The following is a 112,589-nucleotide window of genomic DNA, read 5'->3' as shown; positions in this document are numbered from 1 at the left end:
GCCGTCGCCGCAGAAAAGGACGTCTTTAGCCCCTGAGTCCCAGTCAAAATTGGCTCAGGGCCTCTAGTTCCAACAACTAATTTACAGGGAGTACAGAGGACTAAGGAAAGTGTTAAAGGACACCACGGGATGAGGGTAGCAGAATCTGAGCCGTGAGAAACCACAGGACAAATGACCTTGTTTCTTCAAATAAATTGCAAGGAAGATAGAGGAAGGGGAACCTATTGATTAGAAATTATTTAAGAGTCATAATCCCTGGCAACCTGTGGATTTTATTTGGATCCTAATTCAAACAAACATTGAGGGGAAAAGCACGACGTTTATAAGAACTGGAAATTTCAGCGCAGGTTAACTGTGGTAGCACATCCATAAAGTTTAACATCGCAGCCATTTTTAAGTGTACAGTTCAGTAGTGTTAAGTACATTCATATTGTGGTAACCAATCTCCAGAACTCTTCAAGTTGCAAAACTGAAACTGTACCTGTTATAACCGTTCAATTACTAACAGTACCCATTAAACAACTCCCCATTCTCTCCTCCCACCAGCCCCTGGGACTCACCATTTTACTTTATGTCTCTATGAGTGTGACTACTCCAGGAACCTCATATAAGTGGAATCCTACCATACTTGTGCTTTCGTGACTGGTTTTTTCACTTAGCAGATGTCCTTGATGTTTATCCACGTTGTAGCATGTGTCAGAATTTTCCTAAAATTCTCATTTAAAAAGGCTACGTTAAAAAAAGGCTGAATGATATTCTGTTGCCTGTATGTACTGCCTTTTGTTTATCCATTTATGTGTTCATAGACGTTGGGATGGTTAATTTTAAAATTCTGGCGATGGTATTGCATGTACTTAAAGGAGTTCTTTTCTTTTAGACAGTTGTACTGAGATATTTACCAGAGAAATGATAGGATGTCTGTCATTTGCCTCAAATTAATACTGGAAGTGGAGTAGAAAATGGGTAGGGATGGGCGCCTGGGTGGCTCAGTGGGTTAAAGCCTCTGCCTTCCGCTCAGGTTATGATCTCAGAGTCCTGGGATCCAGTCCCACATCAGGTTCTTTGCTCGGCAGGGAGCCTGCTTCCTCCTCTCTCTCTCTCTGCCTGCCTCTCTGATCTCTCTCTGTCAAATAAATAAATAAAATCTTAAAAAAAATTTTTAAAAAAGGCAATGGGTAGGGATATAGAAGAAACAAGCTTGGTCATGGTTTGACAGGTGTGCAAGCTGGTGTTTATACTTTTATGTATGCTGCTCTATACCTTTAACTTTTTCCATAATAACATGAAAATGAAAAAAAAAACTGGTCGAGTGAACAGCTACCCCTCTAGAGCAGGGAGTGCTTGAACAGATTTCATAAGCACAGTCTTGAGCAATCTGTTGGCGAAAGACACCCATTATTCCTCCTCCTCCCACCTCTTTCCAGTGTCCTGGGGGAGTATGTGGGGACAGATTATGACAGATTCTGATTCTGATTTCCCTGCTCTCCAGTTTTCCATCCTGAGGTATATTCACAGTTCAGGTCCAGGAGTTTGGCTTACTAAGGCCAAACAACTTTTTAAAAATGATTTTATTTATTTATTTGAGAGAGAGAGCACGAGCAGGGGAGAGGGAGAAAGAGACTACCCACTGAGCAGGGTGCCCAACTCGAAACTCAATCTCAGGACCCCAGGATCATGACCGAGGCTGAAGACAGAAGCTTAACTGACTGAGCCATCCAGGCACCCTAGGGTCAAACAACTTTATTGAGTTATGATTCAAATATAATTAGTTATAATTATAATTATATTATAGTTATAATATATGTTATATATTATATTATAGTTATATATTATATATATTATAGTTATAAATATATTATAGTTATAATTATAATGAGTTATAATTCAAATATAATTAACATATTTAAAGGGCACAATTCAACAATTTTTATATTACACTATTAATTTTTTAAATGGTAGTAAAATATATTTAACATAAAATCGGCTCTTTTAACTTTTTTTTTTTTTTTTAGGTAGGCTCCACGCTGAGTGTGGACCCCAGCATGGGGTTTGAACTCCCGAACCTGAGATCAGGACCTGAGGTGAACTAAGAGTTGGCCACTTAACCGACTGAACCACCCAGGTGCCTCTCTACTTTAACTATTTTTAAGTGTACAATTCAGTGGCATCAATGACATTTCAACCTGTTTTTAGAGTCTGGGTATTGATATAGTTTTGAAAGTCAGGAGACATCTTAGGACCAGTGTTTTTTGGGATTTATGTCAGTAAGAACATGAAACTGGTCAACACTCTTCTGAAAAGGGATATTTGTTTCAGGTATGGTTGACTGAGCCCAGAATTTCAGTCCGAGGCCTAGAGGAATGAAGGTTCTAACGTCACCATCTAATAGATGAATAACCTTGACCTGTTATTTGTCCTTTCTGCCCTTCAAGTTTCTTCATCTGCAGAAATACAGTGCAGAGGTGGGGCCCAGCCCATTCCGCTCTACTTTTGCCTTATCTCCAGGTGTACCGAAAACCACAAGAAAGACTCTGTTCCCCAGGGAAAAGTAGAAGTCTTCAAAATAAGAGATTGTATGGGCAACCAACTTAATGACAGACTTTGTATTCTCCTCTCTCTTTTTTCAATCCTTATTGCTATGCTGGTTGTGGGCCATGAATAAACATTTATTCATGACAATATTCTTGTCCCACCCAAATCAGTACATCTGAATCCTGTTACTGAGTTTGTTTTTCTCTTCAAATTTTCCCCATTTTGGATTAATAATACAATAGTCATCATAATAATCCCTTTGTAGTCACAAAATATCTTTCATCTGTTAGCTACATCGAGGAATAGAATAAACCGAAGGCAGACTCTTAACCGACTGAGCCACCGAGGTGCCCCAAAAGTGTTTCCTCCTTTTTTTTTTTAAAGATTATTATTTATTTATTTGACAGAGAGAGGAAGATCACAAGTAGGCAGAGAGGCAGGCAGAGAGAGAGAGCGGGAAAGCAGGCTCTCTGGTGAGCAGAGAGCCTGATGCGGGGCTCAATCCCAGGACCCTGGGATCATGACCTGAGCCGAAAGCAGAGGCTTAACCCACTGAGCCACCCAGGTGCCTCTGTTTCTTCCCTTTCAAAAAATTTACTTATTGGCCTTCATGAAGACTGGGGCTTCCATATACTTCCTGCTGGGTGGAGCCTCTCTGTATTTTCCCTGAAGTTGACATCACCATCCCTAGTTCCTTCCTGCTTCTTTCATGACACTCCTGTGTCATGACACTTCATGACACTCCTGTGTCATCCTTGGTGGGGAGAAACTCCCCTTTGCTTTGAAACTCATTGAATTTTTGCCATACAACCCTCCCCACCCATGCTTGTTGCTGTCTTCTATTAGCTTCGGGGGGGTCACTCCTCCACATTCGCTGAAGATTTGGCTCCTTGGCCTCAAGATTTGGTTCCTTGGACTCCTCCAAGTTCCAGGGACCTCAGTGTCCCACACGCTGGCCTGGTGGTGTTGACTCACTCATTTGACTCTGTTTCAGCTGTCAGACCCTAAACTGAATCATCTCCTGGAATTGTTTCCCCCTTTGAAGTCTCCAGTGCTAACACCACAGCTGGTGACGGCGTGCCAGCTCTTTATTCCCATACGCCTTTGTCTTTAGTTCTGTCTCTTTTCTTCCTAGTCTATCAGCTCTACACTGTGCTCCATCCTTCCCCGTGTGGACTAGACTCCCAGTGGAGTACCACAATCTCACGTTCTCTCAGGCCCTCAACTGCCTCACTCACCTCCCTCTACTCAGCCCACAGACTGCTTTTATCACAAATATCCATATTTATATATCTACCTATAGATAGCTCATGAAATCATAGCTGGGCATCATTACACACTATGGTTTCTAAACTCCCCTAGGTCTTCAATGACACTTTTGTAAGTTGGTACTCTAGTAACTCACACCCGTTATTCAAAATTTTCACCACTTTCCTAACTTCCATCTCAACTCCAAACCCTTCTGTTGTCCAGTTAGAGCCTTTCTTGTTCGGTGGTTTGTGTATGTTCTTCCCTTCTCCTGAATAACCTGTGTCCTCTCCCAGCACCAGCCATCCTCCAAGTACTCTTGAAAAGTCAGTGGGTGAAGCCCTGATTAACCCCCCCACCCCACGTTTGTTTGTTTGTTTGTTTTTTACACTAGTAATGTTTGACCAACCTTACTAATTTTCTCTTTTAAAATTTTATTTTATTTTATTTTAAAGATTTTATTTATTCATTTGACAGAGAGAGTTCACAAGTAGGCAGAGAGGCAGGCAGAGAGAGAGGAGGAAGAGAGCTCTCTGCTCAAAGCGGCGCTCGATCCCAGGACCCTGAGATCATGACCTGAGCTGGAGGCAGAGGCTTAACCCACTGAGCCACCCAGGTGCCCCTAAAATTTTATTTTTAAGTAATCTCTACACCCAACATGGGGCTTGAACTTACAACCCCAGAGAGCAAGAGTAGCGTTGTTTCCACCAGCTGAGCCAGGGAACCCTGGAACCAGGTGCCCCAGGGAACTTTACTGATTTAAGGAGACGTGGTGTAGACCTGCCTTCAGGCGGTGAGCCCCTCAAAGGCAGGAATGGAGTTCTATTTGCGTCCTCTTAGCTTTTCTCTAGTTCCTGGAGCGCAGTAAGGGATCCACAAACGTTTGTGGACAGTGTGAAGCTCTTTACAGTGGGGAGAACTGGACGGGAGGACCCGAGTAAGGATCTCGCCTTGCCAAAAGGCAGGGGCTCGCCGGGAACGTGGCATTCATCCGCGCCCCCGAAGTGCCTCTTCTAAGTGAGCCACGGAGGGGAGGAGCAGTCCCCGGGCTGAGCGAGGCCTGGGGCCAAGTGCATCCAGGGCGGAGGGTGGCGGGAAGCTGTCTGTGTCTGAGGAGTCACTTTTTAGGTGCTTGTTTTGGAGCATTGCACAGACGCGGGTGCAAACCCCAAGCTCACCAGCGTGAGTCAGCGGGGCCCGCAGCAGCAGCAGAGGGAAAGGTGGGCGAGGAGGGCGCCGCGCACCCCGAGGCCCGCGCGGGCGGCGGGAAGGACCCGGTGGCGACAAGGGACACCCCTAGCGGCGGCCCCTTCCCCAGCCCTACAGGTGAGCACGGGCCCGCCGCGGGGCGGAGCGCGCTGTCCCCACCGGCCACTCTCCCGGCGCCACCACCACCGCGCAGGTAACCTCCCGTCCGGACCTTCCCGGGACCCCCAGGGCCTCCGCGCTGGGGCCACCCCCGCGTCCCTTGGGCCTCCGCGTCCCCGGTCCAGGCGCGCACGTGGGGGGCCGGGCCCCTTTGTCCCTTCGCCGATGGCGCCCGCGCCGAGTCGGAGAGGGGCGGGCAAGCGGCGCGTCCCCGCACCCGGCGCACGCAAGCCGCCGGCGGACGGCGGACTGCAGACGGGCGGGGGCCGGGGCTGCCCTGCCGGCGCCCGGTGCCGTCGGAACCCGCCCTGCCGCGGCCCAGGATCGCGGCTCCGGAGCGTCGCGTCCCCGGGGTGCGCTTCTCCCCTCACGGGGCCTCGGAAGGGGGCGCAAGGGCCGGCTGCACCCCGGGCCCCATTTCTCCCTGGCCTCGGGAGCCCAGGGAGCCCCGAGATGGCGTTGGCGGAAGTGAAGCCCCGCGCGTAGTGAAATGGCCTTTCTGTCCCCTCCCCCGCGCAGTGCACTCGCTGAACAACGACCCTAGCATTTCCCCCAGAATAGCTGCTCAGGACGCACTGGGGCCGAGTACGCTGCTGCTCCAAGATAGCTTTCATTTGGCAACGGTTTTTACGGATCGGATGTATAATTTACATACGACAAAATGCCCCCATTTTAAGGGTGCAGATCAGGGATTTGACGAATTATACACCCGTGGAACCACTACCACCGCGGGGACGTACACCATTTCATTTCCATCGCCCCGGGAAGTAGAAGTACTACTCCCCCACCTGCCTGCTTTCTAGCATAGCTTAATTTTGCCTGCTTTCGAACTTAATAAAATGGGATCATTCAGTAAGTACTCCTGTTTTTGACTAATACTACTTTTTAAATGGCCGTCATTCGAGAAGGTGTTTCTTGGTGCTCCTGATGTTTTCAGTTGCTCTTGGGCCTGAGCTGTCCAGTGTGGTAGCCACTGGCCACGTGTGGCTCTTGACTATTGGAAGTGTGCTGAGTCTGAATTGAGATGTGCTGAAATAGACACACTGAGTTTTGAAGACCTAGTGCCCCCAAAAGGGGGGGACATAAAATACCTCACTAGTGAATTCTTATATGGATTGTGTGTTAAAATGATAGTAATTTGGATACATTGGGTTGAATAAGATGTTATTAAAATTAACTTACGGTTTCTCTTTACTTTTTAAATATGGCTACTAGAAAATTACACAGGTAGTTGCTGTAATGTTTTTATTGGACAGCAGACAGAGGAGACTCTGCACACTCCTGTTTTGCAGCAGGAGTTCTGCTCCCTGCGTATAAGAGCAAAGGAAGAACTTCAGCCTTCACAGGGGCAAAACCAACTCAATTCAAGGAGGTAGCTTGAAGAGGCTGCTTTTTCCTGTAGCTTTGAAACTTGCTTCAAACTTCTTTGCTTTCTTTCTTTTTTTTTTTTTTTAAAGATTTTTTTATTTATTTATTTGACAGAGAGAGAGAGATCACAAGTAGGCAGAGAGGCAGGCAGAGAGAGAGGAGGAAGCAGGCTCCCTGCGGAGCAGAGAGCCCGATGCGGGGCTCGATCCCAGGACCCTGAGATCATGACCCGAGCCAAAGGCAGCGGCTTAATCCACTGAGCCACCCAGGCGCCCCAACTTCTTTGCTTTCAAGAGGTAGAAAGGAATAGGTGTCTCCTTGGTATTAAGTTACATTTTTTTAAAAAAGAGTTTATTTATTTGTCAGGGAGAAAGACAGCGCAAGCAGGGGGAGAGGCAGGCAGAGGGAGAAGCAGGCTCCCTGCCCAGCAAGGAGTGGGATATGGCACTCTGCTTTGAGGACCCTGGGATCACAACCTGAGCTGAACACAGACGCCTAACTGGCTGAACCACCCAGGATTCCCTTGAGTTACATTTTGAGGAAGGACATTGCAAAATACCTGATGTGCTTAAAAAGGCATCTTGTGATTTTTGAAAATACAGAAAAGTAGTCACTGCCTACACCCCAACCACCTAAGTATTAAAAGTTAGCTTTTGGATGTACCTTTGGTTAGTCTTAACTTAAAAACATAGTTGAGATAATATTATATTCAATTTTATATCCTTCTGTATAAGGGAATTTTTTATGAAAAATTCTTAGGCTTTTTACAACCACGTAATTTGACTTCACATGCATGCACTTTAGTTTTCAAGGACATTTTTCGATTTTGCTAATTTTTACAAATAGGAAGTCATTTTAATAGGGTGACAGTGCCGGTATAAGGTACAATGACAGCAGTGCTCATTTTGTAACTGAATCAAACAAGAGTTTGCCCACCTGGTGCTCAGCAAGCCAATAAAAACTGACACTAAGTTTCTGCAGTGAAGGAAGATAGGCTATGTATCGGTATGGTGCTACCTAGGAGAGCAGGGAGGGAATGCTCTGAAGTCCCAAACTCCCCAGTGGCTTGCAAGTAAGGGTTTTAAAGGGCAAGATTTGGGGCAGGGTCTCCTGAGAAGGTGGACACCATTAACTGGAGGCACGTGAGACCATGCAAGTTAACAGGGGCTCTCCTGCAGCTTTGTCTGGTCCCCGGGAGATTTTTCCATCTCAAGAGACTCGGAATCTGAAAAATATCTTTGTTCTTTATGTTGGAGATTTCATTAGGTACATCTGGTAATTATATCTTTAAAATTTTTTTTTAAAGATTTTATTTATTTATTTGAGAGAGAGAGAGAGAGAGAAAGAGAAAGCATGAGCAGGGCAAGGGGCAGGGGGAGAAGTAGGCTCTCTGTTGAGAGAACCCGATGTGGGGCTTGATCCTGGGCCTCCGGGATCATGACCTGAGCTGAAGGTGGATGCTTAACCGGCTGAGCCACCCAGGTGTTGCGGTAAATATGTCTTTATTTGGAAGTGAGTAGAGTTGCATTCCTACAGGTTCCTTGGCCAGTCCAGCTATGCCTGGGGGCGATATGAACTCTAGTTGTCATTCTTTCATCTCAACTAACAAAACAGAGCCTGACTAAAAATTGCCTGTTAATCTCACAGGGAAGGTGAAGTCCAAGAGGGCAGAGACCTTGACTTTTTGTCTACCCCCATGTCCCCAGGACCTGGGAACATGTTAAGCATAATTGACCTATAATAAACATTGGTGAGCTGATTGAAAAATGATAACAGCTTTCATTAAGCACTTGGGTACTCACTTTGTAAATGCCTGCTCACCTCTCTCAGGCAGGCACTGTTATGATCTCTGTGTACTGCACAGGTAGAGAAATTTGAGGTTTAGAAAAGTTGAAGAAGTCGTCCAGGGTCATAGCTGTAAATAACAGAATCAGCATTTGCACCCAGGCTGTCTGACTTGAGATGAGGGATACTTACTAAAATAGAAGAAAGCAGCAGGAGGGGGGAGTGGGTAAGGGAGAGCTGCCTGTAAGGGTGGCTGTGTGGCTCAGTCATTAAATGTCAGCCTTCGGCTCAGGTCATGATCCCGGGGTCCTGGGATTGAGCCCCACATTAGGCTCCCTGCTCAGCGGGAAGCCTGCTTCTCCCTCTCCCACTCCCCTGCTTGTGTTCCCTCTCATGCTTTCTCTCTGTCAAAGAAATAAAATCTTAAAAAAAGAGAGAAAGAAAGAAAGGAAACAAGAAAGAATAGAAATTACTCCTATAATGACTACCTGGGCCAGTAGGACTGGAAAGAGGTGAATATTCAGATAGATTTTGTATATGTGCTGCCGAAGCGAGCACTATTCAGATAGATTTTGGATCTATAGGAGGAGCATTCTGGGTTTGGATCCATGGTTAATCTTTTGGGCTAAATCTAGCTGGAGTGAGCGAAATGACAGGTGTCTAGGGAAGAGGAACCATGGCCTTGAATGGGATCATCTAGAGTGTATAGAAAGGGAGGTCCAGGGACTTAGGGAAGCCATCTGGGATGGGACATGTGTATTTTGGATGGCTTCAGTTCACTTGCCTTGACCGTGGTCGACTAGTTTAAATTGAACTCAGAGCGCTGCAGTGAGATAACCTTACACACCTTCAAGTTCTGATCGTTTGATTTGAAAGGAGAGGAAACTGCCAAATCAGTCTATTCCTTAGTTCATTTAATCCTCACACCCACCTATGAGATTTTTATAATGTTGGCATATATGAAGACCGATTTTTTAAAAAAAGGCTTTATTTTTTGGAGCAATTTTAGATTCACAGCAAAAATAAGCAGGAAGCACCGAGTTCTCATGCACTCCCTGCCCCTACAAGCACATCCTTCCCCACTGCCAACATCTGGAACCAGAGTGGTTCGTTTGTTACAATTATCGAACCTACACTGATACAGCATTATCGTTCAAGCTCCATTACAGGTTGACATTGGAGTTTGCTCTTGACCTTGTACATTCTGTGGCTCTAGACAAATGCATAATGACTTGTATCCACTGTTATAATATCATACAGAATAGTTTCGCTGCCCTAAAAATCCTCTGTGCTCTACATATTCATCCTTCCCTCCCCCCAAACCCCAGGGACCCACTGATCCTTTTGTTATCTCCATAGTTTGCCTTTTCCAGAATGTCAAGTAGTTGGAGTCCTACAGTATGCATGTAGCCATCTCCAGTTGGGTTCTTTCACTTAGTAATGGGCCCTGCAGTTACCCCCATGTCTTTTCATGGTTTGAGAGCTCATTTCTTTTTAGTGCTGAATAATACTCCAAGGGACTAGTATTTTTTTATTCCATTTCACAGATGAAGAAACAGGCACGGAAAGGATTAGTAACTTGCCCAGGTACAGCTTGTACAGATCAGTCTGATTCCAGATCGTTTTCTCTTAAAAATTTGACCATGCTTCTGAATCCCAGAGAAATTGGGTTTCTCATGATGAAGTTTGTCACACAATAGAGTTGGGGTAAATGGAAAATATGGGCGACTTTGCTTGCAGAAAGTATCCATAGCTTTCTGCGTATAGCCAAAAATGGAAAACCTGGAAGGTAAGACTTTGTTTCAAAAGTTTACTTTATATGGAAAAATGCTGTGTGCTTTTGAAATTCTGGTTTAACACGCTCCAGCTTTACTGGTTTGAGAATATGATTCTCTTCCCTGACTCTTAATTTTGTTACCTTTCAGTTTATTTCTGGGTGCTCGCACTCAGCCACCTCCTCCACCAATGAAGTACATCCTGGTCACTGGAGGGGTCATCTCAGGCATCGGTAAAGGGATCATTGCAAGCAGTATTGGGACGATTCTAAAATCATGTGGACTCCGAGTTACTGCCATCAAAATTGACCCTTATATTAACATCGATGCAGGCACTTTTTCACCTTATGAGCACGGTATGAAAGAGAATATCTTCCCCCTCTTATGGGGCTCTGGGTTAAATTGCAGCTCTTTCCTGTATGGGGGGTAATTTCTTGGGGATAGAGTTCGGAAGTAGAGTCGCTGGATCAGTCATTATGAACATGTGAAATGTTCTCATGGTTGTTGATACATTTGGAAAACAGTGTATAAGGATACCATTTTCATTGTACCTTTTACAGTACAAATTATGTTTTGTTTTCTTTTTACCATAAAGGTAATATAGTTCTCTTAACATTTCATTGTTAAGAGAAAAAGTCAGACAATATGGTATATATTGACAGTTATACTGACAATATAGAATGGCACGAAGAAAATAAAAGTCCTCCATTTCCCAGCACTAAGAGTAACTATTATTAATGTTGACATTTTAATGTACATGCTAATTATTTTTAAAAAGGCATTAGCACTTACATACTTTCTTTTTAAACTTCTTACATACAAGCAGGAAAGTGCACAGATCATAAGTGTACCACTTGATAAAGCGAGCGTACTGTGTAACCAGCCCCCAGACCAAGAAACAGACCCCCCGCCATGCCCCTTCTAGTCTTTCCCCACCTGAAACCACCGAGGTAACTGTTGTCCTGTCTTCGAACACTGCAGGTTACTTTTGCTTTTTTTTTTTTTTTTACACTTATTATTTTATTTTTTTACTTTTTTGTTTTGTTTTTGCATAATGCACTCCATAACCTACTAGCAGGGACAGATGAGTATAACCGAGTGGTTTCTCAGCAATCAGGAAAGTGCTTCCTTAATTAATGTTCTCCAAGTGCTTCGACATGTAGTAACGATGAACTTCAGAGATTGCTTTTGCTTATTTTTGACCTTTACATAAATTGAACCTTATAGTCATGTCAGTTTTTAATCTAATTTTTAAAACAATACTGTGGACATTTGTATATATTTTAAACTTTTTGTTTGTTTTAATTTTTAAAAAAATCTTATTCATTCATTTGAGAGAGAGAGACAGCAGGAGCAGGGGGAGAGGGAGAAGCAGGCTCCCCACTGAGCAAAGAACAGATGAGGGGCTCGATCCCAGGACCCAGGGATCATGACCTGAGCTGAAGGTAGATGCCCAATCAACTGAGCCACCCAGGCACCCCTGTATTTTATACTCCTAAGGCTCCACAAAATCTGTACAATAATGGGAAATAATTTCCAATGTATTGATATTATAAACAACACTGTGATGGGAATCTTTAAAATTTATTTTTTTAGACATAAATGCCTACGTACAGAATTTCTGATTTCACAGGTAGGTATGCTTTTCAGGCTTTTTGACATATAATGCATATTACCCAAGGTTTTTAGATTCATGATCTCTTACCTATAAGTGTAAAATCCAGAAAGTTCTGAAAACTTTAAGTTGTTCATAAGTTTGTGACTATTTATAGTCTTTTTTCAAAAGTTTTGAAAATTGAGAGGCACCTGGCTGACTCAGTACTTAACTGTCTGCCTTGGGCTCAGGTCACGATCCCACGCTCCTGGGATCGAACCCCACGTTGGGCTCCAACCCCACGTTGGGCTCCCTGCTAGGCTAGAGACCGGCTTCTCCCTCTCCCACTCCCCCTGCTTGTGTTCCCTCTCTTGCTATGTCTCTCTCTGTCAAATAAATAAATAAAATCTTAAAAAAAAAAAGTTTTAAAAACTGAAAAATCTTCATAAAGCCATGACTATTTCTAGTCTTTATTCCATTTGAAATGTGTTTGCTTTTAGGGTGTTTTCTAATATATGGCAAGTGTTCTGTATTACCTTTGCATAATCTGAAAAACTTCAGATTTCAACTTCCATCTTGTTTCCAAGAATTCTTTGATAAGGGCTATGGATCTGCACCAATTTATATACAAATCAACAGTATATAAGAAGTCCTGTTGTTTTTTTTTAATATCCCTGCTGAATATTATTCTTTTTAAACTTTACTAACCTGAGAGAAAACAAAAAAAACAACAAAAAAGGGTATCTCATTGTTCTAATTTATATTTCTTTGGTTTTCATTTTGTCTGTGGAGTGACTGATTCAAGTCAATGGATAGATTGTATTTTCGTTTGAAAGTATTACCTACCCAACTTCCTTCTGTGGAGTAAATTTCCTTGTCCCGTTGACTTTGGACTTTGGTCATTTAGGATGGTGAACTCGTGCTGGTATGCTTGGGATTTTCCGGTTTTGAAACTGAAAGTCCAAATCCTGGGAACCCTAGTAGTCCTGGGCAAACCCAAGGGCCTGGTCAGCTTATTTGGTCATGTGGTTTGTTTTTTCCCTCGGAGACATTAGTGCAGTGGCATGATTTGGCTCTGTCTCTTTGGTGCTTCTGCTCTCTGCCATGAGAACCGCCTGCTCTGTATAGGGACTTCTCCTTCAGTCTGGGTCCTGGGATGAGACCAAGTAGACTCACAACTAACCCACAACCCCCACATAACACCCAACCCAAGGGAGAAATCAATAAACGTTTTGTAAGTTGCTAAGATTTTAGGGTTGTTTGGTATTCAGTAAAGTTGACTAATCCCATGTGTATGCCAGTTTTCCTTTGGATTTTTTATTTTTTAAGATTTATTTTTATCTTTTTAAAGGTTTTATTTATTTGTTTGACAGGAGTAGGCAGAGATGCGGGAGGGGGCGGGGGAAGCAGGCTCCCTGCTGAGCAGAGAGACCCATGCGGGGCTCAATCCCAGGACCCTGAGATCATGACCTGAGCCAAAGGCAGAGGCTTAACCCACTGAGCCACCCAGGCGCCCCAACTTTGGATTTTTTAAAAATGTTTTAAAGATTTATTTATTTATTTATTAAAGATTTTATTTATTTATTTGGCAGACAGAGATCACAGGTAGGCAGAGAGGCAGGCAGAGAGAGGGGGGAAGCAGGTTCCCCACTGAGCAGAGAGCCTGATTTGGGGTTTGAGCTCAGGGTACTGAGATCCTGACCTGAACGGAAGGCAGAGGCTTAACCCACTGAGCCACCCAGGCGCCCCAAAGATTTATTTATTTGAGAGAGAGAGTGTATGCCAGCGTGCAACCGGTGCAGAAGGGCAAAAGGAGAGAGAATCTCAACCACGCTTCCCACTGAGTGCGGAGCTTAACACAGGGCTGGATCTCATGACCCTGAGATCATGACCTCAGTGGAAATCAAGAGTGGGAGGCTTAACTGACTGAGCCACCCAAGTGCCCCACTTTGGATGTTTTAAAAATGATTTTCAAGGGTACCGGGGTAGCTCAGTTGGTTAAGCGACTACCTTCGGTTTGGGTCATGATCCCAGGGTCCTGAGATTGAGTCCTGCGTTGGGCTCGCAGATCTGCGGGGAGTCTGCTTCTCCCTCTGACCTTCTCCCCTCTTATGCTCTCTCTCTCTCTCATAAATAAATAAAAAATTTAAAAAAATGATTTTCAAGAAAACTTTACATAAAGTTTTAACCTGTATATATATATATATAGAGAGAGAGAGAGAGAGAGTTTTACTCTGTTTGAAATTTGTCTTAATATTATCTCTGCTAGTTACTAATAAATTTCCACTTACCATTTTTTAAAAAGATTATTTATTTATTATTTATTTGACAGAGAGAGATTACAAGTAGGCAGAGAGGCAGGCAGAGAAAGAGAGAGGGAAGCAGACTCCCTGCCAAGTAGAGGGCCCTACTCGGGACTCGATCGCAGGACTCTGAGATCATGACCTGAGCCGAAGGCAGAGGCTTAACCCACTGAGCCACCCAGATGTCCCTCTGCTTGCCATTTATGTGATTAAATATATCAATTGTTTCTTTTATGTTTCTGTCTTTGATGTCACCTTTAGGCTTCTCTGCCATAGGAATATTTAAATATTCATATATATTTTCTTCTGGAACTTTTATAGTTCCATTTACTTTTACTTTAACATTGTTAACACAGCCTGAATTGAATTTGGTGTGAGATAAAGATGTAAACATGATTTTTTTTCTAATTTTTTTCTGATTAGGCAACTATTCCTAATGGCATCTCTCAAAGATTTCATCCTTTTCTTCCTGACTTGAAATGCCACCTTTGATTCTATACCACATTTCTGTCTATACTTAGGTCTGTCTTTGAACTCTGTTCTCTTCTGGATTTCTATGTTTATTCCTGCCTATCATTTTAAAAGCTGCAGCTTTTTATTATCAAGTAGGTCAGAGCTTTCCACGTTCCTTTTCTTTTTCCTTTGTTTTCTCTCTGTCTCTCTCTTTCTTTAAGTGCAAAAAGGTGTTTTTATTATCCCTCTAGCAAAGCATTAACTTTTTTGTTGTTCCTTTGTTTTTTTTCTTAACCTCAGAGTGTTTGTTGTCTTCAGAATTAACTTAGGAATCATTTTGTCCAAGTTTACAAGAAATTGCATTGGAGTTTTTGGCAAAAATTTCTTTAAATTTATGAATTAATTTGGGGAGGAATTAAACACTGCAAAATGTTGACTGGCCCCTTCAGGAACTTTAGAAGTGGTTTTCCTTTTATTTATACCTTGTTTTATGTCTGTGAAGTAAGCTTTTTAAGTTTTATAAATATAGTTCCTACATTTCTTCAAAGTTTATTTCTGAGTGTTTTATTTACTTTGATTTGTGATGATAGCTTTGGGTTTTTGTTTTTTATTTTCAAGTCATATATTAAATTCTTTTATGTAATAGGGATCTTTTTGTTTTTTGTTTTTTTAAAGATTTTATTTTTTTAAGTAGTCTCTACACCCAATGTGGGGCTCAAATTCACAACCCCGGGATCAAAAGTCACATGCTTCCCCTACTGAGCCAGCCATGACCCCAATAAGGATCTTTTTGGATATTTTGGTGTTGTGACTTTGTTGATGCTATCTTATTCCGTCTTTATATATACTGAAATATATGTATGCATATATATTTCAGTCTTCCTTTACTCACTGCTATTTGTTATAAGGGCTTTTAAAATTTATTTTTCGTGTGTTGGTTTTGGTAATCACACCTGTTTTTCTAACAAACCAACTGTAGTATCATCCTCAAGTTGAAAAAGATCTGTTGGAATTTTTATTATAACTACAGTAAATCTAAGAACCTATTTAAGGACTTGTCATCTGCGGTTTTTCTTTCTCTTCTAGGAATATAATGGGTATATACTTTTTTTTTTTTTTAAGATTTTGTTTATTGGGGCACTTGGGTGGCTCAGTCTGGTAAGCATCTGCCTTGGGCTCAGGTCATGGTCCCAGGGTCCTGGGATGGAGCCTCCAGTCCAGCTCCCCGCCCAGCAGGGAGTCTGCTTCTCCCTCTGCCTCTCCCACTGCCCCTCCCCCTGCTCCTGCTCTCTCCTCTCAAATAAATAAATAAATAAATAAATAAAGATTTCATTTATTTTTAGAAAGAGTATATGTGCTTTTGTAGGAGGGGAGAGGGAGGGGAAGTGGGAGAGAAGCAGACTCCCCACTGGGCTCGATCCCATGACCCTGAGATCATGCCTGAGCTGAAAACAACAGTTGGACACTTCACTGAGCCAGCCAGGTGCCCCCGAAAAGAAATTTTTAATATGTACATTGCCTTTTTATCCTAGGTGAAGTGTTTGTCTTAAATGATGGCGGAGAAGTTGATTTAGACCTTGGAAATTATGAACGGTTCTTGGATATTAACCTTTATAAAGACAACAACATTACCACCGGGAAGATATATCAGCACGTGATCAACAAAGAGAGGCGTGGCGATTACCTGGGGAAAACAGTACAAGGTATTGTGTCCCACACAGCTTAGCGAGTCGTGTGTGTAGAGCACCCACACCCTGGTCAGACTGGATGTGAAGGGAGGAGCTCCCTGAGCTCTGCAAGTTCTAATCCTTTTCAAATCTTGCTTTCTTTCCCTTTTCGTTTTCTTCAAAGGTGCTTACTTCACCCTCCATGTTCTTGATTGTATTTTCTTCGGTCTTTTTCTTTATTACTAATGTTGTTTTCTCTCGGTATGTATCTGTCTTTAGCTATTATTTACAAAATCCATGCAGAACCACGCAGTCGTCATTTTTAACTGTTTAAGGTACAGACTTTTTTAGTTCGTTTTTTGTCTGTCTCCTTCCTTCTGGTATCTTTGCCTGGATGTGAGTTACACCCCTTTACGGACAGTGTGCGGAGGGGCTGGGGGATTGAACCACAGTGGCTGGTAGTGTGGTCTGACCCTGCTTCATCAGCTCTTTTCCTGAGTGGTGTGATTCTCTTTTGTCTCGGGAGAGACCTCTGCCCTCCCGTGTTTCCCCCCCGCCCCCGGCAAGTCTTGTATTCACGGGTTTCCGAAAGGTGACCTTTCCCCATCTCCTTTAAATCGCATGTTGGATCCAGCTGAGAGGTAGACATGGGAGTCGGATGGATCAAAAGAGCATCGGTGTAATTCCTGAAACTGGAACGTGCGGCTTAGAGCTCAGCTACAGTTGTGCTTTTCTACTAGCTTTTCCCCTGAGTGTAGATCTTGGGAAGACCCACAAGAAGGAAAGGTGCTGCCCCACACCTGACACATCCCTGTGATGGGGAGAGAACAAGGCCCCAGGCCTGGGCTCTGACTCCTGATCCCTGGGCTGCCGACGTGGAGGCAGAGCCGGGGCAACACCTGCCCTGCCCTGCACCCCCCTTCCCCGCCCTGGCCCTGCTGCCAAAAGGGGCCAAACAGCCCATGTAATGTGGGTTGCTCCAAATGCACCAGTGGGTGACGACGTCCTCCCGCTCTGAAGGAGCACGTAGCGCTAGGGAGAGCCGGCAACAGATGCCCCTTCGCCTCGGCTTCCCCGAGGGCCATGTTCCTGCTTCGTGTATCCCATTAGATTAGTGGGCTGCACCGAGAGGCTGTCCCCATGCACCTGCACGGTGTCAGCTTTCTGTCCCTTTGGCAGAGATCTGTAGCTGTAGGCCTGCTCGCCACCAACGGGCCTCTGGGCCTCAAATGTTTGTGGAGTTGTCACCTTTTGGCTTCTTCAGCCACCACTAGCAGCCACAGGCCCCTGGTCGGCATGCAGGGCCTGTCTACACCCTTTGGGGCGACCCCTCCCCACTAACTGGCAGGCTGCCCAGAGCCTGCAGCACCGGGCCACTCTGTCTTTCCTCCCCCATGGAACCCAGCATGCAGCACGCCCGACAGCCCTCCTTGCAGTTTTCAGTTGGCCTTATAGGTGTTTCTAGATGCCTTGTCGATGGCATTTCTGCTTTCTGATTCTTGTTCTCTGTGGTCGGCCAGTTTCACAAGAAATGACATAACATTTAAGTGATTAAACCTATATCGTGCCTCCATCAGGGAGATGGAGAATAACATGAACACTGGACTTTGTCTTATTTGCCAAGTGGCTTTCGGGTTATTTGGGAGGTATAAAGACATGGATACATTCCTTTCTCATGATTGTGACCGTGAAATAGGATTTTGTGCTAATTATTATTTCCTTCTACAGTTGTCCCGCACATTACTGATGCTGTCCAGGAATGGGTTATGAATCAAGCTATGGTGCCCGTGGACGGTCATAAGGAAGAGCCCCAAATATGCGTTATTGAGGCAAGCATGGAATTTTTCTTTATAAACTTAATATCCTTCTGGGGTTTTGAGCATGTAGTCTTCATTCATTCAACACACATGTATATTATTTTTTTTTATTATTTTTTTATTTTTTATTTTTTTTTTTAAGATTTTATTTATTTATTTGACAGAGAGAGAGATCACAAGTAGGCAGAGAGGCAGGCAGAGAGAGAGGAGGAAGCAGCCTCCCTGCAGAGCAGAGAGCCCGATGCGGGGCTCGATCCCAGGACCCTGAGATCATGACCTGAGCCGAAGGCAGCGGCTTAATCCACTGAGCCACCCAGGCGCCCCACATGTATATTATTTTATTTATTTATTTTTAAAATATTTTATTTATTTGACAGACACAGATCACAAGTAGGCAGAGAGGCAGGCAGAGAGAGAAAAGAGGAGGAAGCAGGCTCCCCGCAGAGCAGAGAGCCCGATGTGGGGCTCGATCCCAGGACCCTGGGATCATGACCTCAGCCGAGGGCAGAGGCTTTAACCCACTGAGCCACCCGGGCGCCTTCAACACACATGTATAGATGGCCTCCGACATGCTAGACATTGGGCTGGGATGAGGGATTATAGCAGGGAAAGACGTAGATGGTCCCTGCCTTTGGGGTCACGACTCAGTGGGCCAGATGGGCATTAAACAGGGTGAATACTCCTGGGATTTTGTGCAGCAACCCGTGGGTGGGGACAGATTAGTTGCAGGATGCTTTCTAGTGAGTGCTGTTCGAGGGTTGAGGAAACTGACGTCTCTCTCACCTCCCAGTCAGAAATCCAAGTATAACTTTGATTCCCCTCAAAACGTAACTACTAGCAGCCTGCTGTTTACCAGAAGCCTTACCGATAACATAGTCCATTAACACATACTTTGTAAGTTATGTGTGTTACAGACTGTATTCTTCCAATAAAGTCAGCTAGAAAAAAGAAAATGTTAAGAAAATCATAAAGAGAGGGGCGCCTGGGTGGCTCAGTGGATTAAGCCGCTGCCTTCGGCTCAGGTCATGATCTCAGGGTCCTGGAATCGAACCCCGCATCGGGCTCTCTGCTCTGCAGGGAGCCTGCTTCCTCCTCTCTCTCTGCCTGCCTCTCTGCCTACTTGTGACCTCTCTCTCTGTCAAATAAATAAATAAAATCTTTAAAAAAAAAAATCATAAAGAGAAAATACATTTACAGTACTGTATCATATTTATAAAAAAATAATCCATATACAAGTGGACCCACACAGTCCAAACCCATGTTGTTCAAGGGTCAACTGTAGGGGCGCCTGGGTGGCTCAGTCCATTAAGCGTCCACCTTTGGCTCAGGACGTGATCCCAGAGTCCTAGGATGGAGCCCCACATCAGGCTCTCTGCTCAGTGGGAGCCTGTTTTCCCCTCTGCCTCTGCTGCCTCTCTGCCTATTTGTGATCCTCCCTCCCCACCCCGTCAAATAAATAAATTTGAAATTCTAAAAAAAAAAAAGCGGGTCAACTGTATTTGCAACACGCTTTGGAAGGAGAGAGACTGAGTTAGGGAAATCTGGTGGTGGACGCGATGTGGAGGTGAGAAGTGAGTATTAGCTGCTTAAAGAAAGAGCATAGTATTTGAACTTGTGGCTTACATACTATTTCCCTTCCTCTCAGTGAATGAGGATAACGTGCCTGTACTCCTTGTCTAAATGTCAGCAGACCTAACTGCTGGGTAGGACAGCAGAATAATGAACAATTTAGTTCCTAGGGAAGGTCTGTCCAAATTCAGATTTCTGCTGTGACCTCTGAGTAGGGTAGAGCTCTGTGGTTAAGAATTTGGAGCCAGACGACTTGGGTTCATAGCCAAGCTGGGTCATTTACCAGCTGGGTGACCTTAGCCCAGTGTGCCTCAGTTTACTCATCTGCTAAATGGGGATAATGTTTCGATGGTTAAATAAGTCATTACGCTTAGTGCTTAGAATGGTGCTTAGAATGGGGCGCCTGGATGGCTCAGTGGGTTAAAACCTCTGCCTTCGGCTCAGGTCAGGATCCCAGGGTCCTGGGATCGAGCCCCGCATCACCCCGCATTGGGCTCTCTGCTCAGCAGGGAGCCTGCTTCCCTTCCTCTCTCTCTTTCTCTGCCTGCCTCTCTGCCTACTTGTGATCTCTGTCTGTCAAATAAATAAAAATTTAAAAATCTTTAAAAGAAAAAAAGAATGATGTCAGATCTATAGCAAGTACTCAAAATGTATTAGCCATTATTAAGACGCCTGTGTGACTTTTGGCAAATTACTTCTCAAAGCTTCAGTGTATTCAACTATAACAATATGATAACAATGCAATATTGTAGTAAAAGCCAAGGGTCGCTGGGAGGAAGAGGTGCAATTATATAAAGCACTTGGCATGTCTGGTGTTCAGGAAGTGTTCAAAACACGTGAGCTGTGCTCGCTTCGGCAGCACATATACAAAACACGTGAGCTGTTCTTACTGTCATCATTGTTAGGGCCCGCAGATGGACGTTAGGCTATCTGCAAGATCCATTTTGTTAACAGAGCTGGTAAACTTAACATAAATGTGCTGTATTATCATACGTTAACTATATATTGTACTGCTATAATATCATGGTTGATAATATAAATGTGTAAATGTGCTATGCAAAATCTTCTGTCCTTTGCTCTTTCTCTTCTTTTCTTTTTATTGAAAGATTTTATTTATTTATTTGACACAGAGAGAGAGAGCATGAGCCGGGCAGAGGGAGATGGAGCAGGGAGCCTGAGGCGGGGCTCGGTCCTGGAACCCTGGGATCATGACCTGAGCCAAAGGCTGACACTTGGGGGTATAGCTCAGTGGTAGAGCATTTGACTGCAAAGGCTGACACTTAACCGACTGAGCCACCCAGGCGCCCCTCCCTTCCTATTTCTTCTTTCACAATTTACAAGGAAAAGAGACGGGGTGTTTCCTTTAGAATTTTTTAGAATTGGAGTATATAAAAACATTAAAAAATAAAAATAAATAAAAAATTGGAGTATAACATAAACACAGAAAAGTGCACATATCACAGGTATACAGCTTAATGAAGTCTTATAAACCGAACATACTTGCATAACTAAGTTGGCTTCCTTTAAAACACACTTAATATCTAATACAGTGAATAGTTTGCAAACAGATTGAGGCAAAGATAAAGACAAATCATTTAAGAAAAGAGAAAGGCAGGTAAAAGGTCCAGGAAGAATAACATCTGATATGAGAACCAGGGCATAGCTTGCCTCTACGGTGAGGGAGACTTACGTGGTCACTCGGTTTATTGATTTTCAGGTTTTAGACCTGTCCTCAAAATGCATTAGAGAAGGCTTCAAAGCAGGGATATAAATGTCAGCTTTGAGGTGGAGATGTGGAGGGATGCTGGAGAGGGAGGGAGGGAGATAAGAACTTCATTTTCCACTGTGAGGCAGCTACAGATATCGGTAGTAGTTGGCAGAAAAAGAGGTTAAAAATGTCTCAGGTTAGGAAAGTAACCAGTACAGCCAACAGTCGAGATTAGGATCTGGGGATGAAGCAGCAGAGAACTCGAGCCTCATCTACCACAGCAGGAAGTCAGCTTGTGTTATTATAGAAGGTGTCTGAAATGGGCAAGTTGAGAAAGAGTTGAGAGAGATAGTGTTTGGAGACGTGATAGAAACTAGCGAAAGAAATCATGAACAGAAGACTTAAAATGCTTCCCTGGAGGAATCCGGATTTGGAAGTGGAGGAGGTGGGTACAGGACTCCTGGTTTTTACTGTAAGTGCTTTTGAACAATTTGATTTTGTTGGGGAACGAGATTTCCTGTCCTCTTCAAGGTCCCTCTAGTCAGACTAAGAATCAAATTGACAGGAGATGGATTAGTTGAGATGTGCTGTGGATTTTAAATACACACTGAGCTTAAAAGGTAGCATGAAAAAAACCCAGAATATAGAATACCTCATACTTTTTACAAAATTGATGATATATCAAAATAACATTTTGGATATATTGAGCTACATAAAATAGAATGTTAAAATTAATTTCTCCTCTTTTGTTCTTTTAAGTGTGGCAACTAAAAATGTTAAGATTATATTTTAATTTTTATTGGACAGTGCTGGCCTAGCACTTTCACCGGTTTTTGCTGTCCTAGCAATTGGAAAGGTAAAGGATCCAAAATGTGACCACTAAGCATCTGCCTTCGGCTCAGGTCATGATCCCAGGGTTCTGGGATTGAGCCCGCATCAGGCTTCCGGCTCAGTGGGGAGCCTGCTTCTCCCTCTCCTACTCCCTTGCTTGTGTTCCCTCTCTGGCTGTCTCTCTGTCAAATAAATAATAAAAATAAAATCTTAAAACAAACAAAAAAAATCAAAATATGTCTATTTTCTCTGAAGAACCAGTCTCTGGCCCCAAAGTATTATCTAAATTTTCTAAACCTGACTATTTTTATAACGTTTCCAGAGATTTTTTTTCTCTTTCTTTTATTTTTTGTATGTGGAAGAATGGCTCTTTTTTGGGGTTTGGTTTTGTTTTTTGTTTTTTTAAGACTGTTAGTTACAGGAAAGTTTCCAAATGGTCATGTGTATGATGTTTTTGCCTCTGCTCTTCTTTTTTTTAAAAAAAATACATTTAAAAAACTAATAATCACAAAAAAGGAGAAGGGGGAAATCCATTTTTTTTGTTTCATCAGTTTTATTTTTCATATATCCAGGATTCATGATGTAAATCATTCAAAATAACTGGATATTACAAGAATAGTTTACAGTTCGGCTCTGTTTGCATGAATACTTGATACAGGAAACCATTTTTACAAATACATATGTTTTCTTATAGGAATACTTTAATAAGGAAAATAAGTCTGTATACATCTTACATCAAATCCTATGCAGTTCCCCCCCGCCACTGAACCAACATTTTGGGTTCCTCATCCCAGCGCATTCACCACATCCAGTAAACCAAACCACAATGTGCCACTGCTTGTCATTTTCAACCATTATTGAGATCTGCACCATCAAGAGTTCTTAGGATTCTTTTTCTCATCTTTCCTGATCTGAAAGAATTCACATGTTTAAGCTAGATGAGGACATTTAAACACTATTCCTTTTAAATCTAGCTTGCAGGAGTAGGTACTTGGTGATCTCACTCCTCACTTAGACAAGACCAGCTGGTAGCTTAACTCCCCCACCCCAGCACCCAGCAGGAGGGATACAGTCCTTGCATTCCTAATAGTTTCTCAACCGCCAAAACGAACCCACCCCTAGAAACAAGGGTTAAATACAAGCATTAAGAAAGCTAAAACAGGGGCGCCTGGGTGGCTTAGTGCGTTAAGTCTCTGCCTTTGGCTCAGGTCATGATCTCAGGGTCCTGGGATCGAGCCCCGCATCGCCCCGCATCGCCCCGCATCGCCCCGCATCGCCCCGCATCGCCCCGCATCGCCCCGCATCGCCCCGCATCGGGCTCTCTGCTCAGCAGGGAGCCTGCTTCCCTTCCTCTCTCTCTGCCTGCCTCTCTGCCTGCCTGTGATCTCTGTCTGTCAAATAAATAAATAAAATCTTTAAAAAAAAAAAAAGAAAGCTAAAACATTTACTAATGATTGGAACAAAGACCACTTTCAAATTCAAGGTCTCTCCTAAGTTGAAGAAGACATAAAGGATGTGGCAGTCCTTCTATAAAATACTGAAACACTAAAAATTGTTAATTGCGTAGGTCAATGCTGCATCATTTCCAAAGTGCCAGAAGATGCACAATCTTAGACTCTAAGGCCAAACTCAAGATCTGGCATCCTTCTTATGCAGTGGCTTTGAAATAGCCTAATATTCCAGGGACACGTCATCATTCAGGCCTGGGGTGACCTTTGCAGAATACTGACCACGTTTGCCTGAAGAGGCAGGATCCACCAGGGAAAACATTTGGTATTTACGCTAGTCCTTCCCTGTTACTGAAAAGAGTGTCCACTTGTCAGAGCTTGTCTTACTTTTCAGGTAGCATGAATGAAAACCAAGAGACTAGCGGTTAGGGTTACTACTTGATGCTCTGATTATCCAATACTTTTTTTTTTTTTTTAACGGTTTTATTTATTTATTTGACAGAGAGAGAAAGAGAAATCACAAACAGGCAGAGAGGCAGACAGAGAGAGAGGAGGAAGCAGGCTCCCCGCTGAGCAGAGAGCCTGATGCCGGGCTTGATCCCAGGACCCCGGGATCATGACCTGAGCCGAAGGCAGAGGCTTTAACACACTGAGCCACCCAGGCGCCCCGTGATTATCCAATACTCTTAAAAGGATTCTTTAACCAAGCCCTTGTCCAGTGGGACTACAGTATGTCCCATTTCTCTTATATCTCATAGTTGATCAGTTCAGCTTCACTCGTTGGTGGGACCTGTTCATTCCCTTCCTCCTCTAGACATGGGTGATGGCTGTAGAGAGTTCTAGTCCATCAAACAAATTATGGCCATCATAATCATGCACTTTGAAATAATGGAGTTTCAGTCCTTGTGGGGACATCTCCGCTTCTGGTATGTTGATGACACCTAGATGCTTCATGATAATGCTCTTGGTCATGGACTAAATTCTTATCCAGGCCCATGCCGCCAGGATGGGAGAAGCTGGCCCCAGGTTCCAACACCCTGGCGCCTGGGGCACAAAAGACCCAGAGCAGGCCACACAGGAAGGGGGTTCTGAGCAGCTGCAGAGATCTCATGGTCGCGTGTACCCTCACTGCCCTGTTTCCAAGCAGTTTTCCTCAGGCGTGAAGCTTTCCAGAATGAGCCTTGCCCTCGTCCTCAGAACGCTTCTTGTTGCTCTCCCCACACCCCACCTGACTTGGGGGGAATCTATTTTTTTTAGTGTAAAATCGAGCTGTCTTTGAGCAACATTAAAATATAAGCCCAATTTGACCTGAGGATGAGCCTTCTTAACACTTCTTTTTCATGTTCTCAGTTTTCTATTATTTTCTTGAGAATCATCCTTGAAGAAAGCTTTTATCTTTCCTTCTGGGGTCAGTGCATCTGATTCTCTTAGCCTTCATCTCACAAAGATGTATACTATAGATTCCGACTCTAATTGTTGAAGATTGCATTTGTACAATAAAATCAAGAATTCTCAATGACATCTCACATTTTTAAAAAAATATTTTATTTATTTATTTGACAGAGAGAGGTCACAAGTAGGCAGAGAGGCAGGCAGAGAGAGAGGAAGAAACAGGCTCCCCACTGAGCAGAGAGCCCGATGTGGGGCTCGATCCCAGGACCCTGAGATCATGACCTGAGCCGAAGGCAGAGGCTTAAACCACTGAGCCACCCACCCCCCAGGCACCCCGACATCTCACATTTTTTAAAAAAGATTTTATTTATTTGAGAGCGAGACAGAGAGCAAGAGTAGGGTGAGACGCATACTCCCCGCTGAGCAGGAAACTCCACTTGGAGCTCGATCTCAGAGTTCTGGGATCAGGACCCGAGCTGAAGGCAGATGATTAACCCACTGAACCACCCAGGTGCCCCCATGACATCTCAAATTAAACTGAAATTTCCATCCCAAGAAACAACAGGGAAACATTTTAGGTCTGTACTTGCGAATTGTTCTTTTATGTCTATGGTCTTTATTATTAGTTTTCCATCCTGCTCTTAAATGGACTTCTTTGGCTTAAAAAGCATTAATTTAGTACTTAATACGCACTAGCCCCAATGATAGCTGCTAGGCCTATAAACGCAAATGCGATCTGACTCTTGTTCTCTGGGACTCATGGTCTTCATTTTTAATTTCATGGAAACGGAGAAACTGACAAGTTGTCCCCAGCATAACTCCTTCTTCATATAACCCTAATGTTTATTTTGGCTTATTGGACACTAGATCAGGCATCCTTTTGGGTTCGTTTTAAGTTGTGCTCAACATTTGTGTTTGTGCATGATTTAAGCTTTGGAAGAAGGATCGTCAAGCTAATTTTCAGTTTTAAGCAGGTAGAAGTGGTTGAAATGTCTCCAAAGCCTTTCTGTGAGGCTCTTACTTTTCAGATCAGTGAAGCTAACAGTCTTTATTTGTTAAGAAGTCCAGGTCATCTCCACATAAACCTGAAATAATTTATGCTTGGCTTAAAGAAATAAATTCTTTCTTTCTGTCTCTCTCTTTATTTCAAAAAAGAATCCTTTCCTTAAAGCCACGCAGACATTGCACATCTCATAAATTTGCTGTTGCTTCGATTTCAACTCTCGATGAATCTTAAAATATTGTTACAGGCGATGTTTTCCTTGTTGTGTGGGGAAATAATTAACGTATTCTAGTAATAATACTGAAGGTTTCTGATCCCAGAGGAGTGGTTAGTAGGACCTTCCAAATTGGCTGAGGGAGTGCAGTACCATAACAAGCCATGTGAGGGCAGAAGTGGATAAAGTTTAAAGTTTTTGCCTCCTTCCCCCCCCCCAACCATTGCCTGTTGATTACCAGAGTACACCTATGACAAAACAGATGTCCCTATATGGTTTAGTTAAAGTGCAGGCCTTTTTTTTTTTTTTCCTGACATTTTTTCCTCATTAGATTCTGGTACATTGCAGTTGGTGAGCAAGCACTTCAGCCCGTCACCCCTTGCCAATTTCCTGATTGCATGTGATATTTCTGGGATTTTCATAATTAAGTTTGTCATTCTCCTACAGAAAGGTCACATATTTCTATCTGTTCCATACCCAGGAAGCTTGAATTTTAATTATGTTTTGTTATCTGACTAAAAATTACTGAAGAATCATTTTTTTCTGTAGCAATGTAGTCCTGAGCTTTCTTAGTTTGATTCCATTATAATGATGATAACAGGTACTAGAATGCTGTTACCTAGGGCTTATAATTAAATTTTGAGACCCCTCTCTCCTGGGATGAGCACTAAGCTAAACCCTGTTGGAGAGAGAAAATTTTACTGTTACCCTTCAAGGTTCTTCTGGCTGGTCCAAAAATCAAACTGACATGAAACAGATTAATAGGAGAAAAATCAAACAATGGTTTAATTACATTTGTATGGAAAGTTCATATAAACATGAGAGATTCCAAAGCAGCCAGGCAAAATGAGGCTTACATGATATCCTGAACCGAGGAGGGGGTAGAGGCCTGCAGGTTACAGAGGGGAGGAAGACCATTTGTGGAGAGGCAGAGATGTCTGGACCACAAAGACTTCCCTGTTATGCAGCGTAGTTTCTTAGGTAAAGAGGCATCTCTGGTGATGGCTGTCTTCCTGGTACCAGGATTCTCCACTTTCCAATGTAATTGTAGGCAGTTGAGAGGGAGGGAGGGAGCTTTTCCTGAATCTGCTGGGTTTTGATTGCTTTTAACTCAAAATAATCTTCATGGCAAAGTGGCGTATTTAAAAAAAATTTTTTTTAATATTTTATTTATTTATTTGACAGAGATCACAAGTAGGCAGAGAGGCAGGCGTGGGGTGGGGGAGCAGGCTTCCCGCTGAGCAGAGAGCCAGATGGGGGGCTCAATCCCAGGACCCTGAGATCATGACCTGAGCCGAAAGCAGAGGCTTTAGCCCAGTGAGCCACCCAGGTGCCCCAGGAGAGAGATCTTCTGAGGGTTTTAAAAAAAATTTTATTTTTTTGTATTCTGAGTTTTTATAAAGTCACTCTGTTGGTATGTGACAATGACTTGATGGTAGGATGGGAGAGGGTCGAAGCTCAGAGGCCATCTCGATTGGGGGTGGGCAGAGAGTCAGGTCTGCCGCTGTAGTGTGAAAGCAGCCATAGGCAGTGTGTAAGTGAATGGTCACAGCTCTGTGCCAACCAAGACAACTTTATATAGAAAAACAAGCAGCAGGCCATAGTCTCCACCCCCTGGTCGAGATTATTGCCATCGTCCTGGCAAAAGATGGCATTGGCGTGGCTGTCTAACGTGCTGGCGCTGGATATAGAACGCAGATTTTTCAAGAGATTTTGCAGGTATGACCCACCAGGCTGGACCCGGTGAGGAAAAGGGAGGGATCAAGGATGGTTTCCAGACTGCCAGCTTGAACTAGTTAGTTCAAGTTCATTCCGCTAAGAATAGGAGACACTCAGAGAAACGGGCCCGGGGAGAGTTCTGTTTGGGCCATGTGAAGTTTGAGTCATTGCTGAGTCATCCATGATGTCAAGGACGGGTTGGCTCCACAACCCACTTGTGCTGGGAAGAGAGGTTGGGGCTCCTAGTAGATTTTGGATCTACCTACTCAGGTAGCTGAAGCCAAAGAAGATAGTGGATTCTGGGACTGGTCTCGCCATGATCTCTTCCTTCTCAGCATCCAGATCATTCCAGTTAGTGCCTAAGTTTTACCCTTTTATTTATTTATTTTAGTTTTATTTATTTAAGTACTTTCTACACCCAAATGTGGGGCTTGAACCTATGACCCTGAGATCAAGAGTCCCACACTTTATTGACTGAGCCAGCTGGGAACCCCAAGTTTTACTCTGGACTATTGTTCTTTAGCGCTGCCTAATTTTCCTTGACAAATTCTGAGCTCCTCAGGAGCACTGTTGTCTTAAGTTCTTTTCAGCACCTCATTTATAGTATTGAGTGTGCAGTAGATCCTCAAAGGCTAGAGAATTCAATTTAAAATCCATGAGATAGCCTTTAAGTATTTAAATATGATGAGGATGAGTAGGTTAAGGCAAATTTTATCCTAAAGTAAATGCTTACTTTAAAATGCCTTACTGAAAAAAAAAATGCCTTGGGCGCCTGAGGGCTCTGTCATTAAGCTTCTGCCTTCGGCTCAGGTCATGATCCCAGGGTTCTGGGATTGAGGCCCACATCGGGCTCCTTGCTCAGCGGGAAGCCTGCTTCTCCCTCTCCTGCTCCCCCTTCTTGTGTTCCATCTCTCTCTGTCAAATAAATAAATAAATAAAATCTTAAAAAAAAATGCCTTACTTGTTGGAAGCGCATTGTAAGTTAAGTTAACATTTGTCAAAGGATTACGCTGTCAAGAATATTATTGGGGCTTTTGGGAGGACTTTTTTCAGAAAGGTTGCACTTTGCAATAGTGGTTAATTCTAGTAATACCACCATTGCAGAGGCTGTTCAGAAGTCTGCAGGAGTGTGTGTGTGTGTGTGTGTGTGTGTGTGTGTGTGTATGTGTGTGTGTACATGGAGAGGGAGAGAGAGAGAGAGACCGGCAGAGAGAGAGAAAGAGAGGCAGGCCCGGGTGGCTCCCACCTTTCTCATAGCGTCACTGGATTTGCGCTCTACCTTCCAAATGGACCACTGGTAGAAACTAGCTGATCTCACTCCTCAGTGGCCTATGTTCTGGATCTTTTTGTCTGCTTTTGAATTGCCTTCTATTAAAGCCTTCCTGGAGTGCCTGGGTGGCTCAGTCGGTTAAGCATCTACTTTTGGCTCAGGTCATGATGTCAGCAACCTGGGAAAAAGCCCTGCATCACGGTCCCTGCTCAACGGGGAGTCTGCTTCTCCCTCTGCCTGCCGATCCCCCTATTTGTGCTCTCTCTCTCTCGAATACATACATAAACTCTTTTTTTTTTTTTTTAAAAAGCCTTCCCTTTTTTGTAAACTTTTTTTTTCAATCTTGGTGAGATGAAGTGTTGACAGCTTTGTAATGATCCCAGTTTTTCTGGGTAGGCGGGGGTTTACTATCTGTAAAATTCAACTGAATCAGTGATAGAAGAATTCATTTACTTAACTTAGTCCATATCTCCACACAACAGGCAGTGTGGTATTATAAACACAGGAATCAGGTCATTCTAAAAATTCTCCTTTAAAAAAAAAAAAGATTTATTCATTGGGGGGCCTGGGTGGCTCAGTCAGTTAAGCATCTGCCTTCTGCTTGGGTCATGATCCCGGGGTCCTGGGATCAAGCCCCACATCAGGCTCCTTGCTCAGTGCGGAGCTTACTTCTTCTCCCTCTGTTGTTCCCCCTGCTTGTGCTCTCATTCTCTGTCAGATAAATAGATAAAATCTTTTTAAAAAAATAAAGATTTATTGATTTATTTTGGGGGGTGAAGGGCAGAGGGAGAGGGAGAGAGAGAATCTCAAGCTGACTCCCCACTGAGCATGGAAGCTGACTTGGGGCTCCATCCCAGGACCGTGAGATCAGGACCTGAGTCAAAACCAGGAGTCAGACGCTTAACAGACTGAGCCACCCAGGCACCCCTTAAAGCCCTCCTTGACCTTGCTTTTTTTTCCCTTCTTGACGCTCTGCCTGTTCTCTGACCTGCTTACCTGGCTATGTTATCCTGCTGCCTTTCTTCTTAGTTTCCTTTCTAGTCTCCAGTCTGTCTTTCTGAGATGTACAGTGCTTTTCTGTTTCACATCAAACAGCTTAGTGAGGTTTAATTTATCTATCATAAATTTCACCGGCTTTAAGTGTACAGTTTCATGATTTTTATTATATTTATAAACTTCTGTTCTTGTGCTCACTGTTTATTAATAATGCTTCTATTAGTCTGTATACAGTGGAAGGTCACTTGTGTCTTTTTTTTTTCCGTTCCCAGTTGGGTGGTACCATCGGAGACATCGAAGGGATGCCGTTTGTGGAAGCATTCAGACAATTCCAGTTTAAAGCCAAAAAAGAGAATTTCTGTAATATCCATGTTAGCCTTGTCCCACAGGTGAGCTTTCCAGATAAGCAACTTCTATAAATCATCCTGTGATATTCTGTTTATTCCACATCTTTTTTAAAGATTTTATTTATTTATTTGACAGAGATCACAAGTAGGCAGAGAGGCAGGCAGAGAGAGGGAGGGGGAAGAAGGCTCCCCGCCGAGCAGAGAGCCCGACGCGGGGCTCAATCCCAGAACCCTGGGATCATGACCTGAGCTGAAGGCAGAGGCCTAACCCACTGAGCCACCCAGGCACGCCCCACATTTTTTTTTTTAAAGGAGATAGAAGTTTATTGAATACACTGCAAGGGAACAGTGGGCAGGACAGCAAAGGAGAGACTGTCTGCCTGTTTTTTCCACATTTTAAACTAGGGAGCCCTTAATTGTGCAGAAGAGCTAAATATCCAATATACTGATGGTGACCCATTTCTTTTCAGCCCAGTGCTACCGGAGAACAAAAAACGAAGCCCACACAAAACAGTGTCCGTGCACTGAGGGGGTTGGGCCTGTCTCCTGATCTGGTGAGTTACAGAGAATGGGTAAATTTCTTGGAATAGGACCTTCATTTCTTTTTTTTTTTTTTAAGATTTTATTTATTTATTTGGCAGAGAGAGATCACAAGTAGGCAGAGAGGCAGGCAGAGAGAAAGGAAGGGAAGCAGGCTCCCCGCTGAGGAGAGAGCCCGATGTGGGGCTCGATCCCAGGACCCTGAGATCATGACCTAAGCCAAAGGCAGAGGCTTTAACTCAGTGAGCCACCCAGGCATCTCTAGGACCTTCCTTTCCTGATCTATAACATCAGCTAAGTCCTTTTTATTTCTCAAGTGGTTCCTGTGACATTGAGCTCTTTGTATCTGGGGGCCAGGGAAGGCTTATTCTCATACCTCAACGGTCGCTCCACACATTTCTAAATTAACAGTCTCTACTCCATGTCCCCCTGTGATTGGCCACATGGGCAGCCGGGCAAGTGCAATGTCCCATCATTTTTACAGTCCCTGGGTCCCTTAGTGTGAGGTGGGAGCTTGGGGATTTTCCTGACACCCACGAGGGTGGGCTGTCACGGCTCTTATTCATAACAGGGAATCCAGTTATGACCAACAGTTGAGATGAGAGGTTGGCAAATAAGGGCCTCCAGGCCTGCTGCCTGTAAATACAGCTTCATTGGAACTTGGTACCACCTGTCTCTGACATTGGTCCACAGCGGCCTTTGTACTGCAAGGATACAATTGAGTAATTGGGACAGTAGCTTCTTGACTTGCAAAACCTACAGTGTTTACTGCCTGGCCCTTTAGAGAAAACCCTGCCACGCCCCGCTCTAGCTCAGCTCCTGTATCTAAAGAGGCATTTGTGAGCCTTCACTCTTGTTTACGAGACATGCCTTGACATTCTGAGCCCTTCCTGGTAGACTCGAGTTGATTACACTTGCTCACATTAGCGCTCAGGTGTTTCTAATAGTCCCGTGGAATTGCCCAGAATGAACGGGTACACACTCAGTCAAGTCTCCGGTTGTAAGAAGAAATTAACATAGCCTCCTCCGGCAAACGAACGGGGGCGTGAACAGCCCGATTCCTGCTTGCTGACCTGTGCACACCCGACTTTGACAGATTGTCTGCCGAAGTTCAACGCCCATCGAGATGGCTGTGAAGGAAAAGATTTCTATGTTTTGTCACGTGAACCCCGAACAGGTGAGTGTTGCTCTTTGCCTTTTAATGCCTCGCAGGCAGGCGGTTTTGCAGACGTCAATGTTTGGACTCTCCGGAATGACTGTCCTACTTTTCGTGGCACTTAGGAAAGCCTTGGGAGATTCATATCCAGCCAGCCCCGGCTTCCTTGCCCTGCGGTGGACAATTTGAGACTCCCAATTTCCTTACCTAGGTCACGATCTCTTTGCATCATCACTTCTTATGTTACAGGGACAAAACCAGGAGGGCTTTCGAACCAGGGAGAGAAGCCAGTGAAACCTGCTTGTTTTCTGTTTGTCTGGTGCTTCCAGGCCACTGCCTGCTTTCACTGCGATTTCTCCTTTGCCCATGTTACAGCGTAACTTTGCCCAGACCGCATGTTACACTGACTTTCACACCATCGCTGCCGAGTACATCAATGGCCTCGGTTCTGTTCCTTGCTCTAGAAACCGTGCTGTGGTTTGGGCTCAAGTCCTCTTTCATTTGAGACTTTCCACCTGGGTATTGGAGAGCTTTTTCTTTTTTCTTTCATTCTCTTATCTGTCTCTTGTTTGCAATAAGGCTTCCGTGTAAGGGCTCGGGGTTGGCGATAGTTTAAAAGGTGGTATGAATGGCGCTCAGGAAAAGGGTGAGGTTTGGAGAGACCTTTTGTTTTCTTCAGTTTAGCCCTGGGTTCTCTGAAGCCTAAAAATCGTTGCCTCAGATTTCTGTATCGGGATTTCTGGATCCAGGATACCAGGGTCACACAGCCTCCTGACTGATAAAATTTTCAGAGTAGGGTTACTGAGAGCTCTGAGAAGGGAAGAGTGCAAATTTCTAACCCTACAGATCCTGATTTTTCTTTTCTTTTAGGATTATATTTATTTATTTGACAGAGAGCGAGACAGCGAGAGAGGGAACACAAGCAGGGGGAGTGGGAGAGGGAGAAGCAGGCTTCCCGCTGAGCAGGGAGCTTGAGGTGGGGCTTGATCCCAGGATCCTGGGATCATGACCTAAGTCAAAGGCAGACGCTTAAAGACTAAGCCACCCAGGTGCCCCCAAAGCCCGTTTTCAGTAGAACGATAGTTCTGAAGAATTCTATCCCAGCAGCCCACAGGCTAGTTTATTAGCCATTTTTCAGCACATCTTTTTTCCTGATGTGAGTTAACGCTCCCATTTCTTGGTTCCTGGTGAACTGGCATTTAAAGATCTTCTTCTCTGGTTTCCTGTGGAAGGAATGGAGGGTCAGAGGCATCTCTATGGATGTGGTCGTTACCATAACATTCGAAAAAAAATCTCTCTGGACCGGAGCATGAATGAATGAGTAAAGAGTTCCACATGCCACGTCTTCCAGCGTGGGAGTTTGGGCTGCCCAGAGATTTAGTTGTAATTAGTAGCGGAGCTGGAGCTTATATCAGTGACATCTTGGCACTTTGAATTGCTTCGGTGAATGCACAAGTGTGTCGCAGTGGTCCTAGGTATCAAGTTGGTGACGTGCAAATGGCTTAGGAACTTTGGGGTGGGTTTGGCTATGGCTTTGGGAAGAACTGAACACACAGAATGAGCAGAACATTTCTTGGCATTGATTTAGAATGTGGCAGATCCTTAAATGCCTGCCGGTGTCCCCTTAGATATACTTGAGACAGTGGTGAGAACTCGTTAGGGTAAGTGTGAAAAACAACTGTACCACCTGGCATTTAAAGGCGCCGTTCAAACAGGTGTACTAATTACTTTGACTGGGTTCGGTGTGTGCTTGAAAATTTATCCAAAGGAAGGGAGTAGACAGCAGTGGCAACAGCAGCAAATGAACACACACACACAAACACACACACACGAACCACACACCCTCATTGAGAAGACACAGTGTACATACTCAATGTTACTGCTTTAGCCTGGACTTAGGTGATGCCTTGGGCCATGTGTCTTGGATATTGACCCATAAAGCATCCATGTGTCAACACCCGTTCTATGACACCAGCTGGGGTCCTGCGGTTCAACTGTGACACTAACCACCTGGAGTGAGGTTCCGCACACTGAGGGCTGAGTTCTTTACAAGATGGCCCCCCACTTCAGTCACCAGCCACAAGTTTCCAGTGTCCTCGAGCCACCGACACTTCTGCCTGGCTGACTACAGATTTGGGGCTTCCCATAATCCCCTCAGGTTCAATAATTCTCTAGAATGATTCATGGAACTCAGGGAAATGTTATACTGATTACCAGCATTTGATTATAAAGAGTGCCGAGGAACAGCCAGATGAAGAGATACACAGGGCAAAGCATGGGAGGATCCCAAGCTCAAGGTCAAACTCATTTTCCAGCCCCCTTATTATCCTTCGAGGTCAGGGGGCTGAAAGTTTCCAATCCTGATTGGGTTTTCCGGTGACCACCTGCCATCCTGAAGCCATCTATGGGCCACCAGGAGTCGCCTCATTAGCATAACAAAGATGCACCTGTCACTCAGGAATTTCCAAAGGTTTATGAAGCTTTGTGCCAGGAATTGAGAACAAAGACCAGATACATATATAAAATTGATTCTACCATGGCATCCATGTTTCCAGAATTGGAATAATGTGTTCAAAGAGTTTTATAATTAGATCAAAGTAAGCTTGTGTTAATTCTGCCTCCTGTTTGGGTCACTGGGCTCTTGGTTTGAACTGCCGTGGCTCTTGAGTTTTGGCTCATTCTTGTACTCCTTCTTGTGGCATATTTGAGGCGTTCCATTTAAATATGGTGTTTTTATCATCATTAACCAGGTCATATGTATCCATGATGTTTCGTCCACATATCGAGTGCCTGTGCTTTTGGAGGAACAAGGCATTGTTAAATATTTTAAAGAGAGATTGGATCTGCCCATTGGTGATTCTGCAAGTAATTTGCTTTTCAAGTGGAGAAATATGGCTGACAGGTACGTGAAAGGAATTATTGATGTAATCTTTAATAATAATTCTTGGGTTTGGGGGTAGGATTGAGACATACCTTAAAGGATACCTATGCCACATTTAGCTTTCTGTATGTATATATTTTGGTATGGATTTATCTAAAGGTTTACTACATTGGTAGAGTGTTTTGCTGTATTCTTTGAAGATTTCTGGGGCTTTTGATTTTGTCCTACTTAAATGAAAGTGAATAGAAGGAATTTGGATTCTGGAATGATTTTTTTTTTTTTCTTTCAAATTCTGGAAGCATTTTGATGGATTGATTGATTTCTCAGTTTTCAAATATTTTAAAACAGGTTTAAATGTCACAGATTTTTTGCTGTTTGTTTTGCTTGCTTTTTTTTTAAGTTTATTTATATATTTTTTAGTCGTATCGACACCCAATGTGGGGATCAGACTTGAGGACCTTGAAATCAAGAGTCACGAGGTCTTTCACCTGAGCCAGCCAGGCGCCCCTGTTTTGCTTGTTTTTAAAGACTTGGCTAACATTTCCTAAAGTAAATCCCTTTTGAATGAGAGGTTTAGGCTCTGTCATTATTGCTCCTTCCTGGAGTTATTAACTGGGAGCATTGTTATTAAAACCTCAGACAGGTTCTAGCTTTCAGACAACGATATTAATTTCAACAAGGCTTGTCTCATTGGAAGTTCATATGGAAATTAAATCCCTGTCCCTGGCTTTTTTGTGCTGCTTAGGTAGTGGGCATCGGTGACAAACGTCGGCTCTGGTGTTGCTAAGGAGCAGATCTTGAAAGTTCTCATCATAAGAAAAAAAAATTGTAACTGTGTGGTGATGGATGTTAATTAGACTTATTGTGGTGATTGTTTTGTGATGCATACAAACACTGAATCACTGTTGTATCCCTGAACCTAATATAATGTTATTTGTCACTTGTATTTCAATTGAAAAAAAAAAAAAAGGTAAGCTCTGGCATCAGGCACTCTGGATTGCGATCCTAGCTTCTCTTCTTACTAGCTGTGTGCGTTTGGGTAGATTACTTAACCTCTCTGGCCTTGTTCTCCCACCCATATATAACTAGTACCCACATTGTGATAATGATGAGAGAAAACACTTAAGACCTTAATCTCGCATTGGGTGCTGAGTATTGGTTACTGAGGTTGGTAACAATAATTAAAGTGGTTTGAAGGTGACGAAATCACTGACCTTGGTGGATGATCAGTAGATTGAAGTGTTCTTGCCCTGTCACTTACAAATTTAAAAAAGTGTCTTTGAATTTCTGGGACAAGTAAAATCAGGGCCAAAGTGCAGTTTCTGAACTTGGGTACTGTCTTGCACGATGATACAGTTAAGCTCCAGCCCTCCAGAATGCTTAAGGAATTCGTAGCTTTGGGGGAATTTTCTGAGTAGCTTGGGGCTGATCCTCTTTAAGCATTAGAAATTTGAGTCTGTAACTCCTTTTATTGGAAATAGTTCTAAATTATACTCCGAGGTGCTGTGCTTTTAAAAGCCAATGTCTGTTCTCCACGTCAGTTTCTTAGCCGCTGTAACAAGTGACTGCCAACTGGGTGGCATGAACTATCGGTTGTGGAGGTCCCAAGTTCCAAACCAAGGCATCAGCAGGACTGGTTTCTTCCAGAGGCTCCGAGGAAGCCCACTTTCTGCCTCTGTCATTGCATGGCCTTCTCTGTGTCTCTCCACTTCTCTTCTTCTCTCTCTCCGCTCCCCGCCGCCCCCCCCCCCCCTTGTATAAGGATGCTTGTCTTAACTTAATTGTATCTGCAAAGACCCTTCTTCCAGATATGGTCACATCCACAGGTTCTGGAGGACATAGGTTTTGGGGGCCACCATTCAGCTCACCACAGTCTTTAAGCAAAAGGAATATTGAGCATCGGTTTCTCGTGGTGCTGTGGGTTTATCGGTAATGACGGTATGTACTGTCCCCTCAGTACAGCCTGTAGAGAGATACAAGAAGGCAAGCAGAGGTCCAAGGGCAGCCTTGTTCGTGGAGATCCAGTGCTGTTCAGAGGCCAGGGGTCCCTGTTTGAATTGGATGGCAGAGCTCTTCTGGGACCCCAGACAAAGTGGAGACAGCTCGCTTCCCCGGGGACCTGCGTGTGGGGTGGGCCTGCAAAGTGGGCCTGGAGTTAGGTCCAGGGCAGGCGAGAGCTTGGCTGGTCCGGACAGGGCCTGCAGGCGCCGAGAGTGAAGAGAGCGCAAGGGGAGTGCGCTCAGGATACATATCCTTCCAGGATGCCAGCCCTTTTCCCTGGGCCATCCCCCTTCCGTGGCGGCGTGAGAATAAGGGAGAAGGGCTCCTTCCAGCAGATGTGCTCAAATGTGGTTGCGATCCCCAGTTCCCCGGCCCAAACCTGGCACGGGCAGCGCTTCCCTCTGACACTGCATTGGAATCTTGCCTTTGTCACCGGTGTCCTTTGCGTAGGGGTGGCGGGAGCCTGTGCAGCCACGCAGTCTCCCGAGTTTAGCAGTTTAACTTCTCTGAGGTTCTTCAGTCACCTTCCTCAGAAGTCACCTTTACTGTCCGTTTGAACTTCTTAGCCGCTTCTGCCTTTTTCTCCTCCCAGCCTGTTCGCAGTCGCGCTTCTGTGGCACCCTTTGCAGATGTTGCTATGAGCGAGGAATGTTCCCGCTCACGGCAACCTTTCTGTTCTAAGGTATTTGGAGAAGGGTTTGCTTCCAGGCCCTAAAACAGCTTCAGCCCCAAGATGACGTTTCTACATACATAGGACCAGACCGGACAATTTTCATGTTCGTTGTACAGAGTTCCTAACAAAAGCAACAGTAAACATCGTGTCTTTAGTGGTAAAATGTGATTGAGCATCTTAGGTGGAATGGGATGTTCTCATAAAAATGATGTAAATGGCTTGTAATGTTTTAAATAGTTCTCTTAGTGCCATTCTTCAGACATGCCATGAATAACCTTCCTTTGTGGGCCAGCTGGAACTGTAACCGTTTTTAATGTAGACAGTTTGAATGCATTTTCTTATATAACGTCACCTTATAGAGTTAATATTGAAATGTTTCCTGTTGACATTCAGAATGTGCATTTTTCTTATACAGTGTCACTTTACAAACGAGTTTAAGGACAGCTCATTTTTATGAGATGGGGAAAACTTTTTTAGTTTTAATGGTTTTAACTGTTTCTCTGATACAATTTCCGTGGATTTATGTCTCTACCTGCTTATGTAAGCCAACATTGGGGTTGCTGATGATTTTGCAATCTGTTGGCACACAGATTTTCATTCACTAGGGGTGGAGTGAAGTGGGGATTTGAGTCAAGTACATCAAGTTCGAGGCTCGTCTGCCCTTAAGGTTTTAAGAGGTGCCTTGAGATAAGAACAGTGGCTGTCATTATATTTGTGATGATATATTACATGCATATAACCCTTAAGCTGGTCTTTCATCTCAGGTATGAAAGGTTGCAGAAAACGTGCTCCATAGCCTTGGTTGGCAAATACACCAAACTCAGAGACTGCTACGCCTCCGTGTTCAAAGCCCTGGAACATTCAGCCTTGGCCATCAACCACAAATTGAACCTGATGGTGAGCCCCCGCTGGTCTTCCGCATAGTTCAGTCATTCACTGTGGTATCTCGTGTTGTGTTGAAGGATCCCCAAGACTTCCGCCAGGATTGATGTCACCAGGACTCACAGTACTGAGCGTATAGCGCAACTTGTGGCTAAGATTTAATACACTGAGAGGATACAGAGTGAAGTCAGCAAAGGGGAAAGGTGTATGCGATGAAGTCTGGGGAACTTCATATATATAGCTTGAGTCTAGACTTTGTCTTTGTTAGATGCAGAAGTAGCACATGCTCAGTGTAGGAAATTTAAACAAAGCATCATCTAAAATGCAGAAAGTGGAGGATCCCTCCTCCCTGAAATCCTGCTTCTCTGCTGTACCTGTCGTTCCCAGTTTGATGCATAGCTTTCTAGACATACGTATCGATGTTATATTTAATGATATTCCTTTTTTCTTTTTTAAAGATTTAATTTATTTATTTGACAGACAGAGATCACAAGTAGGCAGAGAGGCAGGCAGAGAGAGAGGAGGAAGCAGGCTCCCTGCTGAGCAGAGAGCCCAATGTGGGGATTGATTCTAGGACCCTGGGATCATGACCTGAGCCAAAGGTAGAGGCTTTAACCCACTGAACCACCCAGGCACCCTTTAATGATATTCTATGCAGGTATACCATGGTTTAAGCAAGCCTTATGATCTTTTTTTTTTTAAAAGATTTTATTTCTTTATTTGACAGAGAGAGCGAGCGATCACAAGTAGGCAGAGAGGCAGGCAGAGAGAGAGAGGAAGGGAAGTAGGCTCCCAGCTGAGCAGAGAGCCCTATGTGGGGATTGATTCTAGGACCTTGCGATCATGACCCGAGCCGAAGGCAGAGGCTTAACCCACTGAGCCACCCAGGTGCCCCAAGCCCTTATGATCTTGATTTAAGTGGTGAAGTATTTATATAATGAGCCAAAAGATACATGTATGAATCTAAGAATTTTAGTAACTTCCAACTTAGGACCGATCTGACTTTTCTCTCATCTTTCTAGCCTCCTCTTGCCCTAATCACTTTAAAAAAAAAAAAAGATTTATTTATTTTTGAGAGGTAGAGAGCACGGAAGACGGGGCAGAAGGAGAGAAAGAGGGAGAATCTCCAGCAGGCTCCCTGGTGAGCAAGGAGCTGGACTTGGGGCTGGATCTCATGACCCTCAGATCATGACCTGAGCCAAAACCAAGAGCCCGACGCTTAACTGACTGAGCCACCCAGGCACATCCGTAATTGCTTCGTATCTGCGGCTTTGCAAGGAACACTTCACTTCTCTTCCCGTTCCTCCGAGTCCCCCAGCCCCTTGTAGAGAAAAGAAAAGAGCAGTAGAAAAATTGTTAGATTACCAATTTTATAAAGCCTTTACAAATTTGTATGTTAAGATATGTCCAGGTAGTAATTTTTACAAATAAATAATAAAATAATATAGGTCTATAGGGACTGTTATCCACCTAGGAGTCATCATACATGAATTTTCCAGTTGACAGAATTTGTTGACATTTGCTTCCGTGAAGTACTATTTGAGTCATGGTCTCACCATATTGTTTTTAGACCCCTTTGCTTCTGTGTTCCCCTCGCCTGTCTTCCTGTAGCAGCTTCCGGCCTGGTTTGCCGTCTTCCCTCCATTTTCCACCTCAAAGCGCTGTGGTCCTTCTAAAATCTCTCTCTCTGTTCTCTCTGTTCCTTAAGACTTTCCAGTGGCTTCGAGTGTAAACTTCTCCTCTCCCTGGGTGGAGTCTGTTTTGGGGGCCCCAGAGCGACCACCCCTTTGTCTGTTTCCTCTGACGTTCTTTGCCTCCCTCCTCCCTGAGTCTCCCACACAGCTTCCTGCTAGCCTCCCAAAGCGCACACACAGGCTCCTCCTCGAGGGCTGAGCTGCTCGGGCATCACCTCCCCAGAGGCCTCCCCCCACAGTACTTCTTCCCATCTTCTCTGCAGTGTCACCGTCTAGATTAAGTGTGGCTCCCACTTACTTGCACAGCGTTCTCTTTGCCCGTCGTGGCCACTGTCACGCTATGGTGTGCGTGCCTATGTATTGCGTTCTGTAGTCTTCCTGGAAGACTGTAAGAGTCCCAAGACGAGATTGTGCTTTACTGTCCTCAGTGACCATTGTAGTGTTTGCAAAATGAGTAGTTACTGAAGAGTTGGGTCATAGAGTTAGATGCCTCCAGTATTTTTGAGTATCTAACTTTAAATTTTTTTTTAAGTATCTATTTTTCTAAATGTGTTTTTAATCTATTGGATATAGATATATATATATATATATATATTATTTTTTTTTCTTTCTTTCTTTCTTTTTTTTTTTTTTCTAGTACATAGATTCCATTGATCTGGAACAGACCACCGAAACTGAGGACCCTGTGAAATTCCATGAGGCTTGGCAGAAGCTATGCAAAGCTGAGTGAGTGCCGAGGACTGCCCATACCAGTTAGGAGAATGCCATTGTGCTTTTCCCATAACGATCTGATTGACCCCAATTCCTAATTTGTATGCATTTTTGAAAGGTAGTCTGTCATACTTGTGGTCATTAAGGGTGGTCACGCTGCATCGTCCCCTCATGTCGTTTGAAACGTGCCAACGTTCATGTTTGTGGCATGTGCAGTGGAAATGGGTTTTATTTTGGGGGATGATGGGGATTCGGTATTGGGGAGAAAGGGGGCTGATTCTACTGAAAGATACAGAAATGGATCTTACATATGCACAATTAAAGTACAAGGACGCAACTCTTCCTTCTTGGTTATATTTTTTTACATCATTTGATAGTAGGTTTTATTTTATAAGTAATCGACAGAACTTTTGGGGGCAACACGGTATTGTGAGGGTAGAATGACCCTCCCACTTAGTCCTTGAACTCTTGTCTTCTCTAATGAGTGTTTGCCTAAAAGGTCTCTGAAGTGTCTCTTAGCCAGGAGACTTTTAAGTGCCACTATTTAATTAGCAATTGAAATCTTAGGCTGATTTTACCAGTTTAACTCTTTCTGATTATGCAAGAGATCTTAACTTTTTTTTTTTTTTTTTAAGATTTTATTTATTTATTTGACAGAGATCACAAGTAGGCAGAGAAGCAGGCAGAGAGGGGGAAGCAGGCTCCCCGCTGAGCAGAGAGCCCGATGTGGGGCTCAATACCACCAGGATGCTGGGATCCTGACCTGAGCCAAAGGCAGAGGCTTTAACCCACTGAGCCACCCAGGCGCCCCAAGAGATCTTAACGTTTTACTTATAGTGCTTTTCAAAGAACCTTAACGTTTTTTTTAAATTCAAATAATTCTCTCAGTGCATTTGTCGTTGAATTGAGTTTCTCTCTCAACTCTCCTCACATACCGCAAAGACCTATCAGAAAGTATATATTGAAGTCAGTTGTGAAAAATTATTGCCTCTTTATCATAACATTGGGAGAATTTCAGGAAGAAAGTTTAGGATGTGAAATCGTGTAGTCGATTCTGAAAAGAGACCTCAAGCATATTCTCTAGCAATCATGCCAAGTGTTGGACTTGGGATCAGTAAGCTTGAGCGGCTGAAAATCGGAGTTTTAAAAAGAAAAACAATGTCAAATTCACCCTTGTCTTATGTTGATTGCAGTGGTGTTCTTGTACCCGGAGGCTTCGGAATCCGAGGAACGTTGGGGAAACTCCAGGCCATTTCCTGGGCACGGGCAAAGAAGATCCCTTTCCTGGGTAAAACTCATGTTTATGCATCCTAATGATGACTTTTTTAGATTGTTGATATCTAGTAGTAGGGGTAACATTTCATAGAGTTTGTTAACAGGAAAGGTGTGAACTCGGATTTGAATATTCAAGTGCCAAACAGTCTGCTCTGGGGGCCAGCAAACTCTGTCCTGTTTTTGTAAATAAGATTTTACTGGAATAAAGCACACCAGTGTGTTTACATATGGAATGTGGCTGCTTTTATGGTGCAGTGGCAGAGTTCAAGGCCTACAGCCTGCAGAGCCTAAAATCTTTACTGTCTGGCCCTTTGTAGAAAAGGCTGTTGGCCTGGCAGAACTTAGCACCGTTCTGGTTGGGTAGCAAGAGGCTGAGAGGAGTTGCTGTGTACACCTGCCCTTATCTTCTCCCGTTTTCACCCAAATTCATCATTTCACCGCTTCCGGCTAGAAGAGACCATCCTACGTCACAGGAAGAGCTCTGCTAAAATTTGGTAGAGCCAAGTCTTTTTAATGTCTTTGTTCAAATTTTATTTATTTATTTTTAAAAAGACTTTATTTATTCAAGCATGAGTGGGAGAGAGCATGAGCAGTGGGGAGGGGCAGAGGGAGAAGCAGACTCCCCACTGAGCTGGGAGCTCGACGCAGGGCTCGATCCCACGACCCTGGGACCATGATCTGTGCCAAAGGCAGACGCTTAACCCACTGAGCCATTTGGGTGCCCCCTTTGTTCAAATTTAAAAGCATGGCTTCTGGACCACTGAACCAGATGAAATGGCCCCTCAGTTGGGGAAGGCATCTCTGCAGCTGGGGATTCGGGCGGGGATGGGGGTGTGGGAAGGGAAGTGGGGGACAGGCTGCATTTCTCACTGTGCTGCTGGGTTTATGGCCGTATAGACTGGCTTCCGTGCCTTTCACAGTATCAGCAGATCATTCGTTTCCTCCACCGCCTCCTGTCCTTTGACTACCTTCCTCCATGCTCTCCACTTGGGATCATTTGTAAAAGAGCAGCCGGGGTAGTTAGATAGTTTGCAACTCTTGAGCTTTCTCTTTGACGCAGCGTCTCTTTACGTCTTAGCCATTTGGAACTTTCTGAACTTCCCCCCTTAAAGCACTCAGCTGTTTCAGGCCAAGTGTACTGGTTGCCCTTCTCTGATGAGTCCCTTGCATACCTTAGAGAAGTCTATAAAAACATCTGGAATGCTCCTTGGCATTTGCTGAGTGGAGAGAATTGCTGGATGTGGAGATGGGTGAAGGGCCCATCGCTGTGGCAGGTGGCTGGGGGCTACACAGGTGTTTGTTTTCCTTCTCATGGGCTGTCTGTTCTGTCCGTCCTGCACCTGCCTTCCCTGCTCGCCAGCCTGCCCGAGCCCGCCGTGCAGATGCCGGCTTCCCCCCAGCTGCTGCCGTTCTCCCCGCAGTGACGTTATAGGCCAGTTCTGCGCCCCGCACCTGGCGCCCACTTCCCGCCCCTTAGATCCCAGCCCGCTGGCCAGCTTCAGGCTGCCCTCTGAGAAGAGGGAGTGTCAAGCCTCCCTCTTGAGCTGGGGTGTCGGTAGACCTCCTTGGGCAGAATCAGGTGCTCTGGGCCAGCCCTGCATCCCTCTCACATGCCTCGAGTTAGAGGAAAATTTGGGAGGAGGTGGATTTGCCTTTGGGACCTTGCCCTGTCTTTTCTTGCCCCTTTCTGACCTCGAATTCCTTCTTCCTCAAGTCCGGGTGGCCTCCTGCCTCTGCCACACATGTTCTGAGTGCAGAGGGCACAGGAGCGAACCCCCCAGGCAGTCTTGCTGTGTCCGAGCCTGCGTTCTAGCTGAAGGAGGTGGGCAGGAAACGAAAGAACAGGAAATAGGAAGTAATACACAAGGGGCTCATTTGCTGTATGTATCCGCTTTTTCAAATAGGAGTTTGCCTCGGCATGCAGCTAGCAGTGATAGAGTTTGCAAGAAACTGCCTGAACTTGAGAGGTAGGCCTGCTACTGGCTGGTAACCTTTTATTAAAAAAATTCTTATCACTTAAAATCTTTTCCAGCAATACTGGTGAATTACTGACCTCATTTCTTCATCTTTAGATGCTGATTCTACAGAATTTGAGCCAAATGCCCGTGTTCCTGTGGTAAGTGGCTTATTCATCTTTCTGGGGTCGGTCATGGTCATTTTGTTTCTGGGTCTGGCCGAAACGCATAAAGGGAGATTATTATTATCATCATTATGTTGTCCTTACCACATCAGGATGTTTTAAGTTAGATATGATTTTATGATTATTATCACTACTGCTACTGTTATTTTTATATCCAATGGCTCTGCTCTCCATAGTCCCTCTTATCAGCCGTGCCTTGTAGAAACACAGTCCTGGACTGATTTCTTATGGTGCTTCCCAGCTTTCACTGATTCTTTTTCCTATAAAATATTCAGTCCCAGTGAGGCACAATAAGATGAACAATAGCTAAAAATAAAATAGGGCAGTTATAATTATGTGCTGTAATAAAAGTTAGGGGAGTGTGGTCTCTTACCGTCTCTCAAAATGTCTTATTGTGCTGGGCTCCCCCTTCTTGTGCTGCTGTGGGCCGATCAAATGCCTGTGGTGAGGCGAAGTGAGGGGACTAGCAGCTAGACTTGACCCTCCGACAATATGAAGCCACGGATAATGGGGACTACTGAAATTCAAGTCGCGGTGTCCCTGTCCCTCCCATGCTTAGGGTTTATGTTTGGACAATCTAAACGGTGTTTTTCGATGTATCCTGATACTCCGTATGCCTGAGATGGTCCCCGTCCTTCGACCTCCCTTCCCCTGGGATCTCAATAAAACCAGTGAAGAATTTAATTAAAAGAGTCAACCAGACCTGATGACGGACAACTTCCTATTCATCCTGGGAAGCCTATGCTGACCTCTGGTCTTCCCTTGCCTCTGCCTTCTGTGCCTCGTGCCCATCTCTGTCAGAGTGCACACCTCACCATTGCGATTGCTTTTTTAAAGTTATTTATTATTTATTTTGAGTAATGCCTACAACCAGCGTGGGGCTCAGACTCATGACCCCAAGATTAAGAGTTGCATGCTCTTCCTGCTGAGCCAGATATGTGTCCTGCGATCGCTGTTTTTTTTTAAGATTTTATTTATTTGAGAGAGCGAGCGAGAGAGAGAACATGAGCGTGTATGAGCATGAGCTGGGGGAGAGGGAAACAGAGAAGCAGACTCCCCGCTGAGCAGGGAGCCCGATATGGGGCACGATCCGGGACCCCGAGATCATGACCTGAGCCAAAGGCAGTTGCTTAACCCAGTGAGCCACCCAGGTTACCCCCCGCCATGGATCACTTTTTTTAAACATTGTTATTGAGAGATAATTACATACCATAAAATTTAGCCATTTGAAGTGCATAATTCAATGGCTTTGAGCATATTCACAGATCTGTACAACCATCACTGTAATCCATTTTGGACCATTCTCATTACCTCAAAAGAAATGTCACCCCAGCTCGAGGTAACCATTAATCTCTTTTGGGTCTCTGTGGATTTGCCTATTCTGGGCATTTCATGTCTACGTGGCCTTTTGTGACTGACTTCTCTCGCTTAGTATAATGGTGTCAAGGTCTGTCTGTGTTACAGCATCTATCAGTACTTTGTTTCTTTTCATTGCTGAATAATGTTCCATTAGATGGGCACAACACATTTTAGCAATCCATCCATCCATTGATGATGGATTTAGCAATCCATCCATGTATCCATTGATGATCCATTTGGGTTATTTCTACTTTTTGACTACTATGAATAATGCTGCTGTGACCATTGGTATACAGGTTGTGGTGAGGACATGTTTTCATTTCATCTATGTACACCTAGGAGTGAAATTGTAAGTCATATGGCGACAGTATATTTAAACTCGTGAGGAACTGTCCCAATATAACAACTTTTCTTCCTGCCAGCACTGTACGAGGGTCCCGGTTTCTTCACATCCTCACACTTGTTACTGTCTCTCTCTCTCTTTTTTTAAGATTTTGTTTTTAAGTAATCTCTACATTCCACATGGGGCTCGAATTTACAACCCCCAGATTAATAGTTGTGTGCTCTACCGACCAAGCCAGCCGGATGCCCCATGACTATCTGTCTTTTGATTCTAGTCATCCCAGTTGGGTGTGAAGTTGTATCTCCTTGTGGCTTTGATTTGCATTTCGACAAGGCCTGAGGATATGGAGCATCCTTGCACGTGCTTATTGGCCTCTTGTATATCATCTTTGGGGAAATGTCTATTCAGGTCCTTGGCCTGTTTTTAACCTGGGTTATTTGTCTTTGTATTATTAGGCTGTAAGAGTTCTTTATGTATTCTAAATACAAGTCCCTCATTAGATACACAGTTTGCACTTTTGGCATTTTGGACTGGATTATTCTTTGAGGTGGGGGCTATCTTGTGCCCTGTAGAATATTCAGGAACATCCTTGCCCTCTACCCACTAGATGTCAGTAGTACACTCCTCCCAACCCCCAATTGTGATGCTAAAAATTCCAGTCAAACATCCTCTGGGGGCACGGGCAAAATAGCCCCCACTCAGAACCACTGATTTTTAGAAATCCACTTCCGTTCCTCTCTCGTCCATCCTATTCCCTCCCTTCCTTTATGGCAGTCATTAATTCTATTTTTTAGTGGGTTTTCTTTTTCCTTCCTTCCTTCCTTTTTTTTTTTTTAAATGGGTTATCTTTCCATTTAAAAAACATAAGTAAATCTATATGTCTACTTGTAACCCCCTCTCCTTCTTAGATAAATGATAGCATGCTCTACACATTTTTTTCTGTCTTGCTTTTTTAACTTAACATTATATGCTGGAGATCACTCCATGGAAGGATATAGAGATATTCTTCACTCTCTTTATAGCTTGCAATTCAGACCATAATGAACCATAACTTCCCAGCCAGATGGTACTTTCAAGTCCTATGCTCAGAAGACCTAATACCAGTGAAGAGTTCCTTATGAAGCTTTATTATAAACATATTTCCTGACTAATGGCTGAAATGGCTGTGCAGGCAAATCATCGATTTTCTTTCCTAAGAATACTTTGGGATAGGAAATGATTTTCTTGGGGGGGGGGGTGCTAGGAAGGGATTTGACCAGTAGGTGCCACTGTTAGATAGCTTTGGCAAGGTTAATTCTTTGCGGACTATTCTTTGCAGTGTGTGTGTGTGTGTGTGTGTGTGTGTGTGTGTGTGTGAGAGACAAATATGTGTTTTCTTTTTAAAAAATACATTGGCTAGCATGCTTGAGACACTGTGCCCCTTGCCTTTTGTGCAGATCATTCTCTGTCAGGACGCGAGCACCTTCCACATGCTTCTCTGCTGTGTGCACCGTTTACTTAACCAGTCTCATACTGATGAATATTTAGGTCGTGTCCATTATTTGGCCACTGTAAATCATGTTGCAAATTAGTATCCGTGTACATATGTCCTTTAGGCCTGCGCGTGCACATTTCTATGGGATGCATTCCTAGAAGGGGAATTACTAAGTCTGGGGATCTGTGCATTTTGCATTTTGATAGCTTCTATACTCATAAGTGAGATGGGAACAATAAAACCTAATTGCTACTGAACATCTTTATGGCCTGCGATCAGTTTGTTGGAGAAAAATAGCCTTAAGAGGCAGCATTTGTGCTGATGGTGAGAAGTCCTATTAAGAAGAAAGGCTAAGGGAATAGAGTCATCAGGCAGCAGATACCAGGAAGCCTGGGGAAATCACTTGAACTTGAGCAAATAATAATGACTTACAGTGGGTGATGGTCATTCTGGCCCTTCCAGCTAAAAAGGTAAATAATTTGGAAACTAGGAGACTCCTTTAGGGTATATTTGCTGCTACAATCTGTTTCATAGGTGTGGAGAAGAAAAAAATGATTTTTCCTCCTCCCTTCTAGGTTCTTGGCTAAGACCCCTCTGTCATAAAAGATTAACAGGAACAAAAACAAAGAAAACTTAATAACCTGTATACCTCCTGTATACATGGGAGAAATCCAGGAAAACTGATTGACTCCCCCACGTGGCTCAAGCCACCATGTTAAATAATCTCTCCAGATAAAGACAAAAGATGATGTTGGGAATGGGGAGCCAGTAATGGGGTTGGGGGATGAGCAGTTACCCGGCAGAACTCAGGAAACAAGGGAATGATTGTGATGCAGATTGAAATCCATGCTTTCAACATTCATTTGACTTTCTAGAGATCTAGTCATCCTCTTCCTGGTACCCAGTGGGAGACACCCTTACAGATGGAGATTTCCCTTATACATGTAAATGTCTCTTCAAGCTGTAGAGACACAGCACTGATATCTCTATCCGGGGGAGATATCTAAGAGCGGTATCCCTTATACACAGAAAAGGAGAAATACATTTTTCTCTAAGAGTGGAGGGAGACTCCAGACTACCAGAAAGAGAGTGAATAACATTTATTTTATTGTGTTATTTCTCTGCTTAATCCACAAGCTGAAATAGAAGGCTCTGGGAATTTACTGAATATTTAGGGTTCTATAGCAAGTCTGATTTTTTGGCTTGCTTCAGAGTAGGCTTACCTGCTTTCTGGACAAGGCTTACCAGGAACACAGCTGTGAGTGACTTGCATTCTGACTCTGTATCAGTCACGTGGCTGCTGCTGACACCCTTGACCTTGAATTTGGCTTCAGATTTCTCTAGTTCATGTGGAGGATAGTTCATGGCATTGTGTACTTTATATTTAGAATATTTGGGGATTTGGACACCTGTACGGGAATGATGATCTCAATCCAACATTTAGGTATGTGGCTATGCTTAATGTTTAGCAGTTCTTTTCTGTTTCTTCAAAATAGTAACTAAAAAATGCCTGAGTTTCCATAAGGTGCAACACTCAAAAAACAAAATCCGTGTTCTGACTTTATCACATCAGTACACACATGTATATGTGCGTAAAGGTATTGGTAAGGACAAGTGAGGAATTTGAAGCATTTTCAGCAGATGCAAATGGACATTTGCGATGGCATCATTTGATACTATTTCAGTTTTAGTTATTGTAGATATAACTTCTTGTATCCCTTTTTGATGCAGGGATTTTCAAAGGTGAAATTAATTTCACATTCGACAGTGGATTTGTGGCATAGTTACATCTAATTAAAAGTCGATTCAGGTGAAGGGTAATTTCTGTTATACATTAAGCATAATTAATGTATGACATTTTCTAGCTCTAGATGAAGCTGTTTGAAACATTTTTTCTTCCGTGTTATTTTTCAACAACTTTGTAGGGAAAGCAAATTACGAGGCATTAAAACAAACCCAGACAGCCAGTCAGAGTAACCTTTCAGGTGACTTTTTTGTTACTTTGAAGACTGCTTTGCATTTAGAACATTGAGTGAGCATCTCCCAACTAACAAAACAGTCTTTAAAAAAAATTTTTAAAAGATTTTATTCATTTATTTGACACAGAGAGAGAGAGCAAGAGAGCGAATACAAGCAGGGGGAGTGGGAGAGGGAGAAGCAGGCCTCCCACCAAGCAGGGAGTGCTCCATCCCAGGTCCCTGGGATCATGACCTGAGCCAAAGGCAGATGCTTAATGACTGAGTCACCCAGGCGTCCCACAAAACCATCTTACTGAAATCCTTTGGAGCTTTGGGCTAAAGAACTTTTCTTCCCCTCAAAGTAGTTGTCAAGAAGATTGCTGTACTATGGCTAAAATAGCCTTTTATGGACCAGTTTCGGAGCCTAATAGTTATTTAATCCTGTCTCTATGGGGGCAGTAGGTTCAGAGTTGATATTAGGCTGTTAGTCCTAGAAACTGCTATCCATGTGGAGAAAGAACAACTCTACAGGCATGATGGCTGCCTTCTAATGGCTAGGGCATCTTCTCCACCCTCTCCCCCGCCTTCTCCTTACCTACTCTTTGGAAAGAGATGGCATTTGCTATGCTTGGAATGAGCCCCCATTAGCGAATCACAAGGGTAGTCTGTAATTTTAACAATAAGTGACTAAATGAGTACTTCAAAGCTAATGTATTTGACGGCTTTTGTTCCTTGAGCTCAAAGGAAGATGCCTTAGGAATAGGTATTTCAACTACTTGAAAGATTTTTCTGCAGTAGAAATAACTGGATGCTAGTGGAAAGAGACTATTAAAAAGAAAAAAAAAATCACTGTACATTTAGAGCTCGTCCACTTAAGTGCAGTTCCAAATACAGTGTATTCGGAACTGCTGTCATAGCCCTGCTTGCAGTTTAGCTGGGGATTCGAACCATGCACCGGTGAAACGTATGACTACATCCGTGGGCGGCACGGGCGTTGTGGCCACATTAATGCTAGCAGTGTCGTCCACGAGGACTTTCTGCTGTGCTAGAATGCTCTGTATCCGTGCCATCCAATAGGATAGGCGCAAGCCACGTGGGGGCTGTGGAGCGGTTGAAACGTTACTAGGGCGGCCAAGGAACTGAACTTGAAATTTTACTTAATTTTAATTGATTTAAATGTCCATAACCGCCACGGTATTGCCCAGCACAGGTAGTCCCTTAGATACTTAAAAAATCCAGGATCTGGAAAAAAAAATACTGTGGGTTAGAGTAAGAAGGGGAGGTTGGCAACGGCTCGGAGACTTCACAGAGAGGAGAGGAGGCGTTGGCTAGGTTGGAATGTCCACGATTTGCTCATAAAATACCGAGGGGCTTGGCTGAGGCAGGCGGCTCCTGTACGGAAGTGGAGGGAAATAAGGGAGGCTGGTACGGATTTGTGGGGGTCCTTGAGTATCAGTGTCAAAATTAATCCTGAAGGCCCTAGGGAACCAATGAGATAATACGTGTCGACTGTGACATATTATGCAAATGCCATACTCATTGCTGAAGACTTCTCAGTAGAATGAGTGCTTTAGGCAGATTCAGCTGGCATGGGATGGAGTGAGGTGAGAGGGAAGAGAAGACTCTGGGCACAGCACTTGGTTAAGTCTTTATTTTTTTTTTTTAAAGATTTTATTTATTTATTTGACAGAGAGAGAGATTATAAGTAGGCAGAGAGGCAGAGAGAAGGGAAGCAGGCTCCCTGCAGAGCAGAGAGCCCGATGCGGGGCTCTATCCCAGGACCCTCAGATCATGACCTGAGCCAAAGGCAGAGGCTTAACCCACTGAGCCGCCCAGGTGCCCCCACTTGGTTGAGTCTTAAGGCAGCCTCAGTCTGCGATCTCAGGAGCTGGTTCGGAGCAGGAGTTAAGAGTAGAAAGATCTGGGGACGTGTGGGTGGTTCAGTGGGTTAAGCCTCTGCCTTTGGCTCAGGTCATGATCCCAGGGTCCTGGGATCCCCTCTCTCTCCCTGCTTCCCCCTCTCTCTCCCTGCCTCTCTGCCTACTTGTGATCTCTGTCAAATAAATAAAATCTTAAAAAAAAAAAAGAGTAGAAAGATCTGCCTGGCAGAGCACCTCTATGGAATGAATCAACAAGATTTAGTGACTAGATAGTCAAGAATCATTCATTCAGCAAATGGGTCTGGTACCGTTGATTCAAGAGGAAATTCAGGCAAATCTTGCTAGATGTGGGAGATGAAATGAATGTTGGAAAGTAGGCCAAGAACGCCAACGAAGTTGACATGTACATACTACACCCACATTACATACGACTCTCCGTACGTTTTCGCCTTTCCTGAAGGTCCTCACATGATCATTTGTCCAAGTCAGTAAATCTTAACGCAGGTGGAGAAAGTATCTCTCCCTCGCATGTCCTGTGCATTGCCACCATTTCTTGGAGGCCTTCACAGTTGGCCTCACTTGCCCCGGCGGCCTCCTGCCTAGCCCCAGCCTCCACTCTGTGACCACTCCCCACACCTTACAGCCTCTGTATTGGTGCCACCTCAACTTCCCGAAGCACAGTCACATCACTTTATGACTCCTACACCTTTCTACTCCCTTTCTGATCTTGGTTTATCATGGCAACCAAGGACTTTCATGATTGGAAACCAGTGTGCCCACTATATTCCCTGCAGCTGGCTTTCCACCCAAACTGTAGTACGTGTATTTCTGTACTGCCTTGTACTTACACATATATTTTCTTGGGGTATTTTCTCTGTCTCTCTTTTTAAAAAATATTTATTTATTTAAGTACTCTCTGTACCCAACATAGGGCTTAATCTCATGACCCAGAGATCAAGAGTCACATGTTCTTCTGACTGAGCCAGCCAGGTGCCCTGTGTCTTCTCTCTCTTATATAGCTCAGTGCTGCTTGTTCCCTGCAGGTTCCCCTCAAAGCTCTTCCTACTAATCCCAGATTAATTAATTAATTAATTAATTAATCCTAGTTAAGCCTTTTCGTGGCCTGATCCCAGACTTGCCGACTTAGGATCTCAGAGGTCTAGAAACTTCTGTCTTTTATGGCATCTTGTGTAATGCCTTGCCCATAGTAGTTGCTTCATACATGGTGCAGTTGAAAGAGATAACGCATATTTGTACTTTGAGGGGCCAACCGAATGCCAGAATCTAGGCTAAAATGGAAAGCTAGCATGACCTAGATATTAGAACTAAGCAAACACCAGCAAACAAAAGATAAAACCCAAAACTACAGATTAATGTTGGTTATTGATAAAGATGTAAAAATCTTAAATTTTTAAAAAAGATTTTATTTATTTATTTGACAGAGAGAATGAGATCACAAGTAGGCAGAGAGGCAGGCAGAGAGAGAAGGGGAAGCAGGCTCCCGGCTGAGCAGAGAGCCCAATGCGGGCTCAATCCCAGAACCCTGGGATGGTGACCTGAGTCAAAGGCAGATGCTTAACCCAACTGAGCCACCCAGGTGCCCCAAAGGTGTAAAAATCTTAAATAAAATATTAGCGTGCCTAATTTAATAGCATTAAAGAATACTAAATCATGACTGGATAGTGTGTTTGTCCTGGGGATTGAATCGATTGGCCCATTATATTGATCAGACAAAAGAAAGAACCCCCATATCACCACAGATGCTCAGTGGCAGTCTATAGAACCTAAATCCTCCTCAGTCTCATAACAAACTAGGAAGAGAAAGGGAGTTCTTTTTTTTTTTTTTTTAAGATTTGCATTTATGTTTTGGAGAGTCCTTGACTTTTAGTTAAAAAGGATTTCTAGTTCAGAATTTTGGCAGATTTCTTGTTCTTGAGAGAGATTATAGCATGATGTTCATGAACTTATTAAACTGAGATGGATATGAGAGACTAGAAGAAATACTTTGGAATCAGAACTGGTATCTAAACCTGAGCTCCTCAATTACTAGCTATGTTGAAATCCTAAAATATTAATATTAAAATATGTAATAATTTCAGTATTTATGTAAAGCAATTTTTTGAAAGGGGAAATTTAAAAATTTTCTTTTCAGTTAAGGTACAATTTTAATTAGCTCGCTACCCATTCTTGCCCTAATTATTTAACTACATTTGTTCTCTACTGTTCAAAAAATAAAACCTGCTACCTTTTTTTACAACTTAAAAAAAAAAGTTTGTATTTATGTATTTGAGAGAGAAAGAGCATGAATGGGAGAAGGAGCCGAGGGAGAGGGACAACTAGACTCTGCTGAGCACAGAGCTCAATGTGGGGTTCTATTTCATGACCCTGAGATCATGACCTGAGCGGAAAACAAGAATTAGATGCTTAACCCTTGAGCCATCCAGGAGCCTGGAGAAGGGGACTTTTTTTTTTAAAGATTTTATTTATTCATGAGAGAGAGGCAGAGGCAGAGGGAGAAGCAGGCTCCCCATGGAGCAGGGAGCCCGATGCAGGACTTGATCCCACAACCCTGGGATCACGACCGGGGCTGAAGGCAGATGCTTAACAACTGAGCCACCCAGGCACCCCAGAAGGGAACTTCTTCTTCTTCTCCTTCTTCTTCTTTTTTAAGACTTTATTTATTTATTTGACACAGAGAGATCACAAGTAGTCAGAGAGGCAGGCAGAGAGAGAGGGGGAAGCAGGCTCCATGCTGAGCAGAGAGCCTGATGCGGGTCTTGATCCCAGGACCCTGAGATCATGACCTGAGCTGAAGGCAGAGGCTTAACCCACTGAGCCATCCAGGCGCCCCTAGAAGGGGACTTCTTAAGCACGAGAAAGATTACCTTTTATAAACCAATATCAGACAGTGAACTCAATGGGGAAATGGTGGGGAATTCCTATTAAAAGTAGAAATAAATAAAAGATGTACATTATTGTGACGAATAAAGTTGTTAAAATGAGACCAACTAATGCTGTCTGGAGAGTGCAGATGGTGTTCTCCTGCTGTTTGTAGATTTTTGAATCAATATGATCTTTCAGAGAATCAATAAGGTGGTCTCTTTCACAAACCATAAAAATACTCATACCCTCTGATCCAGACATTTACTTCTCAGAAATTCTTCTAAGGAAATGTGGTATATTGACAGAGATATGAACAGGTACTCATTATACCATTATTTAGAAGAATCAGAAATGGCAACAATCGAAATGTCCCGCAATGGGGAAATAGTTAAGACTATTATGGGGTATCCCTGCAGTGGAGTATAATTAGTCATTAGAAATGTTTAAGGCTTTTGATGCAATAAGAATGCTCTTGTATCGAATTAATATGATACAGAGTGCATTTAAACATTTCCTCGCTGTGTATAAAAATTTCCTTTGTTTGTTTTTGTTTTTGTTTTGTTAAATTCCTCTCCAACACTCCCCCTCCCTCCTTCCCCCAAGCTGGGCTCAGGAAGTAGAACTTGAGGGCTAGCTGTTTCTCACATCCTGAGAGTCCCAGCAGCACTGGATGCCAGAGCTGGGAGGGCCCTATGTCTTCCTGTCCCTTATTTTACACATTACATGCCAGAACCAAGGCCACACCCTCAGTGATGGAGCAGAGCTGACTCTTGGTCCCATGATGCTTCTACCCCAAGAGGGTCATTGATTAAAAAAAACACAGCGAGTGCTGGAGGTGACTTTAAAGACAAGTGCCTGTTTTTTGAAACAATGTTCTTCACTAGCTGTTGACTAGAGTTGAAACTGGAAATGATGGGAACACGGAGTGGCTGGGGAGGGAGAGCAGGAACAGGGCTATTTTGATGGAAGACTGGACCAGTAAGGGTATTGGTTTGGCACGTCAAAATTCTTTCTAAGCCTCTGACACTATCTTTCCAGTCTTGGTGAAGAGCACGGAACTATTTATAAAATTAAATGCATTAAACTAAGGTTGCTTTCAAATCTTTTAAGCCATGGGGGTCAGTACTTGGCAAGGAGAGACAAGGAGAGTCTAAGAATTTCTTTATTAACTTCTTTATTAATTGGACCTCAGTGCCAAGTCATTATAATTGCGAAGAATTAAACAGAGACATTAGCGATTGTGTATAGAATGAGGCCCCATCCCAGGCGCTCTTCTTCTGGTGCTCGGAATGATGATACATTATTTTGTTTTTTTCCTTCACTGGGATATCTTCTTCACCAACACCTGGAATTCTTCGAAACTAACTTCTCCATCTCCATTCTTGTCCAGTTCTTGAAAGAGGTCATCTAGGGTGCTGGGACCCTGGTTTTAGATGAGAAGGATGGGAAAGGGGAGAGGAGAGAAAATGAATCAGTTACCAGTACCCATTTTCTGAAATTAGAGATTCCGGGTCTCTGTTTCAACAAGGCAGCTGAGGTTTTGGTTACATGCCTTGATGGTTGGGGGTGGGAAGACCAACTTGAGCTCCATGTTCCTGAACTGGCTACCTGGTTTTTCCTATATCACACATTTCTCTCTCTCTCTCTCTCTCTCTCTCTCTCTTTTTTTAAGATTTCATTGATTTTGAGAGAGAGAGTGTGTGTGTGTGCATGGGCAAGTGGGGAGATGGACATAGGCTGAGGGAAGAGAGAGAATCTGAAGCCGACTCTCCGCTGAGCACAGAGTCCTATGTGGGGCTGGATCCCAGGACCCTGAGATCGACCTGAGCCAAAATCAAGAGTCAGACGCCCAACAGACTGAGCCACCCAGGTGCCCCACACATTTATCATTTTAATATTGATAATGTGCATTTTAATATACAGTTGGCCCTTGAACAATGCAGGGCCCCCCCCCCACGCAGTCAAAAATATGAGGCTAACTTTTGCCTTCCCCCAAACATAATGACCAAGAGCCTACTGTTGACTAGAAGCCTTCCTGGTGACATATACAGTAGATTAACACAGATTTTGCACATTATATGTATTAAATACTGTATCTGACAATCAAGGAAGCTAGAGAAAAGTGTTATGATGGAAATCATAAGGAAGAAAAGATACATTTATAGTACTGTACGAAATCCACATATAAGAGGACCCATGCAGGTCAAAGCCACGTTGTGTGTCAACTGTAATTGGTTTTGTGTATAATCTTAAGTATTTTTCTTTATGCATCGAAAAAGGAGAAGGAATCTGAGGGCTTCACTGGACTGCTGAGAAGCCCCTGGCCCACCAACAGTTGATGATTCTTGCCCCAAGGTTTTCCTGGGACCTGGTTCTGTGAACCCAAGGCAGCATGGTACGATGGGCAATCTGTAGCCTGCTCAGTGCTCCCAAATACCCTGTGTGTGTATGTGGGGGGCAGGGATCCACTCTACACAGGAGGGAACTGTGCTCCGGGACAGCTGCCAGCTGGCCCCAGGGCCCACAGCTAGTCGACAGAGGGCTTGAGGTTCAAACATGGACTCCAGAGCTCAAGCACTTAGCTAGGATCCATACCAGTTTTTCCCAAGTCCATGTGTTTCGGCCCCTCTCTACACCCTGCCGGATGGCAGGATCAGTGATTCTCACACTTCGGTGCTCAGCAGAGTCACCACATGGGCTTACTGACCTTAGGAAATACAGAGTGACAGGTCCCACTCCCAGAGGTTCTGGTTCACTGGCCCTAGGGCGGGGCCTGAGACTCTGTATGCCCAGCAGGTTCCCAGGTGATGTTGATGCTGCCAGGCCAGGACCGGTGATACTTGGAGAACTACCGCTTGAGATGGTGCAAGAGATCCTGTTAGGGTTGACTCTGTTTTCACTCTGCTGCACCTGCAGGGTCTTAAGCTGTCTTAAATTTTGTCTCTGGCCTAAGACTCAAGTCTTGTTTTGTTTTTTGTTTTTTTAAAATTAATTATTTATTTATTTGACGGACAGAGATCACAAGTAGGCAGGGAGGCAGGCAGAGAGAGAGGAGGAAGCAGGCTCTCTGTGGAGCAGAGAGCCCGATGCGGGGCTCGATCCCAGGACCCTGGGATCATGACCCGAGCTGAAGGCAGAGGCTTAACCCACGGAGCCACCCAGGCGCCCCCTAAGAGTCAAGTCTTAAAGCCGTTATAGCTCTGCCTTTCGGGTGAGAGTTTATCTGTGGCAAAATAGTACCTAGGAAACTCACTGAAATAATGATTTAGTTTACAAGTCAGTTTGAACTTTTTTTTTTAAACATTTAAAAAAAAATTGTAGGGGCACCTGGCTGGCTCAGTGGGTTAAGCTTCTGCCTTCCGTTCGGGTCATGATCTCAGGGTCCTGGGATTGAGCCCCACATGGGCTGTCTGCTCAGCAGGGAGCCTGCTTCCCTCTCTCTCTCTCTGCCTGCCTATCTGCCTACTTGTGATCTCTCTCTCTGTCAAATAAATAAATAAAATCTTTTTAAAAAATTGTAATATTTACCATCTCAACTATTTTCAAATGTATGCACTTCGGTACTGTTGACATTGTTGTACAACTGATCTCCATATCGAGATATGTTTTAGCTCTTAGGATTCCTCTAAAGACATTTGTACTTTGCTGTGATCAGAAGACCAGACTAAGATAGTTACTCACTTTCCCTGAAGCATTTATGAGATTCTAAACCATATTCTAAAGAGTATAGCTTGGAAAACCTTAGTATTCCTTATGAAAATATAATCTAGTACATGATTTGGTAAGTAGATTTTTCAAAACTTACCATCAATCTTCTTACCTTTATTCAAACTATGAGTCATACCTTCTTTTTGTAGGAAATACATAAACCATAGGAAAATATAGAAAAATTCTCCGGTCTTACCTTTTAAAACAACTTGTTGAGTAGATTGCCTAGGCTTTCCTGTCAGATTATTATTTTTCTTTCTTTTATTATGATTATTCCTTCCTATTATTATTTTTCTTCGTTTTGGAAAAATGTAGAGTGCTTTTTAGAATCTAATCTTTCTCAGAAAACTTCGTTTTAATTTTTAATTAAAAAGTCTCTTTTTCTGGGGCTCCCGGCTGGCCCATTTGGTAGAGTACACGACTCTCGATCTCAGGGTTGTGAGTTCAAGTCCCATGTTGGGAGTCAGGCTTACTTAAAAATAAGTAAATAAAATAAAAATCAGGCAGTTTTTTTTAAAGGTCTCCTTTTCTGCTAGCACCTTTAACTCTTTTTCAGAGTTATTTTGTATTTTAACTGTAAGCAAATGAGGAGACATTGGGTTATAATGTCATTGAATTCGGCCACTTTTCTGGGTACCAAACCCAGAAACCTCAACTACAATGGGAAACCCCCTCACACGTCCTACTGGCAGAAGGGACATTTCTGGTTAAAATCTGGGAAACAAATGCTTTCTTCCGAAGTTACAGCTAAATAGTGGCCCTGTGGGATAAACTGTTGCTCAGTCACGTCCATCTGGAAGATGGCTTTTCCTTGCAAAGGAGCGGAAGTGTATTGGAGCAAGGAGGGTCAGCCCGCCTCTCTCCTATTGTACTGCCTCAAGATGCACTTGGATTTGGACAACTCTGGGATGGTTTTGAGGAGAAACTGTCGGGCTCTGGAGGTTTAATCCCCTCCTGGAGGTTGTTTAGAAATGCCTCGCTGCCTCATTAACACAGATTTAGGTGCTTAACACAAATTAACACAAATTTAAATGCTTTTGAAATATAAATGGATGCCGCCAGATGGCAATTGGTCAGCGCAAACTGGGTTTTCTCTGTAGATCGCCTGGTGAATGTTGGTCTTCTTGACACATCCTACCTATAAGGATGAAGCATGTCAAGGCCACCTAACATTATTTTGAACACCTCTTTGTTTTGCTAAAAGTCTGACCCGGAGGTGCTGAATCCAGGCCGAAGGCCTTAGTGTGTTGGGTTGGTGCCCTGCGGGTCTGCTAGGCGTAGCTTCATTAAAAGTGCCATCATTGCTTCCTTTTACTATGGCTGGTCCTGGAGAGTTCTGTGCCCCAGCTGTGGGACATAGAAGGCTTGACCCCTGCCTTCTAGGTCCTTGCCATCTGAGATGTGGCCTGCCACCAGGGAAGAAAGCACGCGCTCAAGGGCTCTTGGTCAAGGGATGCCCTTGCCTGGGCTGCTGTGTGCGCTGCCCCAGAAGCATTCCTCTCTGCCTCTCCTGCATCCTCTCCTCACCCCTCCCTCCTCCCCATCGGAGGCCCCCAGTTGCCGGGCTCTGCGGCGGGTGGTGCACTCACTTTCAGTAAACTGGGGAATTCTGTCTGAATCAACAGTTTCAGCTCCTCCTTGGACAGCTGGTCTGGATCACCTTCTTTGGCTGCGTATTTTTCAAAAATGCTCTTCAGTTCCTCCGGAGACTTTTTGCTGCTCATCGTGGTGTCCTGTCGATTGGGGAAGAAATGAACTCACCAAAAAGCCGAAGGAGCAGAGTTTTGTCGGGATGATTTTGCCAGCAGTTTCACGCCTTTGGGCTCTTTCCTTGGCGTAGTAAAAATAATCATCTTAGTATGTTAAAGGTCTGATCTTCGAGTCCATCTGTGAGGAGATAGTCCCTTGAGCCAAACCCTTTTGTTAATCATGGTGACATTCTGCACTTTTTATGCACCTGGTCTGTGCTCTGTAGGCTGTGGTCTGCGAGAAAGCTGACCACAGCTTTTAGCTTCTAAACTACTGGTAGTATCTTCAGATGGCACAAACCTGCTTTTTCTCCTGTTACCTTTCACACCATTCTGGAAGGAAGCAGAAGGAGCAGGAGGTCGTACTAACATCACACTTACCTGGTTGCCCAGCTGTGAGGCAGCTAGAAGAACCAAGAAGTAGGAGTGTGAAGCGTTGAGCGGAATGGTGACTTTTATAGTCTGCACAGACACACCACCCTGATTATGAAATTTTCCTTTTGTTTGCCATTTAAGGGTAATTATTAATGATTTTTGAAACCCAAGCTTAAGACTGCACGAACCTCATAATTAAGGGCAAGAGCCAATAAATGGCCACTTCCACAGTTGCTTAATGGTTCAGAGTCCCAAGAGCAAACTTGGATTTTTTTTTCCCCTTACATTGTGTTTTCCCTCCAATGTGGCAATATGATATTTGCTCACTATTAACATTTCAGAAAGCTTGACTATGGAGGGTTGGTTATTTTTCAGTTTAGTTGCATATTTAAGCTTGAAACAATAATTTTCTTCACATCCGGAAAAAAAAAATGCTATAATGGATGGTCAGTACTATATAGTTTAAGAAATTGCAGTACGGGGGGCGCCTGAGTGGCTCAGTTGTTAAGCATCTGCCTTCGGCTCAGGTCATGATCCCAGGGTCCTGGAATCGAGCCCCGTGTCATTGTCGTCGGGCTCCCTGCTCTGCAGGAAGTCTCCTTCTCCCTCTCCCACTCCCCCTGCTTGTGTTCCCTCTCTCATTGTGTCTCTCTCTGTCAAATAAATAAAATCTTTATAAATAAATAAATAAAAATAAATTGCAGTACGGCCGTTGAAGTCCCTCTGATGTTTTGTGCAGATTAGGTGCTTAAATATTTGAATAACTGAATGAATGAACAGAAGTATCGCTGAGAAGCAGGCTTAATAAGTGGGGAGAAGATATACTCTCTCTCTCTCTCTCTCTCTCTCTCTCTCTATATATATATATATATATACTTTACTAAGTAAACCACAAATTATTGTATATCTAAGCAAGGGGTCAAGTTTACTAAGTAGCATAGTAATTTTTTAGCTTCTCCAGTATTTGTTATTCCCATATCTGCTTTTTATTTCTCATTACCCCTTTCCTTACCACATATATGTATGTATATATTTTTTATTGAAGTATAGTTGACACACGATTTTGTATTAGTTTCAGGTGTACAACTCCCCTCCCCCACAAATGTATTTTGCTAATCATTCTAAAAACTTATGAAAGCGCTTGACTTACTTTTATTTGGCTGGAAATACCTCAGACTTGTGGAACTGCCAGGACTTAAAGGTGGAGACTAAATTTATTTCTACTGGAAAGAGTTCCTTGCAAGAACAAGGACATTTCCAGGGGACATTAATCTAATACTGATATAATTCACAGTAAAGGTTTCCAGATTGACTTTAAGAGCTCTTATCAGCTTTTTAAACACTTGCATGCTTCCACACTTGTATAATTTTCTCTGACCCTTCATTATATCGTGTATAAATTGAGCGTTGTACTATTGGACTATATTTTCCTCTGACACTTTTCAGTTCTCATCTTCTAGGGCCTTATTTACGTTGGAGAACAGATGTGAAATCTTACAGTTTCTTAAAAACTTCCCACCAGTCTTGAGCATTTATCATTCCATGTGCCTTCAGTGTCCTTGTATAAGTTATTCTTGCTTTTATTACAGATTCTGTGACTTTGGTATTCACCAGTATTGAGTATATATGAACTCACTTCTTGGAGTAAAGATAAACGTTTTGGGTGTAGTTGGAAGATTTTATGCAAAAAGATTCTGATTTTGGCAATGAATTTTAATCAAGATTTTAGAGAATTTCTAGTGTTTTTGTACTTATGCTCTGTTTCACTTGGGAGGAAGTCAGCTTTTGTTGAACAACCATAGCAAAAAATATCTTTTCTTCCAACACCTTTTAAAAAAATTTCCAATCTACAGAAAACTTGCAGTAGTCGGTGAATACCAACCTGCCTTTTGCCAAGATTCATTTGAGAGTCAGTTGCTAACTGACTTTCCCCCTAAATACCTTAGCCTCTTATCTCCTAAGGACAAGGACATTCTTCTATACAACCACAGTGCATTATCACAGACCAAAATCAAATCGCTCCAAATGTGGAAATAGCATCTTAAGTCATCTGTTCTCTCAAATTACCACCTGTGAGCTAAACTCAACATGGCAGTTGTTATATTTTCTTAAGTCTATATTGAAGAAATGGTTTTAATAACTATATAATGTATAACTGTAATTTTACTAATTATATTATAGGACAGATATATGTTATGTGTAACACATGGCATATATTGTATATATGGGGTGTGTGTGTATGTGTGTATGTATGGTATTAAGTCGAAGAGAAACATTTGGGATAGTTTTGGTTAATAATCTTTCAGGGTCCATATCTATAGTTTCAAGGGAAGACCTCTGATTAAAAGAGGCCCAGTGCTGGGGCACCTGGCTGACTCAGTCGGTAGAGCAAGCAACTTTTCATCTCAGGGTTGTAAGTTCGAACCCCCTGTTGGGTGTAGAGATTACTTAAAGGAAAATCTTTTTTTTTTTTTTTAAAGGTTTTATTTATTTATTTGACAGACAGAGATCACAAGTAGGCAGAGAGGCAGGCAGAGAGAGAGGAGGAAGCAGGCTCCCTGCAGAGCAGAGAACCTGATGTGGGGCTCCATCCCAGGACCCTGGGATCATGACCTGAGCCAAAGGCAGAGGCTTTAACCCAATGAGCCACCCAGGCGCCCCAAAGGAAAATCTTTTTTTTTTTTTTTTAAGATTTTATTTATTTATTTGACAGAGATCACAAGTAGGCAGAGAGGCAGGCAGAGAGAGAGGAGGAAGCAGGCTCCCTGCAGAGCAGAGAACCCGATGTGGGGCTCCATCCCAGGACCCTGGGATCATGACCTGAGCCAAAGACAGAGGCTTTAACCCACTGAGCCACCCAGGCGCCCCAAGGAAAATCTTTTAAAAAAATAAAAAACAAGAGAGGCCCAGTGCTATTTGTTGTCAGAACTTATACTTGTAGTAAGCACTAACAGAACTTGAAAAACAACCCATGGGTTTCAAGTTTCCACTTGCTAACCTCTGCCAGGCACATCTCTCATCTCTTATGTTTCTCCTTACCTATGAGCTCAAGTGTGAGGACAAACCTGCAGTGGGAAATCCACCAATAGATGTTCTCATGAAACATTAACTAAAAATATATGGAGATAGGCAATAAACACAGGGTGTGTTCAAAAGAGAGCATTTTGAAACTGGAGAAGGGGGGAAAATGCCAGGCACAAGGTTGGTCATGGACAAATGGAGAAGCAAAGGTTATTTATCTCCTCACCATTCAATTGCTTGATCTTTGGACAGCCTTCAGTTTTTCCGAGGGAAGCCAAGAGTAACTTATTTGCAAAGCTCTGGTTCCACAGGCTTCCATACCTCCCATAGCTGTGTTACTCGATTCCAAGTCCGCAGCCGGCAGTGCCTCGAAAAGCTCCTTTGGAAGGGGGTCGGTGTCAGGCCCTGCAAAACGAAATGGGCAGGCAATGTTCTCCTGGGTTCGTGTTGTCTTCAGTCCTGAGGTTTAAGAAAGAGCCTGACCACTGAAGCACAGCTCTCCCTAAATGCTGTGTGACATCTTCCCCTTTCCTGCCTACTCTGTGCCCTACCACCAAGTTCACCCTCTTCTAATCGAGGGCTGGCTCTTCCCATGGCTGGGTGCTGCCCTTGGCCACAGCACCCTCTGTGGAGTAGATTCTGCTGTTATCTCCAGTCTACAGAGACGTTCAAGGACCAGCTCAAGGTCACAGCCCTGGGCAGTGCTAGAGCTGGGGTTCTGGTCCAGGCCCCAGCCGTACCCTCAGCCACCCTGCTGCCTGTCCGTCTCGGGAGGACGGCCTCTATAAGGAGAGTGCTCAAGGTTAGTGTGAGGCCCAGAGGTAGGACTTAAGTGTTATGTTCACACGGGAAGGTATTAAGAATGTTCTTTCTTTTCTGGAAATAGTGTAGGTTTTCCTTAACTGGTGGCAAATGAGTTGAAAGGACCGGAAAATACATCCGTATTTATGGGCATGCTGAGCGCCTTCACCACGGAGGATTCCACCATCCCGCTGCTGGTGATGAGGCAGCCTGGGGGTACAGGGCAATAAGGGTCCTATAGCAGGTGAGGGGCTCAGCGGTGCCCATGCCTCAGAGCGGGGCGCTGTTCCTCCCCTCCGCGATGCTCACATGAACTGCCTGCCACTCTGGATGGTCTGCGGCATCCCAAAGACCCCATGCATTGCTCTTTGACTGCCCACCAGTCCGGTAGTTGGCTCTGTTGGTTTCTGATACAAATCCAGGGAGATTTAATGATGGGAGCACTTGACTGGACCCTGACATCGTGTTGAACTCCGATGGAGACAGAGAAGAAGATCCAGTCCTTGTGCTCGATGAGCCCACCCTTTAGCCAGTGAGAGGAGGTACGTAAAGGAAATGACAGAGGGGGTTAATTTTGTATACAGTGAAGGACTATATTAGTTTCCTCTGGCTTCTGTAACAAATTACTACAAATGTAGTGGCTTAAAACAAACCATTTTTTTTTCCTTACAGCCCTGGAACTCAGAAGTATAAAGTAGGTAGGCAGGGCTACCATTCCTTCCAGAAGCTTTAGGAGAGAACCTGTTTCTTTGCCTTTTCCAGCTTCTGGAGGCTGCCTGCCTATGGCCCCTTCCTCCAGCTTCAAAGCGCGCAAGGTGCATCTTCCAAGGTCTCTCTGTCTTTTCTCTCAGACCACCACTTTGTCTTCTGTCTCCTCTGACTCGGACTCTCCTGCTTGTCTTATAAAGACCCAGTGGTTAAAGGGGCACCGGGGTGGCTCAGTTGGTTAAGCGTCTGACTCTTGATTTCAACTCAGGTCATGATCGGACTTTGTGCTCAGGGCAGAGTCTGCTTGAGATTCTCTCTCTGCCCCTCCCCATGCTCATGCCCTCACTCACTCTCTCTCAAATAAATAAATAAATCTTAAAAGCAAAATTAAAATAAGGACCCTGTGGTTACATTGGGCCCACCCAGATGACCCAGGACAGCCTTCGCATCTCGAGAGCCTTAATTTACTCATGTCTGCAAAGGCTCTTTTGCCATGTAAGGTCACCTGTTCACAGGTTCCAAGGGCTAGGGTGTGGACCTCTACATCCAGCCTACCACAAGGACTAATTCGACATGAGCTCATAGCATATAGGTCATTTATTTGGTAGGGTGAGCGTAATATCAGTGTTAATTAGTGGTCAGTAAGGAGAACAAGAGGGTACCCCGAAAACATGGGCCCATGGGGAATGGTGAGGGAAGGCATTTTAAGAAAAGTAGCGAAGAAGGGTTGTGGGGAGGGCAAGCAGAGGAGCCGTCAGCAACGGACCTGTCTGGCCAAGGTGGAAACCACAGGTTAGAACTCATGAGGCGAGCACAGGCAGACTGGGCTCCTGAATGAGGTGGAACCCGAGTGCCACAGTGGAAGGGCGTCGATTCGATCTGCGGTGGTGGAGGCTACCGGAGCTCGCAGTGTAACACAGAACAAGTTCGTACTTTCGAACATCAGCTGGGCATATTAGAGAGATTATACTAAGTCAGTGGCTACCCCACTGAATACTAACCAGGATATAATGATTTTCATTTTGAAAATCTTCACTAATTTGATAGGTTAAAAAAATGACACTTTGTTTGAATTTCTTGGTTGATTTCCATTGCAATGGCAAGTTTTGTATACTTTTATATACAATATAAATAATATTTATAATAAAATATAATTATATGTTATATATAAATCATAAAAAAACACCAAAAAAAAGTTCATACTTGGTGCACAACTTGAATATGACTCATTAAGAATCGACATCAGAAGCAGGCTTGAAAAAAAATGACCAGAAAAAGATAATGGACAGGAGGAAAGGAATGGGTTGGGAAAATCCTTGTAAAGAGTACTTGAGGAATATACTAGAAATATACCAGAGGAATATACTAGAAAGTCTGAGAAAAATCACTGTGTGTTGCCTAAGAGCCTGGAAACAGCCTGCTGGCGGGGTCGGGGGTGGGGGGGGCGTAGGCTCCTTCAGTGTCCCCAGATGTCCAAAGGCAAGGGACAGGAGGGAAGCTGACCTACCCCACACACTGGAATTTCATCTTTGATAAGAGAAACTAACTTCCCTAGACTTTGTCGTTAAGGCATATGGGACGCTGAACCCAGTCTTGAACCCATTACAGTCTTATCGTGGGCTGCAGAAACTTCAGTAAGGGTTAATTAGTGCTGTCTTTTATGTGGTGCTTTTACATCTAAAGCTTTATCACCACCAGCATTCATTACTTATTGATTCTTTTTTATTTTTCTTATGCTGTAGGGCTGGCTCAGTTCCAAGGGAGGACAGACCTGTAGTGGCGATCGGACAACAGCCAAGGCAAAAATCAGAGCAGGCCAAGGCAATCCTTTTGCAATGGAAGAGGCATTTTCCTCCTAGATGCAAATCTAGGGGATTTTGGAAATGTCAGGATTCGAACTAAAGCACATTTGAGGGTTTTTTGATTTTAAGATTTTATTTATTTATTTATTTGAGCGAGAGAATGAGCAGGGGTGGGGAGGAAGAGAGGCAGAGGGAGAAGCAGGCTCCCCGCTGAGCAGGAAGCCCAATTTGGGGCTCAATCCCAGGACCCTAGGATCATGACCTGAGCCAGACCATTACCTAAGGCAGACGCTTAACCTCCTGAGCCACCCAGGTGCCCCAAGGGTTTTTTTTTAAACTATCCCAGTCATGATAAAGGATATGTTTTGAAATCGATGTCTCTCAGGCTTTTCATGGAAGGGATGTGAGGCACAAAGATATTTTCCTTGATGTCGTCGCTGAATCCGGTTGCTTATAACCCAAGGGGCAGTCATGCATGGGAGGTACCTGTAACTGAAGGCAGGTGGCGGGGCCTGGCTCGGCCAGAAACGCACTGTATCCTCTACCTTCCGCAGTCTTCCCCTTCCAGTGTGTTTGGGTTCCACCATCCTGTGCCTGGCCTGGAGGTTCTTTGACTGAGGGTCTGACGAGCATCCCTGGATGAGGCCTGCTCAGCCAGACCAGAGAGAACAGCAAGTCTCCTGCCAGTTCTCGCTCTGCCTTTTGCCTTTCACTGACGTTCGGGGCACCATTCGCCATTAGAAAGCTACTTGCCTCTGCTCCCCTATCTTTTCTCTAACATTTTCTTTGCTTTCTCCACTGGTTTCTGTGCTAATACGTTTTAATCAGAAGATCACCATGACTGCTATTCCTTGGGATTTCTTTCTGTGTTGTCATTTCAGGAGAAGGTTATAGTTATTGCTTCTGAAAACAGCAGGGATAATGTGAACTAATACCCTAGTGGAAGTTCAAAATAATATATTTCACTGTTTGGGCTTTAAATTTGTATTTTCGGGGCACCTGGGTGGCTCAGTTGGTTAGGCGACTGCCTTCGGCTCAGGTCATGATCCCGGAGTCCTGGGATCGAGTCCCACATCAGGCTCCCAGCTCCACGGGGAGTCTGCTTCTCCCTCTGTCCTCCCCTCTCATGCTCTCTCACTGTGTCTCTCTCTCAAATAAATAAAATTAAAAAAAAAATAAATTTGTATTTTCATTAAAATAATGCTATGTACAAAGTTTACAAAGCCAACGTGTTTCAAAAGGTGTATAATGAAAATATTTAGTAATCCGCACACCCTCTCTGCCACCGTCAGGTCTTCCAGCTGTTTCTCCTGATACTTACCTCCATGTTTTATTATTTTTATGCGCATATATAAACTGTATCCCCAACATAGGGCTCAAACGCAAGACCCAGAGTCACGTGTTCTGCATCTGCTGACCTCCATGTGTTTAAATAATATTCTCATATCGCTTTCTCGGAGATTTCCAGATTTCCATTTATGTTGGAGGAGTATTTAACACCCTCAGGCTGTCCCTGTGCCCAGTGCATTTTTCTTTTGGAAATATGTTCTAGTCCTGTGTTTGTCAAGTTCATCTCAGGTACGCAGTAAGGCAGGTTTCCTGTCCACAGGTGGGTCATTTGAGTTTTCTTAGTGGTTCATAGCAAAACATTTCTTGAAGATTGAGCACGCCAATAACTATCAAACTACGTTCAGAGACTCTTCCTGGGCAGAAGAGTCCAACGCAGGAAGTAAGGGTGGTTTGAGTGATCACAGAACTAATATGAAACCAGGGGGGAGTTTATTGCTATGCTTTTCTTACATGGCTCAGGTTGTCTTAAACAAGCGAAAGTTGAGGCTGTGGTGGGTAATGCAGTCTTATCTGCCCTTTCCTAGAAAACGCTTATGGGGCTGGGCATTTATAAGCAGCTTAGCTTTGAGAACTGGAAGCTGATGCCCTCTCTCACCTTTCTCCAGCAATACTTAATCTAGTCATAATTAGCCAACCAAAGAAGATAGAAAAGACATGCCAAGGCCAAGAGCACTTCAGAACTGAGAACTCCATCCAACAAGGGGAGTAATCGAGTTTTTTCTCCACCCCTTCTCCTCAGTGACTCTTAGAGTGTACTTGGGACACAGGGTTCAGACGGCTTGGAAAGTTCTGGGGTGCTGATAAGATCATACAAGTTCTGGGAAAATTTTGACCTCAGGAAGTTGCCGTTGTCCAGGCTTCCTATAGAGTAATACGCAGCAGTTAAGGTATGGGGGGAATAAACTGGACAAAAGGTTTTATGAGAGGGAACCTGAGTAGTTCCATTAGAACAGGTTACCTTGCCCAACTATAGTCTTTAACAGCTTAAAAAAAAAAAAACCAGATGAAACAAAACCATGAGATATAGCGTCTAGAACTGGGAAAACAGAGCAATGACTTACGAGAATGGGCTTTTCATAAAAATCATGTTTCTGAATTTCTGTGAAGTAATCGTGAACATAAATCTGAAGTTATTTGGTCTGAGTTCATTCCTTCCTTCCATCATGCATTCATTTGTTCCGTGTATACCCTGGGCCACTTCCATCGACGCGAGGGGCTGGGAATGCATGTAAGGAAAGACGGCACTGGCCCAGCTGTCAAGGAGGTACAGTCAGACACACAAAAGCACTCTACAGACGTGAAGTGAGGGCAGCTCAGTGGGGGGGAGGGCAGAGATTGGGGGTCCTGACTAGGCTACGGAGCCTGGGAATATCAGCTCCCCATAGGAGTTCATACTGGATAGTTGAGCTAAGATCTCAAGGTTGAGGCCGGTTTGATTTAGGAAAGGAAGGGAGGGGAATGGGAGATATCCTGGCAGAGGAAACAGCATGTGCAAAGTCCTCAATGGGGAGAGGAAAGAAGATGCACTGGAGTAAGGGAAGGAAGGCCACACTGACCAGAACTCAGGGGAAGGTCCCGGGACACGAGGCTGGAGGGGTGGGCTGGGCTGATACCCGGCAGTCAAGGATTTCAAGATGGGGGAATACGACTACTTTGCATTTGCCGGGCGGTGTGCAGGGTAGCGTAGCCTGGGGCCATGTGAATTGGGGTTGGGGGGGCAGGCATCTGGTAAACTCTGGCTTTAGCCCAGGGGAGGGGCTGTGGTTTGAGGGTGGTTGGAGCAGTGGATGGATGTCGGAAACCTGGAGGGGGTGAATGGAGAGAACTGGACACACTGAAGATGAGGGTCGAAGAAGAGGGAGAGATCCAGGGCGGCGCTTAAGTTTACGACATGCTGAATGTGCTAGAATGGATGACATTATCCTCCTTTTTGTTTAAAGGAATCCTTCTAAGGTTCTCTACGAAAAAGCACCTTTGGTGTAGTTTTCCACAAGGATTGGCAGATTTGCTTATGGAAAATCTTTAAGGAGCGAAGTGGGCAGTGGGGGAGGGATGTGAGTAGCAAAGTGAGAGGTCCCAGAAGTCCAGAACTTGAAGTGTGAACATTGCCTGGAACTGACAGCTTGAGGAATGACAGGAGGAAGGTCATAAAGAGGCTCCTGATAAATTTTTTACAAGTGATTTGAATGAAAGATGAGAAGCAGAGACAAACAGGAAGCATACCATGAGGGGTGTGTCAAGCATGGCTGTATTTGAATAAGAAAATTGGAAGGAATGATCAGGTTTTACTGTTTAGGGAACATCCTTACCCAGCGATAATTACTCTAAAAATAAAGCTTTGGGGGCACCTGAGTGGCGCAGTCTGTTAGGCGTCTGCCTTCAGCTCAGGTCATGATCTCAGGGTCCTGGGATCGAGCCCTGAGTGGGGCTCCTAGCTCAGCGGGGAGCCTGCTTCCCCCTCTCTCTCTGCTTGCCGCTCCCCCTGCTTGTGTTTGCTCTCTCTGACAAATAAGTAAATAAAATCTTATTTTTTAATTTTTTAAATTTTTTATTTGATAGGCAGAGATCACAAGTAGGCAGAGAGGCAGGCAGAGAGAGAGAGGGGGAAGCAGGCTCCTTGCTGAGCAAAGAGCCCAATGCGGGGCTTGATCCCAGGACCCTGGGATCATGACCTGAGCCAAAGGCAGAGGCTTTAACCCACTGAGCCACCCAGGCGCCCCAAGTAAATAAAATATTTACAAAAAAATAAAATGAAAGTAAAGCTTGAGATGTGGGAAATGACATTTGTGTAAGATGGCAAAACTGGATTTGTTTTGTTTTCTAAGGTGATTGATATGCCCGAACACAACCCTGGCAATTTGGGAGGAACGATGAGGCTGGGAATCCGAAGAACTGTTTTCAAAACTGAAAATTCAATATTAAGTAAGTTTCTCTGATCACTGGTTTTGCGACAGCAGGGGTGCTTGGCGTGGCGACGCAGTCCGAGCCTAATCCCACCCCCTTCCACCTCTCGGGTTCCCCTTCCAGTAGCCCCTGGTGCTGCCTACGGAATCTTTCTCCTACCTGCCCCCCTCCTCCACCCCTCCCCCACCCCATGCCCTTGCTGGTCCTTCTGCTTCTGGATCCCTCCCCCTGGCAGGGTTGGTAGACAGCTAGGAATGCCCCCCTCTCATCTGATCTGCACAACACCCTGCCCAGGGAGCTGCTCTGTGATTGACCAATGCTCCTGGAGATGCTCCCGGAGATGACCTTGTCCGGGGAGCCCCGATTCTTTCCAATCCACTGTTCTCTCCAGTCCAGCGAAAACCAGCTTCCAGTTCAGTTGTTTCATATCGGACTGGTTTTAGCCACTAATTTATGAACTTCGTGAGGAGGAGAGCAGTTATTTGAGAAGTAGATTTCTCTGTTCCCTCAGTAGCTTCGGTGTGGGGAGAGGAAAGTATGATGGGGCTTGCCATCTGATATTTGCCCGTCTTCTACTCTCGATAAGGTTATTCGAATTTTTGTGGAAGTTTTTCTCGTAGATGAACATATTCTATGAGAATAACTTAAAGTGAGAAAACCCCCAAAGGCCTGAGTTCAACTTAGTAAATATAGCTTGAGTGTCGGCTCTGAGCGGTAGGTGCTGTGCTAAGAGCTGCAGGTCCAGTCGCACCCAGGACAGCTGTCAGCCCTGCCCGCCTCAAAGCAGGTGCAAAGAGGGTGATGAAAGGGAACGTGCGAGGTGCCGAGAAGGCTGGAAGGAGACAAAGGGAACCCAGGTTTCTTGGGTGTCCAGCATCATTCCCGTGAAGTTATGAGCGTATCTTAGAAAAATGCCTTCTTCAAGAAGGATAAAACCAGGAAGGTGAGTTTCTCCTTTATGAATAAGAAACTGCTTCCAAGGACTATAAAGCTTCTGCATAAGAATGAAATTTAAAAAGGAAAAGTTTCAAGGTACACACGTTTCCCTACTTTCTCTGGAAAAACAACCACTGTTCTGTAAGTGGCTTTTTTTCTTTAAGAATGTGCAAATTTTTTCTCTTCTTAGATATTAGCAGTGATTCCTCCTCAGCTTTCCGATGTTTTCAAACCCTTCGAAACTTGGTTCAAATAATTGCCTAAGAGACAAAAAATGGTTAGTGAAAAATGTAATGTTTTAAAATTGTATCTTCTGTAAAGGATTTTGATGTGTCTCAATAGAAATAAGACCGAGTTAGGGTTTGTTTTTCTGTATTATAGACATAAAAGTAATCTCAATGATTTTATGATTCTTAAACACACGAAGAGCTTGTTGCTTAATTAATATCTTTGGTCTGCTTTTTTTTTTTTTTAAAGATTTTATTTATTTATTGGACAGAGAGACAGCGAGAGAGGGAACACAAGCAGGGGGAGTGGGAGACGGAGAAGCAGGGGGATTGGGAGAGGGCGAAGCAGTGGGGAGCTGGAGAGGGAGTGCCTAAAGCCTGAAGATACTGGTAGACACAATGGCTGGATTACTAAAGTCATTCTAATTTTTATATTCATCAAGTTCCTCTTTTTTTCTTAGTCACCTATTAGTTCCTTAAGGTTCGCGAAAACTAGGAATTTGTTTTTTCTTTTTTTCAAGCACTTTCACTGAGGCATCATTGACATACAGACAGCTGTACCTATTTCACGTATACAATGAGATGAGATGAATTTGAGTTTTCTAAAGTGGAGATTACAGGTATAGATTGATTTGGACCAAAGTACTAATCGTCATTTGCTCTGTTTGTAAGAAACATGTCACCAGAGGCTCACTTCTGTCCTCCTTCTGCATGCATGGGCTGTCCTTGCCTACAAAGGCTTTTCGTTATTAAAGGACTAAGGACAGTGTGTGGGGAATTGTCAAAGCTGGTTCACAGGTCTTCACAAATAAGATATTTTTTTCTGTAACACTTCACCATAGTGTTAATTACACCTTCATGATGTCTTCGAAACTTTATCCGGCTTGATTTTTATGTAGCCTTTTGTTGTAGAATAACGTTTTATGAACCTATCTTTGTGTCTGTTACTTGGGCATATAATATTTCATTGAATTAAGGAACCATAATCCACTGACTCATTTCTTATTGCTAAACATTGCAGGTTGTTTCCAACATTTTGTTGGTAAAATGCTGATGCAAACGTCTTGACATGGTGTTTATGTTCTTTTAATTGTTTCCTTAGGATAGATTTCCAGGAGTCGGACTATTAGGTCAAAGGGTATGAACACTTTTATGACTGATAATTCTGCTGGATTGTTTGAAGGAAGAGGTGAACCAGTTCATAGTGATGTTAATTGTACTGTACGGTTCTTGCTTTCTCTGGCCTTTTTGCAAGTTTTTTTTTTTTTACGATTTTATTTATTTATTTGACAGAGATCACAAGTAGGCAGAGAGGCAGACAAAGAGAGGAGGAAGCAGAGAGCCTGATGTGGGACTCGATCCCATGACCCTGGGATCATGACCTGAGCCGAAGGCAGAGGCTTTAACCCACTGGGCCACCCAGGCACCCCTCCAAGTGTTTTCTTTTTGCTCTCCTAGCAAGAACAAAAAGGGCCCTTTATTAGTGTACTCTATTTTGCATTTCTTTTCATTACTACAAAGTGGAAAGTCCCTCCCACCCCAAAATGTTGATTTACTTGTGTATATACTGACCATGTTCCTAGTAACACTTAACTGTAGTGGGGGGGGGGGGGGGTCTACCAGCCCAAAGTCTATAACCTAAATGGCCTCAGCCAGGGGTTGATAAACTTTTTCTGTAAAAGCCCAGATAGTACATATTTTCAGCTTTGGGGGCCACATGGTCTTTGATGCAACAGCTCAACTCTGTCATTGTAGTGTAAAAGCAGCCGCAGGCAAATACATGAATGAATGAGCATAGCTATGTTCCACTTTATGTCCCTTTATTTATGGGCACTGAAATGTGAATTTCATGTAATTTTCATGCATCATGAGATATTATTCTTCTTTTGATTTCTTTCAAATGATTTTCAACCATTTGAAAACGTAAAAATCATTCTAAGTTCGAGGGCTGACCAAAAAAGTCAGGGGAATCCTATTTTGCCTCAGAATTACCATGGCTTGCCAAACCCTGGTCTACACAAAAACAGGCAGTGAAGCTGTTACCCTCCTGGGGAGCATTCAAGGACATCTCCCAGTTTGTCTACTTGCCTGCCTGCATCCCCTATTTAGTGACAGAATAAGGTCAAGAGGGCTTTCGGAAGCCATTTGACCCAATCAGTATTTTTCAGCAAGGAAATGGAGGGCCCAGAGGGGAAGTGGCTCACGGTCAGTGGGTGGTCAGAACAGGCCCAGACCACTCTTCTTGCATAGTTTCTAGTCTTCTATGCCAACAGATGGCCCTAGCTCCACCACCATTATAATCACTCTCCAAAATGCAATTCTAAAACACACATTTTACTATTGTTAAACTCCATTTTTCAGATATGTATATTTCATTGCATGTAAATCACACCTCAATTTTCCAAAACAGCGTTTTATCTAGATACATAGATGGCAGGACTTGTCTCGTAGGGAGACCATAACTTGGTTGATTAACTCATTACATGACTTCTGAAAAGCAAAAGGAGAAACAGTGCAGAGCAGGTTAAGTATTAAACGGGGTGCTTTGAAGAGGGAGAAATCTAGAAAGAGGTATGGCTCAAGACGGAGTGGGTCAAGCTCAGGTGAGAAAGGAGCCAGGGAAAGTACCAGGGAACTTCGTTACGAGAGGATTTTGAGTCTCCAAAAATAAACTTTATCTCTTTGCCTGTGGCTCTCAACTGAGTGTGAGAGTTGAGAACATAGTAAAATACAAAGCAATTCACACAAGGTTCAGAGCTCACTAAGGGGATGGCTGACAACTTGTTTGATGGTTATTGTTTCCAAAATATTGCAGTCCCCAGGCTTAATTTTTTTGGTCAGGTCCCAGACATGTTGCTGAGAGATCCAGGAAAGGAAGCGTGTCTTTGTCTGTGCTGAGTGTGGTTTTCAAACCTAACTGCCCGCTAGCAGAAAGAATACGCAGGTAGCATGTTTTGATGCTGCTCAGTCTGGCGCGCATGTGCACTGGTTGGAATGCTAGAGTCAGCTCAATTTAAAGAAATCCCGTATTTGACTCTAAACCAGTACCCAAATGGTTAGGGAGCCCTTGCCTTTAGAAACAGGAATGCTGCAGGGGTGGAAAGGTGCAGAGCAGGCCTGAGTGCGTGGGGTAGGGATGGGAGGTGCGGGCGGTGAGGGTGGGCAGAGGAAGGAAAGGGCCACCCCATGAACACAGTGCTGCGCTGAGGAACCGTTAAAAGCCAGTGGGTGCCATTTTGCCCTCTGGGGGTGTCCAGTCCTGTGGAGAACGTGGCGTAACATTTTGGAAGGAGTTAGAAGCCCTCTTCAGGGTGGTGTATCCACCCGGAGACGAGGCCCTGGTGACTTCCCATCAGAGTTCTGAGGAGATGACCCTCCTCCTCAGGGCAGACGGCAAGGGGACAGGGCGACTTGACACAGGCAGACGTCAGCTGGCGGTGGAGGCTGCGGAGAGCTGCTCGGGGCGATTAAATTCATGGCGTTGGAAATGCAGAGTGGTCCATCTCGAATTTGAAGGGCCTGAAGGAAAAGGGGATAAGGGAGAACAAATTTTCACTGGCTAGAAAAATTGCTTTTGCTTTCTTCTCTCTTATCAAGGCATTGATAGAGAAAAACAGCTTCTAGTTCCTGGTGTGATTAGATTGTTCGGAAGTTTAAGAAAATAATCATGCCATACAAAGAGCCTTGGCTGGGTTAATGAGGTGATTTACAAAACAGTTTAAAAGAGGTCACCAGGGATTTAGGGACGCTGGAAATTCCTGCCACGGTAATTTGTCGCACTGAGACTGATGGGAAGGGAGTGCGGTGGGGCTCCTGGGCGGAGGCGCCAGCTGGCCTTCTCCTGCCTCCCTCTAATGGTCCACACTGCAGGCGAGCTCTCCCCTGCCCCTTCTTGCCTTTTGCTGGGGGAACCATTCTCTAAGGTGTATTTGCAGATATGGGGGCTTCCAGGTCTGGGGCATAGCATAGCCCCTTTAATCCTGACAACGGGAGGCATTTACTTGTCCCTTACTGGACCGGCTCTGCGCCGCCGAGCTCCTCGGCCGCGGGAACTAGTGGAGTGGTTAAAGCCCAGCCATGCTGCCCCACTGGAAGCCCCTCCTGGCCCTGCTCTCTGTCCCTGGCTGTGTAGCTACTCAGCGAGCTACTGTCTCGCTGACGCCAGAATGCCTCCTGCCTCATGGGGTTCTGGTGAGGGTTAAATCAGTTATACATGTGAGTCCTTCAGTGCCCCGCACAGTAGAAACGCTGTTCTAGTGCGGCTGTTAGGATCATTAAGGTGAAGGGTGTATTGTCAATACAGTGAGACCTGTGAGTCTTTCGAAGCTCTGGGTATGATGGAGTATTAAAATACCTTATGATCGGGGCGGTTGGGGGGCTCAGTCAGTTGGGCATCTGCCTTCAGTGCAGGTCATGATCTCGGGATCCTGGGATCGAGCCCCACATCGGGGGCTCTTTGCTCAGCGGGGAGCCTGCTTCTCCCTCTCCCTCTACAGCTCCCCCTGCTTGTGTTTTGTCTCTCTCACACACTCTCTCTCTCCGATAAATACATAAAAAATCTTTAAAAAAAATAGAAAATACAATACCATATGATCCAGTAATTCCGCTACTGGGAATTTACCCAAAGAAAATAAAAACACTAATTTTAAAAAATACATGCACCCTATGTTTATGGCAGCATTATTTACAATGGCCAAGATATGGAAGCAACCCAAGTATTCATGAATAGATAAATGCTTAAAGAAGCTGCGGCATACACACACACACACACACACACACACACACACACACACACACACACACACAGAGCAGAGTATCACTCAGCCATATAAAAGGATGAGATCTTGCCATTTGCAACAACATGGATGGACCTGGAGGGTATTCTGCTAAGTGATGTTAGCCAGACTGAGAAAGACAAATACCATATGATTTCACTCATAATGTGCAATCTAAAAAAACAAATGAATAAATGACAAGCAGAATTCTAGCTATAAAGACGGAGAACAAACTGATGGTTGCCAGAGGGGCGGGCGGTGGGGGGCCGGACAAAATGGGTGAAGGGAAGTGGGAGATACGGGCTTCCGGTTATGGAATAAATAAGTCGTGGGAATCCGAGGTAGAGGGAATATTGTCTGTGGCATTGTAAGGGTGTTGCGTGGTGACAGACAGGCGCTAGAGCTGTGGTGAGCACAGCACAACACACAGAGATATTGAATCGCTATGTTTCACACCTGAAATGAGTGTAACATTGCATGTCAGCTACACTAAAAAAAAAAAAAGGAGTAGGGTCCTCTAGACAGGGGGAGGGGAGAAGGGATGAGCCTGAGGAGAAGGGGAGCAGGCATCCTCCTTGCTTTACATGTTCTCTCCAGTCCCTCTGTTCGGGTCTCCTAGCTCCCTACCTGCTAATATGACTAACAGAAGCAGACCAAAAACCTCTAAGAAAAGAGCTGTTAGAGATGGGATAAGAATACTAAGTCGGGGTGGGGGAAGAGATATGCAAGCAATGAAAATAATATAATGCTGTAATGTCGAGTTAAAGGCAAGGATTCACATTTCAAAAATAGAAAATTAGCATTTTTATACTAGCAGACTGAGATAAAAGCAGATCACGAAAAATAAAATTAGAGAGAGAGGAGGAGTTTAGATGCTTAAAAGGAATGAGATGTTTTATAAAAACGGAAGAAACGGTATACCGAGATCCAAAAGTAATAAATAAAGAAGGAGAAAGATGGTGGCTGGCCCGACTGCACACTTTCTAAGCATCAGTAATGAGGACGTTCTGTGCATCGTTTCACTTATTCCTTTCAACACCGACCTGGGTGGATTTTGCACAAGAGAGAAAGGCATCTTGGGCAGCTTAAGTCATTTGTTAGAATGTCACTCAGCTGATTTCTGAGCCCGACCTCTTGGCCATCTCACTATATCAAATAGCTGCACCTTAATTAAAGAGGGGATAGGAAGACCCGAACAGCTCACAGAGCTGAAAGCTGCCTTGCGCTGAGAGCCCCAAGACAGGGTTCCACAGGTCTCAGGAGGAGTGTCTTGTGGGAGAAGAGCAAGGAGTGCAGAAAGTGAAGACCCCACCTCTGGCTTCTGAAAAACAGACTGAAACCGCATGCTTGGCTTGAGAAGCGACACACGCCCTCAATCGACATCGGACTGAACAGCTGGGCCGGTAGGACTAGGCTGGGAATGTAAATGAGTCAAACAGCCAGGTATAAGAAGTGCCACAGCTTAACTCGACAATCAGTGGCAGGTGCATCAGGCCTTAGAGAGGCGGTAGGGAGTGGTGGGGACTGGGGCAAACTGACAAGCAGTTGACCCGTCAACTGCTAAAACTGATAGTTGCATGAAGAACTATGGCTTCACTGTTGCCAGTCTTCGAACTTTCCAAGAGAATCTGGAAGTCTGGAGTTTTATGACAAATCTGGTTTCTAAGTGTTGGCAGCTTATTCAGAATTTTAAAACACTGTGTGTTTGCCAACACCATGCAAAACAAATACACCCAACATCTGTACCCTGGGCAGCGTCTTGGGATCTCTGAACTAGACACATGCCAGCAGACCCTTGCACATAAATAGAGCCCCTGGAGTGCTTAATTAGTGCAGGGCATGGTTCTGGGCGGTCTTTAAAGGGAATCTAATTAAGACATTGGTGCAGCCATTAAAAGATGTTTGGGCAAAGGTAAGGCAGTTCTGCCTAGAGGGAAGAGCTCATGAAGCCCATCAGGGAGTGATGTTACCTTTTGGACAGGCCATGGGTGATTTCTTCTAGCTCCCACGGAAATAGGAAATGTGGGGCCCAGGTGAAAGATAAGGATCAGAAGGTGCAGATTGGGCGTCAAGAGCATGGTGGGGGGATGGCTTTCAGCAGTGAAAGTGGGGGAAGAAGCGAGGCTATGGTTCTGGGCAGGTGTCCCTACTTGAGGATGAAGAGCTAGTAAACGGGGCGAGGAGAGTGCCCAGAGGAGCAGAGGTCACAGATGGGGAAAGGGGGAGTTACTCTGGTCCCACCTGAAGACACATTTGCTGGTTCTTTTGAGAGCTGTTCGGTAAAACAACAGGAACAAAAACCAAGTTGCAAAGGATGGGGATGGGATGTTTAGATAAAGGGTAGGTTAGGGGAAAAGGGGGTGGGGGGGCCGGAATGGGGTTGCATAGCCTTTACTTCTTCCAATTTTATTTGTGGTAGAATACATGTAACATCAAATTTACCGTCTTAACCGTTTTTTAAAAAAGAATATTTGTTGGAGAGAGAGAGCGAGAGAGAGGGAGCGCATAAGTGGAGGGAGGGGCAGAGGGAGAGGGAGAAGCAGGCTCCCCGCTGAGCAAGGAGCCCCAGGAGGGACTCGATCCCAGGACCCTGGAATCATGACCTGGGCTGAAGGGAGACACTTAACCCACTGAGCCATCTTGGTGCCCCCCATCTTAATCATTTTTAAGTGTACAGTTCAAAAACAGAGTGTACATGTGCACACAAGCGGGGAGAGGAACAGAGGGAGAGGGAGAAGCAGTCTCCCCACTGAGCAGGGAGCCCGATGCTGCAGGGCTCCACCCCAGGACCCCTGGATCATGACCCGACCAGAGCCCAAGGCAGGTGCTTAACCAACTGAGCCACCCAGGCACTGGCCCGCCTCCAACTTGCTTCTTCTTCTTTTTTTTTTTTCTTAAAGATTTTATTTATTTATTTGACAGAGAGAGAGAGATCACAAGCAGGCAGAGAGGCAGGCAGAGAGAGGGAGGAGGAAGCAGGCTCCCTGCTGAGCACAGAGCCCCATGCATGCAGGGCTCCATCCCAGGGACTGAGATCATGACCTGAGCCGAAGGCAGAGGCCCTAACCCACTGAGCCACCTAGGCGCCCCTCCAACTTGCTTCTTAAGGGAACATGAAGCTTACGTGCAGTTAATCTCTGTTGCATTTGATTTCATCTCCAGAAAGATGGATACAAAAGAAGACTGTGTCATTTTGTTGAGGATTTCCCCTGTGCCTAAGATCATCGCATGGCACGAGTGCTTGGTCAGTCTATCTGGAGAACCGCTCCTCACAACGTGGTGTAGCTAGCCCTCAGTCTCTTCACTCCACACCTAGATACCCTCTGCAGTCAGCAGCAGCTAGCGACAGCTTGCCTTGTCACTGATTGTCATTGATTGTCCTCCTACAGCACTTTCAGCCACAGTGGGCATCAGCAGTGCCTAATCCGGAATGCACAGGGAGTCGCTCGTGGTGCTTTGTAAAAACCCCCATGCCCAGGCCCTCTCCTGAGAGTAACCAAATCAGAATCCCTGGGGCCAGGGCCCCGAAATGAGCATTCTTGGTTTTATTTTGTTTTTAAGGTGTTTTGAAATAGAATTGGACTAGTAACATTCTGAGCTATTCTCAACCTATAGTTATAAAGGAAATTTCAATTTTTTTTTCATGGATATGGCAGTGGGTTAGTTTAGTAAGTTCGTTCTTGACAGATTTGTAAGTGATCAGGTAAGAATTTGAGTCCATGAAACAGTATTTCCAAAGTTCTGAAAACATGTTTCATTATATACCATATATATATACACACATAGAAATGGTCCATTCATTAAACAAATATTTATTTATTTATGTAGATTTTATTTATTTCTTTGACAGAGAGAGAGCACAAGCAGGGGGAGTGGCAAGCAGAGGGAGAGGGAGAAGCAGACTCCCCACTGAGCAGGGAGCTCAACTCGGGGCTCCATCTCAGGACCCTGGGATCATGCCCTGAGCCGAAGGCAGATGCTTAACTGACTGAGTCACCCAGGTGCCCCTAAACAAATATTTATTAAGTACCTGCTTATGTGCTAGACACCAATTGAAGGGATAGGTCCTTATCTTGTCCATTATCTTGTAGAGCTTATGTTCTGTCTTCTTTCTACTTGCATTTCATAGTCTAGAGTCTAACTAACACTCACATTTACTTACTATTCCAATTGTTTTATTTAATCCTCACAACAACCCTATGAAATAGGACTATCAATCATCCCCGTTTCACAGATGAAGATGCTGAGGCAGAGGGCTGAAATAATTTGCCCAAGCCACACACCCATTCAATGCTGTAGAGCAGTTTAGAGCCAGATGGCCCAGTTCCAGAGTCACTAACCAGCCCTGTTGTCCTGTCACCCTTGAGATATCTTAGCAAACACAAAATTTGCCTTAAGCCGGCAGTATGCGCACACCATCCAGTTTCATAAGGTCATGTAATATCCTGCTATCCTGATAACTTGAAGGTAGAATTCCTTATATCTTAATTTGGAGATGTTTGCCGTTTTCTTCACCATCTGTTGACATTGGCAGGCTCTATTATTGGACATCTAAGTCGTCTGTTGTAATGCAGTAAGCAGAGAAGAAATTTTGGACCATAGGAAGAAGAGATCAGTCACAAAGTCAGAGGTGATAAGGGAATCAGGAACCTCTCCAAGTTAGGTCCAGAGCTTTCAAATAATTTTTCTCGTAACTTTGCAATGGTATATATGCTTCTGTTTTGTCCAATTGGACATTATTTCCCTGTTTCCATTCTTCCTTTCATTTTTATGAACCAATAGTTTGAGTACAAAGGCTCTGTCTTGAATGACTGCCCTCTCAGTGGCACGTTGGAGCTCTCTCGGAGTAGCTCCCTGTCCCCACTCTTGCCCAATTTTTCTAAAACACCTGTGGCAAATACTCACTCTGATTAACTTCGTCCCCAGGAAGCTGTGTCTACGTGGACAAAATTGCAAAATAGAGGTTCAGTCATGATAAATGATCGTATCAAGTCATAGCAGAATGCAGCCGATATGCACTTTCTTTGTCCAAGTCACAAGCGCAGAGGAGACACAAACATCCTGCTCCACAGCCTTACGGCGTGTCTCAGAGGGTCTGACAGTCCCCTGCCTGTGGAACCGAGCACACTCAGTTTCTGGGGCTCGGTTTGCTTCGTTGTTCACTGTTAAATAATGAAGTGGCGTGCATCTTCGTGGTGAACTTGCTGTCTTCGTTTCTGTTTTCTGGGGTAAATTCTTAGAGGCCGAATATTTAGAGCCAGAGGACAGGCCCATGTTTAAGGCGGGGTGTAAACCAATTTGGCCTGTACGCAGAGGCAGCTGGTGTGGTGGAAAAAGCTCGGACCAGGTGTCGGGAGGGAGGGGGGTCTGGGCTCAAGATCCTGCTGTCAGCAGGGTTGGGGCTTTGGGCAAATCCTTAGGTTTCATTTCCATTTCTTTGGTTTCATTTTCTTCTTTTGGAAAATGAGCCCTGTTATGAGTCTGCCCAGGAGCGATGGTGCTCAGACGTTCCTCCGCCTCTTTGTCCTTAACTACTGGCAGGTGTGGCAAAGGAGGGCCTGTCTGTTGGACTCCATGGTGACTTGTGTAACAGAGGGCTTCCGCTTCCCTTTATGCCGTGCTGATGGCGTACTTGGGAATTGCTTCAGAGTTTCAAAGAAGCTCTTGCTGTTCTGTGCTGTAGGAGAAGAAAATCTAGGTGACTATCTGGACCAGTCCAGGTAATTTGTAGGTCAAAGAGACGTCCTTCACACATACACTCTGGATGTCGTTCCAAAGCTGATTACTTGGATGTTAATTTCACTCTTGTATCTTCACAGGGAAACTTTATGGTGATGTTCCTTTTATAGAAGAAAGACACAGACATCGGTATGAGGTATGGCCTACATGCTGAATTACTGTGGAATGTAGATGGTTAGTTTGAGGAACTGTGGTGATTACTGGTAGACATCTGGAAAAGGTGTCCCGCTCAGTGCTATCCATCGGGCACAGGGGAGTCATGCCAGATTTAGCAGAGGGCCTCGATTCCAGAACCCTGGGATCTTGACCTGAGCCAAAGGCAGATGCTTAACGAATGAGCCACCCAGGCGCCCCTATTATCTGTCTTTTGATTATAGCCAGCCTAGTGGTATCTCTTTGTGGTTTTGATTTGCATTTCCCTGCATAAATGATGTTGAACACCTTTTCATTTCATATTTCCAATATAAGGAGATTTATTATAAAAAATTTAAAAATGTAAAAATTTCATATTTCCAATATAAGGAAATTTGTTATATCAGGTGATAGGTAGTTCAGAGGCTGGGTAGGCTGCAGGCATGGTATGTTCAGGGCTTCTACTATTTCTGGGATTCTCTTGGCCTTACCTTTTTCCATGTGTTTGCCTTGCCCTTGGGCTGATCTCCCTCCTAGTTGCAAGATGGTTCCCAGCAGCAGCAGAGACAACGTGCATCTTTAGACATGAAAGTTTTTCCTCAGTCTCATTGGATCAGTATACATTACCTGCCCACCTATGAACTAGTAACCGTTGCAAGGGCAAAGCTAAACCAGGGTTAGCCTGGTTTCTTGCAGGATTAAACCTGGGTTCTTGCATCATTCATCAGCTAACAGGGATAGGTTTATGATGTTTGGCTTAGACTAATCAGGGCCAACTTCAAGAATGGGGAAGTTGGAGTCCCATGGGTCATGCAGGGGTGGCATAAATGCTGGAAAGAGTCCAGGGTTCTGTTTGGAGGGAGGACCAATGAGAATTGATGTTGGGTAGGCTACCAACAGTGTCCCTACAGTTAGGGAACAGTTTGCCGAGTATAGGCCATTTTTGGTTTTCTTTCCATTGGGAACTGGCCCAGCTGCTGGGACCAGAAACTATTGAGCTGCACTGCCTAGGTGGTAGGCAGAAGGTATAAGAACTAGTATGTACACAATGGTGTGGCCATCCATTTCTTCATACTTACTTTGTATCTGATATGCACTGGAAATGGAAAGAAGAAACAGTCCCTTTCCTATTATGGAGCCTTTTTTTTTTTTTTTTTAAGATTTTATTTATTTATTTGACAGAGAGAGATCACAAGTAGGCAGAGAGGCAGGCGGAGAGACAGAGGGGAAGCAGGCTCCCTGCCAAGCAGAGAGCCCAATGCGGGGCTCGATCCCAGGACCCTGAGATCATGACCTGAGCCGAAGGCAGAGGCTTTAACCCACTGAGCCCCCCAGGCACCGCTGGAGCTTATATTCTAATGGACAGGACAAAAAATAAGATAACAGATAAAATAAGTACAGATGAAATCATATATCAGATAAGATACTTCTATCTAGAATATATAAAGAATTCTTACAACTGAATATTAAATAATGTGAAAGATTCTGAAGAGACAGCTCTCCAAAAAAGATACACAAATAAACCTGGTGATCCACAGATCCACAGACCTGTACCCCTGGGGCTAATAATACATTATATGTTTATAAAAATAAAAAAATTAAAAAAAATACACAAATGCCCAATAAGCAAATGAAAAGGTGTTCAACATCATTTATCATCAGGGAAATGTAAATCAAAACCACAAAGAGATACCATCTCACACCCACTAGGCTGGCTATAATCAAAAGACAGATAATAGGGGGCTCCTGGGTGGCTCAGTGGGTTAAAGCCTCTGCCTTCAGCTCAGGTCATGATCTCAGGGTCCTGGGATCGAGCCCCACATCTGGCTCTCTGCTTGGCAGGGAGCCTGCTTCCTCTTCTCTCTGTGCTTGCCTCTCTGCCTACTTGTGATCTCTGTCTGTCAAATAAATAAATAAAATCTTAAAAAAAAAAAAAGAGAGAGAGAGAAATAATAGAGGTACCTGGGTGGCTCAGTCGTTAAACATCTGCCTTTGGCTCAGGTCATGATTACAGGGTTCTGGAATCGAGCCCCACATGGGACTCCCTGCTCAGTGGGGAGTCTGCTTCTCCCTCTCCCTCTGCCTGCCGCTCCCCCTGCTTGTGCTCTCTCTCTCTGTTAAATAAATAAAATCTTTAAAAAAAAAAGATAATAACAAGTGTTGGTGAGGACACATTGTTGGTAGGAATGTAAAATGGTGCAGCCACTTTGGAAAACCATCCGGCAGCTCCTCAAAAAGTTAAACACAGAGTTATCATATGACCCAGTAATTCCATCTTTAGATATATTACCCAAGACAAATGAAAATGTGCATGCACACAACAACTTGTATACAAACGGTCAAAGCAGCATTATCCATAATAGTTAAACAAAAAGTGGAAACACCCCAAATGTCCATCATGTGATGAATGGGTAAATGAAATGTGATCTATCCATTGAATTATTTGATAATAAAAGGAAATGAAATATTGATACGTGCTACTAGAGACACGAATCTAAAACACATGATGCTTATTGAAAGAAGACAGTTTCGAAAGACTCCATACTGTAGGGTTCCGTTAACATGAAATGCCTAGAACAGACAAATCTCAAGAGACAGAATATAGATTAGTGGTTGCCTAGGGCTGGTGGGGAGGTGATGAGGGGATTAGAAGATGATGGTTAGAGGGGATAGGGCCTATTCTTGGATTCCTTGTGGCAATGGCTGAAATCCTCTGTGAATATGCTAAAACCATTGCATTGTACACTTTCAGTGGGTGAATTGTATGGCATCTGAATTATATCTCAATTAAAGCTGTTTTAAAAAAAAGGAAAAATGACAAATTATGAGAACTAGCCTAATGTTAAAAAAGAAAATAAAAACATGGGGTTAAGATTGAGGAAGACAGGGGCGCCTGGGTGGCTTAGTGGGTTAAAGCCTCTGCCTTCAGCTCAGGTCATGATCCTGGGGTCCTGGGATTGAGCCCCACATCAGGCTCTTTGCTCAGCAGGGAGCTTGCTTCCCTTCCTCTCTCTCTCCCATCCAAGTACTAACCAGGCCCGACCCTGCTTAGCTTCCGAGATCAGACGAGATCGGGCGCGTTCAGGGTGGTATGGCCGTAGACCCTTCCTCTCTCTCTCTGCCTGCCTCTCTGCCTACTTGTGATCTCTGTCTGTCAAATAAATAAATAAAACCTTTAAAAAAAAAAAAGATTGAGGAAGACAGGTTGATTTAGATGATTAGTGCTTTCTTTGAAGAAGAGCCTGAAAAGTTTGGGAAAGGATTAGGGATGTGATGAATGAGGGAAGAGGTTGAGTATGAGCCCATCGAGTTGTCATCTATAACCAATATTCTAGCAGAAAAATTGCTTCAAGCTTCTCCTTAAAGGTTTTATGTAAATATATGTGAAGAAAGCTTTGGGGCTAGTCACAAGGGAAATAAGATAGTTTCAGTCCTCAAGCAGATTTGTGATTTGGGGAGAAACAGTTAATTACATGTAACTCAAGGGAAGAAACAAATATGGTATCGGCTATATATAGCTAATCTCAAGGTTCCAAGTCAGAATATATGTGTCACAGTCCTACTTTTTGCATCTCATCTTTGAGCAACAGAAGGTGGACATCTCAGGTTTAGGGACTGTGATTAGACTATTTCTCAGGTTCATCATGAGTTTAAAAATAGGCTTTGGAGAAAAAAAATAAGCTTTGGGGGCGGGATGTAGAAATTAACTGCTAGTTAAGAACATCACTGAAATGGAAAACCCACCCAATTGATGGAGGACATTTCCATAAGCCGATATGTCTGTATAGCTCTGCTGCCCAAAAGCATGTAATTATCTGTTTTTCCAGGTGAACCCGAGCCTGATCAGTCAGTTGGAGCAGAATGACTTAAGTTTTGTAGGTCAGGATGTTGATGGAGAGAGGATGGAAATCATTGAACTGGCAAGTAAGTGGGCTCTTTGTTTTTGAAAATTTTCATGGTAACCTAACGTCTTTTTGTTGGTACAGATGGAGATATAATTTGCCATTCTATGTGAAACCATAAGTTGAGACTCATTTGTTTGCTCTCCTTCTTTTCCTTTCTCCTTTGAAATAAATATGTAACTAAATAGAAATAATACGACTAAATATAATGTACTGGAGAAAAACAGACCACTTATAATCCTCCTCATTTGGGGGCCCACTAGTCTGAATCTACCAGAAAATGATACATTTTTTCGGAGTTTACTGGTTCTGCTACCGTTATGCTTCCTCACCATCCCTGCTCCCTTTCCGGGCCTTCTCCTGTTGCTAGCCTCTAGGTTACTTGCTCTGGCGAAGGAAGGCAGCCCACTATTGAGTAACACTCTGTTTTCTCCCTCTTTTTTTTTTTAAAAGATTTATTTATTTATTTATTTCACAGAGCGAGATCACAAGTAGACAGAGAGGCAGGCATGGTGGGGGCAGTGGGGGGGCGGTGGGAAGCAGGCTCCCCGCTGAGCAGAGAGCCCAATGCAGGGCTCGATCCCAGGACCCTGAGATCATGACCTGAGCCGAAGGCAGCGGCTTAACCCACTGAGCCACCAGGCGCCCCTGCTTTCTCCCTCTTTGGAGGAAGAATGGCCCAGTGCCCTCCTCACTACTCATGACCAGTTTTGACATCTGTTGTATGGGGGATCTGGCCTCTCATTCTACCTGGAGTCTCCCTTTCCACACCACTTGTGCTCTATGGTCAAGTGTGGGCCGGTCGTTTAACTTTTGAACGCTAGTCCCTGCAACCACAGAAGCTCTTTTTTTTTTTTTTTTATTTGACAGAGAGAGATCACAAGTAGACAGAGAGGCAGGCAGAGAGAGAGAGAGGGAAGCAGGCTCCCTGCTGAGCAGAGAGCCCGATGCGGGACTTGATTCCAGGACCGGGAGATCATGACCTGAGCCGAAGGCAGCGGCCCAACCCACTGAGCCACCCAGGCGCCCCACCCACAGAAGTTCTTAGTGAGACCAAACACAGCACAAAGGGATAGGGACTTCCGTTGAGGAAGATTGCTGAAGAAGTTGTTTGTGTGTGGGCTGGGACACACTCAAGAGCCCAGGCACAAACCATACAATGTTACTGATGAGACAGAGGACACTATTCTCACTCAGAGCTGCAAGTACATAGTAAGCCCACACTTACCGCTCATCCCAGCTCTTTCTCTACCATTACTTGCTACCTGGCCCTTTCCGGAAGTGTTTGCCAACCCCTATTGTAAACCCACACACATATACTTCCTTTAACGGACTCGAACTTAACACGTTCAGGTGCCTGCTTGACCTGTTTGTCTACCTGGATGTTCTCCTAGCAGTTCCAGCTCAACTTATCTAAAACTAAGTTTACATGTTTCCCCAAATGTTTTGTCATCCTCAGTCTCCTCGTTCAGGGCTTCTCACCCTCACCACCACTGGCATCGGGAGGGGGATCATTCCCACCACACCCCATTGTGGTGTGTCCTGTGTGCTGTGTGATATTTGGTAGCATCCCCGGCCTCTACGTACTGGACACCAGTAGCATCGTCCCTACCTCCCAGTGTCGCAACACCCCAAACCATCACCAGACGTAGCCAGATGTCCCTGAGGGGCACATACGTCTCTGGGTGAGAACCACTGTCCTAGACCATCAGGTTTAATGTTGGCCTTATTTTGTTCTTCTTCCCCTTATACCGCCAACCTGTAATCAGTTGTCAAGTCCCATAGATTCTGTCTCTAGAAAGATCGAGCTGGGATTGCATTCCCATGCCTCTCACTCTCATCCCAGTCAGCGCATGGTGACTCTGACCCAGGGTCCTCCTAAAGCTCCTTCCTGCCTCCAGGCTCTCCTCTCTGCAGCCCCTCCTAATGAGGACAGAGCTCTGTCACATGTCACAAATCTGCAGTGCACGTGACACGAATTTTGGTGGGTAAACTACTCTCATTTATCAAATGCCTAGTTTGTACAGAATACTGTAAAAATGGTAATGTGATTTCCTAGAACCTACCTTTTCAACCTATCTTCTTTCGGCTCCAGATATTCTGGACTTACTCTTCTAAATTTCCTACTTCTTTTACCATCTTAGCCCATGTCACCATTCTCTACTTCAAATTCCTTTTCTTTGTCCCTTTCCTTTTCTGTCCCAAGTCTGTTCAGGTACTTCAGGAGTCCTGAACAGGGACCGGAATTGAAGTTGGCGAGGGCGTCTCTGAATGCAGTGACATGTTACCTGGACCCTCAAAGAAGGAAAGCAGTGGACACTGTGTGCACAGTCACTAGCTGCTTCTCCCTAGACCCCTTGCTAGGGACTCGGCGCGCCTTATGTAACTTACAAGACAGGTGATGTCATTCCCACTTTACCGAGATGTCCAGCTCATCACAAGGGGCGCTGGAGCCAAACCAGGTCCTGCCACACCCTCAGCGGATATTACTGTTCCTCTTGTTTGCCCTGGACATGCCACCTAAGATGATCAGTCCCTGCCCGAAGTTTTGAATTAAAAGATGAGGATGTATTTCCTGTAGTCTTTCTGATGGAAATGCCCATCGTTTTAGAATTTTTATAGTGTGGATCACTGGTCGGGGTTGGAGTCTCTTAAATCTTTCTGGGATGTGAGAGGGCAGAGAATTTCTTAAGCAGATGACTGTTTACTTCATTCAAGTACTTACTTTCCTTTAAATCTCCTGGCTGTCATCACTGTGAGCAAATACGTAGATGCCTTTCCATCGCCTGGATTTACATTCCCGTTGACACTTTCAAATTTCATGCGTGTTGGAAAGGAAATGAGAGACACTGTACAATCCTGCTATTTTTTAAAAAGCTGATTGCAAGGAAACTCGTTTTATTAAGGAAAATTTCCCCGAAGATTCTGATCTTAGCTACCCCTTAGAAGCACTCGGCATGAATCTCTACATTCCTCAAGGACTTCTAAAAGGAATAACAAAGTTTGAGATTAGTATAATGTCAGAATGTGATTCAAAGCAATTAAGAGCACTATTTAAAAGGTATTTTATCTGATAGAACACCATCAAAATAACAACTATTTTGTTTCTTTCCTCATACTGGCATAAGGAATTCTCTTGGAGAAAAGTGATTCAGAACAGTGGTCCATTCATTCAAATGTTCTGTCCCTGGCCGTGACCAGGATTCTTTACGTAGCTTCTGTCTGCTGTAGTACAAAAGCGGTATTACTGTGTCCTTCAAGGCCATCCCCAGATCTTATATTTAAAGCTACATTGCTTCATTTCTTTTCTAAGAGTGGATGATTTCTTTTCTTCTTCTCTTGAGGGGACACATTCCTGGGAGAAGGTAGCATTCTCCTCACCAAGCTTTCATCCCTGAATGTCCCTCTCTGTCAAGGAAGCTTCTTCCTAGATGTGAGGTATGGGATTTCTACACTGGATTTTTCTGGATTCAGACCTGTCCAGTGAAACTTGCTGCAACGATGAACTATTCTGCCCTGTTCAGTATGGCAGCAACTAGCCATGTGTAGCTGTTGAACACTTGATATGTGCTCAATGAATCTGAATAACTTTAAATAGCCACACGTGGCTAAGAGCTACCATTTTGTATAGCAGAGCTTTCAATGATAACCTTACAAGAGTGGGCATTTCCATTCAGTCATCATTTCCTTAGTATTGTAGTAGGAGCTTTGGGTCTCCAGTGGTAAGTGATGGGGATTTGTGATTTTGAATTCCACCCTGGGTTTTTAGATCATTTGATAAAGCATCTCATTGAAAGCTTTAAACTTATATTCACTCCCCCCTATTAAACCTATATTCTGTCATCTTTGGATTGATATACATAGCAATTAAAAGGATTTTTAAAGTAGGGACTACAGCACCAACCATACTCTGCACAGTAGTAATTATGGGATTAGAGAGTTGCCTGATTTCTCATTAGAAGTTGCTTCTTAAAACTGAGGGTTGCTCAGGGTAGGGGGTAGGGAGAGGGTTGCTGGGTTATGGGCCCTGTGGAGGGTACGAGCTACGGTAAGTGCTGTGAAGTGTGTAAACCTGGTGATTCATAGACCTGTACCCCTGGGGCTAATAATACATTATGTGTTAATAAAAAATAAAAAAATTATTTTAAAAAAATTGCTTCCTAATCTGGAGGGGGTGGGTAACCAACATAGTTTTTGAGAGTTCTGACCGGGGGAAGGAATTTGTAACCCTATAAAATGTCTACCCGGATTTGGAAATGTTGCTCATTTAATGTTTTCCAATCCAAAAGGGGATTTGTGGGTTTAAAGGTAGCTGGGTAAAGCTACTTTTCTGTTCCTATTCCATCTTGGAGAGCTTGAATTGCTCCTGCAGGGGCTTTATACAACCCTCAATTTAAAAATTGCTCAAATTGCTCCCTAGTAATGTAAACAACATATGCTCATGGAAAAGCTTCGCACAGTAGAGAAGAGTGTAAGGAAGAAAATAAAAATATCTTGACCTCTTAACCACCTGGAGCCGTAACCACCATTACCATGCAGACAGGCCCACCCTTTATCACTCCGGGACTCTTCCTTGCAGGCCATCAGTTGGCAGAGGCTGGAATAAGGGTGCAAGTTCAGTTTCATGGTGTCGGCTCTAATATCCAACCTGAAGGTGGGACGAGAAATGCGGTCATACTTGCTGCATTCCCAGGGCACTCTTCCCTTGGGAAGGGAAACGACCTCATAGGAAATGGCTGGCAGCCAGCTGAGAGACAGAATTCCCCACAGGTAGCCTCTCGTGTGAGGGGCACTGTGGAAACGGAGCCAGCAAACGACTATGAAGGGCTTTCGAAATACAGGCAAACTTTGGGCAAAGCAGAATTCATCTTGCCGTTCAAAAATGTTGCTTAGGGGCGACTGGGTGGCTCAGTGGGTTAAAGCCTCTGCCTTCAGCTCAGGTCATGATCCCAGGGTCCTGGGATCAAGCCCCCCATCAGGCTCTCTGCTCAGCAGGGAGCCTGCTTCCTCCTCTCTCCCTCTCTGCCTGCCTCTCTGCCTACTTGTGATCTCTGTCTCTGTCAAAAAAAAAAAAAAAAAAATCTTAAAAAAAAATGTTGCTTAATTTTGCTGCCTCTAATACCTTGCTCAGATGAAATGCCAGATCTCTCATTAAGCAAGCTGTGCTTTGCTGGCTGAGATTCTGCCACGAAGAGGGTTCTGGAAGGTGACTGTCAGTGATGATAACAGGTTAATTGACTCAGCATTTGATGTGTTTTCTTATTCGAAGATAAGACCGTTAAAGCAGCTCCTGTGTTTATCTGCTTCAGTCACACCATGATTATTCTCATTTCAGATCACCCCTATTTTGTTGGTGTCCAATTCCATCCCGAGTTTTCTTCTAGGCCGTTGAAGCCTTCCCCTCCATACCTGGGCCTATTACTTGCGGCAACCGGGAGCCTGCACGCCTTCTTGCAACAAGGATGCAAGCTGTCCTCTAGGTAACCAGCTTACTGCTCTCAGCACCAACTCCAGCTGCACTTTCCTCAACATTTTAGGGTTCTCGTGAGATTTCATAGCAGTACAGGACTTTTTTAAAAAATAAAGAGTAATTTTTTTCTTTCTTAACAATCCTGATCTTTTTTTTTTTCTCCGAATGAAAATGATTTCTTCACATCCAAGGCAGGGACACGTCAGCATTCCGAATCACGCTGATGCTGGGTGTTACTGTGGAAGTTTGTGTCATTTGGAGAAGTGCAAAGTGGGATTTGCTTTTGTTGAGTCTCTGATGAATGAATATACATAAATATTTTATATGTTTATTTGCTTTTTTAGGACTAGCCTCTTCAAACCCTTTGCTCTATTTTTCCTTTTGTTACCGTATCCTTTTCCTTACTGATTGGTAAGCTCTTTGTATATAAAGGACATGAATCCCTCGTTAGATTGCAAACAATTTTTCAAAGTGGGTTTGTTTGTCTTTTAAGTCGTTAATGATACTTTTCATTTTCCCTGAAGAGTTTTAAAGAAGGGCTTTATATAATCTTTATATAGTCTTTATTTGTGGGGTTTTTAAAAAAGATTTTATTTTTCAGTAATCTCTAAACCCAATGTGGGGCTCAGACTCACAACCCTGACGTCAAGAGTTGCCTGCTGCACCGACTGAGCCAGCCAGGTGCCCCTGTTTGTGTGTTTTTAAAGTTTATGTGGTCAGATCCTTAATTTTTATGGATTCTGCCTTTAGAGTCATGCCTAACATCTTTCTTTCCCTATCAAAAATATTATATAAAAATAGCCCATCTGTTTTCTATTAGCACTCTTATGGTTTCAATTTCATGGTTGAAATCTGTAACCAGTTAGCAAGTAACATGTACTTGCTATCTGGCGTGGTGTATAAGGTAAGATCTGCACCCGCCACCCCACCCCCATGCCCATGGTTAGCAAGTTGAATAGTTCAGATTTGTTGTAAGGATTTCTGTTTTGTTCCATTGAGGATTTCATCTCTTCTAAACCCTTAGCACCCTTATCATTATCGTAGCATTACTGTAAATCAAGCCCTTATCTACCCTACGCCCATTTTTATTGAACTTTTAAAAAAATATATTTTGCTATTCTTCCAGATGAATTATGTGACGATTTTTAAAATTAGGTTAAAAAAAAATCCCTAACATTTCTTGACACTTAAATATTGGTCCGGGGAGAACTCATATGTTTACTTCTTCTCCTGCAAAAGTATTGGATGTAATAACTTCAAAAGTGGCCGGAACTAGCCAGAATCATAGAGGTGTTAGGAAGGGTTATTACTCCAGGGACTGGATATATGTCATTTAGATCATTGCCTTTGCTGACCGTCATCCTAGCAAATGACCCTCGTGATGCTGCAGTCGAGAGCTGCCAGGATCGGTGTCTGATGTGCGTGCGTGTGCTCATGTCGCACAGGCCTGCTTCCTTGTGACATCACTTGCTAAGAGAGGCTCAGAGCTGTCCCTCATTTCTCATACCCATATTTTCAAACGGGAGAAGCGTTACATATTTCCGTGTCTGCTGTGTTGCTGAATGGATGATCACTCCTTGCACGCTTGAACCAGTGCTCTGGTTTTCCAGCTGTGCTCTGCGGAGCCGCAGCCTGGGCTGCAGTGACCAGCTGACCGCGGGGGTCCCCAGGCTCTCCCCTGCCTCAGTGGAGCAGCTGCACGTGACCAGGCTCACGTGGCATGTTCAGCATGAGATTGCACGTGAAGAAAGCTTCCCGTGTTCTGATGCCGCGTAGCTTACAGCAGATGCCACTTGTGGTCCCATGTCGCACATGTGCCGTGCCCCTTCTCAGCCACTGCAGAGCCACCATTATTTCAGGTGCTCACGTGTAAGAGGAGGGTGGCCGCAGAGGAAGTTAGATGGCTGGGAGAAAGGATTCATGCCAAACTGGTTGTTGGCAAGCAACGGCTAAGAACGAGTGTTCTCTAATTTGTGCACACCGCCCACCTGTGTGTTAGATGGGCCGCGGCTTTCCGCGGGGGGGATGGTGGTTTCTGCATAAAGCTTACAGCAGTTTCTGAGCAAAAGGGCTGCTTGCTAGTGACTCCTGAGCAAGACTCAGTGCGTCTCGAGGAGAAGGCAAGACTTCTTAACAGAACTCTGAGGCGGGTATGGGAGTTACAGCTGCCTAGCCGGCTTCTGTGGTCATCAGAGAATTCCTACATATCAGCCATAAAGTGGTACATTTCTTAAGCGCAGCTGGCACCTTATTTATCACGATCCCCCTGGCTCCCTAGCGCATGGGGTTGTTTAGGACCCATTAAAGTACTAACTGTAGGAAGCAGGGGAGGATGGATATGGGCTAGTCTCATTTTCACACCTCGCAGCAGCGGGGGTGGGGGGTGGGGGTTTCCAACTAAGAATGGTGACCGTGAGTTAACCACAGGGACAGACACCCACGTTCCAGAGGAACCTTGCCCTTCAACTCCTCTCTGCCCAGCCCCGTGGTGTTACTGAACGATGGAAAGCGAATGAGGGCTTCGAAGGCCAGGCTCTAATGTGAGCTGAGTTGCTACTGTATTTCTGTCAAACAAGATTACTGTCTGTAATCAACCATAAACAAATGTAACAAGGGATATGAACACCAGCATAATGACTTCCTTCCCCAGAAATGGGCTGACGGTATGTAATTATATGGCACATACAAAAATCTGGGGCTTTGAGCAAGTGCACCTGAACTATAACCTCTGCGTTCTGCCCTGGGGAGAGTAGTTATCTTTTAGCGCCTGGGAAGTTGCAGTGAGAATGTTATTTTGAGATCTACAGCTGGTGAGCCTTCGTTGTGGGGGTCCCCCCAGGACGGCACACACATTTGATGATTCACTAGAAGGAAACCAGAATGTAGTTGTACTCGAGGTGAAAACTCACTTCAGTGACAGAGGAAAAGCCTACACAGCTGGCTCAGGTTTCCTGGGCCCCTCCCTCCCATGAGAGCTCACACAGAGCTCACCTTCCCTTCAGCAGTGAACAGGCAGCGCCGCGTGTGTGATGTCTGTGCCCAGAGGAGCCCATCTGAGACTCAGAGTGTAGGGTTTTTTTTTTATCGGGGCTGGTTACATCGGCATTCTCTACCTGGGAACCACTCGGATTCCAGACTGCCAAAAGGAAAGCAAGCATTCACCATAAATCACAGCAACCTACACCCAGTGAAAGGACCTTATCAGTTAGTCATGGAAACACGTTCTGAAAGCCAAGTTCCTCAGTCGTTCTCCCCGCTCCACCAAGCAAGCCCTCTAATGATAGCCCCCTCATGCCTGCTGCGTTAACTCTTGTATTTTATTTTATTTTATTTTTTTACGCAAGTCTAATAAGCCAGTTTTAGAAAAAAAAATCCAATGGGAAATTATTGTAATTCTCTGCTGAGATCTCCCCTCTGTGTCTAAACATAATCTGTCCCATGTACAAAAGGAGGCTGCGCATTTGCCTGGTTTGCTGGCATATCATGTAATGGGATGAGACTGTTTCATGTGATTGTAAGGAGGCAATTTTAGGGGACTTATGCTAAATAGACTATACAAAGGTGCTTGTAACTGTGAGTTCTTTAGTATCTAGGAACAAAGCATATCATCTCTGTTCAGAATTGCATGTTTAAGGAACTGGAAACAGAAGAGAGATCGGAGTCCAAAGTGGTCCAGAGGTGGTTTTCCAGCATGTGGGTTTCTGGGGCTGCCCTGCAGGGCTCTTAGGCTCACTCCCTACATACCAAGTTGAGAAACAGCTTCCAGTTTGGGTGACGCTGCCATTTATCACGCCCATGTGTCAGGTCACACTAAAACTCTCGTGCTTACACAGTGCTCGTTCCATGTTGGAAAGCAAAAACTTAGATGGGGCTCGGTCAGCAGTTCATAGACACACAGCTCCTAGACGTAACATTTCTTTAAAGTATAACACCAGGGGCGCCTGGGTGGCTTAGTCAGTTGGGCATCTGCCTTCGGCTTGGGTCATGATCCCGGGGTCCTGGGATCGAACTCCACATCTGGTTCCCTGCTCAGTGGGGAACCTGCCTCTCCCTCTCCCTCTGCCTGCTGCTTCCCCTCTCTCACTCGAGCTCTCTGTCTCAAATAAATAAGTAAAACCTTAACAAAGAAGAAGAAATATAAGACCAGAATCTTAAGATATTTGAGCAGCATTGTATTCTTGGTTTTAGGATTCTGGATTTCATGCCTCCACCCAACATATACTACCGTTTGGGCAGAGACATCGTCTTCTTTGGCAAAACAGGAAGCGGTCTGATACAGAAACAACAGGAGGGAAATTACTCAGTGATTCCCTAGACTTGCTTGACTTTTTCAGACCAAACTCAAAAGCTGAAACTACTTTATAATCAAAGGGCCCTTAAAGGAAGTTCACACCCGGAACCAGATCTTTCCATTTCCAGATACCTCGTGTACTCCTAGGATCTGAGTCCATTCTCTCCTTCATGCTTATCCTTATCTCTCCATTTTTACCTGTGAATCCTGGCAGCAGTTGGGGAGAGAAGGCACCCATTTTCATTCACCATTGTCTCTAGTCTCTCTTCTGTGACTCTCTTCTGGGTTTCCTTCTAAGTGACACGCTGGCTTCCAGCTGGGGAAGATTTTTGTGTTCCGTGGACTTCTAGATGTAACATGACAGAAAATTTTGAAAATAGAAAAAAAGGACCCATAAACCCACCAGCCTAACACACTGGGCTCATTTTTGAGTGTTTCCTTCCAGTCTTTACTCTATATCCATATAGGACTCCTTTCAGGGTTATAATCACTGTTCTGTGACCTCGTTCTTTTCTGCCTCAGTTTCTTTATAAAAGGGGCATGGTAATGGTGCTCACTTGACATGGTACCAACTTAATGAAGATTAAGTTTCATACTAAATGTAAAGCACTTAGCACAGTGTCTGGTCTATGGTGGGAAATTAAATGGAAATTATTATTATTATTATTTTTTTTTTTTTTAAGGAAGCTCTGCACGTAACGTGGGGCCTGAACTCACAACCCCGAGATCAAGAGTCACACACTCTACTGACTGAGCCAGCTAGGTGCCCCTAACTGGGAATTATTATTATTAATTTTAACCTTTGTTCTGGTCTTAATCTCTTGCCTCCTACAAAGCTTCCTAACTGGTCTCTATGCCTCCAGCTTTCCTCTTCTCAATCCATTTTTCCTACAATATTTTGGAGTTTAAAACTCTCAGTGGCTTCCCTTGACTTAGAGAGTAAAATGCACACAAATCCGTAGGGAACAGTTTACAGTCCCTGGATCTCCGTAGAAGCTGTTAATGCCTTTGCCTTAGCTCACACCACTTTTGTGGCCCTTGATACACATTCCTGAAGTACTTATTGAGAGGTGAATGCCAATCTGTATCCTTTTAGGATGCTACTTCCTAACAGTGGGCATGGGAGGTGGGCGTGGCCTCTCTTTTGACTGTAGAGTGTGCATTTCTCCCTCTAAGGCATACTTATCCCCCTTGGGTACCTCTTTCTCTTTGACTAGGAGGGTAAGATACTCTTGTCCCCCGGATGTGCATTTTCCAGCGCTATTTTAAACTTGGAATCACCTTGCCTATCTTTTTTTTAAAACTTAGGGCTGCATGGTTGATGATGCCAAGGGCCATTCTTGCAATATATGGTGTGTAGGGGCCAAGGGCTGGCCACCCCAAGATGGGCCAGTTTAGCATAAAGATTATTTCACGTTTGAAGGGGTTTGGGACAGGTCTTCTCAAAATATGCCACGTTGGCACATGGACTGTTTTGAGTTGAAGGCAATTGAGACCCTCAAGAGAAACTTTTGTCCCTCCAGTTGTCTTCTGTTAATCTGTCTCCTGTCACTTGGATTCTTAGGCCAGCGAGGAGTATCTTAAAGGGGACAGGAAATTCTTGCTCCCTGAGAGGTACAAATAGTTGGTTTCTTTGGGGACAGTATGGACGAGGAGAGCAGGTGCTATGGATTTGGTTTCTGGATTTGCTACTAACTGGGTAATTTTTCCCAAGTCTCTACTCCCAAACTTCGGGATCTCCATGCATTTGTGCTGCTCCAAAGAATAGTTGAGATGGTGCTTTGTAAATATTAAACCAATAGAAAAATACTAGTTTTGGGGCGCCTGGGTGGCTCAGTGGGTTAAGCCTCTGCCTTCGGCTCAGGTCATGATCCCAGGTTCTGGGATCGAGCCCCACATGGGGCTCTCTGCTCAGCAGGGAGCCTGCTTCCTCCTCTCTCTCTGCCTGCCTCTCCGCCTGCTTGTCATCTCTGTCTGTCAAATACATAAATAAATAAAAATCTTTAAAAAGAAAAAAAGAAAAATACTAGTTTTCCCCCGTTGTTACATTTCAAGCAAAAGCGAAATGGGGGAAAAAAGATTTTTTTTAACGGTTTTTAAACACCTTTTAAAACAGCGCCACCTCCTCTTCTCCTGCCCCCATTATTTGTCACCAGCTGTATGCCTTGAGACTTCAGTAAAAGACTTCTTTCAGTACAGTGCTGCTAATAAACCACATTTGAGTACACCTTCCCTTAGGGATTAAATGTTGATTAAAAGGTGCTCTTTATTGATGGTGGTTCGCTGCAAGGCTGATGACATCCATGGTGCCAGCCGGGAGCGGAGTTAATAGTGACAGAGACACTGTACTTTTGATGCCCTGCTGGGGTCGAATTCTACCATTTACTATTCAATGCAAAACTCATCAAAGCATACTAAGATTTCATTCCATTGCTCTTACATTTTATGGCTTCCAGGGGCTCTTTGAAAAGGAAGTAAGTATAGCAGTAACAATGCTTTGGAGAAAACTGTGTGCATGGCAACCTGTTTTAAAACATGTTTTTTCTACATGAAATCGATTTTTGATACAGAGTATTGCAGGAACTCATGCATGCTGGAAATCCTAAGCTGGCCATCAACATTTTCTTTCTTTTTTTTTTTTTTTTAAAGATTTTTTTATTTATTTGACAGACAGAGATCGCAAGTAGACAGAGAGGCAGGCAGAGAGAGAAAAGAGGAGGAAGCAGGCTCCCCGCAGAGCAGAGAGCCCGATGTGGGGCTCGATCCCACGACCCTGGGACCATGACCTGAGCCGAAGGCAGAGGCTTTAACCCACTGAGCCACCCAGGCGCCCCGGCCATCAAAATTTTCTAAAAAATTCCAACCACCTCTTTCTGTTAATGGAGAAGAAGTGGTTTAATGGCTGCCCCTGAGGTGGCCTAAAAAGTGGGAAATACGAGGCATTACTAAATCTTGTCCTAGTGTCTTGGAATATATATTTTCTTATACTGAGAATTTACTAGGAACCAGGAATCTTTGACAAACGAATGACTATAAGCAACCTTTTGTTTGTCAAAGAACCACACGTAGATTGTTGCAGTCAAGTCTCCTAAGTCAAGCCAGTGTTGTAAGGATAGAGATTCCCACAAGTCGCTGCTGGTGATTTTTATTTTCTCTAATAAAAAATAATATAGGGGGCATGTGGCGGGCTCAGTCGGTAGAGCATATGACTCTTGACCTTGTGGTTGTGGGTTCAGGCCCCACACTGGGCTTGAAGTCTACTTTAAAAAAAAAAAAAAATATATATATATATATGAACTTTCAAAAAAAAAGAGTGCTTCTGTTATTGGGGGGGGGGGGGCACATGCATGCATGAGAGACAATTGCCATGATTTTAACTAGCTATAGATAGCCAGACCTTAAAAAAATCTTTTTAGGGAGTGGCAAGGAGAACCATTGCATGGTGATTATGGTTTGTTGTTGCTGTTTTTAATCATTATTCATTTGTTTTAAAATCAGTGCTATCCAATAGAACTTTCTGCAGTGACGGAAATGTTCTATAATCTGTACTGCCCAATGTGACAGTCACCAGCCCCACATGACTATTTGTTGGGCAGTTAGTTGGGTCTGAGAGAGAAGGAATAAAGCAGTTGCTGGCCACACCCTCGGAGCCACCCTTAAGGATTAACAGCTGCACCTGCAGAGCCACCTCTGAGGGCTTAGAGAGCGGGAAAGGCCTAGCCACGAGCTGGCTCAGAAGCCACAGGGGACTTCCAAGAGCTGGGCATGCGCAGAGAAGGCGCAACTTGTCCTTGAGGTCACAGCAGAAGCTCCTTAGAAACTCATAAATATACAATACATAAATAAATACAAATATAACGGCATGCATCATGGGTAGGCGCATGCGCAGAAGCCAAAATGTTATATAACCCCCGGCTGTCACTCCAACATATCCTTCAAAGCCAAATTTAAGGCGGAAAACAGGCTTAAAAGGATGCAGCCAGACCTTCTTGGGGCCATTGCCACTCTTGCTCTAGCAGTGGCCTGCTTTCACTCCTGGAAGCGCACTGTACCTGCTCCGTGATCTCTAGCTCCCCATTCTGGTCTCGGGTTCCAGTTCTTCGGTGTATCTGGGGCAAGAAGCAAGCAACGCGCTAACATACTGAGCACTTGAACTGCCCCTTAATATGTGTGAATGAGGCATGGAATTTTCAGGTCAATTCGGTTTTAATTGGTTTAAAGGTAGACAGCATCCCGCGGCTTGTGGCTACCATATTGGGCAGCGCAGGTTTAAAACGTCCGCTCCCCCAATTATATCAAGATACACACCAATGGGTCTGTATTCTTGTGGTATTTCATAAAGATTCGCGTGTAAGACCTTAATATTTAATAACTTTTCCCTGCTGAGAAATGTGTGTGCACACACCCACGTGTCTGTGTCCAGAGAAGATGATTTAGGGTTAGTCTTAAGATAGAGCTGAGATAGGGCGCCTGGGTGCCTCAGCGGGTTAAAGTCTCTGCCTTCGGCTCAGGTCATGATCCCAGGATCCTGGGATCCAGCCCCGCATCGGGCTCTCTGCTCGGCAGGGAGGCTGCTTCCCTTCCTCTCTCTCTGGCTGCCTCTCTGCCTACCTGTGATCTCTGTGTGTCAAATAAATAAATAAATTCTTAAAAAAAAAAAAAAAGACAGCTGAGATGTCTCGAATTAAGTGAAAATATACTCAGACAAGTGTATCTTATGACTTTTTATAGTTGGTTCCGTGTGAAACTAAAATGAACCCCTAAGCCCCATGCAGCAGAGTAGCGCTCACATTTTATTGGACGTGTAGGACCCCCTGCTGTTCTGTGTGTGGTGATGATCCACATTGTATTTCTAGGGGCACCCGGATGGCTCAGTGGGTTAAAGCCTCTGCCTTCGGCTCAGGTCCTGATCCAGCATCCTGGGATCGAGCCCCACATTGGGCTCTTTGCTGAGCGGGGAGCCTGCTTCCCCCTCTCTCTCTGCCTGCCTCTCTGCCTACTCGTGATCTCTGTGAAATAAATAAATAAAATCTTTAAAAAAAAAAAGAGGCACATTTTATTTCTAGCGCTTGGTTCTTGCTGGCGCGTAGATACCCTGAAATCAGGCCGTTGAGCCGCAATGCCTGTTTTAATAATTCTGTTCTTGAGCCTCGTGGTTTAGTTCATTGTCCTACTTCTGACCCCTGGCACAGAGGAAAGAAGAATCAGCGAGCCCGCTCATTTGCCTTAGAAATGAGTAAACTCAAGCTGAGTCTTCCCGGGCCATTTGGAGTTGTCGTCAGAGTTTGGGGCAGCCAGCGGGCAGACAGAAAGGACAGCCGCCAGGTTAGAAACAGACCCACCCCAGGTCTGCCGGGTAAGACGGGCAGGGAATTATCTGGGACAAGAAACAATTCTGAAAATCATGCAATTGGCAGTTTTTGTGATTTCTTTATGTTTCGATGACTTTTTAAGAGATACCGTGTCATGAATATGTAACGCTCATGAGCAGCAACAGCTTACATTTTTATATCGTCTTCAGAGTACATTTAGACGTTCTCTTTTGGCCCTCATACCATCTTGGTGAGCTTGTAGGTATTGTTACTGTTTTTTTTTCTACACTCTCAGGAGGCAAGTGACCAGTCCAGAGGTATGTGGCTAATAAACAGTACAACCAGGGGTGTAAGGGGGAGGATGTGGGCCTACCTTATTCCTCCCTGAGCTCCAAGGTCGGGAAGGAAGCAGGTGTAACGTCTGGTGCCTGAGAGAATGGGATCTCCGTGGCTCTTCTGGCCTTCTTGCTTGCGGGCTCAGGGGATATGCCCCCTAGGTGCCTGCTGGCACATTTCAGCACTGCTTAGACTTGAGCTTGTGGCCTGGGTTGGCATGATGGGGATGCTGACCCCACCTCGAGTGAGCTGTGTGCTGGGTGAGTTACCAAACCACCCCGACCCTCATTTCTTCTCCCCGAGGAAGTTGAGTGCAACTTTCAATGCCCTTTTCCTCGCCCAGAACCAGGACGGGTTGACGTTTGTGTAATGAGAATGCATGGATAAGGAAGGACATATCAACTTTTGGGGGCAGTTTAAAAAAAAATTTTTTTTTTTTTTAGTTATTCCTATGTTTTCCTTTTTGGAAACCCTTTTGTAACAGAAGTGATTTTCCTGCTCTAAAATCTAAGTAGGGGGTATCTTCTACTTGATTGTTTTTGAGGAGCTATTGATTCGTGTTTTTCTAACATATCTTGTCTTTTCTGCCAATTCTTAATCCTCTTCTATCTACTCTCCATTCTCGAGCCCCGCCCCCACAGCCTTTCCAGTATTTTGTCCAAAAGGCCAGGAGGAGAGTGAGGTTGTCTTTTACCTTCTTGTTGACGTATTTATTGATACTCGCTCAATGGGTTTAGAGCACATCTTCACTTCCTAACGTGTCAGCAGAGGGTTTCTTCAGTTGCTCCCTTTCCTCCTTAAAAAAAAAAAAAGAGTGGATTTTCACGTGTTATGGAATTCAGAGTTCTACTGCTATCCGTCAGCAAAAAGTTGGTCAAGGCTAGGAATGGCTCAGGCATAAAACACTCACTTCCTGGCAATGCCATCTCCCTAGGTCAATAGAACTCCTGTGGAGTTGATCTACTTGCTGATTTATTTGGAACCAAACAAGAAGAACCCCTGACCTGAACCCATAGCTCAGGTTAACACTACAGTTGCGGGGCTCTGTCACGGAGGAAGTGTACTTCTGAGGGATCCCAACATGGCAGCAACCACGTCAGCCATCGGTCCTATTCTGAATATTACATGGGTCTCAAGGTAGTGGGAGCATCCCATAAAGCTTCTGATGTAAAAATAACGTAACTGTGCAAATAATCTCATATACCCTTAGGTGTATGAGAGTGTCTGTAGGAATGGCAAATTTTCATGCTGCTGGTCTACATTAGTGGTCTTTAGAAGATTATAAATTTTAATCTAAATTGAAATGCTTTTATCAATTTTCTGAATAAGTTACTTCCAGCTTAAGAGGAAAGCAGGTGATCGGCTTCTCTGACAAAAGATCACCGTGTGTGGCTGGACTAACCTCTTTCTAGAAAGTGGTCGTACAATATCCCTTAGCATTTTCTCTGAGTGGAGATTAATTACAGAACGCGTTTGGAACTGTAAATAGAATAATTGTCCAGGGTTATTTACACCTTTTGCTAAATTCGTGCCTCTTTTGATCTAGTGATAGATACAGCGATGCCAGTGATGACAGCTTTTCAGAGCCAAGAATAGCCGAGTTGGAAATAAACTGAAAATAATACAGGACTTGGAATAATCAGGACTGCCTGTGAAGGTAAGACGGAAGTCTCTAGTATTCTCTGTTTGTCTTCCAGACAAGCTGTTGTCCTGGGGGACAAGGGAGAGTTATAGGACTTGCCCTGCAGGATTTCGCTCTCTCGGGATGCTCCTATTTGCCCGGCACATGTAGCAAATAGGTGATCCCCAGGCATAGTTAGGACAGGCCTGAGAGCTGACCGTGCTTTTGGGAAACCGGAGTGCGTCTGAGAAAGCTCGCAGTTAGCATGGGGAAAATGGAATGCACCTGAGGTCAGGAATAAATATGTAAGCTCGCCTCTCAACGTGTATCCGGAGGCTAGAGTGGTTAGAGTTGTCATAGATCAGCAAACTTGTTCTGTAAAGGGCCAGGTCATAAATATTTTAGGATTTGTGGGCCGTTCAGTCTCTGTGGCAACTTTGTCCTTTGCCATTATAGGGGGAAAGCTGGCGTAGACAGTATGTAAATGAATGGACATGGCTGTGTCCCGATAAAGCTTCATTTACAAAAGCAGTTTGCTGAGCCCTGGTTTAGGTAATTCGTGGAAAAGCAGATTTCTTTGGGTTCGTAGGAAATAAAATAGTATTTTATTTCTTTGTAGGGAGATGCCAGAGACTGGCTGGGCTTCTGAGGGCAGCTCATTTCCCCTATGGTTCTTTCAGGCTTTCTGAGGGAGAATAACAGCCTGGATAAGTTTATTAAATTCAAGCCCACAGCCTGATACTGCCTGGGATAACTCTATGGCAGGCCTCGAACTGGATGAGCAGCTCTCTTTTCACGGGACAGCAGCTTCTGAAAAATGTGTAAAGAGTTAATGGCTTCAGTATGAGCTCTCTTCATATCACCTAGCGGCAGGATCTTCATGTTCCCCAGGGAAAGCATCTCTCTCTCTATTTCGATTTGCCTCAAACATGGAGACCTTTAGGAGCAAACCAAAATGGTGCAAAGACTAGCTTGAGGTACTTGAAAGACTTACATTATTCAGTTTCTGATGTTGTTAATACTTATATTCTTCTTCTTTTTAAAGGCTCTGAAGGCACTGAAACCAGGATGAAGGAACTGTCTGAGGAAATCACCACACTCTTAAAGAATCACTCTGTTTTCCACCAAACATAAATGTAAAGCCTCAAAGGGGATCTAATAATAGATAAACCAGAACCAAGGGGCTACTTTCCTTTTTAGTCCAGAGGTGGCCATTGGTTCTCACAAATTTCTGTAGCTGATTAAACTTTTCCCAGCAACCTCAAGGGGGAGAAAGCGTGTTTGTGTCTTGTCTGGCATATGGTGATGTCCCGGCCATGAGCGAGGATCTGGGTAACTGAGCCTTCACCGTGCTGTACGAGAGGGCTGGCCGGGCACACGCGACAGTGATTTTTGAGTCAAACAGGAGTCGTTCTGTGACCTGAAGCTCGAACACTGATTCGTGTGCTGCCCAAGCTTCTTTCAGTTTGTACCATGTTTATTTTTAGTTAAAAGGAAAATTAAACAAGTCCAAGATGGGGGGTGGGGAAAGGAAAACCTTCATCCCAGGCAGGCAGAATGTAAGGGGACGTAAAAATATATGTTATGTATGTTATATTCATTGAGACGGAATTCACATAACATAGAATTAACCATTTATTTTATTTTTTTTTAGAATTACCCATTTTATTATTTTTTAAAAGATTTTATATATTATTTCAGAGAGACAGAGCTTGTGGGGGGAGGAGCAGAGTGAGAGGGAGAAACAGGCTCCCCACTGAGCAGGGAACTGATGAGGGGCTCGATCCCCGGACCCTGGGATCATGACCTGAGCCGAATGTAGTAGATGTTTAACCAATTGAGCCACCCAGGCGTCCCTAGAATTAACCATTTGAAAAATTCTATTTATTTATTTCTGTATTTTATTTTTAATTAACATGTAATGTATTTGTTTCAGGGGTACAAGTCTGTGAGTCATCAGTCTTATACAATTCACAGCACTCACCATAGCACACACCCTCCCCAGTGTCCATCACCCAGTCACCCATCCCTTCCAACCCCCTCCCCTCCAGCAGCCCTCAGTTTGTTGCCTGAGATTAAGAGTCTCTTCTGGTTTTTCTCCCTCTCTGTTTTCATCTTATTTCATTTTTCCCTCCCTTCCCCTATGATCCTCTGCCCTGCCTCTCAACTTCCTCATATCACAGAGATCATATGATCATTGTCTTTCTCTGGTTTACTTATTTTGCTCAGCATAATACCCTCTAGTTCCATCCACATCATGGCAAATGGCAAGATTTCATTTCTTTTGGTGGCTGCATAGTATTCCATTGTATATATATACCACATCTTCTTTATCCACTCATCTGTTGTTGGATATTTGGATATCTCAGCTCTTTCCATGGTTTGGCAACTGTGGACATTGCTCCTATAAACATTGGGGTGCACGTGCCCCTTCAGATCACTACATTTGTATCTTTGGGGTAAATACCCTGTAGTGCGATTGCTGGGTCATAGGCTAGCTCTATTTTCAACACTTTTTTTTTAAAAGATTTTATTTTTATTTATTTGACAGACAGAGATCACAAGTAGGCAGAGAGGCAGGCAGAGAGAGAGGGGGAAGCAGGCTCCATGCTGAGCAGAGAGCCCGATGCGGGGCTCGATCCCAGGACCCTGAGATCATGGCCTGAGCTGAAGGCAGAGGCTTTAACCCACTGAGCCACTCAGGCGCCCCTATTTTATTTATTTAAAAAGTATTTTTATTTATTTGAAAGAGAGAGAGCAGGAGAGAGCACAGAGGGAGAGGGAGAAGCAGGCTCCCCACTGAGCAGGAAGCCTGATGTGGGACTCCATCCCAGGACTCAGGATCATGACCTGAGCTATCGGCAAACATTTAACGGACCGAACCACCCAGGCATCCCTAGAATTAAGCATTTTAAAGTGAACAGTTCAGGTGCATCAGGTATGTTTATAACATTGTGAGACCAGCTCCAATCTCTGGTCTGCTTCCTGATGCCCCCATTGAATGTGCTTGAGAGGACAGTTATTGCTCACATCTGAGCTTCCCAACGCTAACTTAAATTTTTTAACTGCTCGGTTAATTTTTTTGAGTGTGGTTGTCTTTGGCCTTTTAACATTTTTCACTTCATGCTGAAAGGTGCTACAGCATTATTTTGTAAGACACTACAGAAAATTCATCTACCAAACCCAGGCAGAAGTGAAATGAATAGTTATGGTAAATAAAAATATTAAAGAGCTTTAGGGTTCCACTTGTGAAAATTATAACTGAGAGATCACAAGAGGCTCCAGATGAAAACCCACAAGGTATCTTAAAAGCTGGAATAGTCCTCATAGAGAGAGGGACTTAAGCACTGGGGACATACTTTAACATCACAAAGGGGTACACTGGCTTAAATGGAAGTTTTTGATTGTGATGATTATGATTCCTAAAGTCACTTACCTCAGAGTGCTTTCACTGTGGGCTAATGGTGCATGTAAATAGGATGAGAATAAGGACACTTAAAAACAGTAAAGGAGCGCTTCTGTTGTTACTACAGGAGATTTTTCTCGTTTGGAGACACCCCTTGAACTTGGAACCCATTGAAGGCTTAATGGTACTAGCATGGCTGCTCAGGATAGTGGAGCAGCCATGGGACATGAACACATAGAAAGTTATTATAAATCATTCATTTGAGAAATGTATCTGAGCCCGCAGCAGGAGCCACAAATGGTATTAGGTGCTGGGGAAAACAAAGGGGAGCAAAATTTGCCCTTGTGGGTGTCCTGGATAGGCTGCCCCAAGATGAGTTAAAAGTCATCAAAACCCAAAAGCTCTCTGCCTGCCCTTCAACTACCTAATTTCACACTGGAAAGGAGAGCCTGTACTAGGAAGAAAGCTATTAACAGAGACTCCCTTGGGGCACCTGGGTGGCTCAGTGGGTTAAAGCCTCTGCCTTGGGCTCAGGTCATGATTCCCAGGGTCCTGGGATCAAGACCCACATCGAGCCCCACAGCGGGCTCTCTGCTCAGCAGGGAGCCTGCTTCCCCCTCTCTCTCTGCTTGCCTCTCTGCCTGCTTGTGGTCTATCTGTCAAATAAATAAAAAAATTAAAAAAAAAAAACAAAGACTCCCTTATATCTAAAAACCTTATCTGCATAATAGGGCAACTTTGTTTTTCAAAACATCTCCTTTTGCTTTCCTGCTAATGACTTCTCTCCACTTCCTGCCCTCAGATACCCTCCACCTCTCCCTAGCTCCTATAAACATCTGTGTTGCCTCCTTGTCTTTGGAATTTCCACATCTGTGTGGCTTCCCCTTAAGTATGCTATTAAATTTGATTTTCTCCTGTTAATCTGTCTCGTGTCAATTTGATTCTTAGTCCGGCTAGAAGGACGTTGAAGGGCAGAGGAAGGTCTTCCTCCCCAACACCCCCAAAATTAGTCTCTTTGGTGTAAGAATTAGTTTAGGCTGATTTTAAAGAAATAACAGACATAGGAAAAGCTCTGAAAACTGAGGAGAAGTTACCATTTGTGTACAGGGGGTATATGGGTTATTAAACTGTTCTTTTTCTCTTGTTAATCTGGTTTTTTTTTTTGTTTGTTTTTTTAAGTTCAGGGGTTATCTTCTACCCCAGGCTTTGGTGGAAATAGCACATGAACTTGGTGAGCTTTAGTCTTTCAGGTTCATGTCCATGAGGACCTCTAAAACATGGTGGCAAAAAAATGGATACCATTCAGTTTTCTCTCTCTGAGATGGGGCTCACTTTCCATCCTGGTAGCTTCCTCAGTACTACCTTCTCCTTTGAGAAAAATACTGCTGAAAAGCTGGGGGATCCAGGTGGCACTGTGTGATTTCATAGTTCATTTTTAAGCCTTACTGTCAAGTTTCAAACTTCCCATCATTTCCTTGAACAAGAAATTGTTTTCAAAATAGATGTATTGCGTTGATTTGTTTTCCCTGGGGGAGACAATGCTTTCAGTGAATATGCTGAGCGTGTTCGATAAAGGCCTAAAACCTGGAGGCTGGTGTCAGTCTACCAGGAAACTACACTTTTCCACACTGAATCACCCTCTCAAGGGGCTTCTGTGAACTAAAGAAACCTCATCACATGCCACAGGGGCCAAGATGATGCTACTTGTTATAATGGTCACTTCTGTAGAGAAGTTAATGGCAAGAGGTTAATATCATTTGAAATGATCTAAATTTCTGGAGTTGTAATTTTTGAATTTATTTGCACATATATATGATTTATTTATTTACTTTTAGAGAGCGAGGGAGCACGAGCAGGAGGGGCAGAGGGAGAGGGAGAGAGAATATCAAGCAGACTCCCCACTGAGGAGAACCCAGTGTGGAGCTCGATCTCACAACACTGAGATCATAACCTGAGCCGAAACCGAGAGTTGGAGGCTTAACCAACTGCACCAGCCAGGTGCCCCTGCACAAGTATATGTTGTTTAAATGTCAAACTTGACAAGTATGAAGACTCAGAAGTAATTTTTTTTTTACGATTTATTTATTTGAGAGAGAGCGAGAGGGAGAGAGAGTGCACCGGCAAGCACTGAGGGACAATGAGAAGGAGAAGCAGACGTCCAAATGAGCAGGGTGCCCGACTTGGGGCTCGATCCCAGGACCCTGAGATCATGACCTGAGCCAAAGGCAGATCCTTAACCAATGGAGTCACCCAGGTGCCCTCCAGAAGTAATTTTCCACCCAGAATGTGACTTCTTTGATTCATACCAGGAAGATTTCTGATAGGATGAGAGGTATTTATTTATTTATTTATTTATTCATATTGACATACAACGTATTATATTTTTGAGGGGTACAGGTTTGTGATTCATCAGCACTCACCGTAGCACATACCCTCCCCAGTGTCCATCACCCAGCCACCCCACCCCTCCCACCCTGTCCCCTCTAACAACCCTCAGTTTATTTCCTGAGATTGAGTCTCTTATGGTTTGTCTCCCTCTCTGGTTTCATCTTGTTTCATTTTTCCCTCCCTTCCCCTATGATCTTCTGTCTTGTTTCTCAAATCCCTTGTATCAGTGGGATCATATGATAATTGTGTTTCTCTAATTGACTGATTTCACTTAGCATAATACTCTCTAGTTCCATCTACATCATTGCAAATGGCAAGATTTCAATTTTTGATGGCTGCATAGTATTCCTGTGTGTGTGTGTGTGTGTGTGTGTGTGTGTGTTTGTGTGTGTGTGTGTGTGTATTACATCCTCTTTAGCCATTCATCTCTTGATGTACATCTAGGCTCTTTCCATAGTTTGGGTACTGGGGACATTGCTGCTATAAACATTGGGGTGTTGTGCCCCTTCAGATCACTACATTTGTATCTTTCGGGTAAATACCCAGTAGTGCAATTGCTAGGTTGTAGGGTAGCTCTATTTTCAACTTTGTTTTTTTAAAAGATTGTATTTATTTATTTGACAGACAGAGATCACAAGTAGGCAGAAAGTCAGGCGGGGAGTGGGGGTGGGAAGCAGGCTTCCCGCTGAGCAGAGAGCCTGATGCGGGGCTCCATCCCAGCACCCTGGGATCATGACCTGAGCCGAAGGTAGAGGCTTTAACCCACTGAGCCACTCAGGTGCCCCTATGTTCAACTTTTTGAGGAACTTCCATACTGTTTTCCAGAGCGGTTACACCAGCTTGCATTCCCACCAACAGTGTAGGAGTGTTCCCCTTTCTCTGCATCCTCGCCAACATCTGTCATTTCCTGACTTGTTAATTTTTGCCATTCTGACTGGTGTGAGGTAGTGTCTCATTGTGGTTTTGATTTGTATTTCCCTGATGTTCAGTGATGTTGAGCACTTTTTCATGTGTCTGTTGGCCATTTGGATGTCTTCTTTGGTCTGTTCATGTCTTCTGTCCATTTCTTAATTGGATTATTTGTTCTTTGGGTGTTGAGTTTGATAAGTGCTGTATAGATTTTGGATACTAGCCCTTTATCTGATATGTCATTTGCGAATATCTTCTTCCATTCTGCCAGTTGTCTTTTAGTTTTGTTGACTATTCCCTTTGCTGTGCAAAAGCTTTTCATCTTGATAAAGTCTCTTCCTTCCCTTGTCTTTGGAGATGTTTCTAGGAAGAAGTTGTTGCAGCTGAGGTGGAAGAGGTTGCTGCCTGTGTTCTCCTCAAGGATTTTGATGGATTCCTTTCTCACATTGAGGTCCTTCATCCATTTTGAGTCTATTCTTGGTGTGGTGTAAGGAAATGGTCCAGTTTCATTCTTCTGCATGTGGATGTCCAGTTTTCCCAACACCATTTGTTGAAGAGACTGTCTTTTTCCATTGGACATTCTTTCCTGCTTTGTTAGAGATTAGTTGACCATACAGTTGAGGGTCTATTTCTGGGCTCTCTATTCTGTTCCATGGATCTATGTGTCTGTTTTTGTGCCAGTCCCATACTGTCTTGATGATTACTGCTTTGTAATAGAGCTTGACGTCTGGAATTGTGATGCACCCAGCTTTGCTTTTCTTTTTCAACATTCTTCTGGCTATTCAGGGTCTTTTCTGGTTCCATACAAAATTTAGGATTATTTGTTACATTTCTGTGAAAAGAATTGATGGTATTTTGATTAGGATTGCATTAAATGTGTTGATTGCTCTAGGTAGCATAGACATTTTAACAATATTTATTCTTTCAATCCATGAGCATGGAACGTTTTTCCATTTTCTTGTGTCTTCCTCACTTTATTTCATGAGTATTCTATAGTTTTCATAGTACTCTAAAGTTATCTGTGAGTACAGATTCTTTGTCTCTTTGGTTAGGTTTATACCTAGGTATCTTGTGGTTTTGGGTGCAATTGTCAATGGGATTGACTCCTTAATTTCTCTTTCTTCTGTCTTGCTGTTGGTTTATAGAAATGCAGCTGATTTCTGTGCATTGATTTTCTATCCTGCCACTTTCCTGAATTCCTGTATGAGTCCTAGCAGTTTTGGGGTGGGGTCTTTTGGGTTTTCCACTTAAAGTATCATATCATCTGCAATGATTGAGAGTTTGACTTTTCCTTTGCTGATTCAGATGCCTTTTATTTCCTTTTGTTGTCTGATTGCTGAGGCAGGACGAGAGTTTTTCATGGCTTTTGAAACACATTTTCTTTTTTTTAGATTTATTTATTTATAAGAGAGAAAGAGCATGATCAAGAGGAGGGAAAGAAGCAGGCTCCCTGCTGAGCACAGTGGCCAACTGAGGGCTCAGTCCCAAGACCCTGAGATATGACCTGAGCAGAAAGCAAGAGTGGGATGCTTAACTGACAAGCCACCCAAAACTTTTGCTTTTCTGAGTGAATATCACAACTCCATGGTTTTATCCCATAAACTCGATGTTATCTTTCTTCTGCTCTCCATTATCTTTCCTTTGTTCCAAGCTTCCTAAGCATAACTGTTTAACTGGGGTTGAAGGGAGATCTGTTTTAACTTGTTGAAGAATGAAGAAGTAAAAAGCATGATTGCATTTTATCGTTTGAAGGAGGCAGTATCTAAAGCAGGCGGTGGCAAACTATAACCATAGGCTACATCCCACCTAGTTTTGTCAGTAAAGTTTCATTGGCACACAGCAGCACACACCTTTTTTTTTTTTTTTTTTTTTTGGCTATTGTCTATGGGTGCTTTCCTGCTGCAAGAGCAGAGCTGACTACTTGTTGGAGACCCACAAAGCCTAACACATTTACTCTCTGGTGCTTTGAAAAATAAGTTTGTTTAAAAAAAAAACAAACCAAAAAACAAGTTTGTTGACTGTTCCCCAAAAGGAGCACTGTAAGAAAACTTTACAAGTCTCTGGCGGGGTCTCAGTTTTCAAAATCTTTTTTCTATGTAATGAAGACATGCTCTTTAAAAGGTTCTAAAAGAATTCCGGACATGTGGTTCCACATTGAAAGACTACAGAAAAGTCTCTTTTCTTTTTTTCTTTTTTTTAAAATATTTTATTTATTTGACAGAGAGAAATCACAACTAGGCAGAGAGGCAGGCAGAGAGAGAGGAGGAAGCAGGCTCCCCGCGGAGCAGAGAGCCCGATGTGGGGCTCGATCCCAGGACCCTGGGATCATGACCAGAGCCGAAGGCAGAGACTTCAACCAACTGAGCCACGCTGGCGCCCCGAAAAGTCTCTTTTCAACGTCAATCTTCAGCCACCTTGTTCCCTTCCCTGGAGACTGTTTTATCAAATTGTTCTGGGTCCTTCCTGCTACA

General features: G+C 44.1%; 2 protein-coding genes across 4 annotated transcripts; one reads left to right on the top strand and one right to left on the bottom strand.

Annotated features, from left to right (window-relative positions):
* The first annotated feature begins 4,816 nt into the window (after positions 1-4,816).
* Positions 4,817-104,680, top strand: CTPS2 (CTP synthase 2). 3 transcript variants are annotated; one of them, XM_045995992.1, is made up of 19 exons: positions 4,817-5,106; positions 10,227-10,432; positions 15,959-16,129; positions 17,822-17,922; positions 30,333-30,449; positions 30,878-30,961; positions 32,044-32,124; positions 34,854-35,005; positions 38,423-38,555; positions 40,872-40,960; positions 42,139-42,233; positions 44,125-44,187; positions 44,293-44,336; positions 70,596-70,692; positions 82,432-82,487; positions 86,311-86,407; positions 91,721-91,865; positions 103,341-103,451; positions 104,461-104,680. In XM_045995992.1, the coding sequence occupies exons 2-18, from the start codon at positions 10,267-10,269 to the stop codon at positions 103,408-103,410; spliced, it is 1,761 nt and encodes a 586-aa protein (XP_045851948.1). In that variant the 5' UTR covers positions 4,817-5,106; positions 10,227-10,266; the 3' UTR covers positions 103,411-103,451; positions 104,461-104,680. The 3 variants fall into 3 exon arrangements, with proteins under 3 accessions (XP_045851948.1, XP_045851947.1, XP_045851951.1); XM_045995991.1 differs by having other exon boundaries at positions 4,817-5,182; XM_045995995.1 differs by lacking the exon at positions 4,817-5,106 and adding an exon at positions 5,733-6,000.
* On the bottom strand, positions 55,415-60,246 carry S100G (S100 calcium binding protein G). Its single transcript, XM_045995996.1, has 3 exons — positions 60,095-60,246; positions 59,555-59,698; positions 55,415-55,680 (listed from the first exon to the last, which is right to left on the bottom strand). The coding sequence occupies exons 2-3, from the start codon at positions 59,687-59,689 to the stop codon at positions 55,576-55,578; spliced, it is 240 nt and encodes a 79-aa protein (XP_045851952.1). The 5' UTR covers positions 59,690-59,698; positions 60,095-60,246; the 3' UTR covers positions 55,415-55,575.
* Positions 104,681-112,589: the final 7,909 nt, after the last annotated feature.

This window comes from Meles meles, chromosome X, assembly GCF_922984935.1.
Source record: "Meles meles chromosome X, mMelMel3.1 paternal haplotype, whole genome shotgun sequence".
Lineage (NCBI taxonomy): Eukaryota > Metazoa > Chordata > Mammalia > Carnivora > Mustelidae > Meles > Meles meles.
Note: the sequence above shows the minus strand (reverse complement) of the source record. Positions and strands in the feature narration are given on the sequence as shown.

What these genes read in the sequence shown, in the direction of transcription:
- S100G (XM_045995996.1), bottom strand. Translation starts at nt 59,689, where the DNA reads ATGAGCAGCAAAAAGTCTCCGGAGGAACTGAAGAGCATTTTTGAAAAA. An exon ending in AATTCCCCAGTTTACTGAAA is followed by an intron (nt 55,681 to 59,554) that starts GTGAGTGCACCA and finishes ATCTAAAACCAG; the next exon opens with GGTCCCAGCACCCTAGATGA.
- CTPS2 (XM_045995992.1), top strand. Translation starts at nt 10,267, where the DNA reads ATGAAGTACATCCTGGTCACTGGAGGGGTCATCTCAGGCATCGGTAAA. An exon ending in TGGGCCTGTCTCCTGATCTG is followed by an intron (nt 30,962 to 32,043) that starts GTGAGTTACAGA and finishes CGACTTTGACAG; the next exon opens with ATTGTCTGCCGAAGTTCAAC. An exon ending in GACACAGACATCGGTATGAG is followed by an intron (nt 82,488 to 86,310) that starts GTATGGCCTACA and finishes CTGTTTTTCCAG; the next exon opens with GTGAACCCGAGCCTGATCAG.